Source organism: Magnolia sinica, chromosome 18 (assembly GCF_029962835.1).
Source record: "Magnolia sinica isolate HGM2019 chromosome 18, MsV1, whole genome shotgun sequence".
Lineage (NCBI taxonomy): Eukaryota > Viridiplantae > Streptophyta > Magnoliopsida > Magnoliales > Magnoliaceae > Magnolia > Magnolia sinica.
The window spans coordinates 10852498-10976211 of NC_080590.1; the positions used below are offsets into that span (position 1 = coordinate 10852498).

A 123714-nucleotide genomic window follows, 5' to 3' on the forward strand; every position below is an offset into this window, starting at 1 on the left:
CGTTATGGCCTGATTAAAAAAAATAAAAAATCATAAGGATATGAGGTGAGTCCTACCTCATGCGTCATAACTTTCATATTGTAATCTCGACATATTTCTAGCATTGTCTACTTGACGACATGGATTGTAGTCACATACATAAATTTATTACATATAGATTATTTTGGTTTAATATAATCATTAAAACATTTGAGTAACTAGTCTCATAAGTAACTCTTTGTATCATCAGCTAACATAGTCTTTTGTACAGAATGATAAGATTGAGTGTCACTATTTTAGTGTATGATGATGAAAGTCAAATTAGTCGAACTTGGTTACACTAGATAAGCCATGTAGTCAATTTCAAATTAAATATTTACATGGAAAAGATCTAGTAATGACTATGCCAAGTTTCTAAAACTATTTATACACACTTGAAGACTTCTCCACCAACAACATTAAGTTTTTAATGGATTTTCCTAACAATATTCTTTTTAATAATATATGCATTATAGTATTATTTAAAAATTATACAAATTTAATATTGTAAAAAATCGAATTTTCGGAATAACTCAATAAGTTCAATAAAAATGTGTGTTGTCCAAATACTCACAATTGAGAATCCACTCCATCCAATGTGGTTACACAGACTGGATCAAGCATTGTAAAGCTTTGATTGTTGAGTGCTAGTTAGATAGCCACTCAATATTTTAGCACATGTGAGAAGATAATTGTATTCCAGCTAATCCCAAATCTTTGATTCTTATGGTCAAGATTATATTTTTTAGTCTGATTGTTATGAGACAAGCTAAATTAGACATTCTGTATTGTATCCATCCCACAACGTAATTAAGTTGCAGACATTGGATATGAGCCCATAAGGCCCACTTGTGAATAATCACTTGGATACGAGTCACACAAAAAATTCCTTTTGAATCCTTTTCACTCTCTTTAAAAGTTTGAAGTCGAATATTAAATTCAAAACTGAAAATACAATTGGAAAGAGAGATTGAATGAGATGGACAACCCCAATCTCATCCAAACTCTCTCAATCCATCTCTTATAAAATAGGAGGTACCCCTTATATAATACATCTCAAAAGTCTTGAGGTACCCCTTAATACATCTCAAAAGTCTTGATCATAATCCAAAAGCATGTCAATCGTAGAATAAAAAAGGTGACCAAATCCTATCTACTCCTATAATAATTAAGTGGACCTTTAGATGTAGACCGTCTATCTTTGACTTTATGCAAAAGTTCCAAGATCATATAAACCGTCAAATCTTGTGAGAAGATAACTATGTTTCAGCTGTTCCCGCGTCCCTAATTCTTATAATCCCATTTTTTTATTATTATTATGAAATGAGCTGCATAGAAATTCTATATTGCATCCATCTCACAAACTAATTAAGTAGGAGATATTGGATAGAAGCCCATGATACCCACTTATGAGCAATCACTTGTAGGTGAGTCTCACACGAGATTCCTCTTAATCCTTTTCCCTCTCCTTATAGTTTGAAGTGAATTTTAAATTCGGAATTGAAAATACAATTGGAAAGAGTGCGGTATCACTCATTCAATGCATCTTATTTTTTAAAAAAAATGAGAGTTAGGGAGGAGAGTTTATACATAGCTTTTGTCCATTCGGCCAGCCTTTAAATGATCTAAGCCATTAATCATAATCTGCAGGCCATCTCCAACGTAAAATTATATAGGGTGACAGGATCTTCTCTGCTCCCATAATAATTGGGCGGACCTTTAGACATATACCTACGGGCTACGGCTTTGTGCTAAAGTTCTAAGATCATGTAGACTGTCAGATCCTGCAGTCGCACTCATGCAGGGCATCTTTCATTTGCTTGCTTTGTTATTGGTTGTAATTGCTCATTTTATCATCTGATAGGGAGCCCATCCCATGACAAGGCCCACCAGTCAACACCTTGAAAGATGCATCCCGACCGTACCATTGCTGGGTTGAAGAGAAAAAATATGACGTTTCTCTGGATGGAGCTCTCAGAATGGATGATTAGAAAGACTCGAACCAACATGGCCCTCCACGTGTTGGCGGTCCCAACATCATTATAGCCTACAGCGTGAACAATGCAGATGCTAGAGACAGATGAGATATGTGCGCCTTGTTTTGGGTGAGATACGTTATAATTGTTTTCTTGCAAGATTCATCAGTCATCATCACCTGTAAGACTTCGATAATCCTTGCTTTGTAGTGAATTTCGGATAAATTCGGTGAAACTACAAGATTACAAGATCCTCCCGGTTTGAGTTCGGACAAGTTGGGCCATATCACAGTCATCTGGAACACTGATCTTGGTCCCACCGTGGAGAGCGGATCCTATACTGGAAGACTATATCCTTCCAATCTTTTGTGGTTGGCGTGGTGTGCGTGTGAATCCACTTTACAGCCCATCAGATAAACGGTCTGATCACCACTGAGCCACATTTCTACACAAATACAAATTCAACACTCAATGATGCTGAACATATCCTCAGCTCATATAATTCCTCCTGACAATTCGTCAGAGTGGAGGTTTTGCCAGCCAACGGGTCCAAGGTGCCGTTAACTACCAACATAAAATGTGGCAGGAGAGCAGTGGATCTAGACTGTCCATCCTGTTGGTGGATGGCATGTGATTGACAACCACACCAAACCGACTACCCAAAGCCAAAGGAAAGATGACCTTCAAATGGATGATAAAACTGAAATTTCTAAGGGTCAATATTCAGCAATGATCATCCAATCAGCTTGATTTCAACCGTGGGCCATCTAAAGACAAGATAGTCTAGATTCACCATCCCCTCAGGCCAAGTATGAGATAACAGATACTCCCTCTTCATCCAGCCCAGTGTTGCTCTGGTGATGCTAGGATAAGGGACACGAGCAAGTACCTACTTTCGCATCCACAGCTCATAAGTGCAATGTTGCTCATGCCTTCAAGATACAAGCTGTTCATCAAGCGATCCCACCTGTTGGATGCCTTCCCTAAAAAATCAGGTCATGTGATCATCAAGCATGTTGCGTGTGTATGCTGAATTCAGACGGTTGGTTATTTTCTAAATAACCACCCATTTATTTTGTATGCATGTCCGCCAAATGATGATCAGACCAGCCAGATTTTTGAGACAATGGAACACACCTGATGAACGGGTTGGATCTCACACATGTGCGACTAATGCCAGGAGTATACTTGACTCAAGTTCACTCTCAGCTGTCTTCTTCATGATTAGGAAACCTACTTGGCCAAGTTGCTCTAGCCTAAGTCAGCTCAAGAAGAGAAATGGCATCATCTTTCATCATTAAACATGCACATCTTCTTCTCTTTATTGGCGCCTCTTGAGATAATATTGCAATGGAAATCTCAGCTAGTTAACCTCCCTTCTATGTAGCTCTCCTTAAGATTCTGCAATGCTTGCCGGGTTGCTTCCTCATCTTGGTTGGAGTATTTCAGGCATATCAGCCGCTGAGCAACACGATAAATCATCTGAATCGACTCATACTGCGTGCAATTTACTTCCATCCTCCTCATTTCCTACAAAACCAGACAAAAAAATATACAGTGATTGCATGACCGAAAGCTCATACGAAGAAGGGATCTGAGTCATGAAACATTCTATCCAGTGATGTCTAATTCAACTCATCCAAATCAATGAATAGCCATTACCTTTTCTGTGATTCTTTCTGTGATACTCCTTGCAGTTTCAATCACTGAGCTGGGTAGTCCAGCAACTCGAGCTAATAGGAGGCCATAGTGAGGCACACGGCGCAGCCCGTCTCTTAGATTAAACTGATAAAACAAACGGTGGAAACAAACATTTCAGCACAAGAAGGTAAAGCCCAAGATCAGTTCTCCTTTCCCTATTCCCAGTACAAACGGAACTCAAAAGAGCCACCTTGAAATCTAAACGGTTGTTCTTTACATCAACTTCGAAATGGAGAATCTTCACATTGGGGTAGATGCTTGCTAGTTCAGATAGGTTTTCCATATGCGTCGCAAATATAGTATACCTGAGGATCAATGCACAAGATTGAGAATGAAACACAGTTGAGTTAAGAGCATACGAATATTCTTGGATATAGTGTTTCCAGAGAAAAATGTGAGTAACATCAATAGCCAAGAAAAATAAAGAATCTTGTCACTCTGCAAAGGAATAGTGGAAACATACAGATATGTAAAAGCTGCCAAAAATGCCCGAGTAAATACTTGCAACAAATAAAAAAGAGATCTACTTAAAAAGGAGACCAAGTATGTTGACGATGCTAAAACAAGTCTGAGCCTAGAACCCCTTTCTTTAATTTCATCAATCTAATGAAAACGGTTCCAGACTTCTTCAAATGTAAAAGAACTTTCTGCATTCACTGAATATGTCTTCACAGGACCAGCCTGACTATTGTCAGGAGCATTTTCACTGCATCGATTTAGAAATTCTTTTTATCTTTCAGTAGATAGAGGTGAACAAACAGGAAATTTTAAGGAAAGACAGCCAATGCTCTGACAAGAAGTGGCATCCATCCTCACAAGGACCAGAATTGGTAGAGCTATTTCCTCTAGAGCTAGTTCATCGGACCTTTCTACATAAGTACAAGTCAATAGTGTTAGCCAGGTAACTTTAATTCTGGGCATGGCATAAGAGTTTACATTTTCTATAAATCTTTGGGCTGGATTTTCAGTGTAGAAATTTTGGGACACACCCATAAAATGGCAAGGGTGAAAGAAAACATTGTTGGAATGGCTTTTTAAATGCATTTGTCATAAATTATGTGTACATAATGGTCCTTACCTGAAGTAGATGCTATGTCAAGAAATTTATCTTAATTACATGGTCTGGGCACCATTGCATTTGTTGTTAGGCATCCGTCCACGTGGGGTGATGCACCTTCAAGCTAACGTGATTGCAACTAGAATGCTACTATGCTGGGAGATACAGTGCAATTCCAGCTTATTTGTCATTTAGAGGGCATTTGGATTGTAAGTTACTTTTATGGGGATAAGTAACTTTCATCACATAAGTTACTTTTATAATGGTGCTTGCCAAACCAACTTAAGTTTTAAAATAAAGTAACTTATTGGGTGCTTGCCAAACCAACATAAGTTAAAAGGTTACTTATTGGGTGGTATCCAAACGGGCCCTTTAAGGATTGGATCCAATGACTCAACTGATATTAATGACAGTTGTAATCACTCTAAATGGGTCTGTGATGACGCACTCAAGTCACAACAGTGGTCGACCTGCTTCAAAGGTCGACCACCTCACAAGATTGTACTCTGATCATTCCCCTTTGCTTCTAACCTACCAAGAAGACCCAGCTAAGTTTCCCTGACCTTTCAAATTCCAGCGTATGTGGATTGTCCATGAAGATTTTTATCAGGTAGTTTCAGATTGTTGGCAAACTGAAGTTTCTGCAACCCCAATGTACCGCTTCTTCATCAAGCTCAAGATTCTTAAGTCTAAGCTGAAAACATGGAATAAAGAGAAATTCAGAGATATTAACCAAATAGTCCAGGAGGCTGAGAATGAAGTGGCCAAAGCTGAGAATGCTCTCCAATCCTTGCAATCCGAACCAAATCAAATCAAGCTCAACATCGCCCAGGCAAATCTGAAAAAAGCCCACTTAAAAGAGGAGATATTTTGGAAACAAAAATCAAGAATCCAATGGCTGAAGGAGGGGGATAGAAACACCAAATTTTTTCATACTTCTGTCCTAGTCAAGCACAGAAAATTGGCCATCTCCAAACTGAAGAATTCCTCAAGAGATATCATTGAGGATATGGGCGACATAGGAGAGGAAGCAGAAAATTATTTCAGGCAGCTTTTCTCCTCTGAAGGAAAATCATCTAATCAGCAGATCTTCAACCCAATTCCACGGTTGGTCACCAATCAGATGAACACGGCCCTCATGAAACCTCTAACGCTGGAGGAGGTAAAGCAAGCGGTATCTTCAATTCCGATTGATAGCGCCCTAGGCCCCGATGGTTTTGATGGAGCCTTCTACTCCTCATGTTGGGATGTGATAAGCACGGACCTGTTTGAAGCAGCCAAAGACTTCTTCAATGGAGGCCCAGTCCCTAGAGCCTTTCAATGCACCCAGATTTGTCTCATTCCTAAGAAGAAGAATCCAGAACATATCACAAATTTTCGGCCGATCAGCTTATGCAATTGCATCATGAAAATCTTTTCCAAGCTCATGGCTTCAAGGCTGTCCCACATCCTCCCAAGTCTTATATCTCAAGAACAAGGGGCTTTTGTCAAAGGCCGGCTAATTTTGGAAAATATCTCCATAGCAAGAGAGATGGTCAATGAGTTAGATTGCAAAGTGTTTGGGGGCAATCTCATTATCAAAATAGATATGGAAAAGGCCTACAACTGTCTCGAATGGGGCTTCATCTTCAATGTACTACAGAGTTTTGGCTTCAATCATCAATGGATTTCTCAGATAGAACGCTGTTGGAAAGAGGTTTGGTTTTCCATCCTCATTAATGGCAGGAGTTTTGGATTTTTCCAAGCTAGCAGAGGTTTAAGGCAGGGAGACCCCCTATCTCCTTCGATATTCATATTAGCAGCAGAAGTTCTCAGTAGGGGTATCTCCAACCTCTTCCCTTCCGGAGCATGTCAAGCGTACAGCATTCCCCACAATTGTCCAACTATTACCCATCTGTTTTTTGCTAATGACGCAATCCTTTTTCTCAATGGCAGGCAAGCTAATGTGTGCAAAATCCTCGGTTTCATTGGAGACTACGAATCAGCTTCAGGTCAAAGGGTCAACAAGTCCAAGACGGCCCTCATAACCCCGAAAAAAACATCCAGACATAAAGCCCAAAGATTGATGAATCTCACAGGATTCAGCCAGAGTTTCTTACCCTTCTCTTACTTGGGTGTACCTTTATCCAAAGGAAAGATTAGAAGCCCCCTGTTGCAGCCGATCGTGCAGAAGATCTTAAGTAAAATTGAAGGTTGGAAAGCAAAATTTCTCAATCAAGCAGAGAAATTGACTCTCATCAAACATGTTTTATCAAGCATCCTAGTCCACCTTCTATCGGCTATCAACATTCCAAAGTCAGTCAGCAATTACCTGAATAGAGTTTTTATCAATTTCTTCTGGGGCAGCTCTCAAGATGGACCCAAAAGGCATTGGATTAATTGGTCTAAGGTTTGCTCTCCTATCAGAGAAGGAGGTCTGGGAGTTAGAAAAATAGAAGATGTTATGCAGGCTTTCCGAGTCAAGATGTGCTAGAACCTTATCGAAAGTAAATCTCTATGGGCCTCTTTTATGTCAGCAAAGTACTTCTGGAAGCTCATCTTTAACAAAGAAGTAGCAGGCTCGACTTCCTCACCAGTCTGGAGCAAACTTCTCAAATCCTTACCCAGCACTCTTCGCCACACCAAATGGCTCATTGGAGAAGGAAAAATCAGCTTCTGGATTCATAACTGGTCCGGTTGTGGGCTACTAGCAGGTGCCATAACATCCCCCGTCCCTCACACTCTCCTGTCTGCTTCTATCAGAGACTTCAGCCCCATCTCAGGTCGCTGGAATTTCTCGAATATTCAAAGTTTCATCACTCCTTCCGCAATGCAATCTATCTCAGCTTCTTCAGTGGCCTTGTCTAACCGTGCAGACAAGTTAATTTGGGACTTATCCTCGTCAGGAACATTCTCCCTCAAATCAGCTTGGAACGCTATCAGGGACCATCAGCCAGAAATTCCATGGATTAAATGGATCTGGCATAAATTCCTACCACTGAAAATTTCTATCTTTGCTTGGAAAACAGTCCACCACGCAATCCCTGTTGATTCAGCAGTGCAGAGGTTCGGCGTCCACATTGTTTCGAAATGTGAATGCTGCCAGCAAGCTCACCCAAACCTCCCGCCACCTCCCTCCGCGGGTTTGCCTCATCCAAGCAACCACAGTCTCTCTCCTCAGCACCAAGATCTCAACCCATCCCACCTCCACCTGAGTAGTGACAGTCAGCAGCAGCGACTGCCAGGGGCTATGCAAAATCCTCCATCATCTATGCCCCATCAAAATAGTGTCAATCTTCACCATCGCCCAGTAGGGGCAGAACAGTCCTCTCCTCCAGCAACGGTCCATCACAACATTGTCCACCATCAGCAGCAAAACATTCTTCATCTGGCAACCCAACACGGCTATGCAGTGGAATCCATAGATCATCTTCTCAGTTAGGGAACTATTGCTTCAATCGTCTGGTAGCATTTCCACATATTGTTTGGTATTCCCCAAATACCCGACCAAACCATTCTTCATCGCATCCACCATTGGACATCAGCGACCAGCTCTCAATCCTGCTCCTCCATCCTTATCGATCTCCTCCCAAGTTTGGTCATTTGGGAAATATGGCTGCATAGAAATTCCGCTCGGTTTGAGGGCCACAAAATGTCAGAGAAATCCATCATCTCTAAGGTGACCTCTTGGTTAAGAGAGATTGGATCATCTATTCAGGAGGAGGATACTCAGTCCACGGCTGCCAACGTTATTCTTCAGACCTTGAATATCAAATGCCCGGCCCCAATTGCATCAGGTGGTACCCAGTTTGTCAGATGGTCCAAGCCTTCGATAGGCTGGCTGAAAATGAACACTGATGGCTCGTCCAGAAACAACCCAGGTGAAAGTGGAGGTGGAGGAGTTTGTAGAGACCACTATGGGAGACTGATCTTTGCCTTCTGCAGACAATACGGAATCGAAACTAATACGGTGGCGGAAGCTCAGGCCATGCTTGATGGCTTGTCCATCTGTTCCAAAATGGGCCTGACAAAAGTGATTGTCGAATCGGACTCCAATATTGTCGTTAATGCGGCAAGGGATCCTCAAGCGGCCTGTCCTTGGAGTATTTGGTATAGGATGGGGGAAATTCAAGCAAAGACGACTACTCTTAATCTCATATTCACTCACATTTTCCGAGAAGGAAATGCAGTTGCAGATGAGCTAGCTCGAATGGCCAGTGAAGGTTGTCCAGACAGAATTTTCCGAACCATTTCTGACCTTCCATGTAGTGTCTGAGGAGCGCTTGTCTTGGACAAATCAGGCCTAGGTTCTTTAAGGAGCTCAAGACCAGGAGATCTTGGTTTTTCTTTTCTTCGTCTGCACAGAGGTCCATCTGGATCCAATTAATTTTGTTTTTACTTTAATTTAAGGGGCTACACGATAGGAGAGGTCCGCAGTCTTTTTTTTGGGACCCTCCCGAAATCCTGTAAATTTCTCTGATCAATGACACTGATGTGGCATGAGTCCACTTTACCCAAAATTTTAAAAAAAAGTCTCAACAGTGGAAATGCCAAGAGGTTTCACCTTGGATGTCCCTCAAATCTCATTTGTGTGAAATACAGGAGATTTCACCTTTCCTCCTGAGAGCTTGTTTCGATCAGTAAATAGTGAGAAACTCAAAAGGCTTTGTTTTTCTACTTAGTCAAAAACTCGAGCTAAAATTCATAGAATCAGAACAAGTACAAGAAAAGTAAATATAGATCTTATAAATCCACTTCCAGCTAGATCCAGAACAATCACCACTCCAGCTTAATTGATATATAATCCTTTCTGGTCAAATACTTGATTATATATGCTCGAATCAAACATGGCTGGTAGTGGATTCTTATGCTGAAGTTTTCCAACATCAACCCAAATTCAGATAACCAGGCATATATAAATGTGTGTGTGTGTGTGTGTGTGCAGGCAAACATACAAATATGGAAGCAAAAAACTGTTTATATTAATTCCATGGTGGAAATCCCCACCTTTTGCTGAAAAAGAAAAAAGAAGGCACAAAACTAAGAAGGAAAATCAAGATGTGTGTATCAAGAAACTAGCTTCTGAGAAAATCCCCTCGATCTACTATTATTATGTATGCTAGCGACACAAACAAAGTCACAGCTAAGATATTCCAAAACGGTTATGCAATGGCCATTACGGAATGGTAATGGTGGAAACCATTATGCATTATGGGGTCATAACGGAAAAATTGCCTTGTAACGGCCCTATAATGGTCCAATAATGGTCCATTATGGGGCAAAAATAGGATTTTTTTTCAACAACAACAAGCAAAAAAATAAAAAATATTCCGTAATGGCTGTTACAGCCCGTGTCATAACAGTAATATCGGTGGCCATTATGGCCACCGTTACCGTTATGGAATACCTTGGTCACAGCACTAATTCTATTTGTGCATTCAAAGGTCAATGATCTCTGTAACAGTATGGGACATATGGTTTAAGTAATTACACTTTAAGTGATAGCAGGTGTTCACAACAGCTCCATGCAATTGCAAATCCGTCAGAGGAAGACGTCGCTCTCCCAAGTTCATCCATAACAATCAGGCTCCTACATCCGACATTCAATGCTGTTACAAACAAACAAGAAATTTTGCACAAATTTAGAATACACACACACACACACACACACACACACACACACACACACACACACACACCTTGGAGAAACATTCTGCATGAGGTAAGCCGTCTCTTTCATCTCTGTCATGAACTGTAAGGAAAAGCAGGTCAACAAGGACTGAATGCCCATCATACAATTACAAATGGGAAAATGATATGTTCTAAACTGAAGTGCATAACATATGAAATCTAATGTAGAAAAACTAATGAGTTTCTCCAACGGTTCTGCTGAGAGACTATCAAGAGAACGACCAGTGTTAAACAATGAAGTTCAAGGAAAATGTGTAGGATGACCTATTTGGACCTCCCAATTTAAACAAATGACTTTTGGATGCAGTAAAGCCCATAGAAATAGTATCTCCCGTCACTGAACATGAGAGTTTATATCAAAAGACTTGAACCTCCTACCGTATATTAGAAGTGCACAGGAACTATATGCACATTCAAATATTCAATCTCACCAAATTTTCAAGACTTGGGCAATAGACATGCATAGTGACTCCCATCCAGAGTGAATGGACTTAGGTTGTTTGGTACACAATCACCGATATACCAAATGGTTCACACAATCTTTTCCCCAGATTAATTTACAAATGACAATATTACCATAGATAGTTCCTGCATCTGCAATACTCACCTACATGTTGGTCTATGAGTAACACCATACTGATGCTGACCATTAATCTCATTTTAAAGTCCTAGGTTTTGACAAAACATACTTTATTACTTCCAATCACACGTCTTTTCACTATGCCAATCATAATGTTACAGAGTTTACAAATTATAGATTTATATTGCTACTGATCATATCCATGTTGTTGATGGGAAAAGTTCCAGCTGAAGATAATACAAAACCTTTACTTTTTGGTTTGCCATCAGAACCTTCCATGAGTGAATGTAGATAGCCTGAGGTGGTTTATTAAATTGCACACACCGAGGTAGTTTACTAAACTACATGCACCTATCATGTGCACACTCACCCAAACACACTGTCCAGAGGGGGAATTGAGATTTAGGTCAAGCATATATTTGTTCCCATTTACGGGTATTGTGCATTTGGTGCACTTTCTGCCAGCAGCTATCAACCGAGCCACCTCTTTTCAGGTCAACCTGATGGATAATCTCAGATTCCGGTTTCAGTTGATTTCTGTGTAACCAGCATCTTTCTGGCCTAACTTTTTGGATCAATGGAAGAGAAACTCCCATTGGAGCGAATGAAGGTCCGTCCCGGTGGCACGTGCACAAACACACACAGGCACACACACGCATGTGCGCGCAGATATATATATATATATATATATATATATATATATATATATATATATATATATATATATATATATATATATATATATATATCTATAGAGAGAGAGAGAGAGAGCTTTGAAGTTTATAATTCTTACTGTGCTAGAGTTGGATTCCAGATTATCGCCCGTTCCTATGCGTGTAAATATGCGATCAACTACCCTTATAATTGAGAAACGAGCAGGAACATAGCAACCGATCTGAGCAAGGATGACTATTAGACACACTTGTTGAAGATAAGTACTTTTCCCACTCCTGTTCATTAAAAAAAATGTGCAAATGGCAATTGACTATCAAATGGACTTCAATAACAAGCAGAAGTCAGGCTTTTCAACATCAACTTCTTACTCATTAATAGTATTAGAATCCAAGTCATCTTGAGAGTAGTTTCATGTTTTAACCAAAAAAAATTTACTTTCACAAATGAGATCATACATGTTTGGCCCCATGACAACCACCATGTTGGACGCCTCAGAAAGAAAAATATTGTTAGGCTGCATGGGAGAAGTAACTGAATGAGCTTCTAAAGGTATTTATGAATTCTATTATTATAAACAAGAAATTATGCAAATGATCATCTCTAGGAAAGGCTAGACTCAAGAATTCAATGAAGCCAAAATATAGAACATACAACGAAATCATTGTGTAAGCTTTCTAGTACAGGGTGTCTCCCAGCATCAATTGCCATAGGACCATTTTCTATTCAATAATAAATCAATTGTCATTATCACTTCAACAAAATCCTTAGTTGAAATCATTCCGGAACACATCCTACCTGTAAACTCCGGTCTTGTATATCGGTCAACAGGCTTAATAGATATTGTATGTGCAAATGAATTTACAATCATGTCTAAAAGACATAAGACCTCTGCAAGCATTGTCAGTATGGAGACATCCTTCTGTATGGCATCAATTAGTCCTGCAAATTAAATTACATAATTAATACTACAAACAAAATCAAATGCAATAGTTCCATGTTTTAATCAGATCAAATAAGAAGAAATGGTTGTTGACCTTGGAGATGAACCAAGAATACGAACAGCATGTTAATCCAAGGATAAGCTATTTGAAAAATCCAGGTAGGATTGCAGTAACTATCTGAAAGAAATTAGCAAATATCCTCCCAACCCTCAAGTTTGAAACAAGCAAATTTTCCACAGTATCTACGTTCAGTGGAACATAGTAAGATGAGCTTGGATTCGATAATATCAACAAAACTCATGGAAGAAATACAATATGTGCAAGAGTGCTTGACAAGCTATCTGCATATATTTCATCCACACTAGGACTATCCACTCTCCATTTCCTCCTAAGACTATCCACTCACCAAGTACCATGAAGAAGTGATACACTTATAATATTTGAGATTCATTATAAACATTTTCAGTCTGGTTGTTCAGGTTTAACCAGTGTCAGCATACCAATAAAGTGAACTGAAAATGGAAAGGCAGTAACTTAGCCCTTTACTGGGTAATGGGTATTCTTCATTTCTTCTATATCCATCATCCGTCAATTAGCTCATTCCTTCACCTCTTAGGCAGACTAAATGATGGATGGTGGTTGCCAACATTCTAAGGCTTGAAACTGGAATTGTCATGAAATCAATTTTTAAAAAATACGGAATAATCTACTTGACCTTTATAAATCGGTTTTGTAACTTATTGCCCTTTCTCGATAAATAATGTAGGTTTGTTCAATACACAAAAAAGATGCATTAGGGGAGACTGCAGAGAGAACAAATTTCCCCATTCAAAGATACAACCAGGAAACACCATTCTTTGCCAAAAGATTGACTAAAACACTACTCTTTGCCAAAAGATTGACTAAATCATCCACCTCTACCTACACAAAGTGCCGAATTTCATTGAAATAAGGGATTACTTCTATGAGGAAAGTAATTTATTGGTCATTTCTCAAGCATACAAAGAACATAATGGTTGACAAACTAATATATGAATGTCTTCAATGAACTTACTATGCAAAAGTGTAATGAGATAATAGAACAGCTAGAATAACTCAATCAAATTTGAACAAGCAAAAGAAAGGCTAGCCACATGCTACATTGAAAGGAATGAAAGCATATCAGTTCAAAGAGGCATAACTGTAAAAAATAAAATGCACGAGTTACATAAGTACAGCCATGGAATATAATTAGGCCCATTTGCACAGAATTCCATACCAGACTAGTACTAGTTGATTCTCTATAGAATTTATTATAAAGGCTTTCATCTAGCAATTGTCACTTTATAAAAGGTGACTCGTTCTTCAAATTCAGAAGTCCTCACTTTATGGATCTTCAAATTGTGCAGACACTTAAATAAATGTACAAATGATCTTGCAAGAGTTGTCGACAAGTGGAAAGTATAAACAATTCAAGAATTGGAGCAGTAATGTTATGTACAACTATCATTAGCATGTTTAAAAATTCAACACCACCTTCCACACACAGTTCTGTTCGCATATAGCACTCTTCAGCTGCAGACTTGTTTCTAACGTTCAACTGTAAAAATTACAAGTGATGCATCAAGACATGGAATTTATCTTATTCTCAAAATATACATGATATAGTTTCTGAAATCTGCATTAACAAGAAACCAACCAAAAGGCTTGAAGTTTTCGACATATACAAAAGTTTTAGGGAAGAATTACTGCAATCTATTTATAACCACTACCAGTCAAGTGTTATAGAAGCCATTTGAAGTGTACACCTCGAGGCACAATTGAGGTGAGCTGTAGCCTCAGTGCCTCAAGGTATGCCTTGAGGCACACACCTCAAACTATGAGGTATACATGAGTTTGTGCCTCAGCCATCATGTCTCCACTTGCACTCATGTATGAGGCACAAATGCAATCTTTTAAGGATGCAAGATTTCGGGTGGTTTGAATTATATTAGGCCATTCCAAGTTCTTCTTCACAGATTTCTCCCATCCAAAACCCTGCATCTACTCTCTTTTCTTGAAATTTCTGAGGCTTACCCCCAAAGGCATCCCTTACTTGTAAGTGATGCCTCGTTGTGGGCCTTGTGGCTTTCCCCAGTCCAATTAAAATAGTTGAAAATAAATAACCAATGAGCTTAACGCTAAGATCATTGCTTCATGTGTTGACCAGAGAAATCATTAAAGAGACCCATAAATGAAAAATGATGAAGATGCTAATGAAAGTACATCCTAGAAGGATCTATAATACTTACAGAAGCAAGTTCAAGAGTTGAGCAATGAATGTTCTTCCCATGTTTCAAGACCTATTTTTATATGCAAATGTAGAAATAGTTAGCAAACACACATTGGGAAGTGTCCATAGGAAGGGAAGAAAAAGTTCTACTCAACCTGAATGAATTTGCTAGGAAGCTTTCCATTTATGTCCTTCTGTGGAATGCTGAAGTAGAACCCTTGCCTATTGTTGAAGGGCATTTTAAGATTTGGCAGCTTGAATTCTTCACGGTACTTGTTTGCAAGGCTATGTATAGCTGTAATCTCAATGAAGAATCAGCATTTCAGCATGTTAGATGCATCTTGTAAAATTTTGAGCTAAGCAATAACGAGATTCGAACACCTTCACTAGTATCACAAAAGGATCGGCGTGCAACATCGAGTAGTCCATCTACTCCAGCTTTGACAGCAAAACATTGTTGCGTGCGAGCAACAAAAGGAACCCTTGAATGAAGTACATCTTCATCGATCACTACTTCAATTCTGATGAAAAGAACGCAGCTCTTTAGGAACAAGTGAAGTTGTTTAAAATCCACACTTTCTATTGACATTTCAAAGAAATTGACAGTGACGCACACATATTTTTTGTTTTGTTTTGTTTTGTTTTGACAAATGAAAACTACAAAAATAAATAAATAAATAAAATAAAATAAAAAAATCAAAGACTGATAAAACTATAAGGGAGAGGTAAAGTAGTAGAAATTGCAATACATATACTTGAGTAATAAAGTAATCATTCAGAAATTAACAAGCCATTATAGATTTAATGGAAAATAGTTGATAATTAAGTAGCACTTTTGCACAAGAACGAACAAGCACAAGAAATTCATATCAACAATTGAAGTACCAAAAATCAACTACTGTAGTAGAGTAACTTGGATCTGAGCTGAAATAGATTGACATGGATCTATTAATAACACGACCATTGTACAAAAAGACATAGAATGAATAAATTACTCTGGATCGTCTTTGGAAGGAAAATAAAAAATAAAACTTTCCAAATATTTCTTTTATGTGTTGGTAAGCAGAGGAGATGGCGGATAAGGCTTGAACTCATTTTGTTGCAGAGGACTGATTTCACAGAGGAAACTCAGTAACTGTCAAGAATAAAAAATAAAAAAATCTGCTAGTTTTATCAAGTTCACGGGCTGAGTTGCACATTGATCTCAAGTCTGAAACCTAATTCAGTTGAATTGTCCAGATACTAAGATTGGTTTCACTCCAATCACAAATCAAATGCTTTATAAGATATAAATTCATTTAATCAACCAATGTTTGTATCTTGCCAAACTTTGGGTTTGACAAAATTCATATCTTAAAGCCTAGCCCAAAGTTGGCTCAATATAATCCATATCATTGACCTCAGTTCAAAGTCAGTTCCTGTCAAAAACAGCTCAGTGCAACCAAAATAATATGCACGTGTGAGGACATGACATACGTGCATGTCAATGATACATAAGCCAATCATGGAACAATACCTTTTCCTTATACTGGCATACTTTTCATTTTCACATACGGACTTGTATATGTTGCAAAGAATAAAACTTTTTGCATCCTTAAGCACCTGAAAAGGTTCATAGTTTAGTTGTGAGTAGAAAAAGAGGGGAATCATGCAACTTATGTTAATGTACCTTAGAAAGTAAGGGCAGGGCTTCTAAAGCAGTCTTGAGGAGGATAATGCTAGCTATCAATACTTGACTCTTTCTAGCATTCGCATGTCCCAAAACCTCATTTGTAACTTGTTTTGGCTTGAAGCAGAAGTGGCAAAGTACCCTATCTAGATTGGAAGCATGTTGAACAATGTTGTCTGAATATCATAATATATATGGCAAACAAATTCCGCAATACCACACATAGTAATACAGATGTAACAATGTACCATGCTTACCAGTTTCTTTTGGAAACTTACGAAGAACTTGTGACACTCCAAAGAATAACTCCTCATTGCTCATCAACTCATCCTGACAAATAAATTACTCAACAGTTAAACCATAATGTCAAGCAGATTGTGTTTAAATTGCATGGCCCTATTTCTAACAAGCTTCCTGCTATCAACAGATTTAAACAGGTGGCAATGGTCAATTTACCATCAACAAGTGGCTAGCACAAAGCATATGCATTATATTATTAAATAAAGATGAGGAATTGGCTGTCTTTGAGTTTCACAAGATATAATTACCAATTTTATGGTATATTTTTAGAAGTCTGACTACCCAAGAGATTCTTTCAATAATTCCTTTATTACCCAAAAAAAATGAATATAAAATAGTCAAGGTGTGAATCATAATGTCAGTATTTTATATGTTTGACCAACATACCCTACTTCTTGAGCAGGTTTGTTGCATACTACATCTTCAAAGAGATGGTAATAGTTGAAAGTTAGGCTCGCAGAAAGTTTCATTAGAATATATTGAAGAAAACAGTAAACATTTTTTAGAAATCCAGATAACCAGAAGAGATTTCCACCATTTTGCATTTTGGCATGCCTAAGATCATCATCCAGAAAGCACATTTTATTGTTTCAAGTTAACTGAACCATTTCAAGAAATTACAAGTTACTAAGGATGAGGATATTCTTAATTGTTTAAAAAAATTAGTATGATTGGTAGTGGCACAATTTATTGTTTCACGTCAACTGAACCATTTCAAGAAAAATTATTAACAAGTTACTAATGGTAAGGATATGCTTAACACCAGTTCCTCTTTCTTTTAACGAGATTCAGTCGCCATACAAAAGAAGATGAGAATATGCTTAACTTGATTTTACAGACCAATATGTGAACTGAAAATCAAAACAAGCAGACCAAATATAGAACCTGGTAGGACAGCTAGTAGTTACACTCTGAAAAAGTCTTATGATTTGAACTGAATCTTATGGGAAACAACCTGAATCATATGTTAGAATTGCTTTCTCCAAAATTCGAATCTTATGATTTTTTGTGAATCTTAAGATTCACGAATTAACTCAGTCTATTACAGTTTAATTTGCATGTTACTTACAATTCTGCAACACAAGGATCACAGTTCTACGTAGAACCATGACTTCTAAAATTGGATTTTTGGTTTCTTCCTTTCTCTATTATTGAGTATTTGGGCCTTTTAAGCTTCAGATAACCCCTGCTTGCTTGCACTACACACCTGTAGGAGCAATTCGAGATTTCAAATTCCTAAGCCTTAAACCCTATAAGAAAGAAATCTCAGGATATCCATTGTCGTGCAATGAATTTCAATCTATTATTATGAACATCTTGAGGCTAGATAAACCAAGGGACATAGTGGCATATCTTGCATAGATTCTGATAGCTACAATAAAATATTTTCAGACAGCCAAATCTTGCATAGTTTTTTACCACCACCACTACTACTATTATTATCATCATTATCATTATTATTATTTCTGGTTTCCTTCTGTTTCAGAAAAATGGAGTGAGAAGTTGACATTAAATAAGAGAATGCACCAACAAGATTCAAATATCAAGATGAAACTTCATTCAACTGCAGCTTAGGCCAAGGAAGATGAAGACGTTAAGGATGATATTGATGTTCATGATGCTTCACTTTTGCATATCAAGATGCTTGATCATTGATGAACTTTTTCTGTGACTATGATCCAATGGTTTCTACGTAAATGATGGACGTGGCTGAGAACACTTTTTTACTCAATGTCTTAATTTTCAGAATTTTTCTGCATTATTCTGAGTAGCTTATTTGTCTTCTAAGAATCCAAAGTAATATGGGAAAAATCCTAAGATGTATGGGCCCATCTGAGATTTGATTCAATTCAAGCCATATTGTGATTTAAGATCAGATTTCAAATTTCAGAACGTTGTTCATGCTTATAATTCAAAAAAGGAAAATTCATAGAGGATAAAACCAACAGCTCCCTTAATCCATTGCATAAAGTGAGGAGATGATAAACAAAACAAAACAGTCCATAGAAAATAGCAACTAGCACACAAGTTTGACTTTTTTTTCTTCAAAATTGATAGGTTAAAAACAACCACTTGCATATTTTAATCTTAAAACAGACCATGCATCATCTAAATGCATTTAAAAAAAAAAAAAACCATATAAGGCGCCTCATTAGCAGATACAGTTTCTGAATGGAGTGAGCAATCTTGTCAAAAAAAGAAAGAAAAGAAAAAAGAAACAATGGGTCAACAAAACTATTGAGAACATAATTTTCCCACGGTCAATAATTCTCAGAGATTACTTGAGCAGCTGAGTTTAAGCGTTAAATGGTTCCACTTCCAGTGGAATGTCAAGTAGATTTAAGAGATTCTAAAAGTTATGCATAATAAACTATTGGGAACATAATATTCCTGCAGTCAATATTCTCAGAGATTTCACTTGGGTAGTTGAGTTTAACCATTGAATGGTTCAGCTGCCAATGGAATGTCAAGAAGATTTAGGAAATTCTAAGAATTGCACATAATAAATGTCTAGGAACAAAAAAGAAACACCAGTTTGCATGAATCATACAGAGAAACAACAATTGATACTACCAGGCAATCGAGACGAGCATTGATAGTTTCAATATCTTTTAAAGGCTGCAATAGGTTGGCTCGAAGAAGCCTAGTCCTGGGAAAACATAGGGTGTTAAAGACAACATAAGCAAAAATAAAATGCTAAGCGCAACTATTTATAACAATCGCCAATATATTTGGCACAATATAAAGAGGCAAACAACTTTTATGTGGCATCCAAATGTCTATAGGTAGTCAGTGACCTCTCTCTCTCTCACACACACACAAGCGTCTGCTTATGTGAAACATAGCATCAATGAAAGTTAATACAATGTTCAGAAAAAATGTTCAGTTATAAAACACAACTGTTAATTTAGAAAAAAAAAATGAACATAAAAAACAGAAAACAAAAACATGTACCAGGCAGCCAACAAAATTATCAGCATACCCTCCAATAGTTTTTGTTGTCTTTAGCATGTGAAATAGACTTCTCTTTTTGTTGTTAATGCCCCAAAGGGAAGAATGTAGTGGCTCGATAATTTCCAAGTTTTGAACACTGCAATGCAAACTGTAACTATAAGATTCATTTGATAGTAGGATTAAGAAACATTTAAACATACAGAAATTGTAGAAACTTTTTGCTTCATTCCTGCAACGTCTTGTCAGCAATTGTGTAATAGACAGTTGAGACTAGCAATAGATAATTTGCTGTGAAAATAAATAATTGAGACTAGCAATCAATTCCATGCATTAAAGTCAAATCCTCTGGTTGTTGGCAAAGGATACCTGCTAGCATCGATATTCATATGATCAAAAGAGCCATTGATGGTAACCTAGGGAATTCCATAAAAAAAAAATTTAACAAAGTAAGCACCAAAATGGCAGGATTCTCCCTTTATCAAAAAATGTAACATATTTATGAAGAAAAGGGAAACACACTTATAATCTAATTAATAACGCATTGTACATCATTTATTTTGTGGAGAAATACAATGTCGCTACCTGTGGAAGTCAAATGCATCCCTAAGACCATGCCAGATTTACAAGGACATCATGCAAATAAAAAACTTCAAACCTCAGCAAGCATATCCAATTAAGGCATTTTGAGAAGTAGCATAATATCAAAACCCTTGCATCAGCATGCAATTAGATAAACATTTCAGGTACCACATAAGATCTTTTTTAAAAAAATATATATCTTCAAAACACAGCAAGCATACCCAATTAAGGCATTTTGATAAGTAGCATAATATCAAAACCTTCGGCATCGGCAAGCAATTAGATAAACATTTCAGGTACCACATAAGATTAAGATATATATATAAAAGAAAAAGCAGCTTCTGTAGAGGCATACCAGGAAAGATGAGAAGAGTTTCAAATTCTCATCTTAAAAACAATTAGGTAATTCTTAGGGGCAATGGGACGGACAGATCATGAGGGGGTCAAGTTCAGAAGGGCCTGGACCATTTATGGTCATGCCTGTAGTTCAAGCCTGAGTCTGGCATCCAGGCCAAAGTTGGCCCATTACAAGCCACAAATGAGCCTGTCGATAGGCTCAGGTCAGGCCTCAGTTGAAAAGGTTCTGAAGCCCATAATTGGACTTCCTTTTGTTTGGCTGGCCTGAAAATCAGACAAGTCCATGCAGTGGACTTAAAAATAGTCCCGCACACAGCAGAAGCTCGACAAGCAATTCAGCCCATCAGCTCCCCTAACTGTTACCTTAAAGTGTGCAATATGATAGACAGCGAACTCTGAGAAAGGCTAAAATAACCTTTAATATCAAAGAGAAGACATGAAAAAACAGCATTCTACATAAAGACATGTACATAGAAGAGTAATGGAGGACAAGACTATAAGTCTATAACAACAGGAAGGCAGTTCTAGTTCCTAAGAGGGATACCAAACAAATCACACTAGTTCTACTCCAATAATATACATCATGCGACAAATACCTTTACTGCAAACATCAAATGATAGCAAAGCCCTTTTGTAAGACATCCAACTACTATTCGGCAGGTTATAGCAAAACCATAATCAAACCATAAACTGTGTTTCTGAACTACATACATCAATATTAAAGTTTGTAAATTACCATAAGATGATATGATGGTACCTCAAATAGTAATATTTAAAAAAAAAAAAAAAAAAAACTTAAATAAAAGACTAAAGAGAACGAAATAAAGGGACAGCTGCCAAGTTAACCCAACTAATATGCACAGATATGTCACTCAAAACACAAGAAACAGTTGACAACAGGTGCCAACAAATTTTCCAAAACATCTTCACACCACTCACTTTTTTTTACCGACATTTGTTCTTTTACAAAAGAGAAAATAATGAATGGAGAAATGCGAGATAATGTTAGAAGCAAAAAAAAGTAACATCTTCCAATTAATATTGAATACCCATACATTCAAAATTTGATAAACATAATTAAATCTTGCGACCTCAACTTCAAATCTGACGGAAGAATTGATGAAAACACAAGTAGAGAGAAAATAATAACTAAAGCTACACTAATTAATCGAAGACAAAAAAAACCATACATTCAAATGGAATCATACCGATAATGAGTGGTTTGTAACAATGACACCTTTCTCTGCTTCCGTCCTATTCAAGAACGCAGGTCAAAGTTGTGTTTAAGAAGCAAAACAATCTTATAAGTCCATCACAAGATGTATGGAAAGATGATTTATATAAGGGAATTTTACCAAAAAAAAAACTGCATAATTAATATGGAATTTACATTCCGGTACCTTTTTAAAAAAGGTTTTCAAAAAGCCACCTCATTAATCTAAATAGTTATCATTCCTCTACTTTCCACTCCAGGTCTTTAACAGCCAGTTGGGCGGGCACCGGGCAGGCGAGCAAATGTGCGGGCTACTTGGGTGAGCCCCACCGTGATGTTTATGTAAAATCCACCCTGACCACTAGGTGCATCACCTCATGTTAGGCCAAGGACCCAAAACTCACCCCCATCCATGTTTCAAGTGGATACAATGTACAGGACAACAACCGCCCTTCAAACAATTTCCCTTGGTATGGCCCACCTGAATCACGGATGGGCCTGATTTTTAGCCTCCAAGCCTAAATTTTGGTTTGGCATTTAATGGTTAGAGTGGATTTCATATCTTCATCATGGTGGGCCCTGTAAAAATGAAAGATACACATCTCTCTCCCAACTTTTTTCTTTGGTGTGGTCGACTTGAATCACAAGACAACCTGATCTTTTTGGCTTTGGGCCTAAACTAGGATTATGCATCTATTGGTTGACATGGATTTCACATACACATCACAGTGGGCCCCACCAAAAATCAAATCCTAGAGTCTTGGGTAACTATATAGCAAGATTACTTAGAAAAAAAAATGAGTTGTGCTCTTGATTTTTTCGGGTCCCAAAGTGATGTTTTGGTAAGATTCACTCTGACAATTAGATATTTAGTCTCATATTAGGCCCATATATTTATAATAAATAAATAAATAAATCAGGTTGCAATGTGATTCTGGTGGGCCACACCATAGGAAATAGTTGGGGGAGAGACGTCCACCCTCGATATTTACAGGGCCCACCATGATAAATAAATGAAACCCACTCCAACCATTAGATTTCTCAATCAAATCTGGGCCTTGGCCCAAAAATCATACCCATCCGTGATTCGCGTGGACCACACTAAAGGAAACAGTTTGAAGGGCGAGCATTGTACCGTACATTGTTTCCAATTATGTAGTCCACCTTAATTGCGGATGGGGTGAGTTTTGGGGCCTTGGACTTGTTGAGGCACAAAAATATTCCATCTCATTGCGTGTCCATTGCATTGGTCAGAGAATTCCATGGTACAGATCCTTCCCAGGGTTGTGCACTCCTTATTTTGGTAAAGAGAAGTGAATGAGGGTATTTTGGTAAAAAGGAGTGAATAGGGGTATTTTGGTAAAAAAAAAAAGGAGTGGATGAGGGTATTTTGGTAAAAAAGAGTGGATGAGGGTATTTTGGTAAAAAGGAGTGGATGAGGGTATTTTGGTATAAAGGAGTGAAGAGGATTATTTTAGGAAAGGAGGAATGGAAGTTGCCTTGTATTAAGGAAGGAGTAGTTGAAGACCACTATTTAGGGAAGAAGTTGGTAAACACCACTAGTTAAGGAAGAAGGTTCGGAGTTGTATAAAGGGAGAAGTGATGGTGATCACCACTGTTTAAGGAAGCGAGGAGTCTGGGAGGCCTATAAATACCCCTCCTCACTCCTCATTTGGACAAGAGACAAGAGGAGAGAAATTGGAGAGAAGAAAGTGGAGGGATGCTCGTCCACCTCCCCTTTTTGAAGGGTGTTGTGCGCAAGGAGGTATGTGCGGCGCACAACCCATGCTCCGCACAACCAAGTGTTGTGTGCCACTGCCACCTCGAGTGGGCACTTGTCCGCACAACAAGGCATTGTGTGCCATTCCCCAAGGGGTTTTGTACCAACGCCCAACCATGGTGCGCCACTTTGTGTGGCTTCTTGTCTTAAGGAAGGTTTCATTGTGCGCCACTTTATATGGACTATTGTCCTAAGAAGAGGCTTTGTGCGCATATTTTTGAAAAGAGAGAAGGTTGTGCAGCACTTATAGAGGAATCCATTGTGCGCTTGTCCAAAAGCCATCCATTGTGCGCTTGTCCAAAAGCCATGCATTGTAACCTTGTCTTAAAATCCTCTTGTGCGCCAATCTCATTGTGGCCGAATCTCGTTGTGCGCCAAATCCTCTTGAACGCCACTTCTCTCTCACTCTTGTCCTGATACCAGCGCACAACGCCATTTTGAAAGGAGTTTTGTCCTAACACCGGGCTTTGTGCGCCACTTTGTACTCCCTCCTAACATCAGGCTTTATGCGCCACTTTGTACTCCCTCCTATCCTAACACCAGGCTTTGTGCGCCACTTTGTACTCCCTCCTGTCCTAACACCGGGCTTTGTGCGCCACTTTGTACTCCATCATGTCTTAATACCTTGCTTTGTGCGCCACTTTCCATGGGTACGTGTCTTAATACCTTGCTTTGTGCGCCACTTCCCATGGGCACATGTCTTAATACCTTGCTTTGTGCGCCACTTTCCATGGGCGCATGTCTTAATACCTTGCTCTGCGAAGGGACTTTGTCTTAATGCATATGTGGTGCGCCATTTCTCTCTCTCCCTTGTCTTAATGCAAGCTTTGTACGCTCCACATTTCAAGGGTTGTGCACTCCACATTTCAAAGGTGTGCGCTCCACGTTTCAAGGGTTGTGCGCTCCACATTTCAACAGTGTGCGCTCCACGTTTCAAGGGTTGTGCACTCCACATTTCAAGGGTTGTGCACTCCACATTTCAAGTGTTGTGCGCTCCACATTTCAAGGGTTGTGCACTCCACGTTTCAAGGGTTGCGCGTTCCACATTTCAAGGGGGTGCGCTCCACATTTCAAGGGTTGTGCACTCCACGTTTCAAGGGTTGCGCGTTCCACATTTCAAGGGGGTGCGCTCCACATTTCAAGGGTTGTGTGCTCCACTTTAAGAGGAATCCGTTGTGCACTCCACCTTCAGAGGAAATTGAAGGAAATGTGAAGTACAGAAAGAGAATTCCGGAAGAAAGAAGAGTCTGTCCATACGACTGAAAGGATAAATGGAAAGACGATCAACGCCTATCATACAACCAAATCAAGGACTTCAAGTCTGTACAAGCCATCTACCTTTGTGATGAACGTCAAAAGCATCGAAATGCTGCTAAAATTGCCACTGAACTACCTTCTCTTTCATTCATTGCATTACATTGATTGTACTCTATTTTTAGAATCAATGGAATGCAAGGATGTAAATGAACTCAAAATAAATAAAATACTTTGTGATCATTGTTCTCTCATTCTTTCTTTGTTATCATTGAATGAAATCCCCCAAATCGAATGCATTGTTTTTTGTTCGAAACAGGACTAACATGAGGTGACGCACCTGGTGGTTGGGGTCGATTTTACATAAACATCGCAGTGGGGCCCCCCCAACCGGACATTAAAGAATTGCAGCGAAAGCCAGTGGAATGATAATTACAGCGGTTAATGAGGCAGCTTTTTGAAAACCTTTATGAAAAAGGTACTGGAATGTAAATTCCATATTAATTAGGTAGTTTTTTTGTAAAATTCCGTTAATATAATACAAAGAAAGCAAATTTTGGAGTCTAAACAAATTTCTCAAGAGATGACTACTGGTTGATTAGAATGAAAGTATCTTAAGAGGGAAAACCTCGAGTGTAGGAATAATGCAAAAAATGCTAGAAAACAAACAACCTAATAAGTGAATACTAAGTGAACTTGAAATAACTTGCAATGCTCTCCATTTAACACTATCATCCTGCACAAAAGATTTCATTTAAGCTTGACCTAATGTGATTCATACAAGTATCAAGCTATCGAGTTTACAGTAAAGTTTTAAGCAGCACTGTAGCTCTCTGAGGAATTTCTCGTTCAAAATACCAAGTCAACTTTTCAGCCAACTCTTGAGGATCTAAGAAAGCCTACATGCACACACTTTTCAGGACATATTTCAGCCAAACTTGATTCAGATGGAAATTTACAAGACTTCACTGGGTTTATTTTGCTGCATGACCAACATAATGAAGCAGCATACGACGTGACAGTTAACATCTATCCATCACAATCTGTTTGTGACCTAATACAGTAGCACCTGGAAACAATTGACAACCCAGTAGAAACTAACACTCCAGAGAAACAAGAAATTATAGTAATACAAAAGAATCCAGTGAAAGAATACAAACAAAAAATAATCAAGAGACATTCAAGGCAAATCAATGCAATACCATCCAGATAAGTGTTACAACTTGTATAAACAAAGAAAAGAGGATAAAAACTTCCCATGCCCCCACCTCTTCAATGAAAAGAAAACGAATAATATCCTTCTAAATCATTTCTTTTCTTACCCTCTCCATGACTATTGGACTTCTTCTCTTTTCTCTCTCCCTCACTCTCCTCCAATTTTTATGGGGTGAAAAAGAGAAAAGAACCCCATTCAGTGAATATTTTTTCCTATTTCGACCCTACTTTCTCTATTGAAGGGTCCCACACTATAAAAATGACAGCCCACAAAAGGTCTCCAAACTTCACTTGGAGCTTCTTTTTCCCCAAAATAGAACATAAAATCCCATAACTCTTCTCTTCCTAAAATAAATGATTTATTGTTTTATTGCCTGGACTCCCTTCCAGATCCACTTCTTCTAATCTATCTCATTTTTTGTCATTAAGCATCCCTAAATGACTTCTCCACTCACATGACACTTGTACATGACATCAACCTCCCAATAAACAACACACCAAATGTCAGCCCTGTAATCTCACCCAGACAGAAAATAAGAATAACACCCCTAAAGCATAGTAGTTGGTGCACAAGGAGCCCACTTGGACATCAACACTTCTCAACTCTTCCTCTTTTGGGGGCGTTGATCTCTTTCATTGTTGGTTGGGATCATCCACTCTATATCAGATACGCTCTTGAGTGGAAGTTACAACATGAATGGAAAAATAGGTAGAACTCAAATGCATGCAGAATTGGATTACCATTTGATAGTAGCAGCAGCAGCAGCCAAACAGAGATAATACTGCTTGTAATAAGTATCCAAGCCAAGAGCAGATGGTTCCTTGGCAGCCAAACTTTTAACCAGCACAGCTCCCTGTGAAACATTGATGAAAAGCTACTTATAAACATAATTATGACATCCAAAATCCTTTTAAAAAAATCAAAAGAACAAGAGGTTTCTTCTGCAACCTTAGTATCATCAAAGCACCCACGAGCCATGATAACCTGCACAATTTAGTGTTAGGGTGAACATTTGAAAGAAGACTATCAAAACCCAGAATGTCATCAAGAATCAGCACCTTCTTGGTTGATGTATAACATCTATCAACCAGCTCCGAAACTCCAACCATACCATCTGGCGCGAGCTTGTTCGGAGGAACAATGATCACCATGGGATCATAAAAATGTAGTAGAGTCTTTGTATTTTGATACGAACTGCTTGTTTCAATGTACTGTGAAAGATGAAGTGAGGCTAACCTCAAGTCAAAGGCAGCCACTCCAACCTGCACAAAAGATTGGTAATGAGCAATACTTGCAACTGAGAAATAGATCATAGCAGTTCACCTCAGCAACATTAAGCCACCATTATCTTGGAGTTACAGTGACAAATTTATGAATACAGTAGCATTTCTATAAAATATTTTATTAATCAACAAATTTCTAGTACTTATTTGACCAATGAAAGCAATGAATGGGAATTCAGCCAGTCAAATAAAATTCAAAGACAAAAGGGACACAAAGGAAAACCCTTTCACAATTTCAAAGGGGTTAACTGGTTTCCTTACGGAATTCAGGTTGAACCACTCAAGCTTCTGCCACCAAAGTCCAAATCCAACTCAGAAGGAATGGGCAACCCTCCAGATAATGATATTATCCAGAAAAGAGTGATGAAGGCAGGACACTGAAACTGATCATAAGATTTTACAACTCACATTATTGTCAGTTGAAAATTTTTCTACTACATGTTTTCCGACATGCCAGCAGGAAAGAAATCCCATTTTTGTAGGGTCTGACGCAAACGTTTGCTCCTTCAGCCCCCTTTGAAGCACTGAGCTTAAAGAGAGAATGGAGCAACAGAAGAGATTACCACCCAGCTCTGTCAAATGGAGCCTTATTAAATTAACATGCATATATCTCTACTGAACCTATTCTGATCAGTTACATGTACTGGATCTTCAACATGAAACCCATTTTGTGTTGAAAAAGAGACTAAATCTACATGCATGCAAAAACCCTATTTCAGAAACTATTTGAATGCTAAGAGTTCTGAAACTTTTTTATTTGAAGCATAAGATGGAATTTATTAAAAGAGAAGAGCCAAAATTACAACAGGAGGAGGGAGTCACATATTAAATTATTAATAAGTATGGAGGTAAATCCTGAAAGAATTTAATGTACATTGAATTCAATTTATATTAGTCAATTTACACGTTCATCTTATTAAATTATTAATAAGATAATGGAAAGTAGACTTAGATGATTTAGCCATGTGCAACAAAGACCAAGAACTACATTAATCAGGAGTAGTGAGTTGGTTCAAGTTGATGGATCTAAAAGGGCATGGAGAACGCCCAAGAGTACATGAGGGGAGGTAGTAAGAAAAGACTTGATGACCTATGGTTTAATAGAGGATATGATAATTGTTAGTGGAACGGTGGAACAAGATTCATATAGTTGATCCCAAATTGAGATGAGGCTTTGATGATGACAGATAGAAACCAGTGTTTTAAATAGATAACACTACATAGCGTGTAGCTTACGCAACGTAGCGTAGCTTAGCCTCAATGCTATGTAGCTCATGAAAATAACATAAGTAGCGTGTAGCCTACACTACATGATAATTTGTGTATGCTATATGCTACGTAGCTCACATTACAAGTTATTTTTCAGTACAACATTAAAATCAATTAATGTTTTCAATGATTTGTTATATTTTTCTATTTTAAAAAATTGTTAATATTTTCAATGTGTTTAGTAAAATAATATAAGTAATAATATTAAATCAGTTTCATTGCTCTGTCTTTACCTTTATACTAAATCATTGCCCTTTCCTATTACTTTAGGCTATGTTTGGTTGCACCAAGTATCATGAAATTTTGTTAAATTTCATTATTAATCAGTCTAATCTGGTGATGAAATTGGTGGAACCAAGCACAACCTTGATTAAAAATCTGAAAGTCACATGTAGCTTATGCTACACGCTATGGAGCTTACACCTCGTACTTCCAAGGGGTGAACGATACACTACACGTTATTCGCTATTTAAAACACTGATAGAAACAAATGCAAGCTTAAACTTGGTGGAAGACATCCTCTTTTAAGATATGGAAGAAGAAAGGATATTTTTTTAGATCAACCCTGGCATCTTGATTTTCACCCCAAAGCCCAAATTCAAGCCGATTATCCACACCCAAGGAACAACAAAAAACCATGGATAAAATCTCTAAATTCACTAGGTATGGCCCATCTAAATTTTGGAATGGCTATTTCCCCTATGTCCCTCCATCCTAGTGGGGTGCATCCATGAATGGATTGGATGGCATATGCAAAACACAGTGGGCCCCACATACTAGAGGACCTCGCGACTGTTTCCTATGGTGCAGCCCACCTAAGCTGCAACCAGATAATTTTCAACCTCATGGCCTGCTATTGAAGGGAGCACCTCGTGGATGGGGTGATCTAATGCACACATCACAGTGGGCCCCATAGAGGTTGACACTGTAAGTTATGGCAGTGCCAACACTATAGGATGATGCTCCTATGTGTGACACAAAAAACGCGCGTGCAGGCATGCATGCATATACATATATACATATACATATGTGTGCATAGGGAGAGAGAGAGAGAGAGAGAGAGAGAGAGAGAGAGAGAGAGAGAGCCACATGCGTGTGCACTAATTTTACTTGAGATTGGCACTCTAGGAACCCTAGAATTTATAGTGCCCGTGTTGCATCAACAATCCAATCAACTGAGCTGAGATGTCTATTAGGCCCAGCACACATTTCATGGCCTACGATGTAAAATAACACTGACTGGACAATCCTAGCCATTCAATCAGTAGCCTATAAACTGGAGGATAAGATCAGTGATTCAAAATTAGGCTTAAATAAACAATTTAGCAATCTATGTATTGGGGCCCATCATGGACTGATTATGGTTGCAAACAATCACTTGTACCAGAGAATCCAGAGAATCCCAAGTCTCTAACATCCCATCCAGGTCTTGGAAAAAGGATAGCGATAAAAAGATAACCTAATTATGGATGGATCTATAATTCGTTTGAACAACATTACGTATGAAATGTCTGCTGAAACTAGTATACTGTCTGGATTGATCGATGGGACAGTCCAAGTGTCCTGATGCAACAAGGAGCATTAAAACTTATAGTTCTCTAAGAGCACTGGATGATTTCTCATTTTATTTTCAGGTCACTGGGTTACACTTTTAGGCTGCATTTGGCACGGTTAAATTGAATAGCCACCATTCAGTTCAATCAAGAGGAAATGACAAGCTTTTAAGGGTTTCCTAGTAATCATAATCACGATTCAGAACCCACACTCTCAGTAGGAAGGCGAAAGGAACAACAACCAGGTTATTTCCACATTGGACTACAACTCAGTAGTGCATCCAAACACGCCCTTAGTCATTGATGAAAATGCTATAAAAAATTTACAAGTTCTAGCTTAGTTTTAGTCTATTGCAAATTTAGTTGGATGAACAAAGATTCTAATGCTGCATATCCATGAACAGAAGCCAGTTAAACTTCTCCTATTAAAAGTAAATAGGAAATGTTCCAACTTCCAAGATCTATAAACGAGTCCAACTTTAGAGATGAATAGATTCAGGTCATCAAAATCCACAACCATCCCACGAAAAACTAAGCCCGTCTGGTAGACACCAAAAAATGAGCTCGTCTCATTTACTTAACTGTAATTTTATATTAGAGACAATTTTTTTTCTTTTTTCCTTTTTGAAAGATCTCCAATTTTATATTAGAGATCTTGATCTCTAATAAATAATGATTTCATTTTAACGGTAATCATGTATTGGAGATAATTATTGTTAACTAAAATGGGATGAACTCATTTTTGGGCGTCTACCAAACAGGGCCTAACAGAATCGATCAGAAATTTTAGCATCGGAAATAAGGACGCAAATTATCATTTTCTAGAGCATTCAAATGAAATCAAGAGATTGTTCGACGAACTCTTGCACATAAAAATGGAAATCAAAAGATGAAAAACTATATAATTTACATATTGAGATGAGATCGCCGTAGTGTATCAAGATCTGTATTTGTTGACTGAAAATTCATGAGTCCGCACAAACCTAAAACTAAAAATCAGAAAATCGGGCGGGAATTTTATCATCGGAGATAAGTACAAAGAAATCATCTTATAATAAAGCACTGAAAATGAAAAAAGAGGAGAGCAATCTCATTTTCAGAGCTTTGATTGAGGGATCATGCTGCGAATGCTTGTGCTAGCTTCTGCTAAGATCAAAACTAGAATTGAAAAAATAAAATGCAATTCTCGAAAATCTAACCGGCTGCGATTTTCTGATATTCTGATTTTTGAGAGAGTCGAAAAGAAGAAAAGAGCATTACGGTTTGAAGAGACCTACCTCTTTGGCTCTGTTCTCGATCAGACCGATGATGAAGCTCGACCTCTCTCCATCTTCTTCCATTCTTCTGTTCTTCTTCTTCTTCCCGGCGAGAAGTGAAAGAGCAAGAGTATACGAATCTGAAAATGCCCGCCAACGTAGAAGCCTATTTATAGAACTTCCAGACATGAGAGCCTCACACGCAGCCCGCACAACACGCCCCACACGTGGCAATCTGTAAGCGCTTGGAACATCTGAACTGTTGTATAGGTGGGCCCCGTAGTGAGTATGGACATATGCACGGTACAGGAGTCGAGACGATCCACTCATCAGGAAAGCCGCACGTTCGATGTGCGTGTAAGGAGGTGGTGTGGCGCGAGTCGACTTCATGCAGCAGCATTTTGTTCCAATGAGTCGCGCTACGCGGCGCATGGTGTATACCAGCTACGCTACGCACCATTGACGTCCGAGGATTGATTCGGTCCTGCTCGACTCGTACGGATATGTTTCGATGATCTAAACTGATGGGCCCCACATTGTATGTGGAACGACCGAAAAACCTCCTACATTTAATTATTTCAAATTATTGACCATTGAACTATTTTTGTTTGCATATGGACCGTCTATTTAGCTATCTTTTCGTGGACCATTTATGAAACGTTTAGTACCTTGCAGTATTGAATTTTTCAGATATGAGTAAAACTTAGCTATATACATCATCAGATCAAAGGTTTGGATCGACAAACAATGTTATGCGTGTCAGACAAATCTATGTTTGCTAATGCGCGACTGCCGTTTATCATGCAAAAACGTCAATCCAGAACGTCAAAGTGGTAGAAATTCTAGTGGATAGATTTGTGGACCTAAATGTCACTTATAAGGCTATCCTGACCATTGGATTTGTTGCTGTAAAATGGAACAGTGAGGTCCATGAATTGCCGTATGCTCGTCTAGAATAAGTATACATAAAACTAAAAGTATACATCAAATCCGTTGTAGTCTAGTTGGTCAGGATACTCGGCTCTCACCCGAGAGACCCGGGTTCAAGTCCCGGCAACGGAATAATTTTTATTTTTTCAGATCATAGAAGCCTGCCTCACATCGTCCTTCCTTTTATTTTTTCCGAAATTGGTCTATCTGTGACAAGTGATCAGAGTTGGACACATGCTTGCAGCGTGCCACATCCAACGATCCAAAAAAAAAAAAAATCATTTTGGCAAGATTGGAGGATGAATATTTGAAAACCTACTTTACAGTCCAATTTCTCCCAAAAGTGGTCAAATTGAAGGGTCAGGATTGTCCAATTTTCTACGTCATAGAGAGTCCATTTTCTATGAAGGGTTATGATTGTTCAATAAGTGCCAATTGATCAGAGTTTGGACCTTGTACATGTCTGCCACATCCAATGTATGAAAAGTACATTTTTAGATGCAACTGATATAAAAGGGGGGAAGGCAGCAAACACAGCAATCTAACCCAAAGAAATATTTGAACGGATCTCAAACAATGACATTTTTAAACATCTACCATCCTTGAATTCTTCACTCATTTACATTAGAAAATTTGTACATATAAATAAGCTCAGCTTCTGCCACCGTCAAAGCACCTAACAAAACACAAAACAGAGAAATGCAGGAAAGTCGAACTGATTAGCTAGACCTCCCCATTCATGACTTCTTCAATGGTAATGAAACGGCCTTTCTCGATTGAAAGTTGGCCTGCAACTCCGATAGCGACTGAGAGCAGCCCGTCATGCAAGTCAACAGCAGGAGCTCGGATGCCTTGAGCTCTGACGGCAGATAAGAAGTTAAGATGTTCCAGATAGCTCGAGCCATGATGCAGTCCATCGTACCTGAGTACATGTGAATGACGGATTAAGCTGGGAAAAAAAAAAAAAAAAAACCACGACACTTCTACCAAGAGAAACCGTATCATTAGTAGGAACTCAAAATTGCAGATTGAATTGAACTGCGACCAACCAATTTAATCACGGATGTCTGCAGGGATGCATTCTCCCATATGGCCAGTTATGGAGATGCACTGTAAGACTATTGATGGGGACATAGTTGTATATGGCCGCTAAAGGGGTGGTCTCGAAAAGGATTTCATGATGCATTTTAATAGTACTTATTTATTTCTAATTGTTATACTTGCCTTTATACACTTCCTAACGTCTAAGGAATGTAGAATGCTATTTCAAGATGCCCCATCTTCAAGTGCAAAACACAAACACCCTATACGTACTGAGTTAGCACGTGTGTAGCATTCATTCAAGTCATTCAGAGGGTGGTCCTCATGTTTTATTATCCCGTTTATCAAGTGGGTCCCATGAGCAAGAAGAAATGGATGGTCAGAAAAATGACAAGGATCTACATTCAGCTTTTCAAACAAAAATAAGGGTCTACATTCAATGTGCATGTCCCCAACTCCCCATCAACATTCTTTCGGCTTCTCCATTTCAAGTCGAACTTGAAAACAACAGAACTGTGATTTGGAGCCTAGGTCCGCAATATGAATTGTTGAGGGTCAAATATTGCATATCAGACCCAGTTATTGCATGAATTTACAAGCATGATACCGTTTAATGGCCTGATTTAATTGTATTTGTGATGCAGAGTGTATTTACAAGCATGAACTGAAAAGGGGTACTTAAACCATGGATTTAACGCTCTGATGACACCCAAGGCAAGGGACGGACTCCAGGGGACCAAGATCGATGGAATTACACACCAGGGATCCGAGGAAATCAGGCCATTCACGTTAAAGAGGCCCGAAATTGGTGAAGAATGCAAGATCACATAGTTCCCGCCATCTGATTGGCTCAAAACTTCATACATGGCCTGAGGGCCATAAATTAACCGTACATATCAAATTTCAGCCCTCGGATCACTATGGAAGTGCCCCAACTGACAGATCAGCCCATAAACCATTGATTCTGGGCCCACCTGATATCTGAAACTATCCAACTTTGGTCTTGACGGTTTAAATAAGATAGGAAAATGAATGGATGGATCAGATTGTTGAAACACATCACAGTGGGGCCCGTATGTGATGTGTGTGTGCACAGCACACGTAGACCCGAGCCACACCGAGCCAACAAACGCGGGTCAGCAGCGCTGACCCGCGTCTCCTTCCCAAACACGGCAACTGCCGTTTCACGCGGCAACACGGACGGACGCTGTCCGTTTTTACGGACGCTAGTGGGCCCCACCCATGGCCTGTACGGATGATCCAATCCGTCCATCGTGTAGAGGGCCTCGACTACTATAAAACCTTGCTGAACTTTTGGACCCATGCAAGCACACGTGCGCGATACAGAGGCCACAAACAGGCGGTCCTGCGACGTTCAAAACAATTTTTGAGGTGATTTCTTCTCTGGGCCGCGTCAATGGACGTTCAAAACCACCCATTCTTGACTGAAATTTCGTCCTGAATCTAATGGACGGGGTGGATTTCTCCGAAAATACCTCTGTGGGGCCCACCGAACACGTCAGCGCCTCTGCGTACGCCTTACGCGCGTTCGGGAAAACCGGAATTTGCGGGAGATAGTGGGCCACGGTCATCAATACTTTGAGTGATCCAGACCGTCCAATGTGTCCACAGGGAGTCCAATACCCTAGCCAAGATTTCAGAATTATCAGGTAGGTCGATATCACGCCGCAAAGACACTCCAAACGCAAGTCGTTTTGCGTTTTTACTGCGCAGACGAACTCAGTTGCGGAAACAAAGTGCGAAAGCTCTCCTAGTGCGGAAGGGAAACTTCGACCGAAGTTTTCAGGAGGGTCTTCTATAAAACAGAGAAGAGAAAGCATGGATAAGGAGTTTTTTTTGGGCCGAGACATGAAGTTTTAGAAGAAAAACGGGAAGACAAGGGTGGTTTTTTTCTGCTGGACGTGGCTGAAGCAAGAGGCTGGAACGGGAGCAAGAATCTGGGCGGCTGTGAGGAGCAAGACAGGAAGCTTTAGGGCTGGTCGCGGAGCAGGGAAAGAGGCATTGGAAAGAGGAGAGTTGGAGCTTGGTCTGACGTATGGAGAGCTGCACATGAGCAACATTGGCAGGCTGGGTTTCCTCTTTTTCTTTTCTTCTTCTTCTTCTCTTGTTTATGTTGGATTCAGCCTAAGCATGTCCATTCTCGGCTGAACCTCTTAGCTAGGGCTAAGAGGTGAAGCCTGTAGCGAGATGGGAGATTTTACTGTGTGCCTTTAATTCATAAACTGAATTTGATATAGTTGATTATCAAAGGAATATTTTTCTTAGTCTTTTATGGTCTGTTGTGACTGAAATTACAATGGGTTTGCAATGGCTTTGAGTATTTCTTTTTCCCTTTTTATGTTTATGAAGTCAGGAACCCCTGTTGTTCATCATTGTCCCATGGGCATGGTAGGATGACAGTACCCTTCCTGATCCTCATACATTGTTGGTTGGTTGGTAATTAGTTTAATTCTGTTGTTTACTTTGTCTTCTGGGCATGGCTTGGTGATGGAATCCATTCTAATTCATATACCTTTCACCTCTTGAAAACTATATTAAAGGAAGTCTAGTTAAATTCCATGATTTCTGAAGCAGGCATAATTTCTCCCTGATCTCTACAAGTGGATCCTCTGAATCCCTAGTTTCTTTCTTCTGAATTCCTTAAAGCTTTAGATAATTGTTCCACAATTATTCCCTAAATTCTATTTTGTTTAGATCGCATCCTAGACTAGTTCTATTTCTACCTAGTTTCAGATAACGTACAGGTATCAGTCCCTGTGGATTCGACCTCGGTCTTACCGAGTTTATTACTACATCACAACCCTGCACTTGGGGTGTGAACATGAATGCTACAAACGAGATCACAGTATGGTTATTTCCCGCTTTACTGGACTAATAATTGCAATTCAATTTGATAGTGCACCCAAACACACCAAAAGACTCTTCTTTCACATTCTGGATTTGTTTGCTCCTTTAGGACCTGCTTGGGTATATCCAAGATCATAAGCAGGTTGGAGATCTATAGGGAAACAGATTAATATCTGCCCAGCCACCTCTTTGGGATGGGCAATATTCTCAGAAACCACATCAAATCAGACGAAGTTATCTGGATGGCGAACTGCATGCATCACATCCTGTCTGCCCTTAAAGCAGAAACATCCAAACGGGCACTTAGACACAAGAGGCATTGCTCCTCGTATTATGAGGGAATTTATTTATTGAAATGGTTTTTGTAGCAGTCCATGTCAATGTTGCATTCAGATATTCCGTCTAGAAGCTCTAATGCATTTAACCCACTTTTCAAGTTAAGATTCCAGGTGAAGACCCCTAAATGCATGTCTTTAAGTCAGTTAGCTAACTTTTTTAGTTAAAACTGTAAGGCACCAAGCTGCTCATCCCTAAAGCATTTAGCCCACTTTTCAAGTTATAACTATAGGCCAAGGCTCCTAAATGCCTATCCCTAAGGCATTTAGCCCACATTTCATGTTAAAACTATATTCAAATGCATATCAAATTAGGCATTTAGGCCCACTTTAATGTTGAAGTTGTAGATAAAGGCACCACAATAAACACCTTAAGGCATTTAGCTTAATTTTTAAGTTGAAAATCTAGGTAAAGGTACCTAAATGCCTTTTTAGCTAAATTTTCAGGTTAGAACTCCAGGTGAAGGAGCCTAAAAGCCTGTTCCTAAAACAACCAGTCCACTTTTTATGTTAAAACTGTAGATAAAGGTACCTAAATGCCTATCCTAAAGCCATTTATCCCACTTTTTCACGTTCAAACTGTTAGTAATGGTGACTAAATGCCATTCTTTAAGGCCTTTAGCCCACTTTTCAAGTTTGACCTGTTGGTAAGGGCACCTAAATGCCTATCCCCAAGGCATTTAGCCCACTTTACAAGTTAAAAACTGAAAAGGCACCTACATGCCTATCTTTGATGCATTTGACCCACTTTTCTTCTGTCAAAACTCTGTGTTGGAACTTCAATGGGTTTACCATAGGCATGTAGCCTACTTATAAAGTTAAAACTCAAGCTAAAGCCACCTACATGCTTATACTTGAAGCATTTAGCTCAATTTTCAAGTTAAATATGTAGGTAATGGCACTAATGGCCATCTGTAAGGCATTTTTCCTACGTTTCTTTTTAACACTTTTGGTAAAGCCAGCTAAATGCCTATCCTTACGGCCTTGAGCTCACTTTTCAAGTTAGAACTGTAGTTATAGGCACCTCTATGCCTACCTAGTAGGTAAAGGCAACTAAAAGCCTATCTTTATGGCCTTTAGCTCACTTTTCATGTTAAAACTGTAGGTATAGGCACCTCTATGCCTATCCTTTAGGCATGCAGCCTACTTTTAAAATCTAAAACTGAAGGTAAAATCACCTATATGATTTAACCCTAATGCATTAGCCCACTTTAGAGTTAAATTTGTACATAAAAGCACTTAAATGCCTATCCATAAGGCATTTAGCCCACTTTTAAAGTTAAAACTCCAGGTAAAAACATGTAAATGCCTTTCCTTAAAGCATGTTTGTTTCACCAATTAACACAGTAATGTAAAAGGAATGTGCAATGATTACAAATTACTTTACCAATCTCTTAACAACAGTTGCATTTGACCGCCGATTCTCATGTTTAGTTTATTAGTGATAAAATCGTAATGATGGCATTTTTACATTACTTCAATTTTAAATCATCACCAAAATACACTGAAGTTACTATTTAGATTCAAGATTTTCACATTAATTACATGAAAAAGTACAATGATTACAAATTCATTCACTTGTCTCTTGAATACATCTACATTTGACCGATGATTCCCGTGTTTGGTTTGGCAATGGTATAATCATAATAATGACACATTTCTTTTACATTACTAGAGAAATTGGCAAAACAAACAAGCCCTAAAGAGAATTCAATCCACTTTCCATACATAAACCCTACGTAACCACACCTAAATGCTTATCTTTAAGACATTTTAATGCAATGGCATTTTCACACCGGGCTCAAGTAGGGTTATCTGCGGGATGCAGGGGCACACTCGGGGTGGGCGGCCCGTGTGAGGCGGGTGGCTCATGTGAGGCAGTACCCATATGATTTGGGGCCCATGATATGGGTTTGGCCAAGGTCCTAACCCATAAGATGTGGGGCCTGGGTTGTGAGATAAAGGGATTAATTCGCCATGCTCTATTAATTCGAGCTTTTAGAGCAAGTGGTTAATTGTCCTGCATCAAATTGGTATCAGAGCGGGAAGTCTCGTGTTCGAGACTCATCACCGGGGGTGATTAATGCAGGGACATTTTCATACCGGGTTTGAGTGGGGTCGCCTATGGGGTGCAGAGGCACACTCGGGGTGGGCGGCCCGTGTGAGGCGGGTGGCTCATGTGAGGCAGTACCCATGTGATTTGGGGCCCACAAGTGGAGTTCGACCGAGGTCCTAACCCATGAGTTGTGGGGCCTGGGCTACGAGATAAAGGGATTAATTCTCCATGCTCTATCAATTCGAGTTTTTAGAACAAGTGGTTAATTGTCCTGCATCATATTTAGCCCACTTTTCAAGTTAAACTCTAGGTAAAGGCACCTAAGTGCCTGCCTTAAAGGCATTTAGCCCACTTTACATGTTAAAGCTCTTGGTAAAGGCACCTAGATACCAATGCGTACAGAATTTAGCCCACTAACAAAGTTAGAACTCTAGACAATGCACCTAAATGCCCATCATTAAGGCATTTAGCCCACATTTCATGTGAAAACTCTAGCAAAATGCTATGTTTTAGGACTTTAGCCCACTACTGAATTTAAAACTCTTGGTAAAGGCACCTAAATGCCTACCTTTAAGCCATTTAGCTCATTTTTCAAGTTCAAACTCTTCGTAAAGGCACCTAAATGGATAACTTCACAGCATTTAGCCACTTTTGAAGTTAAACCTGTAAGTAAAGGTGCCTAAATGCCTATCATAAGGACATGTAATCCTTCTTCCAAGTAAAAATTGTAGGTAAAGACACCTCCTTAAGGCATTTAGCCCACTTTTCATTTTAAAGCTCCAGATAAAGGCAATTATATGTCTATCCTTCAGACTTTTAGCCCACTTTCAGGTTAAAACTGTAGGTAAGAATTACTTTCAGCATTTAGCCTACTTTAAAAGTTAAAATTAGAGGTAATGCCACCTAAATGCCTATATTTAGGGCATTTAGCCCACTTTTCAGGTTAAATGGTAGGTAAAGGCACCAAAATGCCTATCCTTAAGACATTTTGCATCCTTTTACTTTTTGGGCCTGTTTGTTTTGCGGATTTCCCTAGTAATGTAAGAGAAATGTGTCATCATTACAATTTTACCACTGTCAAACTAAACATAAGAATTGTCAATCAAATGCAGATGTATTCAGGAGACAAGTAAAGAAATTTATAATCATTACACTTTTTCATGTAACTACTGTGAAAATCTCGAATCCAAACAGTGACATCAGTGTATTTTGGTGATGATTTGACACTAAAGTAATGTAAAATTCCATCATTACGATTTTACCATTGATAAACCAAACATGGGAATTGGCGGTTAAATGCAAATGTTGTAAGAAGACAGATAAAGTAATTTATAACCCTTGCACGTCCTTTACATTACTGCGGTAACTGGTGAAACAAACAGGCCCTTAAAACTTCAGGTGAAGGCAAGTAAACGCCTATCCTTAAGACCCTTAGTTCATTTTTTCTATTTTGGAAGGATAATCAGCACTTCATTAAAAGAAGAAAAGATAAAACAACAAAAAAACCAAGAGACAACAGCAGAGGAACCAAGAAGTTTGCTACAACAGCTGCAGGCACCCAGAGCCCAAAAACAAAAGCTACCCAACACCAATTACAGCCCTCACCCTCTGAAAACTAAGCCACAGACCTCAATCTTCAAAAAAAAATTTTACAGCAACAACACCCTCCTCTGACAAGAAGTCAGCTAACCCATTCGCCTCGAGGAGCACATGGCAGAACAGGACCCAATTCTGGATGCTCGTGTCAAGAGCCTCCTCAACCAAATCCCCAACTTCCAAGGGTAGCATCCACTTGAGAACAAGGATATCACATTCTTGGAGTCGCCTTCAACTATCACCAGGTTAAGCTACATGTCCATGATAGTCTTAACTATCTATTATAACATTGTTGCTTCCACAAATTTTTAATCTGCCCTTAACTCACTTTTCAAGTTAAACTGTCAATCAGCAAAGGCATTTAACCCAATACCAATGTTTAAAACCTTGCACGTGACCATGTCTTCTCCTCTCATTATATATAGTAGTTTGTATCCTACAAGTACGAGTTTAATGTATGTCAATTTATGCATATGAACTTTTCAATGCTTTACGCATTTATGAGCTGATAATTATATAATAATTGCTGCTCAAAATATCATTTTGTGTATCACATAGGCTGATAGGCACCCTGTGCGAACTGCAAAACAATACATTGATGGAAACTATTGCTATATTTGAAACTTTGCTTGAATATGTTGTGAGTGACCACTTTGCAATTAGGAACAAAAGAGGAAACCAAATGCATAAGTACTGAAATGTTAAAGGTTAGAAGCACCCACTTTATTCGTTTATCCTCAGCTTTAAAAGTCTGTACTCCATCTCTTCCTGCTGTTCGGGTACCCACACGCACAATACTCTCCGGAACAAAAGCCTCACCCTGTTAACATTTTTGAAATTGTGCATGAATGCAAAAGCTTTAGGATTTCCACTCTATGTCATCGCTATCCTAAATATTTACAAATGCTGCCAAATACTTCCTGTTAGAAGGAAAACATAGGAGAGAAAATCAAAAGAAGAAGAAAAAGAATGACCATCCAGGGAAAATATGCTGGAAAGGAAATATAGGAGAGCAAGATTAAACACTTGGAAGATGTTTACAGTAACATACCTTCCCAATATCACCTACGACAGAGATTTCTTGCTCGTTTTTACTGCCTTCCGCAAACATGCAAAGGTCAAGCATGCCACGAGAACCATTGTCGAAGTCTACAATGACAAATGCATTGTCAATTATATCAGGTACCTGTTTTCAGAATTGAATTGTGAGGAAACAAGAGAAAATAAAGGAGCAGTTGTTGTTAAAGTATATAAGTAGCAAAATCAGCAAAAGCATTTTCTGTTATGGTGTCCTAAAAAGCCTACAACTATGATACCAAAAAACAAATTTAAAAAAAAAAAAACTTTTTTTTTTTTACACATGCACACACGCCGTAGTGGAATTTCACCACCTATGGGTACACAAACCCTTGACCCGGTGTTGAATCTCCGGAGAGTCTACCACCCGAGTAATAGTAAGATTGAATAGCTTGGCTTTGGGCTATGGAAAAAGAAAAAGGATGAGAGTATATACCATTCAACTAAGACTCAACTACAGCCATCTTGGAAATGCATATTCCGTTTGGATTCGTGGATAACATAATGATTAGCCAATGATTATTTCCATCACCACAGTGGAAAATAGGATTCCAAAAATGGGGTGCCCATTTGGATAGCAAGTGGAATCCTCAAATTCATTACACAATTGTCACCTTGTTTCTCGTGCCAAAGAATTCTAACGATGGATGAGAGTAATGATTATTGTGTGGAATCCAACTGTCTTGTCGGTGGAAAACAATTTCCATTTCTGCATGGATTCCTCGTGTCCAAACACACCCTAACGTTTCAAGCCTTTCCTGATATTGCGCACGGTTATAAGATTAAGGCGACTAAAGGGCAATAAATAGACGATAGTTGCTGTCTATGGATTCTGAATTCTGGAACAGCAGGATACAAATGCTTCCCACTGGGTGAGAATCCATGTAATCTTTTAACAAACATAAACAAGAATGGAATATTCTACTTTTCTTCATGAAAGGGTATTTGTTGCAAGAATGCATATATTCAAATTAATGAAGAAAAAAAAAGCATGAAAAGTACTCCAAAAGAGGATTGTGCGAATTGTCAATATTTGTCAATAGAAATTCACTGCTGTATGCTGATCTGAATAAAGAAGAAAAAGAAAACCAAAAGAAAGAAAGAAAGAATCATGAGTTAGTGGGAAGAACAGGCATTAGTGTTTCCAACAATGCATGCATACGTAGAAAGGTAAAAGCACAGCTATGAAACTGTAAGAAGTATAAAGCACACTACAGAGACCTTCCCATCATAAATTTCATCCTTGTGGTTAACGTCAATAGCTCCAGAAGCCATCACTCGAACTGGGTTTGCAGCCGCAAACAGCCTCATCAGGTCGAAAAAGTGGCAGCACTTCTCCACCAGAGTCCCCCCTGAGTTGATGTTGAACCGATTCCAATTGTTAACCTAGAACAGTAAGATCATTTGGTCCAATTATCAAAAGGTGCCTGCCAATCACATCGCGTCAAGCATATAATGCACCACATTACTTCAAAGGCAATCATACCTTAACCAAAAATGGAAATCGATGTTCACGGATTGCCACCATTTTGACTTGACCAAGAGTCCCACCCTTAACAACATCTATTAACTTTGCAATAGGAGGCATGTATCTGTACTCCAATCCAACTTGTACCAGTATCTCAGGCCTCCTCCTAACTGCATCTTTGATCTGAAAGGAAGCACCATGGATTCCAATAGGAAGTACTATCAACGAACATAAGACACTAATAAAAAGTAACCATATGTACGTGGAAATTAATACATATACATATCCAGATTTATCCATGAATACCCATTTCCCATTTTAGGAATTTATTAAAAAATAGAAAATGCATGAAAGTATACCGATGGGTTGCAACCATTGTGGATGAAAAATGGTTCCCTTTCTTTGTGAGAAATTTCTAATACCACTATTGTGTAGAGGGACCTTTTAGGGGTCATTTGGATGCCTGATCCAGATTTATCCATGAATACCCATTTCCCATTTTAGGAATTTATTAAAAAATAGAAAACGCATGAAAGTATACTGATGGGTTGCAACCGTTGTGGACGAAAAATTGTTCCCTTTCTTTGTGAGAAATTTCTAATACCACTATTGTGTAGAGGGACCTTTTAGGGGTTGTTTGGATGCCTGCAAATGGTTCAAGTGGTAAGCTGTCAATGATTTACAGGTAAATGATTTTCCATGTTTGGATAGCCTGTAAATTGTTTAAGTCCTATAAATGGAGAGCCAATCTTTGAAAATATAGCCGTTAAGCCGTAAATGGAGAGCCTGTAAATGAAATCCTACCTTTTTGCCTGTAAATGAGATGAGGGTAAATATTGTAAATCATTTACAGCCTGTAAATCCAAAAGCAGTGTAAATGATTTTCCTGTAAATCATTTACAACTTGCCCCATTTATAGGCATCCAAACAACCCCTTAAGGGTCGATTTCCCATCAATTCGAAATCACATGAGAGGCTAATGAGATGTTTAAAATAATGTAATGTAAAACACCTCAAATTGGGGATACGCATTGAACGGTATAGAATTTGAAACCTAATGATCAATATAGCATTTTTGCGACTGCTATCATGATGAGCAACCATTAACATTTGCAAGGTTAGCATGCATGCTGCATGTAAAGGTGCACGTGGAGAGCAGGTTCATGTGGGTAGCAAGCATAGCTAAACGTGTGTTTGGAAGCAACTAAAACTGTGTTTTAATGCATTTTCCTCTCGAGTGCCAGCAACTGTAGGAAGCACCAACGGCTAGAATTAAATATGAGATTGTGGCCCAGTCAAGTATCCATGAAGGCCCAAAATTTCACCCGCATGTTTTTTCTGTGACTATGTCCGATGAACGGTTCAGATTTTCAAAAACATCTCATATTTTAACACGTGCGTGCGAAGTGGTCAACCAACGCAAGGCTAACCCAGGCAGTGAGCAGCTTTCCCAACATCTGCACGTCGGTTGTAGATTTAATGAAAAATGAAAAAATGGGTGGCATCCAAACACACCCTAAAAGAAAAGGGTAAAAAATCCAGCTTAACCAAGAAAAATTAAAGTAATAAAATCAAAATATGTTAAATGCAAAAACATTAGCCTTACTACAGAGGAACTGAGTAAAACCATGCGAGCGTTCAAATACACCTGTGGCCAACATGTCACGCGATTACAACATCCGAGCCATCGAAAACGTCGGCCCCACCTGGAAGACCGCCCAGTGCACACACTGATCGTCACCAAAAACCATATATATATATATATATATATATGCAGACTGAGCTTTGCGCAAGACGATCATCGTGGTGGGGCCCACCCATCGGATCGTACCTTCTTGCAGTCCTTGACAGTGGTACACAGAGGCTTCTCCACGAGTATGTGATGGGGTTTTGCGTGGTTGATGATGTCCATCAGGATTTGAAAATGTGTCATGTTCGGCGTCGACACAACCACCACATCGCAAAGCCCACTGTCTAGCAGCTCCTTGTGTCCTGAGAAAACCTGCACGGTACAGTAAGTGAAGTGGTCTGTTTTACTTTTCTGCCCAGGGGTTGCAAGAAAATTTACAGGAACACCCTTGCATCTGGAAGCCTCAGCTTTCAAGGGCCGGTGTGTAATATTAGAGGGAAATCGAGGGATAAAAATTAAAACTGGTGGAGGAATTTCGCACCTTGAGCGGCGGCCAGTTAAAGGAGGCAGCTAGTTCTAAGGCGTGTTGTTGGGAAGGGATATGCGGATCGGCCACGCAACGGACGGCGGCGCCTTCGTTTTGGAGGTGCGCCAGATTGATCATGTGTTCCCTTCCCATCATCCCCGCCCCTACGATTCCGTAGTTCACCACACCGGCCGCCATTTGATCTCTCTCCTTCTCTGTCTCTGGTCTCTACTGTCTGGAAATGGACTCCTTCGCTCGGGCGATTCGCTCCCGCGAATTATGGGGAGAGATGCGATGCGATGTGATGCTCATGCGCGTATGATGCTTGATGCACATGCACTCAGAAATTATCCACATTTCGACCGCATTGTGGCATCCACAGTCTACAGTCGTAAAATCAGATTGGTTAAACAATCCTAACCTCTGTTTCACAATCTTTTTAGCTGTAATAATACCATTACATAGACTCCATGTTAGTTTTGGACCATTTAGAAAATATCCATGGCTCATACGCCCCCATGCCGGGCAATGTTGTGCAGCTATCCAGACAACCTAAATTTTGGGTCTCATTGCGGAGGCGCGTGTATATAAAATTTTAATTATCAAGCCATCCTAATCATTCAATTAATGGTTATCGAATGGATTTTTAGAAGTAAAACAATGAGTATTTTAACTTTTAAAAAAATAAATAGATGGGTAATATTATCTTCCGAGTAAAATTGTTTTGGGCGACTGTTCATCCACAACTGGTCCAGTGATTTGGACGGTCTGGATCACCATGCAATTGTACCATTTGTTTAGTTGAAAAGTTACAAGGATGGTGCAAAACTAATATTGGAATCTAACGCATTTTTCCGAGCGGGAAGGTCGATACGCATAGCCTTTGCGTTGTCCACACGGCATTAATTCAAGATAAATCTTCAAAATTGTTTACGAGACCGCAGCGAATGCGGATTAGCTACCGAGAGGTTGAGTGACGTCACCAAGTTCTGTGGACCCCACCATAAGTACGTGGAATAGAACGTTTTAAGCCATGAAACAAAGAACGAGCCAAATTGAAATTTAGAATAGACTCCACCACGTAAAATGGTAGGGAGAGTGATGTCCACAGTTGAAATCTTCATAAGATCCACCGTTATTTTTATTTAAGATCTAACTTGTGCATCAGTCAACACAGACATCAAAGAAAGCACAACTATTAGCTTGATCAAAAACTTCTGTGGCCCATGAAAGTTCTTAATGGCGGGCGTCACTCTCCCACTGTTTTCTGCAATAGGTTCAGCCGAGCTTTGGATCTAACTCATTCTTTGGCTCGGACCCTTAAATGATCTCGGATCTAACTCATTCTTCGGCTCAAACCCTTAAATGATCTCTCCAAATGGATGGACGGTGTGGATACAAAATATACATAATGGTGGAGCGCACGGAGCTTGGTAACGTAACTTCAGCACTGAGTCTTGCTGCTCAACCTGTCAGCAGCTAATCCACATCCAACCGCAGCATCCTCTCTTCAGGGCGTGTTTGGTTGCCTCAAGTTTTGAAATTCTGCACTAAATTAGACTAAATAATAAGAGAGACGTGTCCTTAGATAGGCCACTATCACAAAATCAGATTGGTGGAACGATCATGGCCCTGTATTTCTCAGGATGCTTGTTTGCTAAATCTAGACCATTGCCAAAATCTCATCTTGGCCATCCACTGACTTTTTAAAAATAAACTAGTTAAGCAATAAAAAATCCTGCCTTTAATTTATTATCCATCAGAAGTGAGGTTCATCACTTGGACCATTTAGTTCTGGCTTATTATACGGTAAGCGTGCACTGCAATGGCACTTGTGTATGAAAAATCACACTCCAGCAGAGTATGAAAAATGTTCTCTAATAAATTCTCCCACGTAGAGTAATCAGATAATTGTCATGCAACCCGTTGCGAGCCTAACATTTGTGATAAGAGTGTGAATTGTTAGAGAAAATTATAGAAACATCACACGGGATGAAGATAATTCACCGTGTGGGATTTTCAAGCTCTGCTCTTTCAACGGCCCATGGCATAGACCGTTCAAGAGGCCTTTCATGCATGTCATAGGTAAGATGGACAAGACACCACCATTTAGAAACTTGCTGTGAATAATCACCAATTGACTCCTCCGCAAAAAATTGAACACGATTGCTTGCAAAAGCCGTTGGTCGGAACTTCCTTGGGTAAGAAGCTGGTGTAAAATATTGATTAAAATTATTTTAAAGAAAAATATATATAAAAGTATGAGTGATTTTTTTGTAAAAATTCTTGAGAATAGTACTATATTGGGAAAGAGGTAAGAAAAACTTGAGTTTATGTGAGGTACGGAATACCATTATATATTATCTGGTTGATCCGTGGAGTATCGTGGCTTGCGTGTTCCAATGCAAATGCATGTGTGCAAAGGCATGTAAGACAATGTGGATGTAGAGGCGCTAGTAGTGCACTTTGCACTTCACGAGACGAGTGCAGGTTGCAGTGCGATAGAAAAATAGGTCAAGTGGTTGGGATGAGTATCAATGTCTGAATGAGACCTGTATGGCTTTTATAGAGGCTGAAAAACTAATTGTTGGAGTGAGTGTACCTCCTCATGCACATAAAGGTTGCAGTGCAATAGAAAAATGGGTCAAGTAGTTGGGATGAGTACCAATGTCTGAATGAGACCTGTATGGCTTTTATAGAGGCTGAAAAACTAATTGTTGGAGTGAGTGTAACTCCTCATGCACATAGATTATGACCATGCAAAAATTGATGCATGTGGGTAGCCAAACAGTTACAAACAGTTAACCATTGAGTCTAAACATCCAGCATGCAGCAGCTATTATTCTACATACACAATTATTAGAAACTGCCAATAATGGCTGGTTTCTCACTAACAAATAGAAAATGGTCACACTGGTTAATGGCTTTGGACCAAAACGGTTAGCCACCTTAGCCTATATAAACAAGGCATGGATGGTTCAACAATCCATCAGCAGCACTCGAATCACACTCACATTAAGAACTAGAGAAAAAAGAGCAATAAGTGTACTCTAAGCAAATAGCAAAGTTCATGTGAATCTTAGCCATGAGACTTCGAGAAATAGACTAGTGCAGTGGTTTAAAATTTTTTATTCTCTTTCTTATTTTGGAATCTTTTTATTTTTATTAATCTACCAGAAATTTGTATATAGAGTTCCATTCGTGGCTCTTCATATTTGCTGAACGTAGATCCACACCTAAGCTTGTCATATCCTAAAAGTTGTTTGTCCAAAACCTAACAACATTCTTAATTTGATTGAGAAATGACAAATAAAACTTTAAAGACAGCATAATCATACGTGCTTCGGCCTATCATAATATTTTTGATTTGACCATTTTATGAATATTATAAATCTATGATATTATTTTCCAACAGAAGCTATGTAGGACCACTGCGATGTTGTTAGAAATTCACCCTGTTCGTCAATTTTACTAGATCATGTTAAGACATGAGCTCAAATATAAGACATATTTAAAACTTAAGTAGGTTACACGAGTTTGCGGGGTTACATGAGATTTGGTGGCATTAGACTATTTCTGATTGCTTGCCAGCATAGTTTAATTAACATAAAATGTATATCGGTATTAATTTTGAGATTTTAAGAAATTATACATTTATTTCATTGAAATAATGTTAGTATAGAATAAACATAATTATAGTACAATGATATAATAAATGAATAATTTTGAAAGTTTATTTTATTTTAAGGGTTATCAAGATTTATATATATCTGGTTGATTGGTGCTAAGTGTTATGCATGTATAATTAAGATTATGGTGGAACTCAGACTAAATATAATTATCATATCTAATTAAATTGATCAATGAATTAAACTAGTGCACTTTGTGTACGAGTTATGAACTGAAATTCGGATCTGAGGGTGCATATTCTATACCTGGATTTCGGGACATGATAAAAGTAGATCAACTTTTTAATTTAATTTAATTTTATATTTTATATTTACACAAGCGCACACACCCCCACACACTCACACTCACGCCCTAGTGGGATTTCACAGCCTATGGATCAACTTCTTCAAGGGAAAGTGATATAGAGAAAAGAACTTAAAAGCGTGGATGTAGAAGACATAAATCAAGGTGGGCCCCACGGTAAGGGCCTTACCGCCTTGGTTGAGGCCGGGCGCACCCTAACCTGCTGCCGTTCAATTGTGACGCAAGTACACTTTTCAATAGAGGTGGAGTCTGTTGTACGCAAACGGCGTCCTTTTGTCGGAGTATAAAAGATAAAACAAGACTTTGAAACTCACGAAAAGTGTGATAGATAATGGAAGGCAAGGCTCGGAATTACTTTTTTTTTTTTTTCACAAGACCGTACACACCACATGGTACTCGAACTCGTAAGCGGATTTCCTGCAAAAGCATTTCGTGAAAGTTTCTGTGCCTAGATGCTAGCTGTGGCCACAGCGAAGTTTGTGAGAAATCCACCCTGTTCATCCGTTTTGTGAGATCATTTTAGTGTAAGAAAGAAAAAATGAGGCAGATTCAAATCTTGAATGGGCCACACGAGATTGAAAATTGGGAAAATAAATTCTTACCCTTTTAACCTTTATGGGCTCCACGTTTATGTTTATATGCCATCCGAACTGTTTATAAGGTCATTACAACTGAGAAATCCCATTATTTCCTCTTTGCGTGGCACACTTGAGTTTTGGTTCAACTCATTTAATCTCATATCCTAAAGTGGGCTAGCAAACAGATGGACGATAGCCTTAGAAATGCTTCAACGGTGGTCACTGAATCCCATTATTTCATGGCACACTTGAGTTTTGGATCCAACTCATTTAATCTCATATACTAAAGTGAGCTGGCAAACGGATGGGCGAAGTAGATTTCTCACAGACATCACGGTGGCCCCACCTAGCATCCCAGCAGCGCAGGAACTTCCGCCAAAGCCTTTAAGTAAATCCCCGTCGGTCGAACTCACAGGTTCTACCGTCGCGCACAGCGCCAACACTTTAAAATTATACACACACACACACTCACACTATACTATACGTGTGGCATATAATTAAAATTTGAAAATAAACGGTCCAAATTAGTACATCAATTTAGATGTACTGCAAACAAAGAATTACTGAATTACACTTATTTTACTGTTTTACTATGGGATTGGTGGAGATTTTTTGGACGGTTGAAACGAAAAGCACACAATGGTCCTATTTCAACAATCAAGTGTCCATGAAGGACTGCTCAAGCAATCCGATTTTGGGATTATGACTCAGAGGGAGTGGTTTTCACAATTTATTCGGTTTAGTTTGGAGATAATATATGTCAAGTAGACAATTTACGAGTGCCTGCGTATCAAGCGTAATACGCTGCTAGAGTATCAAACAGCTCCATGTAGGCATCGACAGTAAAAAGTCGCGCGTTTCAGAGTAATCGTCGTCTCTTTGAAGTCGGACATGAGTTTGTAAACGCATTTAGGAGGAAACGGACCCGAAATCTTCTCGTTTCCGGGGCATTCGGATCCTATCCGTCCGTTCCCGGAATCTAGGGTTTTGCGTTTGCGATCTTTAAGATCCCTTGGGAGTCCGAAGAGGTTCGTTGGATTTGGAATTTTGAGTCCGTTTTAGGTTCTGATTTGACTAGATATAGCGAAGCTGGGTTTTAGGCTTCTTCTTCTTCTTTCTTTCTTTCCTTGGGGAGAGAGAGGGTGGCGATTTGGGGACTTTGATTTCGGATCTGTGTTTTGAGTGTTGGATCTGATGGCGGAAGACAATGTGAAATCGCGATACGTGAAGCTAACGAAGGAGCAGGATGCGCCGATCGAGGAGATTCAGCCTGGAGAGCTCAATCAGCCCGTTCAGGTTCCTCAGGTTAGCGATTTGTCCTCTTTTCCCCCTTTCGAAAATTCATTTGATTTTATTGGAATCTCGATATAGTTTTAGTTGAAGCAGTGCTTATCGACTGCATCTTTCAATTGCTTCTTCTTGAAATCTTGTTAGGATTGGCTAACGGTGATTTATCTGGTTTGAGATTTTTCCTGGCCTTGCAATGGGATTTTCGGTATCATGTTTAATAATCTGGTTATACCGCCCTGTTTTGAATCCGATTATAAATGCTTTTTCAATAGTTTTCAATCTGTCCTTTAAAAAAAAAAAAATTCCTCAATAATAACTAGGAAGAACAATTGGGTAAAGTTGATGTTAGGGCTTTGTTTGGATGTGCAAGTAAATTGAATTGCGAACGTGCCCACTTTAATAAAGAGGAAATGAATAAAACATGAAGATGTTTCCTCAAACTGTGGTCATGTAACTTTTCAAGCCCAACTTGAAAGTAACATAGTTGTAATTTGTAGTCCAAACGCTGGATTTGAATATGAAGGAAGGGAATTGCATTCTGGTTTTTTCCCACATATTTGGAGTAATAATTGCAATTCTATTCGTTAGTGCATCCAAATGCATCTAAATGCTTATCTTGGTCGTTTCCTGACTTCTCGATATGCCTGGATCTGTGATTTTCTTTATCATACTCTCGCAATGGAAAGTAGGTTCCAGTTTCTTCTAGTTGTTTGCTGCGTGTATCCATCAATTGTACCTTTAAACCGGCTGTCCTTATGCAATGGTACAAATGGGATGCTGTCAAGGTGGAATGGCAACTGCTTTATTTTTCTCTGAAAGAGTATCTTATAAAAATCCATTTTCTTATATTGTCATGCTGTTTTTTGGCTTTATTGTTTCTTCAGACTGAATCAAGTTTGCTTGTTAGTGTGATGTTATTTGGGTAATTCTGTTTGACTGGGGATCCCATTAGTAATTAATGATTTTTGCTATTGAATAAATTGGGTGACCGTGTTATTGGGCAGTTGGCTGGCCGCAGATGTAATGAATGTGGACAACCACTTCCTGAAAGTTATGCGCCCCCTGCAGATGAACCTTGGACAACTGGAATTTTCGGCTGTGCTGAAGATAAGGATAGTTGTAAGATTTCCTTGATCCATTCCTCCATTAATATTATCAAGTTTTAGGTATATAATCAGAAATTCAATTGATTATAAGTTTCCAAAGTCTTTCCTTCTGTGTGTGTGTGTGTGTGTGTGTGTGTGTGTGTGTGTGTGTGTGTGTGTCAATGTAACGATACAACAACAGTCTTAGGAATACAAGTCAAACTGAGTTACATTCTGGTGAAGTTACTTATTTCCATTGAAGCCATTTGTTTTAGCCTCATCTTTATGGTAGAATTTATGTCATGAGGTTAAGGCATTTTCTTATTTTCCTGAATAGTTCGGAGATATGGCAATTCTAGCTGCAGTTCTACCATTACTATAAGGGTGCATTTGGACATACACTCCAAGTTGCAGGTGGAAATGATTTTTGGCTGAATGGATGGCGGTTCATTTTGCTGCACCATTTGGGTGGCAGGAAAACAGGTCCACATGAATACCAGTTTTGTGTTTTCTACCTCAACCAATATATAGGGGGTGTGTCAGGTGCAACAAGCAGTGTTCTGGATTTTGATTTTGGGAGAAAGAATCCTGCCAGCTCAACAGTCCCCTACCATGGGGTGAAACTTGTGCTGAATTTTGGGTTGTTTGCTACATGTTTTGGGTGTTAAATGTCAGAGGCTACCATTTACTATTTTTGGAAGATGAGGGGCTGATTTGAAGATATGATTGTCAATTCTTTGTATATTTTACGGATTATTTGCTGGATATACTATTTTTTAGTCAATTACAATATGACCATATCTTTGTACACAGAGCGGTTGCTATTTTCCATCTATTAGATTGGCCTGTAATCAATCTAATAGTTGGAAAATCTCAATTGTTTTTCCCAACTATTTTGGGTCAGCAACATGTGGAAAATCTCAATTGTTTTTCCCAACTATTTGGGGTCAGCAACATGAATACTTTTCTACTATTCTACGGGCATAAGTTCAGTTTTTTTTTCCCTTTACACGCACTCACACCTCACACACACCCACGCACCCACACCATAGTGGTTTTTGACCACAATGGGTACTTGAACCCATGACCTCGTGTTGAAACTCTTGTGAGTCTACCACTGAGGCATGAGTAAGGACCCGACCATAACTTCAGTTAGATCATCTGTTGTCAAGTATTTTCTTACCACCTCTACCGATGTCCTTTTGGGCTTTGCCCTTGCCCTTTTAGAGCCTTCAACTTATACTAACTCATTGCGTCTAACAGGTATAGTTCTGCGAGTGAGTTGGTGCAAGTTGAAGCCACACTGTTTTAAATAGCTACACTATGTAATGTGTAGCTTAGCCTCAACGTTATGTAGCTCACATTACAAGATATTTTTCACTACAACATATGATATTTTCAATGATTGTTACATTATTTTTTATTTTCAATAAAAATTAGTTAATCTTTTCAATGCTTTTAGTAAAAATGATACAAGTAACAGTATTAAATCAGTTTTGTTGCTCTTTCTTTACCTTAAATACTTAATGATTACTCTTTCATATTACTTTAGGTGGCGTGTGGTTGCACCAAATATCATGAAATTTTGTTGAACCTCATTACTAATTGATGTAGGACGGATAGCCTAAACTATAATGATGCAAATGAATTAATAAACGGATTATTAAAGTAAATCAAAATATAAAATACTGCCAATCTATCACAAATCCAAAGAAATCAAGTAGTCAACTATGCTCAAATTTCAGTAGCTGCTAGTTATTCAGTGATTGGGGGTGTGGTGGTGTGGAATGTGGAGTGCAGAAGGAATCTCCTCGAGAACGAGGCTAAAGAATATGTGGCCTTGCTAAACTGTATTCAATGCGTCATGATAGATTTGGAAAATGCAGATAAGTTAGTGTGGAACAAACACAAATCAAGGAAGTTCTCGGTTAAATCGTTTTACAGGTGTATTGAAAATGGGGTTGAAAAGAAAGAAGAGATCTACACCAACAAGGTCTGGAAGTACCAAGCCCTTCCAAAGATTGTGGGGTTTGCTTGGCTAGTGGGCAAGAGTAGAGTTCTCACGGTAGACAATTTGAGGAAAAGCGAGATGATTATTACTAATGTATGCTTGTGTTGTATGTCTAATGAGGAATCAGCGAATCACCTATTCATCCATTGCCCCTTCATCAGTCGTATCTGGCCAGATATCTTATCTTGTTTTGATATGGCTTGGTCCGCCCCTAATTTGACAGGAAATCTTCTAAAGGCTTGGCATGGTACATTGTTGGGAAAGAGAAGGACAAAGCTATGGAGATTGTCCCTTTTCGCTGTTTGGTGGGCAGTATGGGAAGAAAGAAATGTAAGATGTTTCAACGGGATTTCAAACTCGGTGGAATATGTAGCTTCTAGAGCTAGAGTGTTAGTTGTTGAGTGGGCGGTTAATGTCGATAAGTTGAAGGGATGTAATTTGCTGTTTTTAGGTGTGTAGTAGGCTGAGTCGCACCCTTGGCGGTGCAGCCTTGTATCTTTTGTATTTCTTTCTTTCTATTAATATAACTCGTGACTTTTCAAAAAAAAAAGATTATTGATCGGAAACAACCCAATGGAAGGTAGAACTTCCATCTAGCATAGGATGCAATCTAAATCTAATGATTCACTTACCCTTTGTAAGGGTTTGAAGAATTAGGGTTTGTAGATTTAAAGTTTACAGAATTTGGGATATCAGGGTTAGGAATTATAGGTTTACGGAATTTGGGAGATTATGGTTTGGAATTTTAGATTCTAGGGTTAGGGTTTTAGGTTTAGGGTTATGGGGTTTTAAAAGGGAAGGATCAATGACCAAAAGAAGGAAAGAAAAGGGAATGGGGCTGGCCATATCGATGACCATACGGTTGTAAAGGGATGTAATTTGCTGTTTTTAGGTGTGTAGTAGGCTGAGTTAGTCCCTCGGCGGTGCAACCTCGTATCTTTTGTATTTCTTTCTTTCTATTAATATGACTCGTGACTTTACAAAAAAAAAAGAGATTATTGATCGGAAACAACCCAATGGAAGGAAGAACTTCCATCTAGCATAGGATGCAATCCAAATCTAATGATTCACTTACCCTTTGTAAGGGTTTGAAGAATTAGGGTTTGTAGATTTAAGGTTTACAGAATTTGGGAGATCAGGGTTAGGAATTCTAGGTTTACGGAATTTGGGAGATTATGGTTTGGAATTTTAGATTCTAGGGTTAGGGTTTTAGGTTTAGGGTTATGGGGTTTTAAAAGGGAAGGATCAATGACCAAAAGAAGGAAAGAAAAGGGAATGGGGCTGGCCGTATTGACGACCATACGGTTGTGTCTGTACAATCATACGGACAGGGGTTGGTCCGTACAGTTGCGTAGGGGTTCAGGTCTAAAGGGTTTTGAGGATGGTGGGACGGGATTTGGGAGGAAACAAAAGAAAATGAAAGAAAATAGAGAGGGGAGAAGAGAAAAATGAAAAAAAAAAACCTTTAAGAGAAGATATTTGGAATCACTCCATGGCTTTACACTAAACTCAAATCACAGGAGGAATTTTGCTCCAAAACAAAGCAAGGGCAAAAATTCATTCAATAGAGAATAATCCCTAGGCTTCACACATCCAAGCCTTATATACTCTATTTGGGGGTGTTTTTACAAAAAAAAAAAAACAAACACTCTTAATACTATAAAATGTCCAAAACACCTCTAATATCACCTAAATCATAAAATAAACTAAAATAATCTAACTAACTAAACAAAATAACTAAAACTAATGTCCAACATGAGTCCACAATCAAGATGACCCAACCATCAAAATGGTCCAACGGTCAAGATGGCCCATCATGCGAAATCCAATGGTTTGATGTGAAATCCAATAGTCCAATAGATGTATCCAATCGATCCAACAATCCAATACTCTCAACTAAGTAGCCCACTTGCATATTCCCAGTGTGGGGTCTTCAAGATACACAATCATGCATGTGGGGTCTTCAACGTGGCTAGGAACTCTAATTGGGCCCATTGGGCTCTATGTAATGATCACCTAGCTATAAAGAAACTGAGGTAGCTCTCCTCCTCATCTAATAAACTCTAAAAGGTGCTCAGATGTCTTCATCACTAATCAGTCTAATTTGGTGAATATCCTGAAATTGTTGCAACCAAATGCAGCCTTGATTAAATAAATAAATAAATCTAGAAGTAACACTATAGTTCACGCCTCATGCTTTAGAGGGGTGAATGCTATGCTACATGCTATTCTCTATTTAAAACATTGATTGAAGGATCTAAAAGGGCAAGGAGATGGCCCAAATGGATGTGGTGGAGGTGGTAAGAAAAGACTTGATGACCTATGGTCTAACTGAAGTTATGGCCCTTGGTAGAGTGGAATGGCGGAAAAGGATTCATGTAGCCAACCCCAACTAGTTGGAATTGACATTTCTACTGTTTAATTAAGAATTTTTCATTTTCTTCTAAGTATTATTAAATAAATTGTTAAGTTTTTAATAAATTCTTTATATCACTCATTTAATTATTTTTAAAAACAAAATTAAAACAATTTACACATTTATCATTAATTTATACATGCAATTCGTGCATCCAAACACCAAATACGCTATCCATAGATGTCTACTCCAATAGTTATTTTCACTGACAAGCACTAAATGTCCATTGTCATCACAATGATAATCATCATAAAATAACTATATTGAGATTACTCTACCCACAAAATGCTATGATGCATGCCAAATGGCCCTAAAGGAGATATATATGCATGTTATGAATTTTGAGGATTGCCACAATGCCAATTTCCTTCACTTGATTGCCTATACTCCAACTCCAACTTCTTGCTCCACCAAACCGACATCCACACACATATGCACACTTCTATTCCTATTTTAAGATGACCAACGTCTTGATATATCGTTGTGTTTACCATATTATATGAGTGTATCATCCTTCAAAAATAAGTAAATAAACTGATATCCCGTCCTTTTTGCCTACAGGCTGGACTGGACTGTTTTGCCCATGTGTGTTGTTTGGGCGTAATGTCGAGAGCTTGAGAGAAGACATCACCTGGACCAAACCATGCATTTGTCATGCCATTTGTGTCGAAGGCGGCATTGCACTAGCAGCCGCAACTGCAGTATTCCATGGCATTGATCCAAGGACTTCGTTCCTTATTTGTGAGGGCTTATTGTTTGCCTGGTGGATGTGTGGCATCTATACTGGTCTCTTTCGGCAATCTTTACAAAAGAAATATCATCTCAAGGTGATCACTATCTTTCTATGTATTTGCTAGTGGCCAGCACTTACCATACAATCATGCACCTGCACATAAATGGCCTACTATTGCAATTTCTTGATGTTGATATCCACTTGTGCCTGCTCTTTGCAAACATCTTGTTTTATGTGAGTGACATGCATTTAGTCATTCCTTTGCCACTAGAGAGCTGTATGCCTCTAAAAGGGCATGAACTTGATTGGAATAATTCTCAAATAAATTATAATTGTTCCAAAAATTTTCATTGGGGTAAGACTGAGTGTCGAAATCCTACTGTTAATGATTTAGTTCAAATCTTGAGCACATTGTTTTGCATCCCACTTTGAATCCCTTTTTTGATGAATCCTATGATTTACAATCATTCAACTTCTGATTTACAATTCAAATTATGTTTGGCCTCTTCTTTTTAAAATTTTATTGGCTTCCACTTCATATTTTGTTGGGCCTTTAATAATCTTTTAAAATGTATGGTGGATCTAATCTTTAATCTTAAATTGTGGAGCTTTTTTTTTCTAATGATGTCTCACCTCCTAACTGGTCGAAACACCAAATTGATCTATGACTCGTCAGGAATCTTTTATGGATGATTGCAATCATATTTACTCATATTTATTGTAGTAATGGTGTTTATGATTTGACTTCAACTTAAAGATGTGTTCTTTAAATATATATTTTTCCACGAACGTTAAATCCAAATTGTGTTTTTCTAGAATTTCATTATGTGATTTTAAACTCAAAGCCTTTTTTATTCTTTATATAATAATGAAAATTTATAAAAGATGTTTTTTAAAGGCCTCGTTAGGAACTTGCACTTTATGACTTTGACTTAAAAACATGACAGCATTTATGCTTTGAAGAGAACATTATTTTGAAGTCGATCGAGTTAGTTATAGGTTCTCAATATCATGGTTCTCAATTGATAGTGTCATGCTATGTTACTTTCTTGGTGCATATTGATGGAAGATGAACAATTGATGTGCTTTCTTATTTATTTATAATTTATTCAGTTTTGTCTAATTTTTAAGAAAATAAAAAATCTTACAATTTACGATATGATTTCTGATATGATTCGATTCAGGCTCTACTACGATTTGCAATACAATAACTATTATGGTGACTTTGATAATGAGTTTTCTTTTCCCAAATCAGGCAACTTCCACGCATCTACGTGGACTCTGGATTTTCTTACTGAGTGACTCAGACAGACTCGTTTGGTTTTGAGTTGAGACTCGACCAAGTTGGGCTGAGTCACCCCCTATTCTCAATCCTGACACCCAGTCCTAAACTGGGTTGGACTTGACCGATTCACATTCGACTCACCCAAGTCCTCAAATCTTGATGTGGAATGATTGACTTCTTTCTCGTTTTTTGCCCAGGCTCCATCAAGTCATTAACTATGAGTAGTCATTATTACTTGCAAATTGCAAAAAGTAATGCCTTAATTTATTGAATTTGTGGCAAAATAAATGTGGGATTGTATGTGTGTATGTGCCGTTTAGCATTTGTACATGCATACTGTGCGCAATCAAATATGCACATTCAATGAAAAACGTAATCTGCTATGGAGTGCACATAAACATGTATAGAGCATACACTGGACTCAGTGGGTGGATGCAGAGATATGTTGGATGATGACACAGATTGGGTACATGGATTGCATGGATCATTCATGATATTTATGGCATAGATCATCATGAATGACAAGCGACTATTCATGATGTTTGGGGTACTTGTAAATCCGAGCAACCCATTTGGTCTGCTTGTCGTTTGCTGACTCTTATTCTTGTAACTGTCTGCAGAATTCTCCATGTGATCCATGCATGGTTCACTGCTGCATGCACTGGTGTGCCCTCTGTCAAGAGCACCGAGAAATGAAGGGACGCCTTTCTGATAACGTCATCATGCCCATGACCATCATAAACCCTCCCCCCATGCAGGAAATGAACATGACCGAGAACCGGGTGTCCGCAACCTCCGAGAATGGCGTGGAACATACTAATCTGGAGATACAGGCGTTATAGCTCTTTGAAAAAATGGTTTTGGGGTGTCAGGAAAATGCAGGTTTTTTCATACTTTTCTTCTTCTTCTTCTTCTTCTTCTTCTTCTTTTTTGTCAGGATTGATAATTAATACAGAAGTGAAACTCTGAGATGCCTGATTATATGTTAGTGTTAAGACGAAGAACATGACCATTGGTTATCAGCTGTGATGGGCATACCTTGTTCTGGTTTGGTAAAAAAGAAAACGAAAAAAAAATGAAAACAGCTATTTGAGCAATGAGCTACTACACGTTCAGGATTTACAAAAGTCTGTCTATTCTCCCCGTTTTTAGGAGATAAATCTTGATTAACTGGCTTACAGGCAAGTGAAAAATGTTTACTGATTGGATGACAGGCATTGTCCGGTTGCCGGCAACTTCTGGGCAATGTTTTGTGCAGTGTCTACATGGACCGCTCATTTCATATTACATTTGCCTGTATGTTATGGCCTAGATGGGCCTGTGAACACTTCCATGGAAGTTGGGAAGTATGGGCCTGTGAACATTGACCATTTGATTTTGCTCCTATAATTTGAATCACTATCTGTGTTGTCTTTTTGACTGCCCATCTAGTAGCCACCAATTGCATGGCTATGATGCGTTTGGTCAACGTGATTTTGGGTTGTGCTCCATCCGTAATGGGCCTGTGATTTGGAACATACGATATAGTTGCACATAAATCTAAACCATCTGGATCCAGCGGCCATTGTGAATGGAGCATTAACTAGATCAAGGATAACAATCCAATTGGTGGACGTAAAATCATGATTATATTGATCAGTTTGTTCCAAATTCAACGGCCAAAATCAGATGGCTAAGGTTGTCTCCATCGTGTTTCTCTGGGCCAATACTAGAGCTGGGCATCGAGTCGAGTCGGACCGATTAGGGCTTACCTGACTCGGCCGGTTTTGAAATAGACCCGACCCGAACTTGACCCAACTCTGTACCGGGTCCAGCATGCCTGACCCGATCCGAGTCCAGGTCTGGCCTGGACTAACCCGGACCAACCTGCTCACAGGTACCGAGTCAGGTTGAGTCAGCACCGAGTCAGGTGGAATGCGGTGCATACCACAGGCTGAAATCACAGCTCAGAACCTAACCTGCCGGAATCGCAGCCTCTCCATCAGCTACACGGCATCTCGGATCTAAAATGTCAAATCTGGGTTTTCTTTTTTATATGTATGAGTCGAGTTTCAGATTGAGTAGAGTCAGTAGAGCCAGATTTTGGGTTGAGTTGAGTTACTGGATGACCCAAACTCAATTCAGTTTGAGTTCGGATTGGACAAAGTCTACTTGGTTTGGATCGACTCACCCTCTTGGTTCAGGTCGAGTCGGGTCTGAACGGACGAGTCAAGTCATCCTGTGCCCAGCTCTAGCTAATATGCTTAAGGCCAGGTTTGGGTTTCTTGTTTTTGCATGTGTCGCCCATGGATTAGTAGTTAGTGATGGCCCATGCAGAGGGAGTCCAGCTCTGGAAAATTATCCTAATCCTTCAATAGGTGGCATACAAATAGACGGTTAAGGAAGTAACTAAGCTCACATTAACCAGAAAAAGGCAAAACATACTGCAGCTAGATCATCCAATCTTGAGGATTTTGTGTTCCTGGGCTGGGCTGGGCCATTCTAGGTCAGGCCTACCATTTCAACAATTAGATCACTAAACTGTGTGATCCACGTGTACAAACTTTTAAGCTAAGACATTTTGCTGCATCGTAGGGGACTCATAAAGAAAAAAGAAAAAAGCGAGAGTTTTTGGTTGTTGGAAATTGAAATTCATGATTTGTAATAGTGAAGTTGTTTGACACCCTTAAAAATTCTGGATTTCAATTTTTAAATTGTTCAAAATGGAGTACTTTCATCCTTTACAATTTCATGGGAGGCTCCTAGCTTACAAAATCAAAGGATCTTGGCTCATCTCCCGTAGTCATTGCTACCATCTTTTCTTTATGCATTTATGTTCACTCATAACTTATGATATTTTCACTTGTATTTACACTATGATAATATGGTATTATAAAAATCAAGCCGATACAATTATTATATGAGTTGTACCATGGAAAAAAATTTGATGATCAACTTAAAATGATTAAAAGATTTTGTTTATTATAATATTTTTGTAAGTCACGATCTGATGATAGATTCAATGCAATGATCATCTTATATTACACATGTTGTATTTAAAATATTTGAAAGCTTCATTTCATTTATCATAGTTTGAATGCACTTCCAAAATCATGGCCCTTGAACATTATTTATCAGTTTTAAGATTTTGAAAATCCATGCTACGAAATTGAACAAAAATTTCAAGATTTCAATTCGATGATCTCACACAAGCCATGAGCACATGGACGTTCCTCTTATACAATGAACTAGTGGAATGATATAATCCGCTACCCTCTTATGTGGTGTGGTAAAATCCAAAGCATGCATATGGTGGGTCCATTTATCAAGAGTCCCCCTTTTGATTGGATGGTAGGCTGGTGTTGAAAAGCATAGCTAGGCAAAGCATATTTGAAAGTGGTTTAATGAAGTCGTCGAATTATATTAAATGACAGGTTATTGTGAGAAAAGCAAGTTACATTTGAAAGTTGTTTGATGGAGTTGCCTGGTTCAAATCTTACAGCAGCCTTTGTCCAATCAATTCGTGCAACGTCATGCCTGCAATGACCACACAATATCCCATCTGCATTCATTATTATGACTGCAGACAAGCCATTATCATTACTGCTGATAAACTGCTAAAAAAATTTGCTTTTCACTAGCCTAAATTCAAAAATTCTTGATCATAGTCATTCGTTTATGTAGCATAGAGTCCAGAGCATGACCAATTCAGATCATAGGGCCACTCAGAATGTGGACTACAGTGTGCAGCAACAGACACTGAGCTCTCAATCACGACAGGCAAAACAAAAACTAAAAAGTGAACCACACCCCGTGAAATAATAGTCACTGAATGCCCACCCTTAAAATTCCCTAAGGCCCAACATAACATGGCGTTTATTTTCCATCCAACCTGCTGATAAGGTCTGACCTGGGCGAAGAGAAACACAAATATCAACCTTATCCAAAAATTTTGTTGTCCCCGATGAATTTTTAATGGCCAATCACCAGTTTTTTCATGTGATTAGGTTGACCTGCGGTTTGGATCAGCTTCATTTTTGCGACCATGCCCTAAGATCAGCTGTAAAAACTATACTTAAAAATAGGAATCGAGTTCTCTTTCTATTGGACGGCATGGATATACAACACATACATCAAGGTGGGTTCCACCGTCAGGGAAACATCCACTCTAGTGTTTTTACCCGGATAACACCGAAGCCGCCCCCCAAAGGAAACAGATTGGCTACTCCCCTGCCACCAGCCAATGGCTAGTGGTCGTTGCTCCATGGGACCTACCATAATGTATGTTTTTTCATTCATGACGTCTATCTATTTTTCCAAATCATTTTATGGTATGAGACCAAAAATGAGATATATCTCAATCTTAAGTGGACCACATTACAAGAAACAGTGTTGAATGATTGTCGACCATTAAAAACCTTTTGGGGACCGTAAAAGTTTTGTATCAAGATGATCTTTGTTTTTTCCCTTCATCTGGGCATGTATAAACCAAGCAACAGATTGGATGTCAAATAAACAGTACAGTGGGCCTTAGGAGGATTTTAATGGTGGATATCCTAATACTATTGTTTTCCTGTGGTGTGGTCCACCTGAGATTTATATGCCTCTCCTTTATAGAGCAAGCCCTAAAATGATCTCTAAAAATGGATGAAACAAATACATCATGGCGGGGCCCACAGAGCACCGACCACCAGCCACCGGGCTGGTGGCAGGGGTGTAGCCAATCCGTTTCCCTCTCCAAAACCCTACATCCGTCCCCTCCCCGCCAACCGCAGATCGTGTCTGAAATTCGAATAGCTGCAGCGCCTTGAGATGAAGTTTAGGGCTTCTCCTCCAAAATGGCTTATCTTTCCTCGCCATTTCCATCTTCGTCATCTTCCGTTCCGCCAGCCCTCCTCCTACCCCCCCGCCAAAAGCTTCTGCACGAGCCGAGCTTCTGTTAATGGCGGAGCCAGCAGCAGCAGCAGCGGCAGTGAAGGTCAGCTTCTCATCCCAAGATAGAAGCTTCATCCAGAGGCATTTGGGCTTTCATTTCCTTTCGATGCGTTTGGTTGCACTAATTATCATGAAATAGCATGCTATTTTGCACCAAATTAGATTGATTAATCTGAAACTTCATGATGTTTGCTAAAACCAAACACACCCTTACTGTTTTTAAAGAAACTCGAATCTCCATTGAAGTGTTAACTGGATAAAAAAAAATCTTGAAGCAGGAAATAGAAAAAGAAACTACCGTTATCTATATCTATGTTTATTCATTTCTCGATTTTCCTTTCTTCACACTCACACGCAGTCTATGAGGACATGTGGTACACGTTTATGGAACCCGAACTGCTCGTGCATCCCCACCACCAAGGATGGGCCACATTCCAGAAATTTCACCCCTGCTGGATAAGAGAAGTACTTTTGTTCATCAAATGTGAGCTGCTGGTCAATCACGAAACTCTTACAGTCGGATGGTTAGAAGACCTGCTTAGTTTTGGGGATATGGCCCATCTGTGATGGGGCCCACTCGATGGATGTCATGCTACATATGACATGTGTTCCCAACTCCCCATGGAGTGTATGTTGTTTTTTATTCCTCCAAGCGGCCAACATGGATAGATGTTCTGACTTCATATCTGAGATAGATTTTGTGGACTGTATTTGCATGATGGCCAAATTGTTGGCTCTCTTCTTTGTCCAATGAGCTGGAATGGGAATTTCTCTAGTCTTTCTGAAGGGTTCTGAAAGGCGTAATTGTGGTTGTTTCTTCAGCTTGCTTGAATCTTTGAATTACACATGAACAGTGCCACCATTCTGATTTGGAATCATTTGAGAAATCCTCTTTCAAGGATTTTGTCATTGGTAGATTGACTATTGACAATTTTGGATGTGTTTTGATAGACATTGCAGAAAACTTTAGTTTAATCACGAGGAAATGATAGAAATTGATATTTCCTACTACTTCATAATAAGGGAGTAGCTCCTGATTGTAGTTGACTTTCTTAGGAGTCCAACTTGAAAGCAATGTCATTGCAACTATGGGGCCTAGACTCTTGTATCAATGCTAAGGGGCTGTTCGGATTCAAGCAAAGTCGTGTTAGCACAAGTTGTGCGGTACAGAGCTTGTCCATGGTTTATCAAACCATTAATGCAAGGGAACCTAGGAAAATAAGGACACTGTGTCCCCAAATTTTGAAACTAACAAGGATAGCATGTCTCTACCAAAAGGGTGGAATAACAATGGATAGCTCATCCCTTTTTATCCATGAAAAAAGCTTATCCCTAGTTCATTCCATGTTGGACCACAACGCTCCACTCACATGCATCACATGTGCCAAATATGTGACCCTCCAAGTTCAAGCACACAGCGTGTGCATGTGTTGCTATCAATCTTCAAGCATCCAACACGTGCTATATGTGTCAATGTGCACATGTACTATAAATGCTACACATGCCATCATCAACATTTAAGGGTGGCAATGGGCTAGGCTCCTTGCTTGGCTTGACGAGCATGACCTAGGGCTTTAACTTATTAGCTTGGCCCATTGGCCGGGCTTAGGCTTGGCATGCATGGCCTTATTAATTATCGGGCCAGGCTTATGTTCAAGTCATTTTAACACAGCCCAATACAACTCGACTTCATATGTGCAAGTGTCATATCATACAATTATGCCATTCCAAGCCGAAGAGGTTCCAAGTCCGGTGTGGAGATGGTATGGACGCCCCCAAGCCGAAGGGGTCTATCAGATGAGGAAACAGAAACCCTCTTGAACCTTTTTGAGAAACTGAAATTCGCTTCGATAGACGAGATGGAGGAGGACACAATCACTTGGAAAGGCCATAGTTCCGGGAAATTCTCACTTCGGTCCTTTTATAAATTCCTAGTTCCCCCTTCCGCCCCTCTTCACATAGTTTTCATTTTTGGAAGTATGGAACTCCTGCAAAAGTTGCTATGTTTATGTGGCTAGCCGGAAGGAACATAGTGCTCACTGTCGACAATCTTTGCAAAATATGAATGACTATTTGTAACATTTGTAGTATGTGCAAAAAAGACGTAGAATCGGTGAATCACCTATTTATTTGTTGCCTCTATGTGGGGAAGGTGTGGGAGTTCTTTCTTTCTACTCTCAACATTGCTTGGGTGATGCCGATGTGTGTCTGCTCCCTTTTGATGTTCTGGCATGAAGGGGGCGTTGGAAAGGAAGGGAAGGCAGTTTGGCGGTTAGCAACAATGACTTGTTTTTGGGCCATATGGGAGAAAGGAATCGACGCTCTTTTGAAAACAAATCGGAAATGGAAGCCATGACCAGTAGAAGGGCTCTTTTCTTGGGTTGTGGAGTGGTCTTCAGGGTTGACGGATATGGATGCTTGTGTCATCATTGCCTTATTGGGATTGTAGTTTTCGTTTTTGTTTTTCCTTTGTATTCTTTTCCACCGTTGTCACTATTTAATAAAGTCGTTGTCTTCCAAAAAAATTAAAAAATCCTTGATTAGGCAAACCATGCATCTTGAATGTGATGCAAGACTAATGCATGAACTAAGTAACATGTGAGATCAAATAGTTGAATTAAGATATTTAATAAAAAAATACAAACATCGCTATAATCATCACAAATATCATGAAAATCAAAAGAAAACCATGCATAATCCTAGCCTAAGCTATCAACATCGTAACTCAAGATCATTAAAATAAAAAGAAATTAGGATCTAATGGATGTAAGGACATCCAATTAGCATAGGATATAGTCTATTTCAAAATAGGAAACCTAATACAACCTATGGTGAAAATTAGGGTTTTGGTAATTTGGAAAATTTAGGAAACTTAATTTAGGAAACTTAGGTTTAGGATTAGGGTTTCGGGGATGGAAGAAAGGGGTTTTGATATAATGATGATGGGAAACCAAAAGGGGCAGGTGAGTTTGACTCACGTGTGGCGTGAGAGGATGGGTTTAGGTTGGTTAGGGTTTGGATTAGGGATGGGTATGGAAAAGTTCGGTTTGGAGAAGACGAAGATTTGAGATGAAAGAATTAAGAATCCGAAGAGAATACCTGGATGGGGAAGAAAAGAGAAGATGGTGTGGGGATAGATGGAGACTTCGCACCTCCGTTGATGAAGATTAGCCTCGCACCAATCTTCCTTCCAAAGTGCATGGAAGTATCTCCAAATCGCATGAAGATGAGAAAGGAAAGCCAGAGCTTCTCTCTCTCTCTCTCTCTCTCTCTCTCTCTCTCTCTTTCAAATCACAAAATTTAATGAGTGAGAGGTCACACGCCCTCCTCTTTTTATAGATCACAGAAGTTTCAAAAATTATAAAAATCCCCGTCTTGTGAACTTTAACGAAAATAGCCCTAGTCTAAATAAAATCAATTAGAATACTCATAATATGTCCAAATATAAAATAATAAAAAACTAAATCCTAAAATATGATAAAGTCTAAAACTGATGTGGACGATCAACGATCGATGGCCCGATCATGTGATCCATGCGATCCAATGACCCGATCGTCGCGTCCCTCCGATCCAACGGTCTGGATCACTTCATAAAGCAGCCCATGTGCATTTTCCCAGTGTGAGGTCTTCCAAATGCTCGCACATGCACATGGGGTCTTCGGCACGATTACGAGTACTCGCCTAGCCATAGGGAAATCGGCACGGCCCGCCTTCTTCTCTGATAAGTACGTAAGAGTGTACGTGACGTGATGTCCTCGTCAGAATGCATACCAATGTGTGATGAGGAAGTAACCCCATCCACGTCCAACTTGAAAGTAGCACAATTGCAATTTAGAGTCGAAACCTTCAAAATCAACGATGAACGGTGAACGAGCGAACGACAAACGAGCGATGAACGGCGAAGGAAGAGACGAGTGGCAGGAGGATGGCGATGTAGGAAACGAAAGATATGAGGATGATCCCCTCCTTTTGGAAGATCGCAGAAATTCCAAAGGAAAGGGGGTTGCGATAGAGAAAGACAACAGAGTAGGTGATCACGCAAATCAATCTAGGGACGATCAAGACTCAAGGGAATGGAAAACAATCACAAGGAGAAAGGAGAAGGGCCACAACAACAACCTGGCAAGAAAAACGACATCATACCCCACCCTCTTTGTCAGAGGACATCTAGAGGGATGACTCCCCATAAACATCTCTAGAATTTTTGGTCGTGCAGGAGCAATGATGGAGATAATAATGCCAAGGGATCGGCATAGCGGGCTTTACAGAGGTTTCGCTTTGGTGAGGATGAGCTCGGAAGAGGAATTGGCCAGAGCAGTCCAGATGTTATATGGCGAGAGCTTCGGTGGTGTTCCCATGCTCGTGCAGAGGGCGAGGTTTGGTCCGGATCAACTTTCCTCGAGAAGGAATCCCCCCCAGTTCAGAAGCCAGGAAGGCTCCCTTTTCAGCCCAGCCCCAGAGACTCCAACCAGTCGGATATTTGTTCAAAAACGCCCTCTTAAATTTCTGAAGAATATTTAGGATAAATCCTCCTCAATCTCCCTCAAAACAATCAAAGAAAAGCAGAAAGAACTCCTTAAGGAAGATTCGAGCGAAAGTGAATCTGTAGCTGAAATCTGCCTCGATCAAGAATCATTTAAATGCACAAGAATCGAGCTATCCGAAACGGTGGTGGTGATTACGAAAGAAGGAGCTTCCATCACAAAAGTTAAAAAATGGATTGAGGACTGCTGCGGATTCAAACCCGCTAACTACAATATTAAACCCATTGGTTACAATGAACTTTGGATTAAGGTCTGTCTGGGTCTTAATCCAGATATGTTAATCATGGCAGGTGCTCTCCACAGTGATGGCCCGATCGCTAAAGTCCTGCGATGGGAAGAGTTTTCCTTTTTCGGGACGGAAGATGTTTGGTGTCTCATCTGGGGAGTCCCAGTGGAGTTCTGGTCTGATGAATTCTTCATCAAGACGGCGGCCATCCTCGGTTCTTTTATAGAACTGGACCTCAAAACTAAGTTGGGCGAAGAGTTATCAGTCATCAGAGTTCGAGTTAGAAGAAAGAAGGGAACCCCTCTTCCTCCTATCATCAAGGTTCATGCAGATAACAGAGTGATCCACCTCCCGGTGCAAAGGGAGGAGATCAACGGCAACACTCCTAAGTGGGGAGATTTCTGGCGTACCAGGGAACGTCCTCCATCTCCATTACTTTCAAATGCAGAGATTAGGGCAAATGAAGGTGTACAATCTCCATGCTCCTACGGACCACGAATGCCACCGCCCTGTAAGCTAGCTAATTACCTTGGCATGCGTGCCCTACCTCTTCACAAGCAATCGACACGTGTCTCCACTGCCGAAGAACCCTCTCCTCATCTCGATATCATCGCTCCTCAAGATGTGCGATTGCATCTGTGTAGGGTGGAGATCGACCCTTATTAGTCTCTCTCGGCACAAGATTCTAAAGCGCTAGCCGAGAGGCCTATCTCCCCGCTGCCACACATCCGTGAGATTCGCAATACGTTAGCCTGATCTCCTTGCTGCCACGTGTCCGCGATACAGCTGAATCGCGACATGTTATCTAGCATATTCCCGAGATCCTCCTTCGGGTCGGGTCCTGATATTATCCCGGACTCGGAGTCGGGTCCAGCGGATATTAGTGACTTATCCTCAAAACTCCTCCTCGACCGCAGCATAGAGACCAGACCCCACCCCTCCTACCCTTTAGAATCCTAAACCCCCGCCCTTCCAAACATCTCATGGCTACCCCCTCCTCCTTTCCACGATTCTCAGAGCATTGTCCAACTCAGAGCCCCTCACCTAGCTGCCTTCTACAGAGGATCAAATGAAGAAGATCCTCAGTCCCCTTCTTCCGATCCACAATCCTCAATACCCCCAATTCGCAAATGGTCAGATCTGGGTCCTATTATCCTTTTAAAAGAAGGAACAAAGAACAATATCATCGAAGCCGAACCTTTACAGATGCGGTCTGGCTGCTCTAACGCTCAGGTGGAAGTTATCGAATCAAAGATTGCCGAAGAAATTGCCAAATCTGAGCTGATTCATATGGGGACCATCCAGAGGACTTCATAGTTCTATTTCATTGCATAGAGAATAGAGGCCTCCCTCTCTCAGATCCCAGAACCCCGATGAAATATATCTCTAGGGCTACCAGTAATAGGGAACTCCAACGGTTAGCTTCCAGTGCTGGCCATGCTTTATCTCCTTATGCAACCTCTGGAAGACAGGGCACCTGGGGAAGTTCGGTTCCTCAATGAGAATCATATCCTGGAATGTGAGAGGCGTGGGCTCAAAATAGAAAAGATAAATGATCAAGGCAACAATGGGGAGGAGAAATCCTGTTGTCCTCTGTTTTCAAGAAACGAAGGTTCCTATTTTCAAAGACGATCTGATGGCCTCCCTGTGGAAGGCAAAAGACGCCAAATGGGTTTCGCTTGATGCTACGGGCTCGGCGGGAGGAATTCTGATAGCTTGGAAATCTTCTGAGTGGGATCTTCAGAAATCGTGGGCAGAAAGTTTTTCGATTAATGTTATTCTCCAAAGTAAACTGGATAATTTCTAGTGTCTTATAGTGGCAGTTTACGGTCCTTCTCTTGATCCCAGAAGACCAGCTCTTTGGAATGAGCTTTCGGGCTCAAGGCAATCCTTTGTTGGTCCCTGTTGTATCGTCGATGACTTCAACATCACTAGATACCCGAAAGAACACTCCAGGATCAGAAAATCTTCCTCAGCCATGGGGGAATTCTCAGAGTGGATTGAATCGCATGAGCTAGTCGACCTTCCCCTTCTTGGAGCTAAATTCACTTGGACCAATGGGAGGCTGAATCCCATCCTCTCCAGACTTGACAGATTTCTGATCTCGCCTGAATGGTTGGAAGCCTTTCCTTCTATTACTCATATAGTTCTCCCGGGAACCACATCTGATCACTGGCCTCTTATGCTATCTGACGAAGTCAAAGACTGGGGCCCTAAACCATTCAAATTTGACCCCTCCTGGGTTTTGATTGAAGGCTTCAATAATCTAAACTCTGAGTGGTGGTTATCCTTTCAGGTTGAAGGATTCGCTGGTCACAGATTGATGGCAAAGCTGCGTCTCCTACAAAAAACCTCAATCAATGGAAGCAGTCAGTCCTCTATAAAAGAAAAGCTGAAATGGACTCCATCCTTTCTGAAATCCAAAATATCGACACAGATGCTGAAGCATCGCTGATGTCCATAGAGACTCTGGGTCGGAGAATTCAACTCATCCAACTTATCTCTGCTAGAGCCCTGGAAGACGAAATCTCCTGGAAGCAAAAATCCAGGGCAAAGTGGATCAGGGAGGGAGACAAAAACACCAAGTACTTTCACATCATTGCAAGTATGCACGCCAGATCCAACAAAATTACCAGCATTATGGTTAATGACGAGTGTATTGAAGACAAAGATCAGATAGCAGCTTAGGCGATCAAGCACTTTGCTTCCCTTCTCTCGGCTGAAGACTGGAATAGGCCGCAGTTGGATCTCTTCCAAGTTGATCGTATCGACGCTAAAGAGGCCTCTCTTCTCAAATCCCCATTCTCTGAGGAGGAAGTGAAGGAGACCATTGACTTGCTTCGGGGAGACAAATCCCCTGGGCCCGATGGTTTTCCCATCTTCTTCTTCCAATCTTTTTGGGATGTCATCAAACCTGATATTATGGCTTTCTTTGCAGAATTCCATAACAGAGGGAGACTCTCTCCTGGCCTCGGTGCTACTTTCATCTCTTTGATCCCAGAAGTGGCGGGTGCAGCTACCTTCAGAGAATTCAGACCCATCAGCCTTATAGGAAGCCCATACAAGATCCTAGCTAAAGTCCTCACTTCTCGGATGAAGAAAGCTATCGGCAAGATCATCTCAGCTAATCAAAGTGTGTTTATTCCAGGAAGACAGACTGTGGACTGCAGCCTAATTGCCAATGAATGTCTTCACTCTAGCCACAGTTCGGGCCTAAAGACCATTTTCTGCAATCTTGACATCGAAAAAGCTTACGACCACGTCGGCTGCAAAATTCCTTCTATACATGTTAGAGTGGATGGGTTTTGGTCCCAAATGGAGAGATTGGATGCGTGAATGCATCGACTCAGCCCACTTTTCCATCCCTCTCAACGGAACCCCCAAAGGCTTCTTTAAAAGCTCCAGAGGGCTGCGTCAGGGCGACCCCTTATCTCCATTCCTTTTTCTTATTGTGGGAGAGGCGTTCTCTCGTATGCTTCATAAAGGCTAGCAAGAGGGTATTCTCCGTGGTCTTCCAATCCCATCTATGCCCAATCCTATCTCGCATGTTCAATTCGCCGATGACATTCTTATTTTCTCAGAAGGCAGCGCAGTCAAGATCGATAATCTTCGCACAACTATTCGGTGCTTTGAAGCTGTCTCAGGGTTGAGGATCAACTTAGCCAAATCTAAAATGCATGGGGGAAGAAGAAGAGCTTGTAAGGTATGCTTCGTCCTTCAACTGCTCCTCGACCTCCTTCCCAACTTCCTTCGTGGGCCTCCCCTTATGCGTTGGTTCACCCCCGAAGTCCCTTTGGTCCAAAATCTACATCAGATTCGAGAAGATGCTCGCCCGATGGAAGTGTCGGTTCCTCTCGCTGGGAGGTCGCCTCACGCTTATTAAGGTGGCGTTATCCAACCTTCCAGTTTACTATATGTCTCTTTTTAGATGTCCAACATCAGTCTTGGCATCTATCGACAAGTTGAGACGCGACTTCTTGTGGTGCGGCAAGGGTGACAAGAAGAATTTCCACCTTCTCAATTGGAACGAGGTGTGTTCTCGTTTCCAGGATGGTGGAGCAGGGGTCAAGAATCTCAGGATCATGAACCAGGCCTTACTTGGAAAATGGACTTGGAGGTTAGGGTCTGAAAAAGGCTCCCTATGGAGCTCCCTAATCAAGAGCAAATACGGCTGCTCTTATGGTGGATGGTGGACCAAAGAGACTGCCTATTACAAAGCTTCCTCCATTTGGAAAGGTATCCTCTGCATGAAAAAGATAGTGCTTTATGGTTTGCGCTTCGAGCTTGGCAAGGGAATCAACATCCGTTTCTGGGAAGACCTGTGGATAGGCGACTTTCCCCTAAAAATGATTTCCCTAACATTTTTGCTCTTGCTCCCAACAAGGCTGTTTCCATAGCTGAATGCTTATCAAAGTCGACAGGCAAGGTGGAATGGGCTGTTAACTGCAGAAGGCACCTCCAGGACTGGGAGATTGAAGACAATGAAGAGTACTCAGCCGTCATGCAATGCATCTATAAGGCCATGCCTGATCAACATTCTGAAGACAGGCTTGTTTGGAGATGGGAAAAGTCCAGAAATTTCTCTGTTAAATCTCTCTATTCGCATCTCCTCAGCAATCCGGTCTCTTCTTCAAGCATCCCGACCCCTTTCATCTGGAAGTACTTGGCCCTCCAAAGATTATGTGTTTCGGTTGGTTGGTAGGAAAGAACAAGATTTTGACTGTCGACAACTTGATCAAAAGAGGAATGCAGTTAGTTAACATCTGCTTATGCTGCATGAGGAAAGAAGAATCAGCGGCCCATCTCTTCATTCACTGCCCATTCACTGCCAAAATATGGTCAGATTTCTGTCTGCGGTTTAACATTAGTTGGTGTTTCCCGGGCTCTATCGCTTCCCTTCTTCCTGCTTGGCATGGGGTCAACATTGATAAGAAAAGAAAGCGCATTTGGAGAATGGCAATCCTTGCCATCTGGTGGTCTATTTGGACAGAGAGAAATAATAGATGTTTCAGGAACATATCCAGTTCAACGGATTCAGTTTGTTCCAAGGCAAAGGGTTTGATCTTCGAATGGGCTGTCGATGTTTCTTTTTTAAAGGCTCCTGATCTTACTTTTTTGGGAGGCTAGGTGAGTCTGCTTCCTCAGCAGATTCCCCCTCCTTTTTGTATTCCTTTCTCCCTTAATATCAATCATTATCTTTCAAAATAAAAAAGAATGCATACCAATGTTTTCATTCCTCTAAGTGTCCATTGCTTTGTGCATGTAATTAATGGATAGATTGGGAATGTTCAACTGGGAAATAGGGATTTTATCAATTTTCGCATAGGGCCTAGGCCCAACCAAATATTTTTTTTCCAGACTCAAGCTTGGGCCTAATATGCTAGGTCCACGCTGGGCTTGGGTGCTGGGCTTGAAGCGTTGGGCCCAGCCCAAACCCGGTCAATTGTCACCCCAATCCACATCAAGTTCCCCACACGTGCCGCCATCCATATTCATTCCTTGAATAGGGCATTTGACGAACAAGGAACAAACTTGCTAGTCTAGGACAATATGGCCTGGATAGCCTATCTAGGACAGGATGATACAGACAGCCTATGTTGACACAACTTTGCCTACATCCAAACAAGCCCTAGGAAGTCACAATTTGATTATAGCAGATTTACTAAGAGATACAATTTGTTATGATAGCAGTCCAATCACACCTTTAGTGATTTTGATGGTTTATGTTGGTCGCTATATATTGCATAGTTTGGCAAATTTCATTCACTATGGTGTATTATTAATGTTTTGATTTACTTATATAGAATTGCTATGTATTACAAACAATTGCACGATTTTGATATCACATATTCTCTTGATGCTTGTGTAGTTCATTTCTTTGTATGTTTATAGGTAATTCCTTTTTGGTGCCTGGTGCTACAATGGCTACCATACTCATGCTTGGCATTCTTCATGCCCGGCGCATATATGATGACAAGAAGGTATGATTTAATCTTCAATGTCTATGAATTCATCGTATCGTATTGATGAGGAACGACTTCCCTCATGATTATTCTTTGCACCATTAATATTTATCTGTTTTATTTTTGTTTTTTCTTAAAATCTGTCTTAATAAATTTACTTTATTTTCTTGATTTGTTCTTTCGGTCTCTTTAATTTTGATTGGATTAATGGTTTATTTAGCTAACCCAGTGAAATGATAGGTCGAAGAAGCAAGGGAGAAAGGGGTTGAATTTGAGTTCTCACCTGACACAAAGGTAATAAGCACATCATCATCATCATCATTATCACCAGCACCACCACCATTGCCACCATCATCATAGCCTTGTTGCAGATATTTGGTGTTGGGAATTCTCATGAGCTTGGCAAGAGTTTGATGACTGGGTGCCCACTCCTTTACCTGGGTCGGTTACCAGCTGGTGCATTTGCTAGACAGCCAAGTCTCGATATATGAGAATGGGATCCATTAATAACATATTAAATTCCACAATCATTCATTCCTGCCATTGGCTCCACCTGCCAAATCATTGATTGCTCTATATATGATCACCCTCATATTGAGGTTAACATGTGCAAAGGGACCTGTGGTAATCATAGAATTGAAAGTGCAACCACTGTGATGCCATGTCCCCAATGTTTAACCAAGCAAGTGCAACTACACAGAATGAATCTTGGGGATATGTCCTGATATGTTTTAGAAGTTAAGAGAGGTGCCTAGGAGCACATGCAAGAGGTTGTGTTAATAAATGGAAAAAACTTCATTAATACACACGTGCACACAAGCAGTGCTAAATATCATTGCACAAATTGCTTAAGATGCTGGCCTCAGCTTGACAAAGGTAATAACTCGTCTGTGTGTGCACGTGCCCGTATGTGCATGCATGCGTATTCTTATTTCATCATCACCATTGTTGTACCCTCATGCTTCTAAGGTTTCATGATTAAGGCTGTGATTGGATCTTTAGTTGAAATGAATTGCAATAATTCAATTTGCCAAATAGCAATTTAGATAATTTGAAGTCCAACTTTAAACACATGGAATGGCCATTACAGGTTGGTCGTCATTATGAATCAAAATGCTCCCGCCTCTATTTTGGCCATTTCCTTTGTATTTAATAGAACTATTGATACCCAGTTCAACGGAAAATCAAATCCCACCTAAAATTTTGATAACAATATTCGAAATACTGTAACTTGATTTCTCGCATCTCACCAAGAATTCATTTACCTTGCAAATATAGGCCGCATTCTTGGGATTGCTACCACTGCGTTCCATTTCACGTTTATGGGGTTTCGTGACAAGTACGGTCAGTAATCTACTTCACCTTTTAAGGAATGGAAGAATGGAAGTAAATTTTGTTATATTATTTCACATGGAAGTGATGGTTTATAGACAGTCCTTTCTGTTTTGCTGCTTAAACTTGTTTCTTGAATTATGTATATTTTACACCTGGAAACTTTTTCTATGCTTTTCTGACCCATCTTTCTCCGTTTTGTATTTACTTGGCGAGAATAAGAATCTTTAAGGAGATTATCTCTTTAACATCTCACTCACTTCTTGTATCATGGTTGTGCAATTTACTATTTCTTGCGGTATGCCATGAATAAATATAGCAATGAGTTAACCTATGGAGAAGCATCATACACTGCATTCTTGAATAAAATTGTGATTACCTATAAAAAAGTACTATACACTGCAACTTTTGAGTTCATGTTCTAACTTCTACTGATATTGGGTTCTTTGTTGGCAATTCCTAAGAAACTTCTCTTACATACATGATGATGAGGATGTACGTATGCTGCACAACATGTAACTGTAAAGCACATATTTGTGACTCATTTTTGGATCAACCATCCTATTCTTATGGCTACTGAAATTGATTAAAAAATCTGTGTGAAAATCTGGAAATTTTAGTGATGGCAGGGTCACAGAACAGAACTTCGATATGAATCATATGATGTGTGATTATGGAATTGCGTGCTATCATGTCGTGTAGGTTGATTGAGCCAGGGACCTGAGGTTTTAATGCATTGTTTCTTGGCACCTGCAGTAGCTCTCCACGACACCTAACATCATCACCCTTCCAATCAGTTACCATAAAGTCTTTCTGTCTTTATTTTACGGTTCATCTTTTCTCTAACATGGCATTGCCATTTCTTTAATTGTTTGCTAATAAATTTCGAAAATCCATCATTGGTGCACTTAGTGGCTACTTCTGTATACCGACCAATCCTGATGTTTCTGATATCTCATTATTTGCTTATGTTTTCTTGCTGAAAATATTCTCCAGGAAATTCCCATCTGGTTGCGTCCCTACATTTACAAAGGCTGGGCTCGAGCATTTCATTCCAGTATGAAACTACTCTGTTCCCCCCCTTTTGCTGATTAATTTTTTTCTGATAGAATGTTTTAGGGCTCGTTTGGGAGCTTGTAAATAGGTAACTGGGAAATGGAATTGGAGGTAAATGAATTGGGAATAAATAGCTTACTCAGTTGTGTTTGGATGGGAGTAAATGAAATGCATTTGAAATCCAAATGTTCCGTTTGGATGGGAGTAAATGGGAGGAAATGGGAATGCATTTGAATTTTTCAATATATTCACAGGAATATATGTGATATCCCCAATCAGGTTTAATATCCTAGCTTAGTGTACATATGTGATATTTAATAGGATGATTGTAATAAGCCTACTAAAATATATACTTTAGCAAAAAATGAGGAGATTTCGAGCCTCAGGTAGGCTATAAACGTAAAGATCACAAACAAGCAACTAGCGAACGTTTTTTAACTATTCATTTAGATGGCCAACCTTTGGATGGTTTGGATCATTCTTTTGTTATGACTTTAGTGATGCAGCTGATAATTGGATTGTTTTGGAGTATCATCAGTTTGCCATGTGTATGGTGGACATGTGCATAGCGGCTCCTTTGTTTACTCGTGCGACTCTTCAACGGAGCTCAAAAAGTCATTTCACCCCCATTTCTTCCCAATCCTCTCTCGGAGAGAGGATTTCATTTACATGCTCATTTACTCCCATTTCATTTCGTTTACATGCATTTATTCCTATCCAAACACACCTCAAATGCCATTTACCTCCATTTACTCCCAATTCCCCTCATTTAACTCCATTTACTCTCATCCAAACGGCCCCGCAGTTGAAGTAGTATTTTCTAGATTATGATATCATTTCCTGTCTTTTTGGTACCATTTTCGACAATGGTCATGCCTTTGTTGTGATTAGTCAGCACATTGTAACAGTAATTTTTTTTTTTTCCTTTCTAGAACACGTAAATATAATTTAATGCTTTTTCTACTAATGACATTCGTTTCATTACTACTACAATTTCTTTCTTAAATTATATTTAGAATTCTTTTTGGGATCAGTCCAATTGGTGTTATTCTCTATATTCTAAACAACTAAAAGGTCTAGTCCAAAACCCCAGATCTGAAGTTTTAAATCCTGGGGAAAGGGAATCCCTTATCATTATCCTTGTCCTCTGTAAGTATTCGGGTATCTGGTTTTGTGAATCCTGCATCATGATTCGGATTCAGCATTGAAACTCAATTGACTTGAGTTGACTTGGCCAAGCTTCAAGTTAACTTATTGAGTTCTAAATCATCCTGCCCTTTTTACTGTTAGAATGGTTTGCTGAACAACAATGTTAGCACAGGCTACTGCATTCTGTGTCATATACTTACTTGCTTTAGTGAAATTTCCTCTTTGCACTTCCAGTTTGTTGGGGGTTCATTCGGGAATCTGAGTGCAAACAAAGTTCTCTGAGTAGCGAGGAATTAATTAGGCGAGTTTCTCATCCCTCATTCCGGTCCCATATATTCTAATCAAGTGGTGGAACATCCTTGTTTGGAAGATCTTTGACTGTATTGTTGCCTCTTATTGGTGAAGGTGATTCCTAGAATGTCATTGTATAGGAAGAAAGAGAAGCCTGTATTCATGCAGGTTGGCTCATTTTTCAGATGAAGTTGAAGGTTTGCCTAAAAGAGTAACCATTTCCAGATACATCTTTGTCTGGTCAACGATATCATTGATTCTCTCTAGCTAGGGAAGCTGTGCCTAGATAGGCACTGTTTTGGGCATGCTTGCCCCTTTTAAAGATTTTTATTGTTTTTTTATCTTGATTTTTTTAATAAATTGTCAATTATCTTGATTTTTCTCATGAATCCTGATGGAAAAACAGGATTCATGTAGCCGACCCCAATTAGTTGAGACAAGGATTGGATGATCACGATGATGCTGGTGGTGGTGGTGATGAGCTATCAGAAAAAAAAAAAAAATTTTTTTTGCAATTATGCATTGTGTGATGTTATGAAACCAATTGAGATTGGGATTGCTGTGATGTTATGAAACCAATTGAGATTGGGATTGCTCTTTTATTGCAGATTTGGACGAAACTGCTCTTCCTCTGGAAGAATATGCTTCCTTACGTGATTTTTTTTCTCATGCACTCAAAGAAGGCTCAAGGCCCATTGACTCTGATCCATTTTGTCTGGTAACTGGTAACCAGCTGCTTCTTTTGATTTTAGACTTTATGCCATCATCCAAAGGCACACTCTTAAGTTCTATGTTTTTTCATTGAAATAGGTCAGTCCTGTAGATGGTACGGTATTAAGATTTGGTGAACTAAAAGAACCAGGGGGCATGATTGAACAAGTCAAAGGGTTTTCTTATTCAGCATCTTCCCTTCTTGGTGCAAACTCATTCATTCCCATGGTAGTCCAGGAGGACATGCATGGAGAACACAGTGAACAGAAGCACGTTTCAAAAGATTCAAGTAAAAGGTCATGGTGGCGAATTTCATTGGCATCTCCCAAAGTGCGGGACCCCATTTCAATGGGGTATTCTCTTGCTTTCTATTTCCTTTTAAGATTTTCTCATTTCTAGCTTGACTGGATGTTGGTATTTTTCAATTGCTTGGTTGTTTTTTATTTATCCCCTGTAAGTTGAGAGCACATCTACTATCATAATTAATTTCATTACACTATATAAACAATGACAATTCATTACTTAAAATGTTTGTCCAACACTTTTTTTTTTTTTGTCAAAGTCAGTGAAGAAAGTGCATTTACCTTTGTATTTGAATTTTTGTATTCAAAGGTACATATGCAAAAATCTATCTACTCACTCATACTGGTTCTTTATTTTTTAACGAGTTACATAGATAATACCATTTGAGCTAATCTTCTGTTCTAAACATGCTAGATTGGCCTTCAGCTGAAAATGCAGTTTGCATTATCAATAAATTAAGCAACTAGAGTTTGTGCATTAGAATTTGGAAGTATTATTTACATTTGAATATTTTGTGGCAGTCCAGTGAAGGGTGTATTCTACTGCGTTATATATTTAAAGCCTGGTGACTACCATCGAGTACATTCTCCAGCTGATTTGCATATTTTTATTCGGCGCCATTTCTCAGGTATTTTCACTTATTCAATTATGTTCATTTAAGAAAATAGTCGCATGCCATGGACATGTGGAAGGAGATCGCTCACAGTATTAGCTGGACAGATGAGGAGCATCCACAAGTGTCTGGGACAGATACCTCCAAAAGTTTCCACAAGTGTCTGGGACAGATACCTACAAAATTCTGGAAACAGGGATCCGTACATAAAGAAATTCATAAATAAATAAAAGAACATGATGATGATTCATCATCATTGCTGGTGTCTTAGCCTAATCCCAATGAATTGGGGTTGTCTTTTAGATGGCAGGGGTGAAGTTTTCACGATTGAGTTCCATCAGACATCAGCCTTCATCTTTTACCTGGCTCTGGAACTGGCCATGGCACTGATGGCAGAGGCTTATGTAAAAGAACGTGATAAAAATAAAACGAGATCGTAGACCGCGGTTCAAGTAGTGTGGGCTAGGGCCAAAAAGCTGATTGTAGAATGGGTGGTTTACGTTAATGGGATTAAGGATTGTGATCTTTTGTTTTTAGGTTTTTAGTTTCTTCTGCTATCTCAGCAGTTTCCTCCTTTGTATTTTTTCTTCTTTTCTTAATATAATCCCGTTATCTTTAAAAAAATAAAAATAAAAATAAAACGAGATTGAAATATAAAATGCACTGATTTCTTTCCTCCAAAATTCCCACACTGCAACAAACAAGGTGAATTCTTCGCATTTTGAGCAAGTTCTCTCAAAGGAATTTGTTGGGTGCTGCCATATGAATGTATGGAGTGAGCTGGGGTAGAGTTTCTTTGTAATGCATGCCCAAGTGTTTTGAGCGGTTGTATTCTTTGCCTTTTCATGGGCCCATGGAAGTTCTGAAATGTGATTCAGAGACGCTTCTTCTTGGTTTTCTTAGGTTACTTTTTGTTCAGTGTAACTGCTAAGTCTTCAAAGAAGAAGATGGTGTGATTCCTTAGGTTACAGGTTGCTTTTATGGTGAAAAATCATGGATCCAGGCAAGAGTGATGTTTCATGTAATTATCATCTTCATTTCATGATTCGGAATGGAGTTTGAAGAGGGGCTTTAGAGCCATACTAAAATAGATGGGAGCACTGTGGAGGTTTGCTGGACAGTATTAGATGAAAAGGCATGGAAGCTGTGGCTGCACATTCAAAATGCTAAAAAATGTTAAGAATTTGGCTTTAGGCACCTCATGCATCTAAGTTTGTCATTTCATAAGACCCAAGAATAAATCATTCTGCTGATGTCATTTCCTATGAATGGATGGTTGGATTTCCTTTTTCGTGCCTAACTGTATGATTGATTTATTCGCAGGTCGCCTTTTCCCTCAAAATGAACGTGCTACACGAACAATCAGAAATCTATATGTGGAGAATGAAAGGGTAATCCTTATTTGTCAAATAATACAATTTCTATTTTTGGTTCTAAAATAGCATCAAATTACAAGTGGCAGGGATGTCCATACGTGATAGTTTTCTGGTGTTCGCATGGATTTGCCCATTGGTTAATTCTTATGGGCAGCCTTTAACCAGTCTATAGTTGTGTTTCATTGTTCTGTTTCTTACAGGATTCATACAATAGATGCACACGCATAGATACTGTCTATTTGAAACTAGCAAAACAGTTCGACTGATGGAAATGCCTATTGGTTATAATTTCTGGTGGCAGTCAGGATATGACAGCACCTTTTATTATTCCTTTCCCTTGCATTATATGTAAAACACACACACACACACACACACACACACACACACACACAGAGTGTTCGTAATATCGATACTATCGGCCGATATTATCGGCATTGCAGTCCAACGATACGATATCCTTCGAAAGAGACCAAAAAGTTTTTTTTTTTTTAAACGCAAATATCATTCAGGATAGCGTCATCATTCGAAAAAATCGGGAAAAAAAATAGAGGGTGGATTTCGGTACCTGTAGAAGAGATCGCCATGATTGGAAGCTTCCATTTGGTGGGCTATTCGAATCGAAGTGTCGTTCCTAGGTTACCGCAAATAAAATCTCCGATTTCGGAGAGAAATCCGAAGACATCCTCGCCGATACGATGAGATTTGGGAGAAATTTTAGGGTTCCGGCTTCCGGAACCTTCTCTGCTTAAAAAAAAGGTTGTTCGAACCTTTTTTTTAAAAATCAAAATCGAGTACCGCATACCACCGAGCTAACTGGTGTGTTGACGTCACCAAGTTCTGTGGGTCCCATCGTGAGGTATGTGTTATATCCAGACCGTTTGTCCATTTGGCGAGCTCTTCGTAAGGCTTGAGCCGAAAAATAAGACAAACCCAAAAATCAATTGGACCACACTGCAAACAACAGTGGTAGATTGAACGTCTACCATTGAAACCCTTTTGGGGGTCACAGAAGTTTTGGATCAATATGATATTTATTTTTCCTCTTCATCCAGGTTTGTGTGACCTAATTAACAGATTGGATAGAAAATAAACGTTATGGTGGGCCCTACGAATGTATTAATGGTGAGAATCAGTCCCCCATTGCTATTTGTGGTGTGGTCCACTTGAGCTTTGGATATGACTCATTTTTGGGTTCATGATCTAAAATGATCTCTCCAAATGCATGAACGGTGTAGATATAATAAATACATTATTGTGGGGCCATGTAACTTTGAAATGTTCGTACAATTTGAGCTCGAGGAGCATCAGCGCCAGACACGGATTTCCTGCCAAAGCCTTCTGCCGGAAGTTCCTGCGCTCGAAACCTTAGTAGGGCCTACTATGATGTTTGTGAGGAATCCACTCCGTCCATTCGTTTCGTGAGATCATTTTAGGACATGGAGTAAAAAATGAGTAGGATCTAATACTCAAGTGTGCCAAAAATGTGAGGAGTGAACATCCACACTTGAAATATTCGTGGGGCCACATAAGTTTTGAATCAGACTAATATATGTATTTTCAATTCATCCGTGTAGGAATAACGTTATGAACGGTCTAGATAGCATGTTGACATCACTGTCGACCCAGGGAGGTTTCAACGATAGGAATTTTCCTACCCACCTTTTCCTTTAGTGCGGCCCACTTTAGTCTTGGATCCTGCTCATTTTTGCTCTCAAGTTCTAAAACGATCTCAAAAAATGAATGGACAGGGTGGATTTCTTACAAACATCATAGTGGGCCCCACCTAGGTTTCGAGCGAAGGAACTTGGCAGGAAATCTGCATACGTCAGCGCCCCACCCCAGTGTGGTGGGAAGTGGATCCCCTAGTGAGCAGTGTACTTTGTAAACTTTGTGGGCCCATTATAATTCATGTATTTTATCCACTCCGTCCATCCATTTTACCAGATAATTTTATGGTTTGAATGAAGAGAAAAAACTATTATTAGCTTGATCCAAAACTTTTGTGGCCCACTAATGGTCAATCACCATTGTTTCCTATGGTATGGTCTACCTGATTATTGGATCTGTTTTATTTTTTGGATAATGTCCTGAAATGATATGGAAAAACGGATGGACGAGGTTGATACTGAATATGGTTGTCTTAGTTCAATCGGACAACGCATGGCTTAAGACCCTATACAAAGGAAATCTATTATGTACACTTCTTTTTTGAAACTTTATGATTTAAAAGTGTGTATTAAGGTCTTTTTTTAATAATCCCAGAAGTTTCATTGAAAAATTCAACTATTTTCCCAATGTTTCTCCATGTTTCCCAAAAAGTGCGATAAATTACGCAATACAAACGATATATCCCATGCTGTAACTGATACGTATCTGTATCCCAAGGGTGCGATACATTGCGCGATACCGATATTTCGAACACTGTAGATACACACGTTTATTATCTAATTTCACTTGATAGTATGTGCTAGTTAGTATCTAGCCTTGTTACGGAGGATGATTGGTGTCAGGTGGGGTGCTAGCTGTCAATCCTTTGCTTAACCATGAGAATTCCCAACAGAAAACTATAGAAAACTGTGGACGACCCTGGTAAAGAAGGGAACTTTGATTAAGGTTGAGGGGCCTGGAAGGAGATGAGGAAAAGAGTTGAGAGGGCACAGATTGAGGAGGTGAAAAGGGATATGATGGCTTGTTCACTTAAGAGTATAGGGCTAAGATAGGAACAAGTAGCGAAACAGGATGATTATCATTTACTATTTGTTTATGTATTCAGTACATGACATAGTCGGTTTTTTTTCCTCAAATGACGAGCTGCATGATAAATGGGAAACATTTGAAAGAAAGATCATATATCATGGACATAATTTATTCCTCACTGCACCTGGATGGCCTTGAAATCGCTTTGAAAGGGAATCATCAGTCTTGTTAGCCTCACTGAAAGTGGATGGTTCTTCACCTTTTTATTATAAATAATTTTCTTTTCTATTTATTTTATGACATCAGAAATTTGCATAATGCAGATTGTCTTTCTCCGTGCTGAATGCTGATAGCTGTAAAAGCAGTTCTCACTCTTGTTTTCATGTCATATGAACTTGATAGATGAATTTTTGTATAGGGTTATAATTTTGATGATTTATATTGTCTTTGATTGCTTCTTTTTGGATGTTGACCTTTGAATTGCTTGGCTGGTCTTATCTGTGGATTTACTGCTACTTCAATGCCACCAAAGAACCTTAACTGAATTTGCTTATATATATTTGAGAGATTAGTCAGCATATGTTATTCCATGAGCAATCATGGGTCCATTTATTGATTTACATGTTTTTGTGTTGCTAGGTTGTTCTTGAAGGCCAATGGTCAGAAGGATTTATGGCACTTGCTGCAATCGGCGCAACAAATGTTGGATCCATTGAAGTTCGGTGGTTTTCTTTTCCTGTTCTGAGTATATTATTATTTATGCATTTATATCCATATTAATCAAATTTGGTTACTCTAAAGCATTGTAGAAAGTTGGTATTCCAAACTACATATATATATTGTTTTTTTCCCTTTGTCTTATATTATTTTTCAGTATTACTCAATTTTTGGGAGGGAGGAAAGGAGAGCACAATAGATCTAGTTTCCATGTAGACTTGGAAAGTAATTTTTTAATATATTTAAAATTTTCAATATATTCATAAGATATCGTCAAGGAAAAAAAAACAGGGAAGAGAGAGAGAGAGAGAGAGGGGACCCTTTGTTGGCTTTTTATTTTTATGGTTGGAGAAAATGTCCTCTTCATAGCAGATTGCAGCGACCTAAAATTTTTCCTACCAACACATTGGGACTGGAAAAATGCTGAGGTGATGTGGAGGAAAGCCTGTAAAGGCGATTTGCAGCACAAAGTGCAAATGTAGCGCCTGTGTGGAATACGGGCTGCTTATCTGGTGGGTCTATGTTGAACGCTCCCTGGCCCAGAAGTCAAGGTCCACTCATCAGGTGGGCCAAACTTCTATAAAAGATTTAGATAATTTGTCATCTTTTCTTGAACCATTTTTTTTTTCCTCTTACATGTGGCCCACCTGATGAGTAAACCAGGGTTTTAGACTGGCATGTTCCAAGTGCCTCCCAGCTGGTGAATTGCCCCGATATTGCACAGGTGTGTCACATGGGCATGCCTGCTGTGAATTGCATCTTTAATCTCTCCTCGCGAGCTGGTTATTGCCTGCAAGGGAGCAAGGTGTTCCATTAAGGTAACGGTGGTCGTAATTCGTAATGGCCACTGCCATTACCGTTACAATACAGGCTGCAATGGCCATTACGGCCTCTTTTTTTTTTCCCTTAATGAAAAATCTGTTTTGGCCCTGTTATGCGCATTTTTCTTTGTTGCGGCCGTTTTGGCCCCATAATGGATAACGGTTACCACAGTTACCATTACGTAACCATTTTGGCATACCATACCAAAGAGACCTGGGCTTGAGTCCTACTCACGTACTGGTTACGGTCTTGCATGAACCAATTGATGGAATCGAAGTAAAAAAATCTCTCATGGCGCAAATGGCCCTAGCTTTCTCTTCAATATCAAATCTATCTGTATCATATCTACCGATCAGTTCCTGAATAAGTGCTATGTGGATGGATTGGAACTGATAGATAGAATAGAATTAATGCTTGATGTATATCTGTGAAGAATTCGGGTGAACTAGCATTGAATGATAGAATTTAGCTCCTCTGTGACATCAGGTGCTTGATAAACTCAGGCCAATTTACTTAGTTCTTATCTAAGTTCTGCTAAATAGTTGTTTCCTTTTGTTTGCAACTAGCACAGAATGATCCTTCATCCTATTTAACACCTTAGTGACATAAGGTGCTTGATAAACTTGGGCCAGTTACTCAGTTCTTATCCAAGTTCCACATATTTACTTGCTAAATAGTTGTTTCCCTTTGTTTGCTCTCAACAGCTTTCCATTGAACCAGAACTGAGGACGAACAGACCAAAACGGCGGTTGCTGCATTCTGACCCTCCAGATGAGCGCATATATGAACCTGAAGGCATTGGGGTGGTGCTTAAGAAGGGCGACGAGGTGTGAGAGCTCTTAAACCCATCATCATCAGCATCATCATCATCATCTAAGCTTTATCCCAACTAATTGAGTAAAGCTACATGAATCCTGTTTTGCCATTCCACTTTATCACAGACCACATCCTCAGTTAAACCATAGGTCCTAAGATCTTTCTTACTACCTCCACCGACAACCTTTTGGGCATTCTCCTTGCCCTTTTAGAGCCTTCAACTTGAACCCACTCACTATGCTCATTCTATGAGCATGTTGTTCCTGAACTGCCCCAACATTCTGTCCATAAAACATGGCTGGTTTTAAACTATCCTATAAAATGTCCCCTTCAGTTTGATTGGGACGCAACAATCACGTAAAACTCTAGAGGTACATCTCCAGTTCTTCCACCCATCTTGAATTCTATAAGCAACATCCTTCTCAATCTGTCTGCTCAATGAATTATCGACCCGTGATATTGAAAATGGTCATTTTAGGGCACTTCTCAATCATCAATCGTAACTTATTTCTCAGTTCCATTCCTATTGTCACGAAAGTTGCATTCCATATGCTCTGTTTTAGTTCTACTAATTTTAAAACTTTTTGGATTCGAAGGCATCCCTTCATGGTTCTAGTTTTGTGCTTATGCTCTCCCTCGTCTCATCAATCAAAAGTAGAGGGTTGCATCAGATTGGCAGCCAATCCCAAGCCCAAATAAAGGAAGATTGCGTCAGGTTGCCAGCTGTTGTGAAACTTTTCCACCACTTTTTATCGTGGATCCTGACAATATGACATTTCTTGAACCAATGTTATCACTTCTTGTAGTTTGGCCACCGGATGTCTGGATTTTCTTCCTTTCTTTTAGAATGGCCAAAAAACTATATTAAACCAAACAAAAGAGAGACAACCCAAAGTCGCAAGGGAGGGACGATGAAGGACAAACCTCACTGCCCACCACGGAGCCTATTACCATGTTGAAGCCCAATCACCCACGTCTGTCTTCCTGCTTACATAAATTTAGCCCAACAGCCTTGGAGATAATTTTGCCTTTGGGCCTATAGTAATTCATTTCAACAGGTTTGGACCTATTGTTGAAGGTTTGGTTGTTTCCCTTACTTCACAAAGGCCATAAGCCTGCCCAAGGTGTGCCATAAAGGCTGCTTCTTCTTGCTCCCTTCCAAGCACAAATAAAATTATCAATCAAAGCAGGCATCACCAAGGCATACTGAAGAAATTGAGAAAATTTCCCCCCTTCTTCGAAGCCACCTCACAGTGGATGAAAAGATGATTGGCCGATTCCACAACCATAAGACAGAATACATATATTGGTAACCGGAATCATTCTTTTCCTCAAACTGGATTTTCTGCAAAAACTAAATAAACAAATAAAATTATAAGAATAAATCCGGGGAAAGGAAAGAAGTTGACTCAGTCCTATCTGAATTAACGGCTGTTAATTGCCTTTTCTGGTTGAGGAATTGTACAAGCCTCAACACGAGAATATGCATAGTATCTTCGGGTCTTCAGTTTGTCCCTTCCAAATCTAGGAGGGCCATGGTCCATCCACTGTGGGACCCACCATTTCTGGTCTGGATCATGGGATCATGAGCTCAACTAGTACAAATTGGAAACTCAAGAATACAAGGCATATGCCAATTTCTCCCCCTGGTTTAGCATTGTTTTGCTATTGATATGCACTGGCTCTCTTCCAGGTAGCAGCATTCAACATGGGGTCAACTGTAGTGCTTGTTTTCCAAGCTCCCGTGTTGAAATCCACTGAAGAAGATGGTTCCGCTGCAGAGTTCAAGTTTTGTATTAGAAATGGTGACAGGATTCGGATGGGAGAAGCCTTAGGTAGATGGCGGGCTTCATAGCAGGGACTGCATGACGGGTATTTTTGGTACACATGCATGCTGTGGTGGCCTGTTGGCATGACTGTAAGGCTGCTGATTTTTTAATTTTTTTAAAATAATATATCTACATTTTTTTTTATCACTGATAAAATGCACGTGCATTATTGCATATTTTGGTGGATTAAAACTCAAATATCACACCAAATGGTTGGTTCTAATAGGCCATTTGCTGGACATCTGATGGATGCTCCTAGCAATAATTCATTTTCAACCATAGAGTAAAATTTAAGATCTTCCAATAAGGAGATAGGTCTTTTGTGCATCATCATCCTCACATCACTATTATTTATGATCGTCCTTCAACGTATCTCCATGACCCAATCTTGATTTGGCCGCTTTCCTAGAATGTCTGTGATCTAACCAAATTTATGCACATGGCCTTGAGAAAGCACACTAAAGTAGCGTCACCTTATCGTGACATAGTATATAGTATAGAATAATAAGGACATTAGTGTCACCTATAGGACTAGCATGCTCGCACAATGACTAGATTAGAATCGACATGTTGGTAATTGATCTTGCTACAAGTGTGACTCAATACAGACATCATGAATGATCAAGCATGCATTGTCCACTTGAGCCTTGCATTTACCTTATGTTTCGACTCATCCTAAAATGATCAGCAAAATGGATGGACGGTTTGGATAAAATGTATAAATGATGGTGGACTTGTGGAGCCCTTGCAGGATTGAGTCCATGTGGCATTAACTCAAGATAAATCATCAAAGTTGTTGGGCCTGCTTTCTTTTAGCAAACTGCGGAACCCTTTTTTTTTTTCAAGTCAACCTCGATTGCTCGACCTCGCTCTGACCTACTGGTCATGTGACAATGCTCACTTTTGCCTAGGAAAGCTCAAGATCCGCAGAGCACCCGCCTTAGGGTGTGTTTGGTTGTGCCTAGTTCTGTGAAAAAATCATAAAATGTTGCATCAAATTAGATTGGTTAATAACTGAGATGTTTGGTGCAATCAGACGCCCTCTTAGATAGGTCACTATCGCAAAATCACATTGGCGGAACGATCATAGCCCCTTATTCCTGAATCTCATTTTGACCATCCACTAAAATTTCAAAAATAAACTAATCAAGTAATCAAAATTAGTCCTGTCTTTGACTTATTATCCATCTAAAATGAGGTCCAGGCCCTTGTACGCTGCCATGGCACTTGTGTATGAAACATCACTCTCCGGCAGAGTTTCAGAAATTGTTCTCTAATAAATTATTTTTGGAAAGATGAGCAATATTTTTTAGGAGATTAGCAAAATTTTGATTTCCATGCAGCGCATTGCCAGCTAAAATTTCGTGGTAAGAGAGCAAATTGTCGTAACATTACAAGTGACAGAGTCCGTTCACCATGTGAGATTTTCGAGCTCTACTAGTTCAACGGCCCACGATATGGACGGTCCAGGGGCCTTTTCATGCATGAGCACAAAAATCGATGGAAATGCAGGGGCTCAATTTGCCGCTAGTTGTTTAAGTTGTGGCCTTTAGACCAATGCATTGATTCTCAGGAAAGGCTTCCTGAATCAGAAGATTAGCATCCATAAACGACGGTTTCACACTGGCATTAATAAGGAAATTCCCAATCACTAGTTATTGGATTTTTATTTTATAGTAACTTGGATATTATCTAAATGAAATTCATAAAGTTTAATCTTATAAAGAACGTTCTTTTTTATTGATTTTCTAGTAAAGGAAATGAGATTCTTAAGCTACATATATGTAAGAGAGCCCATTTACACATTATGCACATGTCAAAATGGCACACGTGTGTGCGAGCCTTATGCTTTCTTTGGGTGGGTCTGACCACGTAAATGATCTTATTTGTCCCGAATTTAACCCTGGAACCCAGTAAGGACCAGAATCCTGTTCGCCCATGTGCAGGTTTGATTTTTTTATTGAGTACGGATTGTTTTTATTGAAGGCACAGGAAACTCAGCGCCGTCGCTTACCACTGGTCCATGTCACTGCAATGACTCAGCTCATAAAATGTACTGATTTTCTCTCACCCTAATAGATTGCTTAGATCCACACCATCCATCAATTTTTCCAGATCATTATAGAGCACGAGCCCAAAAATGATCACATCCAAAGCTCAAATGGACCACGCCCTAGAAAGCCGTGGGATTGAATGACTATTGTTGAAATCTTCTTAGGCTCCACTGTAAGGTTTATTTGCAATCCAAACTCTTCACAACGTCACACAGACCTGGACTAAAGGAAAACACAAATATCTGCTTGAGAGTCTTCTGTCGCCCCCAAAAAGTTTTTAACGGTGGGCATCCAGTTTCCACTTGCGAGAGAGAGAGAGAGAACTGACTCATTTTTCTATCTTATGCTCTAAAATGATATGGAAAAATGGATGGACGCTGTGGATCTGACACACATCATGATGGGTCCCACGGAAGCTCCACGTGTCAACACCTCCGATTTTCTTATCTCTTCCCGGCTGCACCGCACAGCAAGCAACTGAATTTCTTAACCCCTGAAATTTATGTGAGCTCCACCATGACCTATTTCTTAGGTCCACACCGGTCATTCATTTTTTCAGATCATTCTAGGAAAAGAGCTCAAAAATAAGACAGATCCACGACTCAAGTGGACCACACCACAGGAAATGGTAGGAATTAGACGCCTACCATTGAAAACTTCTTAAGAGCCACGGAAAGCTTTGATCAAGCTGATATTTGTGTTTTCCCTCGTCAAAGTCTGTGTGAATTTATAAACAAGTTAGATTGTAAATAAACGTTATGATTGGCCCTAGAAACGTTTCAACTATAGTTCATTCAATCTCCGGGACAATGATACCCACTGTTCATAGGGTTGGGGAAATACTTAGGGACCCAAAGAGGAAATACGTAGGTCCCAAATAAGAAAAACGTAACTTTCTCTCTGAAGTCATGTGCAATGACGTGGCCCAGTCAGAGGGGACGGCACAGGAATTCCCTGGGACCTTTAACGCGATGTTCCTGCTACAGAAAGCTAGGTGGGCCACCAAGATATTTGTGAGAAATCCATCCCATCCACCCGTTCTCGCAAGTCATATTAGAACACGGCCCAAAAACAACGCAGATCCAAAACTCAAGCGGCCGCACAACAGAAAACAATGAGGATTGAACGCCAACCGTTAAAACATTTGTGGGGCCACAAAAGTTTTAGATCAGGCTACTATTTCCCTATTTTCAGTTCATGACCATACGAATTGTTAAGATGTGGAGCCATATCTGGGACCGTCCTCGACCGGTCGTAGGGTCCGGTTTGACTCAAAGTCTAGCGAGCACTATTTTGATCCCGAGGTGTTTGACTGGTCGTGGCCCATTCACAAGTGGTCGTGGGGTCTTCTCGACCGGTCGTGTAGGCTACACGACCAGTCGAGGTTACGCAGATTCGTTCCGGAATTTTGCGCGGATTTCGTGTCGCAAGTCCCTTCGCAACTGGAATGCGGAAAGGGGAGTTTCCTAAACTATAAACAGGAGTTCTTAGGGTTTTTCATAGAGAGAAAAAAGCAAGGAAAAATTATTCTAAGGTGTGGGCAAAGGGTTTTCTATGTGCTTCCAAAGGAGAGATTAGTATATTGCTTTGTAATCTTCATTCTTTATAATGGAAGTTTGCATCCGTGGTTTTTTACCATAGTTTGGAGTTTTTCCACGTATATCTCTGGTCTTGTGGTTTGTTTTGAATGCTTTGATCTATTTCTAATTTATATTTCTTATTGTTTATTGTTTGTCGGTGAGATTTGAGATTGGATCTAGGCTCACTGCGATGTTGGCGTGCTGCGCAACACGAACGGCATGGATATCATATAAACATGATGGTGGACTCATGGAGGTTTGCATTTTGGTACCTACATTTTTTCCTGTCATGGGGCCACTTGAGTTTTGACATTTTTTGGCCCGTCGTCTGACAAAACGGATGGAGGGGGTGGATTTCTCACAAACATCACGGTGGGCCCCACCAAACTTCCCAAAGCTTTCTCACGTCCAAATCCCTGAGCCTTCCGCACTCTTTGCGTTAAGATTTGAAAGAGAGTGACCAGAGTGAAAAGGCACGACTATTTGGCTAACAGGGAAACGTCGCCGAGGAATCCCATCAAAGGAGACGACATTTCGTTGATATCCCTAGACGCATTATAAATAATCCTAACGAGTTCTGTTCCACTACTCATCATCATTACCAGCATTTCAATTTTCTCAATTTTATTTTAAAATTTTGGGATTATTTTTTAAAAATGACTCCGATGGCGACGCCGCTAAGCCAATTCGAACAGTCTGTCACTCGATCCGCCCTTCGATCATATCTTGCAGAGTTCATCTCGACCTTCCTTTTCGTCTTTGCCGTGGTGGGGTCTGCAATGTCTGCAAGTGAGTTTTTTTTTTTTTCCTTATATGTAATGTAATCACCTTCCGTGGGGCCCACTATGTATGAGGTGTGGCCCAAGAAAATAAGCGAGTCTGATCAACAGGCAGGCCACGTGCAAGAAAAGAAATGGATGATTATGAGAAATTGGCCACTGGAGAGCTCTTATTTTTGGGACGTGGAACATACAACAAGGCCCACTTGATGAACGACTCGGATCTCATCAATATATGCCGAAAGAGGGTTTGATTTTAAGTCCTTTTACTTTTCGTCTTACGTTCGGATTATGATGCCATGTTTACAGGGAAGATGATGCCAAATGACACGTCAGACGCATCTTGTTTAGTGGCCGAAGCGGTGGCCCACTCCTTCGCATTATTCGCAACAGTCTACATGGCCTCCAACATCTCAGGGGGCCACGTGAATCCAGCTGTGACGTTTGGATTGGCTGTTGGAGGCCACATCAGCATCCCGACCGCAATGTTGTACTGGGTGGCTCAGTTGGTGGGGTCCACGATGGCCTGCCTCGTCTTGAGATTGGTTACTGCTGGTCAAGTAAGTGAAGAACATTTGCATTTTCAACGCATTTTATAAAAATCCACTGAACCGAATCTAATAATTTTTATTTATTTCTGTTTTTTACAGTCAATTCCTACCACTGCAATCGCTACAGAGATGACCGGTTTCGGAGGGGCAATATTGGAAAGCGTGTTAACATTCGGACTGGTGTACACATTCTACGCAGCGGGTGATTCGAGGAGGGGCCCGCTAGGATCCATCGGGCCCATTGCAATCGGATTGGTAGCAGGGGCGAATGTCCTCGCGGCGGGCCCATTCACAGGTGGTTCGATGAATCCGGCCCGGTCGTTCGGCTCGGCCATGATAAGTGGGAATTTCAAGAACCAAGGTGTGTACTGGGTAGGACCCTTGATCGGGGCTGGCGCGGCAGGCCTCGTCTACCAACATGTCATGTCTCCTCCTTCTTCACCGCCTGATTCATCCCATTTTGTGGCAGAGAGTTTGGTGGTCTAGTTATACTGATTCATCGCATGTTTGGGGAACTGGGTGTATTTTTATTAGTTGGGAGAGAAATGAAGAGAACAAAGATCTAAATTAATATTAATGGACAGATTTTAATTTCATGAATTATCTTTTTTTTTTTTCCCAGATGTTTGAAGCATGTCTGTATAAGTGGGGCCCATTAGTGGCATGGATACGAATAAGCGGTTAAGAAAAGGGCATGCTGAAATCGATGCACACAGATTTCCCACCGTCCAATAGCGGATGGATGGGAAACTTATAAAAGTTGAACAAGAAAGGGGTAAAATCGTCATTTTGATAGTAAATGGTAAATACTTCCACGTGTCTTTCAAACGGGATTTAGAGATGGTTAGAAAACGGTCAAAACCGTGGAATAACTGTATAAAAATCCCATCAACGAGGCCTATCCTTTTTAACCTTTCTTTTCTGTGCTTGATGAATGAAAGTGAAGAGGGAGATCTAAATAAATGTACGGCATGGATAGACTGATTGTGAAAATGGGATCAAAATTGGACTTGATCGAAGAAGCGTTTGGCCCACACAGTCTCCGATCATATCTTGCAGAGTTCATCTCCACCTTTCTTTTCGTCTTCATTGGAGTAGGATCGGCAATCTCTGCCGGTAAGTCTTTTGTGATGGTATAATCTAGACCACTGATCAATTCGGAACAACCACAAAGACGGGCCATTCACAACATTAGGAAATATAATAACTATGACTCTTAAAACCGATAATTTCATGAGGTGTGGCCCATCTGAGTTTTGGATCAGGTCGAATTTTGTTTCTTCACTCTCGGTGTGGCCCATCTGAGTTTTGGATCAGGTCGAATTTTGTTTCTTCACTCTCATGCATGATAGAATTAACAATAGAACATGATGGACGGGATGGATGTTACATATTCGACATTGTAGAACCCACAGGGTGTTTTACCCGCTGATTAGAACAGAGAAAGTCCACATGTAGAGTCCCGATGAGCGGTTCTGATCTTGCACAAGTGGTCAAGTTGGCACATGTGAAGCTTTGCATTTCTCATTTTGGTGCCACGTATGCAGGAAAGCTTACGTCCGATGCCTCATCCGACGTAACCGGCCTCGTTGCGGTCGCCGTTGCGCATGCATTCGCCTTGTTTGTGGCAGTGTACGTTGCGGCAAATACCTCTGGAGGTCACGTGAATCCAGCTGTCACTTTTGGATTGGCAGTCGGAGGCCACATCAGCATCCTAACTGGCACCTGTTACTGGGTGGCCCAGTTGCTGGGATCCACCATGGCTTGTCTCTTCCTCATGTTAGTAACACGTGGCCAGGTAAAAGCAAGGGTCGTGATTCAATGCGGGCCTCTCATGCGAAGTGGGTGGAACACGCGTCAGAGACTGCAGAGATCAATGGCCTGGATGTGTCACACGTATTTTGTCAGCCCAGATCTCTGACATTTTCCGCCCCCACACGTGGGCACCGTCATAAGCAGGAAAATCGCTTAAACCCGTTTATTGTTTTATTTTATTTCTAATCCGGGTTTCTGTTTATTCAGGCAATCCCGACTCATGGGCTGGCTTCGGAGATAACCGGGTTTGGAGGTACGGCCATAGAGAGCGTGACGACGTTCGCACTCGTGTACACCGTGTATACAACTAGGGATCCGAAGAAGGGTCCACTCGGAATTATGGGGCCCATTGCAATTGGGTTTGTAGTGGGGGGATGCATCCTGGCGTCCGGTCCATTCACGGGTGGTTCGATGAACCCAGCCCGCTCCTTCGGACCGGCCGTGATCACAGGTGATTTTAAGAACCATGGGGTTTATTGGGTGGGACCCTTGATTGGAGGAGGCATTGCTGGACTGGTGTATGAAAACGTTATGGCTCTTACCAGCAGCCAACCGTCTCTCGCGGCTGCTGATGCTGCTTAGTTGCATTGTTGCATGTATTGTCACAGTCATTTCCAAACAGTGTATTGTTGCATGTATATGCCACTTTATAAATAAGGATTTTTACTCGGCAATTTATGAGAGGTGCTGATTTTCCCAAAAGATTCATCTAGCTTTCGTATATAGGAAAGCATGCTTCGGAACTCATTTATGTTATCAATCAACTACAGTAGGTTATCAATCACACCAATCGAAGCCGCGCACTGCAAAATATCAAAGGTTTTCTCAAATTTGGAAAATGCATGGTTTCGTTGCAAAAGAGGAAGTTACTGCAATGGGATGCTAGGTGGGCCAACCGCGGTGAAAGTGAGAAATCCATACTTCTTGTCAGTTTGTGAGCTCATTTTAAGATATCCAACAAAAAATGCGGTGGATACAAAACTCAAGTGAGTCGCATTAGAGTAATTAAAAGGATTCCGTGACAACCATTGAAATATTTATACAGCCGCAGATGTTTTGTACCACGACTGAGTGTTTTGTGCTTTCACTTCATCCTAGCGGGAATGACCTTATAAACGGTTTGGATGGCATATAAATACAGAGGTGGAGCTCAGAAGGTTTTAATGGTAATCCCCAAATTTGAATTTTCTCTATTGTGGCCACTTTAGTTTTGAATCTGCCTCTTTTTACGTGCATGTCCTAAAATGATCTCACAAAACGGATGAACTAGGTGGATTTCTCACAAACATCGTGATTAGCGTTCCATAATAATAACTTCGTACACGCAGCCAAATGTTGATGCGGATTTAGTCTAGAATGGACTCATCCAGCAAGGAGCTCTGTTGGGTCCAACTTGATGTATGTGTTTTATCAACACGGCCCATCCAGGTTAACAGGTCATTTTAGTGGATGATTCCAAAAATTAGACAGATCCAAGTTTCAAGTGGACCACACAGTGGGGATTGAATGGCCACCGTTAAAAACCTCTTGGAAGCACAGAAGTTCTGGATCAGGCTGATATTTTATTTTCCTGTTAGAATGACCCTATCAATAGATTCGATGGCAAATAAACATCACGATGGGCCATAGGAAAGTTCCCTTCATCTCCATTATTATTTCTTGTGGTGTGGTCCAATTAAGCTTTGGATCTGAACCATTTTGTTCTCATCGCATAAAATAATCTAGCAAGATGGTTAAAAAGGGGTGGATAAAAGATATACATTTCGGTGGGCCCCACAAATCCCCTGCCTTGATCGAGTGCGTCATCCGCAACCACTAAAGTACTAATATGCCAAGCCAAGGATGATTCTAGCCATGCATCAGCAAGAATGTACAATATTTCACATGACTCAAATAGAATTACAAGGGCCGTGTTTGCATTAGCATATCTATATTATGGAGTACACACTCATTGTTATAAAAAGTTAATCTATGTTTCATTTTTAACCACCCAATACATTATAGGTCCGAGATCCAATCAATCCATCAGAACAGCATCATTATATTGATACTCTGGCCCAAGAATCAGGTTAATCCACCTGTTAGATACTATAGTTTCCAAAATAATATTGAGGCCCACATGCTAGTTGAATCAGATTTTATTTATTATTTTTAAAAAGACATGTACAATGTGGGACGAAGTTGATTGATGGCTTAGATCATGTGTAGTATGCACACGAGCATTAATGCACACACAACTTCGTAAAGCTCTAAACTTCGGTAATTAGGAAAGCTAAAAATATCTTCTCATAAAACCAGCATTCGTGAGGAATTTTCGACTAAAAATCCCTCATAAGTATAATAAAGTACTGCCCAGGTTCAGCCCATATGACATTTTATAATAATAATAAAGCCCAGTCCCACTCCTCTTCGGTTTCAAACTATTTTTCTATTATTGCTTAGCTCCAATAGAATTATTCTTAAAGATGAGTTATTTCATTTTAGTTAACGGTAATCATACATTAGAAATTTTAGTAAAGATTAAACATAAATTGAATAACCCATATTTTTAAGTAGCAACCAAACAGTTAGTAATCCAACCCTCCATTCAATTTCGTAGAAGAAAACTAAAAAAATAATAATGAAATTTGAAGCGTGAGCAGGTTGACAATTATTTCAAACAGAGTACTGGAAAAACAGGTAAAGTCGCAGGGAAAATGATCTTATTGGCTTTACGAAAAATAATAATAATAACACATACACATGATGAAAGAAGGAGAAAGATTGCATTGACCATCTGAAACGGGTTTACTTATCAGGCATTCTTTAATGGAAACCCGTTCTGATGAGTTTACTTCTCATGGCAGTTTCATTACTTTATGTCCAGTTGGGTTTTATGAAAAGAAAATGATTTTATTTTTTCTAGAATGTTTGCGGGGTCACTGCATTCTGTATATTCCATTCAATTCATTCATTAGACTCACTCCACTAAGATGAATGGATACAATAAAAGTTAGGCTATTCCAATATCAAGTGGCATATACTACATCAAAACATTTGAAAGCATTGATCAGCTTTAAAACATTTGATTGGACGGTTCAACCGAAAAGATCCATCTATAACTAGTCCCGAAAAGCTAGCCGATTCCATGTTGGTCTATGTGAGGCTTCTACCACATTCTAGCAGACCAATAATAATGATAATAATAATAATAATAATAAAGTATGTTAAGGCCCACAACAGTAAGATCATGAAATCTTTCATGACTTCAATTTTAAGGAATAGTCAAAGTTAGTACAAAATCAAATAATCAACTTGATAATATCCAAGCATGATGGACTTCTGATTAAGAAACTTAATGCAATTTATGGATGCAAATGTTCAGTCAGCCCAATACAGGTAACCTTTAAGTACAAAACGAAGAATCACACTACCATGAGGAGAAGAGTGATGGTAGCAAAATGCCTAATGGTGAAAATTCATCTATCTCAATTCGTCATTGATTCCACATAGAGAATAATCACAAAATTAATTTGGGCCACTCAAATTCAATAGAGTGATTATGAAATTTATAGTACTTAATTAAGAACCCTGGTGATACAACTCTCTCGTCACCATGACAGCCATTGTGACCATTTCATCCTTTTTTGATGGACTTAACAAGAAAGATTCCGTAAGAAACTCTTACAACCTGCTAAACATATTAAATGCATAAGTTCTACATAGTTAATGATAAAAATTAAAAAATATTTCATTTAATTAAGTAGCCATCATGATTGACTTTTCCAGGCACACGCATCTAACAAACGAGAATACTTTAGTGGATAATGCCTTCTTCAAGAAAATACATAAGATTTTTTTAATTTTTTATTATTATTTTATTATTATTATTATTATTTAGCAAGGACGCAATCTTGAAACCTCTCTATGTGTGTAACCCCTTTGTAACCCGGACAATTCATTTTACTCAATGAAATTCTAAGAAGTAGTAGCAGAAGAGGAAGAAGATGAAGAGAAGAAATTAAATGATCAAAATACGAAACTCATTATTCTGACTGGAGTTTTGAATAGACTAAAAGAGATTTTTTTTTTTAAAAAAAAAGAAAAGCTATAGCTATGAACGTCAGCAACTCTACTTGAAATTCAATAAGCTCAACTTAAAGCGATTGATATCAACTTGAGATGATGAGATTCATTGCGGCTAGGCGTTGGACCAATGGAGGCTCAAACATCATCGCTGAAACCACTATCGATCAATTGCTTCAATGCTTATTTAAGGGCTTAAAGAAATGGGCGTGAGAAATCCACTTGGTCCACTAATTTCTCAAGCTCATAAAAGTGGCCCCTGCGGGACATAAAAAAACGATAGTGATTCTTTAAATGTACACATTGCATAGCTAGTGGCTCTTCAAATGTACACATTGCATAGTTATACGGATTTGGTCTCTACCGTCCAAATCACTAACCCAATTGTGGATGCTGCACCATTGAACTGAGAAAATATTCTATCTGAAAAAAAATCAACGAAAAATTAAAAAAAAAACACCGAAAAACTCTGTGCACAAAAGATGAGAAAAACATAAAGAGAGAGAGGAAGGAAATCTTTGCAGAGAAGCTCTAAGTGGTAGGTCCCATGCACTCCCTTCGTATTTTCTCTTTTGTAAACTTAAGGAATTTCCACTCGATCAATGTAATGAACGGTGCAGATGGGCCACGTGTTCATCACATAGATCTATTGAAATATATGATGAAAAGACCCTAATCTCATGCGAAATATCTCTTTTAAAGAGATTGGTGTGGAGTCATCTTGATGTATCACATCCAATCCATATGAATCATGTGATTTTTAAGATTAAAACATGTTAAGATCCCGATTTTCGGATCGATCTGACCATCAAATGGGCTGCACGAATCAAGTTAAGTAAGAGATGTTAATTTATATATGTTACATTCTATGATGGAGATTTAATTATTTTTCCTCTTAATTATGAGTAATGTAGAGTATTTTCTATTTTGTAATTGCACTATATGATTTAAATTGATTAAATAATTCAAGTATCAATATATGAATTATAAGTCAGAAGGTATAATTCTCTACGCAAGTTGTGACTTAGCATAAAGAATTATATTAATTATTTCATTATATATGATCAAATTCATGCCAATAACAGATTTATAAGGTCTGAATCTATTAAAATTGCAAATTTCAAATCTATTGAACCATTGGATAAGCTACATTGATCAAATGTAATCTTTAAAAAAAAAATCATGTAATGATCCCTTATGTCAATTCACTGGATGATTGTGATCTGATTTGATTTGCATCGTTTATCAAATTTCGGATATCAAATTATGCCGACATCCAGGATTTGATGATCAATCTAACTATATGTTGGGCCGCACTAATCAAAGAATGTTAATTAGTTAAATTTTATAATTTTGATATATTAATGTATGGATGGTTTGGTTCAAGTTGATCAAAGGTCATTCATTGTAATTGAGCAAGAGACGGTCAATGATTGATTTAAATCCATCCATCAAACATAAGTAGAACTCAAAACATTAAAATATATGGATCCCCAAATTTTCAATTCAATATATCAACACTGATCAGATTCAGCTTCCTTTGATTTGAACAACGATCAGAGTTTGATTCGATGGAAGGTGCCGAAAATAGTACATGACTAAACTGTTTGAATTTCTATTTATTTTTTATTTGATCGAATGGGGGCAATTTGATTGACAAGCCATCGATTAGAGTCCATCGATCAAAAGTTCAATTAATTCGATCGGCGGTGCCATCGATTCGATCGGCAGACACTTGGATTGACTTGTGTACAATTAGTGTATGGGTCATGATAAGGATTTAGATGCACGCTTGGTATCCAGAATTCAGGCCGTGACATTAAACATCTGATTTTCTCTTCGGATTTGGACCACTCACAGTTTTCTTTTTAACCATGTATTTGGTAGAAATTAATTGGACTTTTAAAGATATGCTCCTCCGAAGTGGGACCCAGATTTTGAATGGCCTGGATAGCTTGCTTTACCTCATCTTTCTACGCAGATGGTAGAAAGATGAAGAGGGTCATGTGCAGGGTCCAGCAGGTGTACATGTCTTGGGACAGCAGCGCTGGAGATCTCTGTTCTTGCGGGTTCGCCTCATCTCCAAGGGCCGTTCACCCCCCACTACATGGTAGTTATGAAGCTGATCCAGACCGCCCATCAAGTCTATCCTGTTCATAATCATAGATGGCCGAAGGTTGAAGATCACACCAAACCAACAACTATGGCCTTTGATTTTCCTGTTGAATGTCTGATCGATGACAATTTCACATCTTTACTATCCATTTGATAGAGACTGTTCATCTTTGTATGATTTTCCATTTTGTTGTCATTTTTCAAGTATGGCACATCCATCAATAGGATCTACAAAATGGACGGTCTCGATCAACCACCACAACCATCATGGTTTGCGGAATGCGACGTACTGTCCTTCCTAATCCAGTGCAACGAATGCAAAACATCCTCTCATGAAGGAATATACAACGCATATCCTCCACACTATTCACATTGAAAAAGATCACACGACCATCATGTTCAATTTTTTAGTCTTTTAGACCTTATCCACCGTACATTTCCCTAGCAGGGAATGATACAGTAATTCCTGGTGCATGTGGTAAGCCACCAATCACAGTATGCCATGTAGAGCTGGCAATGGGTCGGGTCCGCCGGTGGGTCTGACCCACTTCTGAGGATGGTTAGCTAAAGGGGCAGCAGTCAGCTCACTCAGTCTCGAAATGAGGTCCATATAAATGGCCATTTAAGTAAATAGTTCGTGCTTGGATTGAACCCTACCTGACCCAACCCAACCTGCTAATATATGCTGCACCAGATGAAATAGACTGATAGAAGATTGTATAGTTCAATAAACATGATGAATCTGTGTAATATGGTCTCTTTTTAAACATGAGCTGGGTCATGCTCTGCAGTGTTGAGCCCAACCCGTTCGAGTTGGGTCAGGCTTGGGCTTGATGGTTTTAAGGGGTTCGAACCATAAGGCAATAATTCTGGGTTGGCTTTGCAAATGAGGACAGCTTGGGCTGACTCCCACCTAATCCATACCTGATACGCTGCCGCCCCCAACCATGTGTACAGGGACTCGTTCATGTTACAGGCCTCAAGGTGGATGGACCTGGATGTAGGGCGAAAATCACCGTCACTGTTTGTGGCCCACTTTGTTGTTTATATATATATATATATATATATATATATATATATATATATATATATATATGATGAGATCCACTCCATCCATCAGGTAAGTTCTTTGATGCTAGTTCCTGGGGTAAAAAATCAGCTAGATCCAAATTCACGTAGGCCACACCATAGGGGATGATAGCGATGAGATGCCACCCATAGGTTTGTTTGTGAGACCACCAGGACGAGCATCTTTCATTGAACTCGTTGGCCAGGTGTGAATCACTAGGATTGAGGGAAGATGCAAAAAACATCCATTCAAAACTCAGGTGTTCTACGCGCTCCCTAGTTAAACAGGTTTTGTAGACGATACCGATCCAATGGTAGATGGACCGCTCCCAGGATATCACATCAACCAGATATTCCCACCACACATGCGCCCATAGAAATGGGAGACATTCACCCATATATACGCCATCTATCTTCATATAATAGGGGACCCATAAGACATTTAGGATCGTCCAATCCGGGTAGTGAGCCAGGCATGTAGGCCACCACAAGCCAAATTCACAAGAACATAATGATTTAAAATAACAAAACTACCCTTTTAAATAATCAAAGTGATATTTGCAACTGATGATAGAAAAGGCCAAAATTCCTCCAGCTGGTGCAAAACATCAGTTATTCCGCCATTTTTTAAATCTATTCTGGAACTTTCTTAGGCTTTTAAAACATAATTATGTTTATACGTCCACTCTTATAATTAAAATTTCGGATATCAATATTGACTTGTAGGAAAAGAAAAGAAAACTCATCAATTTGAGCTAATCTCTGCCACCTAAGCAGGATTAGACAATCCAACAAGAGAAGGGACATCGACCACTCATAACAAAGGGCACCGCCATTACATTGTTTTATTATATATTTCTTGACTATTTGGAGAGTTCACCACCGCTTTGAAATTAGCGGGGACTCATCGTTGATGAATGGGGCACTCGTGTACAGTTATCCAGACCATCCAGATTGTGGGGCATGCTGTGGATGGAGCATTTATCTGAAATCAAGTTGATCAATGAACCCTAATTATTCAATTGGTGGCTGTCAAACGGATGATTACAAACAAAATAGTGAGTTGTCCAATTTCCAAGAGAAAAATCATATGTTTCCCTGTCTTATTTTTGGGTCATGCTCCATCCAGATAGGCTCAGCTATATGGACGGCTTGAATTGCTGTACAACTATTGTCGGTATGCAATAGATGAGTCACCACCATTTTTAAATGGCCATTGCTTGAGAGAGCTTTCCAGGTTCAACCACCCCCGAGATAGTCTCTCGTACAATCATGCAACCGTAGCAAGATAAGTTTACCATTCTGCACTTTCCTTTCGGCCGCAGTATCATTTATGAAGGACATCAAACCGTCCATAAGGTGGGCCGCCTTGTGAAGCTCACCCGGCCCGAAAGTCAGCCCAAACCGCTAATAATTGGGCTAGACTATCAAATCAACGGTTGTCAGATGATTCTGGCCAAATACAGTTGCAGAACCCGGTGGTTGGATCAGGTGCTGATTTTTACGCTAGGGGGGTTTCATGATGGGGCCCAATGTTTGTATGGCATGGATGTTCTGTGCGCATAGTGACAGATTGGCCGAGAAATGTGGTAGCATGATATGATTGTATATGTTCATTCATCAAAATTATATAATGAATTAGCCTCCAATGCGGGTTTTGCAGTGTTTGATTTTCCGGTGAAATGATAAATGCAGTGTAAAAAAGTAATAGCTACTTCCCCCTACATTTACAACTAACCTGATTTGACTACTTACTTTTTGACACGAAAACTAAGAATATTACAAAATATCTGTGGGTCCCACTGTGATGCATTTCTCTTATCTACACCGTTCATCCATTATTCCAGTTGAATTTATAGCATGAGGAAAAAATTGAGGCATATCCAATACTCAATTGGATCACGTCATACAAAACAGGGAATCGAATACTTACCGTTAAAAACTTTGTAGGGCCACTGTTTCTTTTGGCGTGGGCCACTTGAGTGTTGGATCTGCTTCATTTTTTGTCTCATGCTCCAAAATATTGTAATAAAACAGGATGACGGAATGGATATATCATTCGCATTACCTTACCGCTCAAAAATTAAAATTACATCTTTTAAACCAATTTCACATGCACAAATTCCCATGAATTTTCAAACGCAGTGAGGTTGTAATAATTACAATTTCCAAGGTATTTCCCATTTCTCTGAAAAACAAAGAGGCCCTAAAAAAAATGCTCCCTGAATGTACATATGTCATAGTTGTATGGAAATCCAGACCGTCCAAACCTCTCTGACCCAAATTTGGATGGAACATAACCGGGATATTGCGCTGAGAGGACAATCTTAACCATCTGAGTTTTCCCCTTCGAATTTGAACCATTCAATATTTTAGTTTTAACCATCCATTTGACAGCCATTAATTGGATGGTTAGGATTGCTTGATCAATATGATTTTACATATCTGCTCCATCCATAATGGAACTGACAACTTGGATGGTCCGGATAACTCTAGTCACTGGTAGAGGATGACTCAAGACCATTTTTTAGATGTGCAAAACTAACATCTGGATTTAATGGCTTTACGATACAACGGCTAAGACCATCGAATGACTGAAACTTTAGTGCTGCTCTGCATTGGCAATTGATCCACAGTTTGAACGGTCTGGATTTAGACACCTGTTTGCCACGCAATCAGTAGATCAGTCACCACCATCTAAAAACTGGGGATGACAGAAAAGGGTAGTCTTGTCCTTTAACAAATGAATGATGATTAAACATACACAATACCACAATCAAAGCCGTATAAATTATACTTAACCCACCTTATTTGGAAAATAAATTAAAATAATAATAATAATAATGAAATGTCTTTATGCTCTCACATCACAATAATTAATAGTGCTTCTAATCAAATGGGACGGGTGGACATTCAAAACAATAAATCTGGCACCGTCCATTACGTGGTTTGTCTGGCCCACCTTTCATGTGTCATGAGGCAAACATCACAACAATTAAATGTCCTATCCATCTGAAATTGGCCTTATTTTTCTATATTCATCCTTTTTGTTTTTTTCAAGTCACGGATGGAAAGGCTAGGAAATTGCGATGAAAGCGATCCATGATGGGACTCTTCAAATCGATGGTTAGATGGTATCTATTTCCCGTGAACATTCTTGACCGTTCCATTTTATAGGATATCGATGGATAGTTAGAATTACTTGATCTATCTGATTTTTGCATGGTGATCCATGGCAGGGGGGTCAGATGTAATGGATGGTCTAGATTAATTAATTGGACTGTCCATTTGTAATTATGGAAGTAAGAGCACTATACCTTAGGACGCACCGGATGCACCGGACCCTTTTAATATTACATGAGGAATCGAACGGTCTGTCCATTTTGGATTAGGACATGCTTATCAATTGGCTTCTTTTTGTCTTTAGCCATTCTCTCAGGGAAACTGATTCGCTGCGTCTGGAGGCACACAGCATTCGGTGCACCTGATTGTGTACCATAAATATGATGATCGGTACCAGGCATCCTGTGGGGCCCAGCATTGATTGGGAATTGAGCAGAAATTTCTTTGATTTGACCGTTTCATAACAACATGATAAATGGGCCTTTTCTCATTAAATGAGAACCATATTGTCCTTTTCTTTCCAGTTTCCATTCTTGTGACACTGATTAAGAGGTTAGAATCGTCCAAACGGTGTAGTTTTTGCAACATGTCCCATTAACTATATCACCTATCATATGAACGGTTCGTTCTTCTGCCACGTTTGCAGACATGACATGGAGGTTACGGTAACTCCCATGACTCTAGACGGACTCGATCGGGTCCGGTCCTTGAAATGTCGACTGTTAATTACGACTTAAGTAGTTGTCTTAACGCACATAATGATAATAGAGTTTTTGCTAAAGCCACACGTGTACAGCTCTGTCCATCTACAGCCCAGAGTACATGCTAATGTGGTGATTTCCTACAAAATCCAAGCACTCCATCAGGTGGCCACACTTCTTAGATTCCATATACCAAAACTTTGGAAGATTTACTTATCAGGTGGGCCACAAAATATCAAAAGAAATGTGCGGCTACAAAAGACTAAATTTATCGATCCATTTGTTTTATACACTGTAACACAACTGACTACTGGATTGCCCTGGTTTATAGATCAATATATCTACACAGTGTGTACCACCTGATGGACTGCTCGGATCTTTCACACGTTCTCCATATCATAGCCAATGCAGTGGTGTGTAGGCAGACAGGACTATAAGCACGTGTGGGATTAGCAAACTTGATGATAATAATTCAAAAGGGTCGGTGGGCGGCAACCATCATAGATTAAGATATTCTCATATATCATTCTCAATTCCTCTTCGCGGGCCAAGGTCGGTGCCGGCTGGGCCCATAGCGACGTGGCCTCACCCTATAAAACCATGGTTCACAGGCTTAATACCTCATCAAGGTCAGTGCTAGCTTCTCAAAGGAGAGTCGGTTCGGAAAATCTCTGAAACGTTCCAAACATGGTGAAGCTTGCATTCGGTAGCTTCGGCGACTCCTTCAGCGTTGGATCGTTGAAGTCCTATCTAGCAGAGTTCATCGCAACCCTTCTTTTTGTCTTCGCCGGTGTAGGGTCCGCAATCGCTTACAGTAAGTTAGCCAGCACCAGGGCACGTGTATGGATACATGCATGCACCCATTTACACTACTCGACACGCACAAGCGGTGGGACAGACCGATCGTAGATTACGAATTTGGCTACAAGGGTACTTTGGTCATTTACAGGATTCCATTTGCCTTCTTTGGAGCCTAGTAAGGCTGCCAGGGAGAATGAACCGGGTCACGCATAGAGTTTTTGAAGGAAGCGGATTGTGTACTGAGTAACTCAGTACGGTAAGCGTACTGAGTAAACTCCGTGGGCCCCTGTGTCATTCATGCATTTTATCCACTCCTTCCATCTCCTTTAACACATAATTTTAGGGCCTTTTTCCCAAAAATGGAGTATGTCCAATCCTCAAATGGACCACACCACTGGAAACTGTATGAATTGAGCATCTACCATTGAAAAATTCTTGGGGCCAACAGAGGTTTTAGATCAGGTTGATATTTGTGTTTTCCCTTCATCCATGTACTTCTGATCTTATGAACAGGTTGGATGACAAATAAACATCACTGTGGGCCTTAGAAATTTTTCAACGGTTGAAATCAATATTTCTACTTTTTCCAGTGGTATGGCCCACTTGAGATTTTTATATGCATCAATTTTGAGTTGAACCCATAAAATGATCTGGAAAAACGAATGGACGGCGTGGATAAACCACATGCATTCGCGGTGGACCCAACTGAGTTTACTCAGTACAATAAGAGCGTACTAAGTAACTCAGTACGCAATCCTATTTCGTTTTTGAACTCAACTCAGGACGGTAACATAGGCCCGGTTCTCACGCGCACACACAGAGTCTGGGAAAAGGTTCTATGCGGTCGAGCTCATGGCAACTTCCCATGAGGTCGAGCTGTGTGGGCCCCACTGTGACGTGTGTTGAGCATCTACCCCATCGGTCAGATAATGGTGGGCCTGGGGCTTAAAAATCAAGTCAATCCGTGACTTGCGTGAGCCACATCACATGCAAAAGTTGATATGGGTTACCCTCCATTAAAATATTCATAATCCTTTGTTGGGCTCACCGAGATGTGGTTCACAAATCCAGCCCATCCATTATGTGTATCCCACTTGGATGAGGACTCAGACCAAGTTTCAGACGCATCAAAATTTCAGGTGGGCCTCACCAAGTGCTTTTATATGTTTCAGTCATGTCTTCACATGATTTTAGATGTTATGGCCCATCTTAGTTCTGTATATGGCTGATTTTTGGGATATCCCATTATTTAAAGGGGACCCATCAAATGGACGGTGTTGATGTTCAACACGCATCACAGTGGGCCCACACAGCTCGACCTCATGGGAAGTTCACATGAGCTCGTCCGCATAGAAACATATATATATATATATATACACACGAAAATGACCCTCATGTTTGAGACAATTTACCTGTTAAAAATTAGTTGATATGGACTTGTCCTAGTGGAATTATCATACATGTGCCACGTGTGCAGATAAGTTGACGACAGATGCTGCGTTGGACCCCGCCGGGCTGGTCGCCGTCGCAGTGGCACATGCGTTCGCCTTGTTCGTGGGAGTCTCCATTGCAGCCAACATCTCCGGCGGGCACTTGAATCCAGCTGTCACCCTTGGATTGGCTATTGGAGGCAACATCACCATCCTTACTGGCATCTTCTACTGGATCGCTCAGCTGGTGGGGTCTATTATTGCCTGCTTCCTGTTGAAATTCGTCACCAATGGCAAGGTATTTTTCAAAAGCATTTTATTTCGAGGTTATTTTGGTCCTTTTAGAAAATATTTCATATCTCGCGGCGAGATTGCTAATGTCTGCGGCTGTCAACGGCCAGACTCCGGCCGGGCCGGGCCGGGTATTGTCCTAGCCTCACCTTGAAAATGAAACCTAAGCCCGAGCGCCACCATGAAACCCTTAATAGATCGGGCCGTTTGGGCATTAGACATTCCCAACCCGGCCCAATCAATAGGCAGGCCTGGATTTTAGGCCCGTCCGTCCAAAAGACCATGGCCAGCCTGGCCACTTGGCAGCCCTACAGTCATGTGATCCAATTCCTAGGGCCCTTCACCGTACACGAGGCCCATGCACAATAATCTGGACCATTCATCCTGCTGGCAACTCCACAGATCTTGACTGATATACTTGTACATGTGCCACGGATCTGAACTGTAGTTCTCAGGTCCCATCACTTGAAATGGACCCACTATCAGTGATCAAAACCATCCATCTCGTGAATCCGGTCCTGGATGGCCCAATGAACAAATTTTTTAGGGATGGGACACTCCAACCCAGCCATTTACACGTAGATCACCAAGCTGTTTCGCACCATGGTCTATACATGATGAATGGTTGTGGTCCATTAGTGAGGTAGTCACCGTGCTCTATACATGATGAATGGTTGTGGTCCATTATAGTAAATTACTAAAATGCCATTAAGACTGACATCGCTCATAGGGAAAGCACACGCACCCAATTGCTTAGCCGGTTAATCTAACTCGTTGATTTGATCAGTCAATCCCAACTCACGGCGTTGCGGCGGGCGTGTCGGAATTGGAAGGGGTAGTGATGGAAATCATCATAACCTTCGCTCTCGTCTATACCGTCTACGCCACAGCAGCTGACCCCAAGAAGGGGTCTCTCGGAACTATTGCCCCCATCGCAATCGGGTTCATTGTCGGGGCCAACATCCTCGCTGCCGGTCCATTCAGCGGCGGTTCGATGAACCCGGCCCGATCCTTCGGTCCGGCGGTCGCTAGTGGAAACTTCTCTGGCAACTGGGTATACTGGGTGGGCCCACTTATAGGCGGTGGCCTCGCTGGTTTGGTCTACGGCGATATCTTCATTGGCTCCTACGAATCCCTTCCTGCTTCCGAAGAATATGCTTAGTAGGTTTTTTTTAACCTTTTTTTGTTGTGGTGTTTGTAACTCAATAAAACAAGTGTAGATAACAAATCCCGCCGTTTGTTGTTGTTTTGTTTTATTTTTTTGGATATCCTCCATTCGTTGGCTGTTGTTATCTTTTTATCTGAAGGTTAATCTCTCTCTCTGTCTACATCGTACACTGCGCATGTTGTCTTATGTCTTATCAATCGGGACTGTCCATTCCGTATTATGGACAAGATGGGGTGGCAGTGGACCCAGTTTGCGCCGTGCCAGTCTCGGGCGAAGCCTGAAATTTTGGTCGAGCCTGGCCCGTAGATTGTTGAAATCCCTAAATGTTCTTAATCTATCCACTGATCAGGTGGGCCACACATCCACAGGTATGGAACCAACTGTCTACATTCAAGATGGATGAGTTGCCTAAACCGGGATTGAAATAGCATATTTGTAGAATATAACACGTATACTTATAAAGTCAGGTTGGGCTGAGCTATGACAGGCCTGGTCCTGCGAAAATGAGTTGAACCCAAGCCCGATCAAAGATTGACCGGGCCACCCAGGCCAGGCCCACAGAGCAAGTTAGTAGCTCAAAGCCAAGTTGGGTCATTGCCACCCCTAACCGTGTATGTCCGATGGTTCAATGAGAGTTATTTGATACTCTTGCTGTGTGTGACGCTTGATACTCAGGCACCTCCCAATGGTACACGTGCCTTACTGAATTGTGGATTTCACTATCGCTGAGTTACAGTCTAAAGGTCAGATTTTTTGGTCAATCCTAACCATTGATTCATAGCCACTTGTTTGCTGAAATAATATCTTTGGCTATGTTCTTTTTAACCATCCAATAAATGTCCGCCAATCAGATTGTCAGGTTACCAAATAAGCATGATTTTGGTTTATGATACATCTGAATTGGTGCCCACAATTTCGACAATTTGTATTATTTGCATTTCGCGTATGCAATTTCTAAGTAACTGATAACTGTCTGAGTATCATCGTCACGCTGTGCCAGAGTATAAAAGTTTTTCTCGTGGTTTAATACACGCCTATATCAGATGATGAAATTGAAGTATAGGATTGTCTTACAGGTGTAATCTTTGAAGCATATGCCATTCATGATGGGCCCACTAGATGGACAGTCCACATTGATATGTCACCTGGCCACTTTACAGTGGATCCATGGCTCTATCGTACTCCAACTCTACCGGTCGTCTCCCTTAGTGGAAGGAATTGCAGAATACAAAACGATGCCGGGCAGATGATGTAGGGCTCCCAATTCCAGATTCTCCGTATACGGCCCTGCTAGTATAGCCCGCTGGTGAAGGTTAAAACCGAAACGGATGATCGTATCCACATGGATGGTAGCCTTAAATAGATCGTTGGTCCACATGAAAACAGATCCAAAGGGTAAATTGACGGCTAGGATCATCCATTCAATTTAGGACAAGGGTGATTTATGGACGAATCATTTGGGAGCGGTCCTGAGCACTGAACTGTGGTCCACACTAAGGGAACATTTGAGAAGAGGCCCACCATTGATTTGTGTGTGTGTGTGTTCAGGCCATTCAAACCCTTCATCCAATTCCCTGTGTTGAAGGGTCAGGCAAAAGTTATACAGTTTTGCTACTCAGGGGAGCCCTGTACAAATCAAGGCTGGGTGTTGCCTCCAACCATTTCATTGTTGTCGCCCACATGATTCACGGGCTCGGCTGATTTTTGGGCCTAGAGGGTAACATTATCAGCATCTGACAGATGGTTTGGATGTCGTGCATATTTTGTGTGGGCCCACAACGTTTCAGCGCCGGCATAAGCCCATTGCAAATCAAATAAGCTTAATTTGGGTTAATGATGGGTCTTAAAGGTTTTGACATATAACACCCTCTCATTCATCCCGTTTTCACCCATTCCGGTGAAAGCCAATCAAAGTTAATTTAGTGCAATATGGATGGATTTATACGGTGTATTTGAAGATATGCAGGAATATATGAAAATGATCCTACAACAGTACATCTAGATCTACGATATTTTTTAAGTCATCAATTGAAGAGTAATCATATAAAAGTGATTATAGGACAAATAGCAAGAGTATGATCAAAGAAAGCCATGTAGTGTTAAACAATATAGTAACCATCAGATCATAAAAGAAATTTAGATGGACGAGATATATATATAAATAGTAGGAGAAATCAATGAAAAAAAAAACTTAACTTATACCAATCCAATCAAACCTAATATTATTTTTTAATTATCCTTTTGAGTATCTGCCATTTTACATAGTGTAATTACTTGTCATTTATATAAGTCCGTTACATTTCCTAGTATAATTATTTGTTTTTCATATATTATTTATATTCTATAGTATAATCTATAATGTAAATCAAGTAGTCGTTAATCTTAACTGTAATTTACACATACGCTTGTACACTGGATTTAGTTCTTCATCTAGAAAGGTGCTTCACAGTTATTTTCATAACTTAGAATTCATTTCTCGCATCTCTTTTATCAATAATGAAAAATTCTTTCATACGGAAGTTAAAAGGTATAGCCCATCAACCCTCTAAGTATCGCCTAATCCTATTTACATACTGAATGAGTTGTTGAATAAGTAGCCGATCTCATTCGATTTCAATCACGTAATGCATGTCTGCCTATCTCAGTGCTCAGGGTAATTGTGATCCAGTCTAAACTAAGCTGCAAATTCAATTATAACAAGCTCGCAATTATTTGCCAAAAACAATGAGCAACACCCCTCTTTGGGCTTAAAAGACAACACCGTCCTTGCCCGTATTTTTCCAAAACAAGGCTCCTCCTATTCTGCATATTCAATGGAAAACCACCGTCCATTTAACACCCCTCAGCAAATGTGGCTGGCCTTGGAAAAAGACCTTTTTACCCTTGGTTTTGGGAAAGGGTAGGGCCAGGGTTGGCAGGAGAAGTTTAGGGTTAGAGTTGCAGTTTGGTGATCTGGAAGACAAGTAAAATTATCGTTTTTAAAAGTATTGTATTAACTTAATCTTTAAAAAATGACCATATTTATTATTTTTAAAAAAAAAGAAAAAGAAAAAAAAATATGGTTTTATTTAGAAAAGGCACGAGGGTAGGTGTTATCTGCCCTTGGCCCAAAAAAGAAGAGTATTATCCGTCAAAATATCAAATAAAAAAATCTGAAGGACCAATGTGGACAGTTTAGTTCGAACTACTTAAATGATATGCATGCAATATCTAGATATTTTCAAGTGCCCGCACGTCATCCATCACACTCTGCCAGAGTATCAAAGTTCTACTGTTGCCTTTTAAGTTTCGAAGTTTTCTTTTCTGGCTGGAGGATCTTGGAACAGATGATCTGGTGGACCACACAGGACAAAGGGAAACGGACATACAAAAGGACCACATTTATCAAAATATCTTAAGAGCCCAGCATTAGCGACCTGCAAATTGAAGGATAGGGAAAAGTTGGGTGAAGAAAAAGAAAGAGCGAAAAAAGCAAACGATCATTGTGGAAACTGTACGAGCGAGAATTGTAGCCGTCGATTGCATATGTTGGATCAGTCATGTCCGGTTTTGGTTAGACAGGTCCACCCCATCGGTCGTTCTGTTTCGACCCTTGCATGTGATCTGGTTACCTAGTTCCTTGACCTGTTCCTTGTCCTTACCAAATGACCAAATTGCCCTACCTTTATCTATTATGTAGCTTGTAGCATGCTACGGTCGTTTGGGGATTTCTTTAGTAGCATGAAATAATTATGGGTTTCAAATCAAAGAGGGTTTGAAATCTCCACCAAGAGGGGGGTTTGAAATCCGAACTTGGATTACATCTAAAACCTAGCCAAGAGTTACATGACTATTATTCTATTGATCACATGGCCCACTAATGATATCCTAAAACAATTAGATTATCAATTGCATTACTATAATTACTTTAATATGATGATTAGCACCTTCCAAACATTGTTCATGTGAATCAACGGTTAAAAATCGTTAGTTAGTCACTCGGACATGATCTTATGCTTGTAGCCCATCTGAGACTTGAAATTTCATCATTTTCGGGTGTAGCATATATTTCAGCAGGCTTATTATAACCATTGTATCAAACATTACATACATCACTAATCAGAGATATTAAAGTTGATTTAGTAATTAAACTCAATCCCCTATAAATATACCATGCATAGTTAGCTACTTTTGGATTAAAGTTGATTCCCAATTTAGGTGCCAAACACAACAAGAGGATTTCAAATCCAGGGGTTCCAAATCCATGCTCCCAAACAGGCCAAGTTCCCTAGCACCAGTGAACTTGTTTTTTTAATAATTATAAGTCTGGGGTTGAAAGGTGCTTGAATGGCTGGGATTGGAGACTGCCACGTGGCAACATCTCACTGGTTAAATGGGGTGGTAAAACCATGAATATGGTTTAAGAGAGGAGTATTGGAGTAAGTACATATCAGCCACACACTTGGGAGCTGTAAAAGTGGGTTTTCACAAGCTTAAGGGGTGCCTGCCCAGAGAGGAGGCATGACACGTGGTTAGCAGCACCCAAGGTGTCGCCAGTCCATATATGGACCTCCTTCCTTAGTAGGCTACCTCTGATACTCTTGCGGAGGCTCTGCTGTGAAGGGTGTTATATTGCTGTTGTGCATTGCATTCTAATTAGCTTGGTTTTAAATTGGGTTTAACTGGGTTATTTGACCGGGTTGTTGGACTGAGTGGACTAACCAAATAAGTTAACTCAGCGAGTTGACTTGTCGAGTTGACTCATGATTCTAGGGCCTGTTTGATTTTCATCGTTTCACCGGGAAAAAGTAAATACCCTGCAAATGGGTGATTATTACCATTTCGCCTGTTTGAATACTCACGAGGATTTCACTTTTTGGAAACCGGTTCAAAAGTAGTAGTGGCCATTTTAGGACCCCATCTCGATATATATGATATATCTGTTCCATCCATCCATTTAATCACAACATTTTGAGATATGAGGAGAAAAATGAGTTAGATGCAACACTCAACTGGCTCATACCAAAAGAAACAATGGCCCCAAGAAATTTTTAACGGTAAGTATTTAATTCACATTTTTCTATGGTGTGGTCCACTTGAGCATTGGATATGCCTCATTTTTTGGCTTATATCATAAATTTATCTAACATAATGGATAAACGGTGTGGATATATGATATGCATCATGGTGGGACCCACAAATGTTTTACAAATATTTGCCACTTTTACCTCCAAAAAGTAGGCCGTCAAATCAGTTACAAGGAAGTGTGCGGCAACTACGGAGGAAAATAATTATTACCATTTACCCGGGTATTTCCCATTTCTTTGAAAAACAAACAGGCCCCTAGGTTTTTAGGGTCGTAGGGTTTAGGACAACGTCGACTAAGTTGATTTGGTTGACTTAAGTCAAGTTTAGGGTTTACGACTAGGGTTCCTAGGATTTAGGTCTTTTGGGTTAGGATTTAGAATTGAAGTTTAAGTTGACCATCCATTGATTCAAACTTATTCAGCTTATCGGCCCAGGATGAGGTGTCTACACTATCCATAGGCTACATGGATAGACTAATGATTAAAAGCCACATCAATCTGCACTGAATCATGAGATATACAAACATACGTTCACGCATATTGCTTCAATCTTCTAATCTTTGCTTGGCCATCCAAAATGAGCAATACTTCACTGAAACACATAGCTTCAAATGGCCGAGTTTTTCCCTGTGATAGTTATCATTCTAGGGGTGTTCGCAGAGTGGATGATCCAGATCCATACCTAAGCCTACAATGGAGGAAGTCGATTGCATCCTGCACCCCAAGCAGGACTCTATGGGGCCCACTGTGATGTGAGGGTTTTATCCACGTAGTCTATTCATTTTGCCAAATGAGAGTGTGAGTCCATAAATGAGGTGGATCCAAGGCTCAAGTGAACCACACTAGGGATTGAACGAACCCACTAAAACCTCCTTGGGAGTCACAAAAGTTTTGATCAAGCAGTGGATGTCACTGATGCCTACTATGGTGTGGTCCACTCGAGCCTTGAAACTGCCTTATTTTTGGGCTCATGGCTCATGCCCTAAAGTGATTTTGAAAAAATGAATAGATGATGTGAATTAAAATGGTTCATCAGGGTGGGTTCCACAGAGTCCTTGCCTAGATTGAGCCCTTGCCCTTCCAAGCCGGGCAAATGATATTTTTGTCCTTTTAATGCAAGCCCTACATTGGAGAGACACACTATATTTTGCCTGCCCTAAGCTTTGTGCATGCCTAATGAATGCATTATGTCACTGAGTATACTGTTTAGCCAACCCATTTTAGGACATGAACCCAAACATTAAGCAAACTCTTTAAGCAGCATGTCTTCTAGGACATGAACACAAACAATTTCCATTGTTTCCTAAGCAGGCCACACAATAGGAAACAATGGAAATTTTGAAAACTAATCCAGGCAACGAAACCATTGCGTTCACAGCCCATACACAATCTTGAATTATGTCTGGGTGTAGCCCTTGATTACAAACAGCCTGTCTTTTATTGTGGTGGATGGAATGAGTTCATGTTAATGAGACCCACTGGCCCATGACCTGAAAATGAGGCTGATTCAACACTAAGGTGGACCACACCATGACGAACAGCTGAGATGGGAAGTATAAGTCCAACTTATTGCATACATGCCACCTAATCTAGTCATCCAACTGATTCGCATGCTTTGCCGTGCCCAACTCTCCTATTGAGTTGATTTTTACGGTGAAAATGTGGCGGCTCCTGATAGGTGGGGGGAGTCTGATGATGTCTATCCCATGCAGAGCTCGGTCAAAGTAAGTCAAGCCGTCGTGCAGGCTAGTGTAGTCGATAGCTATAACTCAAAGGGTAAAAAGCAGGAAGCCTTGGGACTACTGAAATAAAATCTCAGTCCACCAGCTAAATCAAGTTGTTGGCCCACCACCTAGATCCAAGACCCAGTTCATAAGGTAGAAGCCACTGTGGCTAGGACATGAGGGGTCTTCTTTTTTTTTTTTTAAATAAAGATGATCATAACCATTGCAAAATCGACTTGGATCTAAACCATTGACTAGTCTGTGATTTATTTGTACGTAAATTGAATGGCTAGGATCAATTTTAGCAACTATACATTTCCTAGATATATTCATGGCGGAGCCTACTACTTTAACGGTTCCAATCACCCGTGCGCATGGCCAACTAGCGGAGCTCGAAGTTACGCCGGTAGTACGTTGACTACAAGCGGCCTTGATTCGATGTATGTACTTAAATAAGCATGGTCCAACCTTCTAGATGCCATCCGTACAGAACCGCAGTATATTCTTACACTGGCGTTGAATGAAACGTGTCATCAATTGTTTGGCGATACTGCCCAAGCAAGCATTGTACCCTTTAGCAGTGACATCGAGTTAGCTCGGTAAGCTTGCTCGACTTGACTGGCGAAAGCTTGACTCACCTTGGCTGGAAATTGGATTCGGATGAGTTGAGTTGATTTTTGGAGCTTGAAAACATTTTGAGTTGAGTTCGAGCTTACACAAGCTTTATTCGACTTGAATCAAACATCAACTTGAATCGACTTGAATTGAAATGACTCTGTGATGCGGTTTTTTTGATATTGATGTTGCTCACCGAGTGTTTGATGAAATGACTCAACGAAATGTTGTTTTGGGTGCACACATTCTCTACGGGATCGGTTGGCAGCGAGGAAGAAATGGATATGAAACAAATTACTAAAAATAAAAAATAAAAAAAATTACATTATAAACTCAAATCTTGATTTTGATGTTGCCCGTCGAGTGTTCAAAGAAGTATTTGTAAATTGATGTTACTATTTTGCATCATGTGAGAAATTGAAGATGCACTCTATATGTTTGACAAAATGTCACACATGCTCGAATTGGCCGAAGCAGTTGTGTGAGCCAAGTCGAGTTGGCCAATCAAGCTTGAGGACCGAGTTGAGCGAGTTCAAGCTGGGGTTAGCCACTGGCCGAATTGAGCCGAGCCAAGCTCGACTAGGTTCGACTCATGTATAGCTCTACCCTTTATCCTTTACTCTCAAAGGAAAAAAAAATTCGAAAAAACGAAAATAAAAAACCTGCTACTTCATCTCATATCTTTCAAATAAAACTCTAATTCAACAATATACATATAAATGCCACTGCATTCCTATTTTATCGGTCCCACAACACCATATGTGTCATTCATCCGTTTTACCATCTCATTATAAGACATGAGTGGGAAGCTCAAGTGGACCATGACACAAGAAACATCAAGGTTAATGACATCCATCTTTCAAATTTGAAACTTTCATAGTGTTGTATCATACTTTTAATCAATCATAAAATAGCCAATTAGAAAATGACATGCCATTTCACTAGGAAGAAATAGTATGCAAAAAATATGTGAAAATCTTTGAAGCACTTTTTAGGAAAAGTACAATTGGTGTTGAGTTGAATGATATACGTGATTTGATGACAGGCATGGCAGAGAAGACCAAGAGATGTAAAGCAATTGAACAAGTACGATTAGAAGAACACGTGTTGAAAAGACTCGAAAGGACATGAGAGACCAACCATAGTAACATTCTAACTGTTGTAACCGTTAGAATAAAGAAAGAAGCATATGCAGGGTGCGGAAGAAATCTAAAAATAGTAATAAATTTAGTAAAGCAAAAGGTCTCATACCAATCCAACAGACCAATTAAATTATCATTATCTTTTCTTATCATATATAGTTTAGCTCTATCTTAGGAATAATACAGTAGCAGTAATCTTTAGCTAAAATTCAAGTCTATGCTTTTGCACTTGACTATTTCCATTCTCAATATAGGTCCATCTTTTAAAAAATCTTCTTGCAGTTGCTCTCTGCAACCAACTATAAGTATTTTATTTTTATTTTTAATTGCACTAGTATATTAAAATCACTTCATACAAAAGGCAAGAAACAACACATCATCAGAGGAATAATCACACCTTCTAAATAGCTCCTCGTCATCTTACAATTCCATCAAGAGTGGTTGAATAGGCAACCAATCTCCTCATATCTCGCCCATATACGCTCATATTAATTTGACATATCTGCCTATCTTAGCACTTAAGGTCAAGTTGTTTGGTTTGAATCAAGCCACACAATTAGCTCTAGCATGCCCGTTTACCACACATAACCAAAACCAAACCAAGTGCCGATATGTGGGACCTACAAGGATGTGTATCTATCATCTAACTTATTCATAACATCATACTGGCATGTCTAAAGGGCATACACAAATATCAGCTTGATTCAAAACGTTTCGTGGCTCTCAGTAAGGTTTCAATGTTAGGCATTCAATTTCCACCATTTCTTATGGTGTGGGCCACTTGAGCTCTGGATCCGCCTCATTGTTTTGGCTCATGCCCTAAAATGAGCTGGCAAAACATATGGATGACATGTATGAAATACAAACATCACATTGGCCCCTACAAATGTTATATGTGGAAATTGTATGAATTTAATTCTTATGTCCTACTAACATCAACCTCGGGGTTGTTGTGTAATTACATGGGTAAATAATCATTACTTATTTGCTATGAATTGCATTGGTAAATGAAAAAATAAACACCCCGTAGCTAAGCACAATCACAACTTGGCTAAGACCCTAGAACCAACTATGCAAATGCATCCCTGATAATAGGGCCCACCTTGATGCATGCATTGTACATTGACGTTGTATATATGTTTTGCTGGCTTATTTTAGAGCATGATACAAAATATAAATAACATATAAATTTCAAGTGGACCACTCCATAGGAAACAACCCATCATTAAAATTTTCTTAGGGTCCACTGTAATATTTATTGATCATCCAACTTGTTGATAAGGCCAAATAAAACTGGATGAAAAAATTTTTAAAAAAAAAATACTAGTTGGATTCAAAACTTTTGTGGCCCACAAAAGTTTTTAATAGTCAATAACCACCGTTTCCTAAGGTGTGGTCCACTTAAAATTTGTATTTGTCGTTTTTGGGAAGACACCGTAAAATCAGCTGGCAAAATAGGATGCGTACTAACAAGCTAACCAATAAAAAAAGTTGCAACATAGATGGATGATGTGGAAATTCAACGAATACATCGAGGTAGGCCCTATCGTTGGGTTTACATAGCTGGCTATGGGGTCGCAGTCAAGTTGTGCTCATCCGTACACGTGCATGCAATAAAGCTATGAAGATTTCAACATTGGTGTCATTATCCCACTGTTCCCTATGGTATGGTACATTTCAGCTTTGGATCTCTTCATTTTTGTACTTGTGCCTTAAAATTGTGACCTGGCAAAATAAATGGATCCCATATGTAAAATACATACATCATGGTGGGCCCCATAACACATACTGCCAGGGATATATATATATATGAACATTGTGTTAACAAGGAATCATACATGCAAGATCTAATCCATCCATCAGTAGGTCTAAGCTTTTATATGCCCACCCACCCCCCCTCCCAAAAAAAATAAAATAAATAATAATAATAATAAATATTATAATCCAACCAACATGAAGTCAAAATTAAGGAAATAAGTGGACGGGTGGAAAACTTCAGGTAAGTTTCTTAAGGGCGTGTTTGATTTTCCAATTCCCAGGGAAATATCCCGTGAATGGTAATAAATATTTCCCTCCTTAGTTGCCGCACTCTTTCCCATGATTGATTTGATAACTTACTTTTTGGGTGTAAAAAAGCAAATAGTGTGAAATATTTTTGGGTCCCACTGTGATGCATATCATATATCTACACCGTTCATCCATTATGTCAGATGAATTTATAATATAAACCAAAAAATGAGGCATATACAAAGCTCAAGTGGACCACGTCATAGAAAAATGTGAATCAAATACTTACCATTAAAAACTTCCTGAGGCCATTGTTTCTTTTGGTATAGGCCAGTTGAGTGTTGGATCAACCTCATTTTTCTTCATATATCTCAAAATTTTGTGATAAAATGGATGGATGGAACAAATATATCATATACATAAAGATGGGGTCCTAAAATGGCCGCTACTACTTTTGAACCGGTTTTCAAGAATGAAATTCCCATGAATATCCAAACAGGTGAAACTGTAATAATAAGCCATTTGTAGGGTATTTACCATTTCCCGGTGAAATGATAAAAATCAAATAGGCCCTAAAGGAGTGCACTTAGTTGGCAAAGCTATGGCGGACTCGACCAGTGATTCAACTTGATTCTTGAGCTAAAGCATTAACATGGTGATGCTATTCTAATTGATGATAGGAACTTAAATCTATGCGGCCACGAAAGCACGTGAGCTTTGGGGCCTGATTTGATTTATTATAATCCCTTGCAAAATAAGGAAATTATATCACCATTGCAATTTTATTACAGCTAAATCAAACAAGAAAAGTGCTAGCATCAAAGAGAGAAGTAATTAGTGATCATTACTCTTTTGCATGCAATTGCCATAAAAAATCTTTAATCAAATTGTCACATTAGTTTATTTGAATATATGATTTGATATTGGTGTAAAAAGGCTGCTGTTATGAATTTCCAATGGATAAATTAAATATTAAAAAAATAACATCATTGTACTAAAATATGATGATGTAAGAAAATAAGTAAATTATAAGTACTGCACTTTTTACATATTTATTTTACATTACAATAAATCAAATAGGCCCTTGTTGCATAGTCGCATGGTTTTCACGAGGTTCTTTTATAGGTTTGTTAACTAGTAACCATGATATGTTCAACATTTTGATATTGCCTAGTTCGAGTGGGGCCCACTAACAACCTTAGCTCTTTCTAGGAACCTATTTAGTCCTTCTAGGTCTGACAGCTTCGCTCGTGTGGGAGCAACTCATATTCACATGGGGGAGTCTATGTCATGATGTGAAATGTGTGAAATCTCAGCTTTCCTTTCATTGATTTATGTTAGAGAATTGCCCTTTCAAAAGCACTTTAATCTGAATTGAAACAAACAAGAGAAGAAGAAAACATGAAATTTTTATGTGAAAAATCCATGCGGGCAAAAACTATGGAACAAAGTGATGATCAATTTACTATTCAAATAAAATTACGAGGATGAAGAGAACTTACAGTAAAAAAAAATCCCAGCTCTCTCCCTTTATAGGCTCTTAGAATATAATAAATAAATAAATAAATTCATAATCATAACTCTCTTTTAACCCAGACATAACTTACCATAAAGTCATCATTTTCCATAAAAAAAATACCCCTCTACTAGTTTACTAATACTTGAACCCTGTTAGCATGTGAAACATAGGTTATATAGGCTCATAAAAGTGAATAAATTCATTGTGGTTTTGGTATCACAATTTTAACGATCTCCACCTTGATAGCAAAATCACTTACTTACCTTTCCATTTTTTTAAGCATCACCATTATCACTCTGTACACGCTATGTATTTATTCTTTTCTTGTCAAGCTCAGGTAAGTCAAGCAAAACTTGAACTTCTTCGTAGGAACGACCTTCGTAAGCATGTTTATCAGATTCTTGCTGGTGTGAAGTTTTTCACCAATTTAATCGCGCTCTCATTGTTAGGATGCACAAGCACAAGTTCCTGCTAAACTCTCGACTCATTCATTATCCATTTCAACCAAACAACTTCTTTAAATGTCTTTGTCATTGCCTTGTATTTAGCTTAAATAGTGACAAGTGCAACCATGTGTTGAGACTTAAACATCCAATTAATAGTTTCACCTACTAACATAAATGAGTAACTAGAAATAAACTTTTTATTGTTTATGTTCCATACATAATTTGAATCAACATGGCCTATGAGTCCCTCATTTGAATTTTTAAAACACAAGACGTATCCTATTGTATCTTGTATATATTGAAGTAACCATTTCACCGCTTTCTAATATTGTCTGTTGGGGTTTAATGTGTATATGCTTATAACACTAACTGCATGTGAAATATTTGATTTTGTACATATCAGTCTGAACCTTCTTGAGATACTCCTCATGAGACAACCATAGCCTGCTCCTCTCCATGTCCCCATGTATATCAATGCAAAAATTCCTCTTTGCAGCTCCTGGATCTTTTATTTCAAACATTCTTGGTAACTGAGCCTTCAACGTATTAATTTCAGACATGTTATGGTTGACAATGAGCATATCATCAATATATAACACTAGAATGATGAAATCCCTGGCACTCAATGCTTTAAATGAAAGACAATGATCAAATTTATCAAACTCTACCTCAACATGAAAGATTTAAACTTCTTATATCATGGTCTAGGCGACTCTTTTCAGGTCGTACAATGACAAATTCAATTTGCAAACAGGATCCTTCTTTCCCTACACTTCGAACTTTTATGGTTTTTTTCATGTAAACCTCCTATTCCAATTCTCTATGTAGAAAAACACTTTTAACATTCAAGTATTCAAATTCTAGATTATATTAGGCGACCAAATCTAATATAAAATTCGATGGATATTTGCTTTACTACTAATGTGAAAATCTTACTGAAGTTGGCACTTTCATTTTGAGCATATACATTCACTACCAATATAGCCTTGTACCTAACTAGTTTCTTCTGGAATATCTACTTGCGCCCAACTGCCTTCCTCCTAACGGGTAACCCAACTAGCTTATACGTTTAATTTTTATACAGAGAATACATCTTTTCATGTATAACTATTATCTACTTTTCTGCATCTTTATTTTTTAAAGTTTCATGGAAAGTAGATGGATTCCCTTATGTGTAATGAGAGAAAATACAATATTATAGTCATTCACATATCTCAATGGTAACATGTGATCCCCTGGTGGAAATTTTTTTTTTCTTATAGATGGCGGCTCCACCTTTTCTTGTACCTTAACCTCTAGCTCAGGTTCCTTGAATGCCCCACCCTTATCTAATTCCACATCAATGATTAATTTTTTCGTATTTTTTTGTTAACTTTTTCAAAATAAGGAACCTTAATCAAACTTAACATTTCGGTTAATAATGATATTCCATGAAGCACAGTCTAATAACCTGTCACTTTTTACCCCACTACTATAGCTAACAGAAGGAAGAATGAATGGAGCCAAAAAACACCATCCTCCTCTCCCATAAAAAAAAAAAACTACGAAAGAAGGAAACAACCAAATGACCCTCGTGCGTAAGGGTCACACGTTTTAAGCCCATCCACATCCTATATGGGCCTCATTGGGTTATTTATAAGCAAATTCATCCCGTCCATATGTATGAAATTTTAATTTCATTTTGTTGGCATAAATTTTAGAGTAAAACTCATTATATATAGACCACACAAGATACATCAATTCAAATTTAATGCACAATATTTATGTAGTTGTGGACTACAAATGACTTCAAACATATAAATGAAAAGACTCTTTTATCGGTTT

General features: G+C 39.6%; 7 protein-coding genes and 1 non-coding gene across 19 annotated transcripts; 6 read left to right on the plus strand and 2 right to left on the minus strand.

Moving 5' to 3' along the window:
- Nucleotides 1–2671: 2671 nt before the first annotated feature.
- On the minus strand, nt 2672–31698 carry LOC131233074 (DNA mismatch repair protein MSH4). 10 transcript variants are annotated; one of them, XM_058229663.1, is made up of 24 exons: nt 31575–31698; nt 27251–27454; nt 27141–27176; nt 26933–27045; nt 21938–21983; nt 20160–20206; nt 19822–19929; nt 19413–19488; nt 16796–16868; nt 16539–16684; nt 16386–16471; nt 15251–15390; nt 15025–15164; nt 14889–14939; nt 14134–14197; nt 12473–12616; nt 12329–12396; nt 12133–12191; nt 11796–11952; nt 10431–10483; nt 10223–10321; nt 3886–4000; nt 3657–3779; nt 2672–3524 (listed from the first exon to the last, which is right to left on the minus strand). In XM_058229663.1, the coding sequence occupies exons 1-24, from the start codon at nt 31635–31637 to the stop codon at nt 3354–3356; spliced, it is 2382 nt and encodes a 793-aa protein (XP_058085646.1). In that variant the 5' UTR covers nt 31638–31698; the 3' UTR covers nt 2672–3353. The 10 variants fall into 10 exon arrangements, with proteins under 10 accessions (XP_058085646.1, XP_058085645.1, XP_058085648.1 ...); XM_058229662.1 differs by having other exon boundaries at nt 26933–27066; XM_058229665.1 differs by lacking the exon at nt 19822–19929 and having other exon boundaries at nt 26933–27066.
- An 844-nt stretch (nt 31699–32542) lies between these two features.
- Nucleotides 32543–32615, plus strand: TRNAE-CUC (transfer RNA glutamic acid (anticodon CUC)). Its single transcript has one exon. It is a non-coding gene; the product is annotated as a tRNA-Glu (tRNA).
- A 410-nt stretch (nt 32616–33025) lies between these two features.
- LOC131232445 (uncharacterized) lies at nt 33026–45471 on the minus strand. Its single transcript, XM_058228676.1, has 7 exons — nt 45096–45471; nt 44756–44926; nt 42943–43107; nt 42678–42842; nt 41431–41565; nt 41102–41199; nt 33026–33405 (listed from the first exon to the last, which is right to left on the minus strand). The coding sequence occupies exons 1-7, from the start codon at nt 45276–45278 to the stop codon at nt 33207–33209; spliced, it is 1116 nt and encodes a 371-aa protein (XP_058084659.1). The 5' UTR covers nt 45279–45471; the 3' UTR covers nt 33026–33206.
- A 5012-nt stretch (nt 45472–50483) lies between these two features.
- LOC131232836 (cell number regulator 6-like) lies at nt 50484–59578 on the plus strand. The gene is made up of 4 exons (XM_058229325.1): nt 50484–50956; nt 51946–52060; nt 57015–57280; nt 59092–59578. Exons 1-4 carry the CDS (start codon nt 50846–50848, stop codon nt 59311–59313), a joined length of 714 nt encoding a protein of 237 aa, XP_058085308.1. The 5' UTR covers nt 50484–50845; the 3' UTR covers nt 59314–59578.
- Nucleotides 59579–63093: 3515 nt separating this feature from the next.
- On the plus strand, nt 63094–88004 carry LOC131232604 (phosphatidylserine decarboxylase proenzyme 1, mitochondrial). Of its 2 annotated transcripts, none has more exons than XR_009164895.1 (12): nt 63094–63428; nt 74048–74136; nt 74359–74412; nt 75397–75462; nt 76447–76507; nt 78555–78664; nt 78757–79010; nt 79482–79588; nt 80897–80964; nt 84286–84368; nt 85890–86012; nt 87695–87828. XR_009164895.1 is itself a non-coding variant. In XM_058228949.1 (12 exons), exons 1-12 carry the CDS (start codon nt 63263–63265, stop codon nt 87854–87856), a joined length of 1338 nt encoding a protein of 445 aa, XP_058084932.1. In that variant the 5' UTR covers nt 63101–63262; the 3' UTR covers nt 87857–88004. The 2 variants fall into 2 exon arrangements, 1 of the variants encoding a protein (XP_058084932.1); XM_058228949.1 differs by having other exon boundaries at nt 63101–63428; nt 84286–84363; nt 87695–88004.
- LOC131232606 (probable aquaporin TIP5-1) lies at nt 87784–93486 on the plus strand. 2 transcript variants are annotated; one of them, XM_058228951.1, is made up of 4 exons: nt 87874–87919; nt 92197–92253; nt 92553–92803; nt 92894–93486. In XM_058228951.1, exons 2-4 carry the CDS (start codon nt 92244–92246, stop codon nt 93278–93280), a joined length of 648 nt encoding a protein of 215 aa, XP_058084934.1. In that variant the 5' UTR covers nt 87874–87919; nt 92197–92243; the 3' UTR covers nt 93281–93486. The 2 variants fall into 2 exon arrangements, with proteins under 2 accessions (XP_058084933.1, XP_058084934.1); XM_058228950.1 differs by lacking the exon at nt 92197–92253 and having other exon boundaries at nt 87784–87919; nt 92894–93485.
- A 137-nt stretch (nt 93487–93623) lies between these two features.
- LOC131233771 (aquaporin TIP2-1-like) lies at nt 93624–95191 on the plus strand. The gene is made up of 3 exons (XM_058230562.1): nt 93624–93910; nt 94342–94592; nt 94817–95191. The coding sequence occupies exons 1-3, from the start codon at nt 93757–93759 to the stop codon at nt 95189–95191; spliced, it is 780 nt and encodes a 259-aa protein (XP_058086545.1). The 5' UTR covers nt 93624–93756.
- An 11096-nt stretch (nt 95192–106287) lies between these two features.
- LOC131233318 (probable aquaporin TIP-type RB7-5A) lies at nt 106288–109459 on the plus strand. Its single transcript, XM_058229980.1, has 3 exons — nt 106288–106495; nt 107960–108210; nt 108991–109459. The coding sequence occupies exons 1-3, from the start codon at nt 106369–106371 to the stop codon at nt 109363–109365; spliced, it is 753 nt and encodes a 250-aa protein (XP_058085963.1). The 5' UTR covers nt 106288–106368; the 3' UTR covers nt 109366–109459.
- Nucleotides 109460–123714: the final 14255 nt, after the last annotated feature.

What these genes read in the sequence shown, in the direction of transcription:
- LOC131233074 (XM_058229660.1), bottom strand. Translation starts at nt 31,637, where the DNA reads ATGGAAGAAGATGGAGAGAGGTCGAGCTTCATCATCGGTCTGATCGAG. An exon ending in ACAACAAAAACTATTGGAGG is followed by an intron (nt 19,489 to 19,821) that starts GTATGCTGATAA and finishes ATGTTTTCCCAG; the next exon opens with GACTAGGCTTCTTCGAGCCA. An exon ending in GTTGTCATGGGGCCAAACAT is followed by an intron (nt 11,953 to 12,132) that starts GTATGATCTCAT and finishes TTTAATGAACAG; the next exon opens with GAGTGGGAAAAGTACTTATC.
- LOC131232445 (XM_058228676.1), bottom strand. Translation starts at nt 45,278, where the DNA reads ATGGCGGCCGGTGTGGTGAACTACGGAATCGTAGGGGCGGGGATGATG. An exon ending in TTAACTGGCCGCCGCTCAAG is followed by an intron (nt 44,927 to 45,095) that starts GTGCGAAATTCC and finishes TGTACCGTGCAG; the next exon opens with GTTTTCTCAGGACACAAGGA. An exon ending in GCTGAGGATAAACGAATAAA is followed by an intron (nt 33,406 to 41,101) that starts GTGGGTGCTTCT and finishes ACATGTACTCAG; the next exon opens with GTACGATGGACTGCATCATG.
- LOC131232836 (XM_058229325.1), top strand. Translation starts at nt 50,846, where the DNA reads ATGGCGGAAGACAATGTGAAATCGCGATACGTGAAGCTAACGAAGGAG. An exon ending in TGCTGAAGATAAGGATAGTT is followed by an intron (nt 52,061 to 57,014) that starts GTAAGATTTCCT and finishes TTTTGCCTACAG; the next exon opens with GCTGGACTGGACTGTTTTGC. An exon ending in AAAAGAAATATCATCTCAAG is followed by an intron (nt 57,281 to 59,091) that starts GTGATCACTATC and finishes AACTGTCTGCAG; the next exon opens with AATTCTCCATGTGATCCATG.
- LOC131232604 (XM_058228949.1), top strand. Translation starts at nt 63,263, where the DNA reads ATGAAGTTTAGGGCTTCTCCTCCAAAATGGCTTATCTTTCCTCGCCAT. An exon ending in GGGGTTTCGTGACAAGTACG is followed by an intron (nt 75,463 to 76,446) that starts GTCAGTAATCTA and finishes AATATTCTCCAG; the next exon opens with GAAATTCCCATCTGGTTGCG. An exon ending in CAAATGTTGGATCCATTGAA is followed by an intron (nt 84,364 to 85,889) that starts GTTCGGTGGTTT and finishes TGCTCTCAACAG; the next exon opens with CTTTCCATTGAACCAGAACT.
- LOC131232606 (XM_058228950.1), top strand. Translation starts at nt 87,889, where the DNA reads ATGCATGCTGTGGTGGCCTGTTGGCATGACT. An exon ending in GGTGGCCTGTTGGCATGACT is followed by an intron (nt 87,920 to 92,552) that starts GTAAGGCTGCTG and finishes CCATGTTTACAG; the next exon opens with GGAAGATGATGCCAAATGAC. An exon ending in GATTGGTTACTGCTGGTCAA is followed by an intron (nt 92,804 to 92,893) that starts GTAAGTGAAGAA and finishes TGTTTTTTACAG; the next exon opens with TCAATTCCTACCACTGCAAT.
- LOC131233771 (XM_058230562.1), top strand. Translation starts at nt 93,757, where the DNA reads ATGTACGGCATGGATAGACTGATTGTGAAAATGGGATCAAAATTGGAC. An exon ending in AGGATCGGCAATCTCTGCCG is followed by an intron (nt 93,911 to 94,341) that starts GTAAGTCTTTTG and finishes CCACGTATGCAG; the next exon opens with GAAAGCTTACGTCCGATGCC. An exon ending in TGTTAGTAACACGTGGCCAG is followed by an intron (nt 94,593 to 94,816) that starts GTAAAAGCAAGG and finishes CTGTTTATTCAG; the next exon opens with GCAATCCCGACTCATGGGCT.
- LOC131233318 (XM_058229980.1), top strand. Translation starts at nt 106,369, where the DNA reads ATGGTGAAGCTTGCATTCGGTAGCTTCGGCGACTCCTTCAGCGTTGGA. An exon ending in AGGGTCCGCAATCGCTTACA is followed by an intron (nt 106,496 to 107,959) that starts GTAAGTTAGCCA and finishes CCACGTGTGCAG; the next exon opens with ATAAGTTGACGACAGATGCT. An exon ending in AATTCGTCACCAATGGCAAG is followed by an intron (nt 108,211 to 108,990) that starts GTATTTTTCAAA and finishes TGATTTGATCAG; the next exon opens with TCAATCCCAACTCACGGCGT.